Genomic DNA, 116,588 nt, shown 5'->3' on the forward strand with positions numbered 1-116,588 from the left:
GGAGGCGTATGCACAGGAATAGAAAGCCATTGAGAAAATTATAGGTGTACTTAACAGAGAGAGAGAGAGAGAGAGAGAGAGAGAGAGAGAGAGAGAAAGAGAGAGAATAATGTTTATTAAAGTGTCACATGTTGTATACACTTCATACTAAAACACGTACACAAACTATAAAATATAACATCCGACCAGGTATGGCCTACGAGACATTAGACATAAAAGCATATGTATGACGTCATGTTCTGGATAAGGCAAATTAAGACATATACTAACACAATGTTTAAAGTTAAGACACGTTCACGCATGTGCACACGCACGCACGCACGCACACACACACACACACACACACGCGCGCGCGCTTAATTACTTATACAGTCGCGCACGCAATTATACACAAACACGTAGACACCCACGCCCACACCTACACCCACACACCCAACACACACCACACCCCATACACAAACACACGCACGCACGCACGCACGCACACATACACACACGCACACGCACACGCACACGCACATGCACACACCATACGTACACAGAGGTGCATTTATCCTCACCGACACTCAACATAAACATTACAAGTATAATATTAATCACAAGCAGACATACTTCTATTCGCAAGCATAATAACATACATGTAGAAAAGCGCACACATAATTAAATGAGCATCAAGCGCCTTTGGAACATTTGATCAATTAACTTACAAAGACTATAACACCCGTGTTCACATCTGAGTAAAGTAATACATTTCTCGGTTGAAGATAAGTTTAAGAAATCTGGCATACATTCACACATAGCGTTCATTACATCAAAACGTAAAGCATCATACATAATACAATCAATTAAAAAGTGGACCTCAGTCTCTACTGAGTTAAAACAAAAAGTTCTATCCTGAAGGTGGGGCAGGGGGACGACTATACCTCGTGTTTTCAATGTTAACATCTATTACCTCATGTATAACGGCATCAATGGTACATGTACCTGGTGACCATGGGTTCAATATATCAGTATGATAACATACCATACAAATCACAAGCAGGAGGTTTTGGATATATGTTGGTTGTTGGTTGGTTTGTTGTTTAACGCCGCACTCAGCAATATTTCAGCTATATGACGGCGGTCTGTAAATAATCGAGTCTGGACCAGACAATCCAGTGATTGATATTATTAGCATCGATCCACGCAATTTGGATCGATGACATGTATCAACCAAGTCAGCGAGCCTGACCACCCGATCCCGTTAATCGCCTTTTACGACAAGCATAGTCACCTTTTACGGCAAGCATGGGTTGCTGAAGACCTACTCTACCCCGAAATCTTCACGGGGCTTTTGGATATATGAGAGGCGGAGAGATTTGGCTGCGGCTACAAAAAAACACTCCCATAAATATTAATGATCGCTAACCTTTCTGTTCAATATATAAAATCGGTTTCTTAAGAGTGTGCTAACTCTGACCAATAAGCCATGCATGTAGACAGTATTAGACATTCAACTCATTTCAATCAAGCCAGGACAACGTATTTGAATTAATGAATAATTGTAGGATTTCACAAACATTTTGTCATTTGAGCGTCGATCTCTATTTAGGTAATTCTGAACTCAGAGCGACAAACCATGATGAGAGTGGGATATAAATCAAGCAGTACGACTTTAATTCAGTTTAAATTACGTCTGTCCACGTTCAAGGACAGTACGAAGCAAATTAAACAGTTACCTACAGGTATGCCACATGCAGGATTATCTAACTCATACGATCAGATGCATGGCACTTGTTTGTGTAATATCCATCTCGAGGGCTGGAAAACCCATGAATCGAAGCATGAAGTAAACTGGATATATTTTAATGGGTGGGTGGTTGGGTTCTTTAATGACTCACTCACAGAGACATATGTCTGTTAATAAGACATATGTCTGTTAATAGTCCGGCCAAATCCTACCAAACCCACCACAAATTGCAACAGAAATTATTTCTCCTGTTTCATAAACAGAAAGCATCCCCTTACAACATCGTAAAAATCTAGGAAAATCTAAGTTGGGAAAATTGTTCAGTTTGGGTATGATGTTTTGGGGGGTAAATCAATAAAAAATATACCCCCAAAAAAATAAAAATTAATGTTTCATTTTTTGTTAAACCATATCATGTTGCATATCAAATGAAAGCTGGTGTCACAAGCAGTCCTTGTGTATCTATCGTTTGTATCTTATCTGCATAAAAGTAATATAATCTGCCTTTGGAGGAAAAATAGCGAAAAACACATAAATTCACATTTATTCATATATATAGTTTTTGTTTGTCTTAACTATATTTATTCAATAACATTAACATTTGTTTATTTGTTTGAAAACCTTCATTTTGAAAATTTCCTTTTTAAAACTTATATGTCAAGTAAAGGTCATCAATAAATGTTGACAAATATAATTTTCCCGACAAGTAGCACATCGGCGGCCAAGTTTACCAAGGAGAAAGGCTAATAAGGTCATCACCCAGCACATATTTGACACCATTCTGTCGTTTTCATTTCCAGCAGGTATGTACCCATAAGCCGTTTACAAGATAAACCATCATGGATATCATAATCAAATTAAATTCTGTATAAATTTGACTAAATCATGAAATATCTCAAGATAAAGAGTCCTCTGTTTGTAAATGTTTCCTGCCAAACTTTTTGAGCTAAGTACTATATACTTAACAACAAGTCCACTTCAGTGATAAACCTGGAACCTGGAACCGAAAGGTATATAAAAAAATTGTTAAGTGATCTTTTGCCTTTGAAATTATGTAAAGTACTTTACAAATTACATTTTCTGGTTACTTTAATTATCTTATGTACCTTGTGAAGTTAGAAAATGGTTAGGACTGGGACATCATGCCAATGATAACATCTCCAACTTTAACTCTTTTCAACTGAAAATCAAACATATGAGGTATAGTTTCTTTTGCTCCTCAATACATAACTTCAATCACAATCCCAGATGACGTGGATAAGGTTAATTCTGATACTTGCATAACATGGCTCCATGGTCACTGAACACAACAGAACAAACTATGGCAAAACATGTAGGTACGTGCACACGCGTCATTGTGATTATGGCATGGGAATACAGATTTAATCGCAAAAAAAAGGCTTGTAGAAGAATAAAGTAGGTAGGTAATGATGCTGTGGCCTGGCATATTTTTCATAGTCAAGGTTCTTATTGCTTTATACAGCACCGTAGTGTATTATGCCATAACATTGGCATGTTATAAAAAGTTATAAACGCGTTGCCCTGTATTCACACTGAACCTGTCTGTTGACAAGCTGTGGTGAGTGTCGTGTTTGTATTGTATTTTGTTTGTTGTCGCAAGGAAGGTACATGAACAGATCTTTATAGAGTTTATTGTGTTCACAGGCCTTAAAGTTTTAAAAGCTTCCTGAAGTTGTTGTTTAAATTGATTGAATTTCGAAGAGGAATTGATTTGTATTTCCGAATATTCTTTTTCAAAAACGTGTTTACTTGTTTGCTTGTTTGTTGTTTGACGCTGCACCCAGCAATAATCCAGCTATGTGTGTGTACTAAATAATAAAATCTGGGCCAGACAATCCAGTGATTTGATCATGAGCGTCGATCCACGCATGCGCAATTGGGATACGACGATGCATCAACAAAGTCAGCGAGCCTGACCACCCGATCCCATTAGTTGCCTCTTACGACAAGCATAGCCGCCTGTTACAGAGAGCATGGCTTGCTAAAGACCTATTCTAACCCGGATCTTCACGTTTTTTGGGGGGAAAAACAGTAATGCCGCCACTGAATGTTTTTTCTTGCGGCGTTCTTGAGACCTGCGTCATTTCAGGCGTCCCTCCCATGTCTTATATACTCTAAAACAAAGCAGCGTCAGACGAAACTCACTCTAACATTCATCTTCCCGAGGCAAGAGAGTTAACTGACTATAAAAGTCCAGTTTCCACCCTTGCCGAACTAGGCTGGAATTCCTGGGCTCGATCGTAGCGCCACCAGTTGCTATTACCAGTTGTGTCTCTTCTAAGCCTCTCCTATGGACCAATCAGATTTTACCTCTCGTATCACTTGCGTTTGCTTCACATAAAATGGTGGCGCCCGGTCAAGACGATCTTATCGATAATCAAGATCTATATTGTGATAAAACGGGGTTTTACATCGCGAAAACAATCAAATCATGCGAGCACTTTGATTAAAAACATGAAACGATTTGGAAAATATCTGCTGACAACGAGTTGGCGGTGCACATGCTTTGCAAATCCTGCAATCGACCGCAATCTGCACGAAAGTTTACGAACCGGATTTCGATTTAGGTGCGCGATTTTGATTGGACTATGCATAGACTCGTTAGTCCAGCCAAAATGTAACTCCATAATACCAGCCTAGTTCGGCAAGGGTGGAAACTGGACTTTTATAGTCATTTAACTCACTTGCCTCGGTAAAGATGTCTAACATGCTGCATTCCTCAGGTAAAATGCCAACGTTTCTTTCTGTTTTTGTCTTCAGTGACCATGGAGCTTTGGTACCTCGCACTGATGCTTGTAGCTGCTTGTGTTCATGTACACGCGCAGACTGGGGATGGTAAGTTTCATATCTTCACTACAAAGGCAACGTTGATTGACTTATCTTCGGGTGGCACATTCGCCAAAGTTACTTCTATTCGCTGTGCGTTTGAATCTGTAACCGTGGTCCTTGGCTTGTCAGCACCATTCCTGTGGATGCCAGCACCACACTCCCCTGAAAGACGAATACCGTCTTTTTTGTCTCTCTCTTTTTTCAACGCCGAATCCAGAACAGAAATCTCAAAAGCATTGAGAAAAGGATGCGCTTTTAGTTAAATTACTGAAAAACTATGAAAATCACCTTCAAATAAATATAATGCATGAAGGACATTTTTAAATACACCATATTCTTCCCGCGTACCATTTGCTGAGTCCCGAATAACCTCTAAATCCGAATCCCGGTTACCAAAAGAGGATTGGCAGCCTCTTTGCGTGTAGGTTTCACGAAAATGGTAAGTGTCCACAACTTGCATCACTTATTTCTTCTCTAATGTTAGGTGGAACCCTTAAAAACTGAGGAGTAAAAGAATGTACACCGGTTTGGGTTTTTTTAATGAAAATTGAAAAAAACTGATGTTAACTTTGATGTCTAATTACTCACAACTCATTCCTGTTACAGTTTGTAAAAAGTAATCTGTGGCTGGATAATATTTGTGTCAATATATATTTGTTTAAGGACGACTGGTGTAAGAAATGAATGTGCAACTACATGGCAACTACACATGTACCATGTTTCAAATGTTGTAAATTTGTGCCGAAAAGGCAAAAAAGTTTCTAAGACACCCATCAGGAGTTGTTTATTATGCTGAAATGTCTTTTGATTTCTAAATCAAATTATATTATAAAAAATATAAGCATTTAGAAGTACCGATTAAGCACTAGAACAGTTCCCCTTGCGGATATGATATAACTAAACATAGTTTCAATTGAAAGAGGAGATGTGATAAAAATAATTGAGAAGTAGTGTTTCTGTTGCTCCTCAGTTTATAACTGACCCACTGGTCAAAGGGGAAAGGTTTGTTGTAATTGTCGTTTAACCCCGAACTTAACAATACCCTGAAATACACGTCATGATAAACTCTGTAGTGCGTCTGAGTTTGTCTTGATACGTCTGAATACGTCTTGATAAATAGAATAGTGGGTCCGAGTTTGTCTCAGAGATTGTTCAGACACGTCCTATGGCAGATAAACACTTCCTGTGTTTTGTTTCAGATTCCTCCTGCTATTATGAGGATGCCGGCGATTGGTCCGCGTGTTCTCCAAGAACTAAACAGCAGACCATGGACCAGTTTTTTGTTGGTGGAGAAGGATCCTGCCCAAAAAAGAAAACCAAAAGCAGGCAATGCACACCGAAAGAAGAAGGTGGACATAAAAGGAGTGATGAGGATGATGAAGTTACTGGAGAATATAGAGGTGCAAGAGGCAGGATGCAAAAAGTACAAAGCCAACATGATGAGGAAGAAGGTGTAGAAGGCAGGGAGAAAAAAGGTCAAAGGCGTCATTGGTCCATGCCGAGAAAACGCCGTAGACACGGTGGATTTGGTGGTGGTAAACATGGTAACCGTGGTGGTGGTGGTGGTAAACATGGTAACCGTGGTGGTGGTGGTGGTAAACATGGTGATGGTGGATTTGGTGGTGGTAAACATGATAAACGTGTTGGCGGTGGTAAACATGGTAAACGTGATGGTGGTGGCCTTGAGTTTTTTGGTGGTCTATTTGGTAGTATATTAGGTGTTGGTGAATTTGGTGATGGTGGTAGACGTGGTGAACGTGGTGACGGTGGATTTGGAGGTGGTGGATTTGGTGGTGGTAGAAGTGGTAAACGTGGTGATGGTGGATTTGGAGGTGGTGGATTTGGTGGTGGTAGAAGTGGTAAACGTGGTGATGGTGGATTTGGAGGTGGTGGATTTGGTGGTGGTAGACGCGGTAAACGTGGTGACGGTGGATTTGGAGGTGATGGATTTGGTGGTGGTAGAAGTGGTAAACGTGGTGACGGTGGATTTGGAGGTGGTGGATTTGGTGGTGGTAGAATAGGTAAACGTGGTGATGGTGGAATTGTTCCTACTCCACTCTGATCATTCACGACCTTGCACCTTCAGATACAGTCATTCTGAACCAATAAACAATCGCCCACCTGATGCCAATGAGAATTACACGAGTAGATAATAGGTAGATATTATCTTAATTACACTACCAATTTGTAATATGGAGTTGACATTCGTATGAAGAATTCGTACTGTAATCATTGAGGCTAATGTAAAGAGGGCCATGTTCACTGCTGAACAATAATAAGTCAAGAGTTGCCATTGAGTTTTGTCTTCTTGTGTAAGTACAGTCAGACTATCTAAGATTAAGACCCCATGGGGACTCTGGTAGGATGCGGTACCAGTACCTCATTGCCTGTCCAGAGAGAGGGGGGTAGAATAGGTCTTCAGCAACCCATGCTTGCCGTAAAAGGCGACTATGCTTGTCGTATGTGTGATATTTATAGTTCACTCAAACATACTGTTAAACAACTGTTGGTAATATTTGAAACATGTACCACATTTTCTTGCAAAAGTATTAGGTCATCAGATAACTATAATGTTATTCATGATATTTGTCAGTATTTACATAAAATTAATAAAAACAGAACTGCACTCTTAAAGGATGTGTGATATTTATAGTTCATTCAAACATACTATTTATGATGTTAAACAACTGTTGGCAATATTTGAAACATGTACCACATTTTCTTGCAAAAGTATTAGGTCATCAGATAACTATAATGTTATTCATGATATTTGTCAGTATTTACATAAAATTAACAAAAACAGAACTGCACTCTTAAAGGATGAGGGATATTTATAGTTCATTCAAACATACTATTTATAATGTTAAACAACTGTTGGCAATATTTGAAACATGTACCACATTTTCTTGCAAAAGTATTAGGTCATCAGATAATTATGTTATTCATGATACTTTTCAGTATTTACATAAAGTTTATAAACACGGAACTGCACTCTTAAATGATGAGTGATATTTATAGTTCAATGAAACATAATGTCTCAATGTTAAACAACTGTTGGCAACATTTGAAACATGTACCACACTTTCTTGCATATGATTGTACATCTGCCTTTATATTAGCGTAAGCGCAGTACATGTTAATAAAATCAAGCATGTATTATGGGGCTTTGGCCTGTATACTGTAATAAAGAATCTGAATCTGAATCTGAATCTTAAAGGCGACTAACGGGATCGGGTGGTCAGGCTCGCAGACCTGGTTGATGCGGGTCATCGATCCCAATTGCGTGGATCGATGCTCATGATATCAATCACTGGATTGTCTGGATTGACTCGATTATTTTACAGACAGCCGTCATATAGCTGGAATATTGCTGAGTGCGGCGTAAAACAACAAACACACAAACCAGAGAGAGGTGACAAAATTGGAAACCCGCTGGGATTCCGGGTTAGAATGGATCTCCAGCAGCCTAGTCTAGTCCTTAGAGGAGAGACCGCCTCCATGGTCTTGTGGTAGAGCGTCCGCCCGGAGAGCGGAAGGTCCAGGGTTCGATCCCGGGCCGCGTCATACAAAAAGACGTTAAAAGATTGTACTTGTTGTTACCCTGTCTGGCGCTCGGCATTAAGGGGCTAAAACAAGGACTGGTCGGCTCGGAGTCAGTATACTGTGTCTGAGTGGGGTATTCATGTTAAACTGCGGCATGGTATCTCAGTGAGCTAGCACTATAAATCGGCATCAGTCCGGACTAGTACAAGCAGCCACACACACATACACGTGCATGCACGTCGCTATATAAGTGCAATAATCTTGGACGCGACGTTAAACCCAATTTCACCTCACCTTAGAGGAGACTAAATAGATTGGGTGGCCAGGTTCAGTAATTTGGTTGAGGCATGCCATCGTCAGCCCAATTGCGTGTCAATCAATAAACGCATCTAAATGTACAAATGTTTTGTTTGTTGTTTAACTCTGCACTGAGCAATATTCCAGCTACGTGACAGCGATCTGATAATGGAAAGGCGGGTCTGCTGTACAACCTTTTCTCTCTGATATGGAATCCTAGAAGGGACATTGTCACCTTGTCGCATTGTCGCTCTGACAAAAGAAAAGCAAAAAGTGTCAAAGTTAACAAAATTGTGACAATTGGACCATTTGTCGCATTGTAATGTTGTCGCTTTGAAGATCTTCTTTATTTTTTCCAAAGGGCGAAAACGCGGGTTTAACTCACTGTCTCCGGATGCCTCTGTGTTAACCCTCTCTATTCGCCATTGTCTGGGGCTCCGTCACTCTCTTACTACGAGTACTAAGGGTGTGGTCTCTCGTTCACTACGTCATGGCTTTAAACAGTGTGTACCCGTGAACATTCCGGGGTAGAGTAGGTCTTCAGCAACCCATACTTGCCGTAAAAGGCGACTATGCTTGTCGTAAAAGGCGACTAACGGGATCGGGTGGTCAGGCTCGCTGACTTGGTTGATACATGTCATCGATCCCAATTGCGTGGATCGATGCTCATGATATTAATCACTGGATTGTCTGGTCAAGACTCGATTATTTACAGACCGCCGCCATATAGCTGGAATATTGCTGAGTGCGGCGTTAAACAACAAACAAACAAAAACAAACAAAATTAAACAGTGTGACAGTGAGCTGCCGTTGCGTGTCGGGGTAGGTCCGTTCGTCGGCGTCTCGATATAGTTAATGGTATACTAGCGGGTCCATCTATTGGTTGAATCAATCAGCGGTTAAGCGGCCATGTGGTATTTACTGAGAATACATTCGTACTGTTGTTTACTTTTGTTTACGGGGGCACGGGTGTCTCACTCGTCTAAGGCGCCGCGATTAGCTATAAACAGTTGCGTCTTTTGGGCACGCCAGAAACCTATGATTGTGGGTTCGAATCCCTGTTCGCCCCGATTATGTGTCTAGGTTTGTCAGCACCGAGCCTGTGCTCATGGGTTTCACCAAAGTGGTAAACGCCTGAGACCTGCATCACTTCGTGCTTTCCTCCCACATTTAGCTGACGCACCGCGATATAACTCGAATACTGTTAAAAGCGGCGTTAAACCCAACTCACTCACTCACTCACTCACACTCACTGACACATTATTCCTCATATGTATGACATGTACAACATTCACAACATCAGACCTAGGATTGATTTGAAACCCAGGATGGATTTAAAACCCATTATTACATCAGGTAATCACCCCCGCAAGAACAATGCCAAATTCGAACCATTGTTTGCATTTAATCCTAGACACCATCATCTGAATTCAAAAACATATCACAGGGTGTGTCCTTGTCGTGATTTTTTTTTTTCGAATTTGAATTTGAACGGTAGCGTTTGAGGGATGCTGCAAAGGTAAAACCTGCCACGCACAGGAATTGTCAAGGTTGTAAATAGACAGATGTACACAGGCAAGGCAAGGAGTGGCCTCAGGGTTCAACACGATTTACCAACGCAGTACACAGCGGTCACCCATGACTTCCTCAAACGTTGCCCGTAGGTATAAGACGAGTGAACGTCCAGCCTTTGCTATTGTGTACGTCATGACCATAAGCTTACACAGTACACAGCGGTCACCCATGACTTCCTCAAACGTTGCCCGTAGGTATAAGACGAGTGAACGTCCAGCCTTTGCTATTGTGTACGTCATGACCATAAGCTTACACAGTACACAGCGGTCACCCATGACTTCCTCAAACGTTGCCCGTAGGTATAAGACGAGTGAACGTCCAGCCTTTGCTATTGTGTACGTCATGACCATAAGCTTACACAGTACACAGCGGTCACCCATGACTTCCTCAAACGTTGCCCGTAGGTATAAGACGAGTGAACGTCCAGCCTTTGCTATTGTGTACGTCATGACCATAAGCTTACAAAGTACACAGCGGTCACCCATGACTTCCTCAAACGTTGCCCGTAGGTATAAGACGAGTGAACGTCCAGCCTTTGCTATTGTGTACGTCATGACCATAAGCTCAAACTCTAAACCCAAGTGTTCTACTTCTGAACACAACACATGGATGTAACACTTTAAGAACGCGTCCATGTGTTCTGAAAATATTATGAACGTTGATGTTCTCGACCCAGAACTGGAGTGTTCTACAAACATATTTAGAACGCTTCAACGTTTTCTGACGATGTAACACTTTTAGAACGTCTGAAAAGTGTTCTGGGTCGAGATTCAGAACACTACACATCCCCAGAAACGTACTTCCACAGTACAGAAATGACAACTCATCGTGTGTGTCGAATACAATTTACCTGATGGTTTTTTTCAAGGCGTAAGAATTTGAACCATACACCCATACATATTTTCTGGCATAAAATCATACGGACGAAATTCTGAACTGGAAGCATGAATTCTTTATATTTATTTGTCATGATCATGGATATTCAAGTCACTTAAATATGTGAGTCAGATAAAGTACAAACTGTCGTGTAGCAAATTGAAGCATACTTCCATACTTAAGATAGCTTAAGTTTATAGTCTTTCACGAAAAGCATGTACTTCGCAGGTGTTTCTTGTGGGTAAATATCCCCAAGGACGATGTTCGTAACAGCGACATGACCATCGCATGTTTCAGGAAACTTCATGTCAAATATGACTTCGCAACATCCTACAACACCAAACATTTATTTTGTCATAGTCATATATTTATCAAACTCGTACATATTACATAAGACATCATTCTAACAAATGTTCGTTAGTAAACGCAAAGATTACCGTGACATTTGTTTCATTATTTATAGGTTGCAAAATGTTTTGCCAAAGATGGCATTTGACTAACAAAGTTATCAATTACTTGGATAAAGACTAGAGCAGAATATACACAAGTACCTTCTTATTTGATCTGCAAAACCTTGTTTCTTTTCCTCCTTTGCGTAGACGTGTGCTGTGTGTAATAATTTCGGTGGATGGTACTGATTATCTGCAATGCACCCTGAAATTGAAACAAAAAGACTGTTTCTCTAAAACATTTCATACAAAAACTTGTCCTGTGAAGGTTTAGTTCTTTTTGTTCATTACATACTTACCCTCTTCTCTGCTGATTTCGATGCATTGTCGATGCATGCTGATCATGCCCTCGGATCCCAAATTTAGATGTTCAGAGATTTGTTACATGTAGCCCGCTTCGCACTTTCAGGCGATTCATATAGAACCTGAAATATATATCCATTTTATTTAAACATCATTCCAATAAACGGAAACCTTCAAATAGTTACAAGTGCAATTTGGATTGAGATTTTATCTCACAATTTGCGAATGATGCGTGTGGAACAATGACAGAAATGACGGTCAAAATGGCGAGGAATATGTCGTCTGCTATGCGTTTCGTAAGGGGCCGGTTTTACTTCGCATGCGAGCAGCATGTGATTATATCGCCGAAATATTACACAATTTCAGGTAAGGATTAAATATGAAACAAAAGTATTCCTAAATGGATACTTACCACAGATACCCCTCAGATGATAGGAAATTGTAGCCAAATAAATGCGACGTCACGCCAGTTTCTCACTTAATGTGGTTCACAGGGCATGGGCAACTTTGAATGCGAGTTAGAAAAAACGGAACCCCGATGTTCTTATAATGGAACACGTGTTCTCGCCTATAACATTAGTTTGCTGCTTATCATTATAGAACACAGCAGAACACAAGCGTTCTTGAAGAGAACGCATGTGTTCAGCAAATAGACCGTATTAGGGCACCCATAATGATCCAGGTAAAATTAGCCATCAGTATGCCAGTGTTCTGATACACGTAAATGTCCCGTAATGCAGGTTAGCTATTTCCATGTACAGTAAACAACGGTTATAACGAACTCAAAGGGACCTCTACTTTTAGTTCGTTATAACCGTAGTCCGTTATAAGCATGTATACAGCATAACAACAGCAAATAGTCGGGACAAAAAAGTAAGTTCGTTATATCCGTCAGTTCGTTCGTTATAAGCGTGTTCACAGCATAACAACAGCAAATAGTCGGGACAAAAAAATAAGTTCGTTATATCCGTCAGTTCGTTCGTTATAAGCGTGTTCGTTATAAACGTAGTTTACTGTTTGAGCAATGAGCTGTATTTCAGTGATGTTTCTTGTTGTATTTAGTTAGGCTACATATGAGTTATTATTACCACAAAGTATGCAATGTTTATAAACTATTTATTATTCATCAAACTCAAAATATAACCCTTCTTATACACATTTTCTGTTTGACTTACCAATCTACCAGCCTCTCTTCTTCAGAAATATAAATATTACGAAAACACAAATGTGTGGTCGAATTTAAATTTGTCTAACAATATTCAGCACATTATCTCTGCTAATGTGCATGGTTGGTTGGTTGGTTTGTTGTTTAACGCCGCACTCAGCAATATTCAAGCTATATGACGGCGGTCTGTAAATAATCGAGTCTGGACCAGACATTCCAGTGATTAATAGCATGAGCATCGATCCACGCAATTGGGATCGATGACATGCATCAACCAAGTCAGCGAGCCGGGCCACCCGATCCCGTTAGTACGACAAGCCTTTTACCAAGAGCATAGTCGCCTTTTATGGCAAACATGGGTTGCTGAAGACCTATTCTACCCCGGATCTTCACGGGTCCTAATAAGTGCATGGACTTCTCCCAGGAGAGAACACACGCGTTCTACAACAGATCACAGGCGTTCAGCAATAGAGCACGTGTTGCCCTAATTAGAACATTCGTATGCTGTGGCAGAACGTATGGACGCGTCCAGTGTTCTATATTAGCACACACAGATTAAGAGTGTGTGGGTAAAAGAATGGGTCCACGATAGCAGAACTAAGATGTATATCCGACTGTGTGAGACGTTGCTGAAACATAATATCAGCCTCTGGTTTCTGAAGCGATTTTCGCCAATATAAACAGGCTGCCGTGATGGATATAGATGGACATTTGATGACTTCCGGGAAATATATTGTTACAGGCAGATTTCCAAGTTGAAACGCAGAGGTGAACCCACACATCGGTTCATATAGAACTAAATGTTTTAGTCAGGAAATTATCACAAAAGCTTAAAAAAGTAAATTCAGTGGATTATATAAATGGATGTAGCAATACATAGCAGGCTCTTTTATATGTTAGTGCCCTCACGAATGTCTAGATTATGTCCAGATTAATTACTGTCGAATACCACAATATTCAAACTATATGAAGGCGGTCTGAAAATACGAGGCTTCGTCAGACAGTCCACTGATTGACATCATAAGCATAGATCCACGCATCCACGATGACATGCATCAACCAAGTCAGAGAGCCTGATCACCCGATCCCGTTTGTCGCCTTGGGTTGCTGAACACCTTTTCTGACTCGGAACTTCACCGGTATTCAAAAAATGAAACACAAGACCTAAAAACGGTTGGGTATATTTATTTGCTGTGTAAAATATGCGCTAAAGCACCAATGATGAGATGTCGATGTATAAAACAAGACTATGAGACGCATATACATGTAGGTACGAAGGGACTTGTACAGAACACAGATTTAACACACAGACAGGACCAGACATGGAACGAGGGAGGGAGGGAGGAGGGCCTTACACAATGTGCTGTACAAAAATGACAGTGGTTTTTAACAGTTTGATAAATGATAACCAGTATGAAAAATGACCTTTGGGTTAATCAGTAACCACGACAGCTGCAAATAAGAAACAATCCAACGCACCAATAGTGACTGCAGTTAATTGTGAGACCAGAGAAAATGCTTATCAAATACATTTTGTCATAGTATGCATTGTGAGGGATCAATAACTTGAGGTTCACTGAAATGGTACACTGTCACCATTACTGACAAGTAAACTTGGTAAGAGTGAGTGAGTGAGTTGGGTTTAACGCTGCTTTTAACAGTATTCCAGTCATATCGCTGTGTGTCAGCTTAATGTGGGAGGAAAGCCCGAAGTGATGTAGGTCTCAGACGTTTACCACTTCCGTGAAACCCACGAGCACGGGTATGGTGCTGACAAACCTAGAAACATTATCAGGGCGAACAGGGATTCGAACCCACAATCATAGGTTTCTGGCGTGCCCAAGGGACGCAACTCTGCACAGCGAATCGCGGCACCTTAGACGACTGTGCCACCCATGTCCCCAAACTTGGTAAGAAATGGATTGAAGTAAAGCTTGAGACTTCCTGGGTGCTGTCTTAAAATGTGTGCGTTTGGCCACATCCCATTCTGATTTCAAAGCTTAACTGACAAAGGTAACATTTTGTTTGAACCTGTTTGTTAGTTGTGGGAGTGAATTAACGAGTTAAAATTGATTGTTTGATTGTTTGTTGTTTAACGCTGCACTCAGCAATATTCCAGCTGTATTACGGTGGTCTATAAATAATCCAGTCTGGACCAGACAATCCAGTGATTGACATCATGAGCATTGATCCACGCAATTGGGATACGGTGACATGCATCAACCAAGACAGCAAGCCTGACCACCCGATCTTTGCAAGCATATAGAATCTGTCCCAAGGATCAGGCATTTTACCCACACTGGGAATTAAATACATATCGACACCCAATCCAACACCCCTTACAAATAAAGAATGCAGACTTCACCCATTCAAGATAGCTTCCATTTCTTTTCTCATCAGAGATAGGATATCTGTCATCCCCAAAGGTATGCTCTCTTGCTACTCCATCAGCCTTGCTAAACAACAGCTGTGTGCTTAAGGCCCCAATGCGCATTATTTACAGATCGCTGTCACATTTCTGGACAAGACAATCCCAAACAGCTCAGTGTTGTAGATATCAAAGCGCATTTCCTGCCATTAAACACACGAAGCCTTGCGTCAACCATCTCAAAGTTTGATAGTATTTTGAAGATGAGAAGTTTGGTGGTCATTAAACATGCGCACTGAGGTTTATGAACTATATACAATGGATGGACAATGATATTTGCATACACTGAAATGATGGCAATACAGGGCTATATACTACACGTGTCACTACCATAAAGCTAAGCTCAAATATAATTTGTCCTTTATTAAAAAAAACAGCACCTAGATAAATATCTTAAAAAGAATATTGTAGTGATTTCAACTTGTCAATGTGTATATAATCCATGTGAAGATATGAAGATATTTAAGCAACACTACACATTGCTTCCCTATCATGCCTATCTGAATAAAGGGATGAGATAACAGTGATATATGCACATAGTAAAAACCGCTGTTCTACATTGCGGTCTATGGCAGAATTCCAGAATATGACAGCAGTCTGCAAATAAACGAGTCTGGACCAGACAATCCAGTGATTGACATCATGAGCATCGATCCACACTATTGGGATTCCATGACATGCATCAACCATGTCAGCGAGCCTGACCACCTGATCCCGTTAGTCACCTCTTACGACAAGGATAGTCCCCTTTAATGGCAAGCATGCGTTGCTGAAGACCTCTTCTTCCCCAGATCTTCACAGATCTTCATGATCAACATGAGTGAGTGTGTATGGTTGGTTTCATGTTGTATTTCACCCATATCACAGCGTGTGGGAGGCTGCTGACAAACCTAGAACCATGAATCATGATGGATTGCATTGTGCGCCACGTGTGCCACGTGTATAGCTTTACCATAGCACATACAAACAACATTTGATGTCCACTTCCTGTAGACATATAGCCAAAGACATACACATGAATGTTCAAACGGACTTCTAAGAAACATACGACAATGAAATACCCTTGAGAGTCCATACTACTATGTATTGTGAATATGAACATGTCATGCCAAATCTACATTCATCACGTGCACATGTATATCACCAAACTCTTCCGTGCCAAGAACATTCCCAAATGCAATTCACATTGCACAATTCGTTACTACAGCACAACAAATCATGACTACATATGTATTGTCAAAAAATATATATGCAATACAAGGAATAAATAACTGTTGCCAATATATAGAAACATTTCTATGCCAATTCAGTTGTTCACCTTAGGGACTGATCATTCATTGTGGGGGATGCAATGAAAAAGTGTTACTTGGGGGTGGGGAATACACTGGGGATAAAAAATAATGTGACAAAATCAGGGGCTGTCAGTGAAATATGGTCCAAGTACAATACAGCCCCCCTCTCCCCACCTTCATAATAAATTACCAGTCCCTCAGGCTGAAATCCTTTTTCAGTTTTGTTTATTACTGATCAATAATTCCAAGGCATTCACTGCTGTCATCAGCATCACTCCAGTTGTATCATGTGGGGGACACACTTTATTTTATGGATAATTGATTACTGCTGACATTTGGTTGGTTGAAACTTTAAAAGAATAATTTGTAAAGTGCAATATTTTTATTTCTTTCAACATAAAGTTGTTTGCTATTTAGAGGAAAAATAAATGCAAAATATGTATTTTATTCCTGTAAAGTGCAGGTTATTTAATATTATGATATCAGAGAAGGCCTTGTTCTCCTTTGGGATATGCCTGATACAACTGATTATTTTCAAAAACAATTTCCAGATTTTGAATGAATTTGTATGGAATTTTTATCATTGGTTCTAATCAAACACAGGTAAAGTGTCGCGCAAATATAATTATTATTCTGTTCTATATTATAATTATTCATGTTTATAGAAGTTTTTGACGAAAAATTATAAAAGTGATGCCTGGTCATGTCTGGGGCAGACAAGCCATTGATTGAGCTACTGCATTAGGTCCCATGCCAATCAACGAACAGGGTTTCCAATTTGGTCACAAATACAGTGCTTGGGTCCCTGTCTAGCCCAGGTTCATACTTGTTGGTTGATCCCACTGGTAACCACACCATATCAGGATATATAGAAACTATACATTTGCCTTAGCAAAATAGTTTGGTATTGCACAGCCATATGATAATAACAATATCAACATAGGTGTTGGACCATATAGTCATAGAAATGTCTTTCAGGCAGGAACCAAGCATGTTTAGAATCAGGACCATCAATGTGACGAACAAGCATGACGCTGCCCAAGTGCCAATGTTCAATAGAAATTGTGTGATATTTTGGTAAGGTTTGTTTGCTTGTTGTTTAACCAGCACTTGGCAATATTCCAGCTATATGACGGCAGCCTGTAAATAATCCAGTCTGGACCAGACAATCCAGTGATTGACATCATGAGCATCGATCCACGCAATTGGGATACGATGACATGCATCAACCAAGTCAGCGAGCCTGACCACCCGATTCCTTTAGTCGCCTCTCACTACAAGAATAGTCGCCTTTTACGACAAGCATGGGTTGCTGAAGACCTATTCTACCCTGGATCTTTACAGGATATTTTTGGTAAGGATTAATCATAGGTATGTGAATACATACTGAATTAAAAAAGAATGGGATCATGAACATTTCAGGGACATATTTTTTCAAGACTGAGCACACAACTTCATAAAAAATCCCCAAAAATATTCATCATCCGTAACCATTTTTGGTTTGGTATATATAAGCCTGTCAGCATAGAACTGGCATATGGGATTAGGAAAAGAATATGTGTAGCAATATCACCAATATTTTTCATATAACATATATTCATATTTTATTCTGTGTAAGAAATTGAGACTCCAAATCTTCCTAACAAACGTGAAATTTACTGAACCTTACTTAAACGAAAAAAAGTATGTGCAAAAGAGTGAGTAAGTGAGTATTGTTTTACGCCGCTTTTAGCAATATTTCGGCAATATCACGGCGGGGGACACCAGAAATGGGCTTCACACATTGTACCCATGTCAGGAATCGAACCCAGGTCTTCGGCGCGACGAGAGAACGCTTTAACCACTAGGCTACCCGACTGCCCCCTGAGCAAAAGAGATGATCAAAGTATTGTTTTCCCCTCAACTTTTGATATGACACTGTGTTTTGTTACAACGCTACAGAAAATTGTAAGGAGAAACATTTTTTCTCACTAAAAATACCTGATTATGCACAATCCGGACGGACGGAGTAACTAACAAAGTAAATTCTTCCAATGCCCATTTTGAAAATATCACACATTATTTGACAATACCTTCTTCCTGGCACCACACAATTTCAGGGGTGTAGCTTGTTTGGTTTGGTTTGTTGTTTAACGCTGCACTCAGCAATATTCCAGCTGTATGACGGCGGTCTGTAAATAATCGAGTCTGGACCAGACAATCCAGTGATTCACATCATGAGCATCCATCCACGCAATTGAGATATGATGACATGCATCAACCAAGTCAGTGAGCCTGACAACCCCATCCCTGTAAGTCGCCTCTTACGACAAGCATATTCGTCTCAGGGGTGTAGCATTGAACAAGGACATTGTAAACTGTATTCGATATAAGCAAATATTATAGCTTGGTTTATATAGTGATATATATTGATATTATATATTGATGAGTGAGTGAGTGAGTGAGTATGGTTTTACGCCGCTTTTAGCAATGTTCCAGCAATATCACGGTGGGGGACACCAGAAATGGGCTTTACATATTGTACCCATGTCAGGAATCGAACCCGGGTCTTCGGCGTGACGAGCGAACGCTTTAACCACAAGGCTACCCGACCGCCCGTTATTGATGAGTGAGTGAGTTGGGTTAAATGCCACTTTGAACAGTATTCCAGTTATATCATTGTGTCAGCTTAATGTAGGAGGAAGGTCTAGACATTTACCACTTTGGTGAAACTCACAAGCACAGGTGTGGTGTTGATAAACCTAAGGACATAACTGGGATGAAGCAAGGTTCGGACCCATGATCATAGGTTTCTGGCGCACCCAAGGGAGGCAACTCTGCACAGAGAACTGTGGGGAATTAGACGACTGAGTGAGATCTGGTTCCGACCTCGCATTTCTTTAGTTCTCTTGTGTTCAACTTAAGCAAACACGATAGCTTGGGTTATCGCTGCTTTGAACAATATTCCAGTTATATTACGGTGTCAACGTGATGTGGGAGGAAAGCCTGAAGTGACCTCAGAACGCAAATCTGCAGAGTGAATTGCAGCACCTCAGACAATTGTGCCATCCCTGCCTCCACAATGGTTAGAGTTATCTCCCTTGGGCCAGTGTACAGAATGAACAAACTGTTTCTAAAGTACAGTACTTCATTCAAGTATTTCACAACACTTGTAAGAAAAAATGGAAACTGATTCTCATAATATGTCACGTGCATGTCTGTCTATCCCTATCAAAAGTCAAAAGAGGACTAGTATATTAGAAGAGGGTGTTAACGTCAGATGAGTCCAGCCCTTAGCTGTTGTGTACACAACATCATTCCGGTGTTCGAAATAAAATTTTCGGCATTTGTACCTAGAAATGCACATTTCTCAATGGATGCATAAAATATCAACTACAAAATAATGTACCTGGCAAGAATATTTAGTTTGATATGTGTCTCCATCTACAAAAATATCAACTTGAACTTTATATCAGGATGAAATGATTTACAAAGATTGAAAAATTATTCAAGGCAAAGAAATCTGTACCGGTATATCAAGCACCCTGTCTGAAAAAGATATGGTCACTCACAAGAATGATCTCTGGCCATATGATTATTTAAACTTATGATATAATCATATAATTAATCTGAACAGTTTGATATAACTATTTTTCTGCATGTAAATAGTCTATACATCAACCACTCAGCCAACTGAGCGCCAACATCAATAATTTGCACATTTGCTATTAAATCAGTCAACATAGAGGCAGACTCTTGGAAGTATACATAGATGTATACCATCAACATAGCACACTATACACATAGTCAGCCTCAGGAAACTCCACCAACAGCATATCATATTTTTTTTAAAAGATTCTATATTTTTTTTTAGGGGGACTCCTATCGGTCAGTCTGTATTCCCAATACCGTATTTGACGTAATAAGCGCCCAGGGCGCTCTCAAAATTAGAAATAGGGGGCTCTTATTAGAATATTATTTTGGTGGATAAAAACAGAGTTGAAAGAAAAATTTCGTGGTTTAATTTAATTGCCCATAATTAAGGGTGCATATAACACACGAGTGCGTATTATTATAGGCGAGTAAATAAGTTTTGTGTACATTGATCAATCGGAAAGGGTGCTAATTGGGATTGTTCACTAGCCAATATATTAGCAAATATCGCCGTGGGCGCTTATTAGAGCGGGGCGCTTATTTCGTCGAGTACGGTATGTTTGAATCACCACTTCACTTGTCTGCTAGCTTAAATTCCAGAATGTCGCTTAATCTAGAAATTGTAACTCCCACAGATGCCTTTGCTTATCAATATTGACTAAACACCTTTCTTTTAATACTTGATGATTTCATCCACTAAACATATACATATTTTTTCCATTTTTATAGCCTGTTAACATGATTAAAGTATTTCAATACAAAAACCTAAATTCTTTTTAATGTAAAGGGAAGTAACTCTTGCAAGCTCATACTTAAAATTAAACATGTAATACAATAGCTTCCAAGGCTCACATATCAACAGAAATATAACTTCAATACACTTGCAGCAGTAAACATATGTGAACGGACAATGAAACTACAAACTACAGCAAAGCTTTCATTTTGCGTATGGCATGACTAAGAATAAATACATGTAAGTCACAAGCACAGCGGCTGGAGCTATCACAATAATACATCATATTGCATCAAATGTTTGGTAATATGCATACCAAGAAATAATGAGTAGAGATACCATATTCCACATATGCTGCACCTGATGGTGAAACAAACACGCCAATGATAGCACTGAGTCTGCTTGAGACAAATGGCGTATGGACACTTTGATTATTTTATCAATTATTGACCTAGCACATTTGGTTTCTTCTGACATACTGGATGACAATCTGCCAATGTCCCAGAAAATAATCTGAACCCTTGGACAGGCTGTTATTAAAGAAGCCTTCGAAATTCATGCTAATCCGCTTACCTAAGACTACTAAACAGTTCTTAATGTATCAATTTTGCTTCAAATAGAGCTGAATGAACTGACAGAAAATGTAAACAGTAAACAATTATATTTTGTTCAAGCAGGAATATCTTACACTGGTCTTTAAAAAATTCTTATTCCAATTTGTTTTCAGTTGCTCTTTATTCTGTATACTTTTTCTCTTGATAACACCTAAAATTGTGTTTCTGAAACAAGTTGGAGGCCATTATTTTGAGCAGGGTGGTTATGTCGAACATGGTATCCAATTTGACAATTGCAGACTTCTCAAATATTGTCGGATATTCTTGTCCTGTATACAAGTCAAACTTTCATCTTCATGAAGTCAATACAGTGGAAATATATTCCTTGTATTTATTAACATGAAATACAAAGATGACAGGTAAGATTTGAAATGACTTTCCTATTTGTCTCTTATTTGTGCCTTATTAAAAAAATAGACTCGAAACCAGTTTTTGAAATTAAGCCAGAAAGTCAAGGGGTCCCTTTGTACCCTTTAGTGGGTCCCTAGTTTCCAGGGCCCGGTTCCACAAAGCGATCTTAGCGGTAAGATGATCGTAACCCCCATACTTAAACATAGGCTTACGACAGTTGTAGGGCTAAGATTGCTTTGTGGAACGGGTCCCAGGGCCCCCATCCACAAAGGAATCTGAGCACAATGACTGGAGATCTATGTTTAAGTATTGGTGTTACTAGGGTCTCAGAGCTATGACAACTTTGTGGAATGGCACCCAGTACCACAAGAGAAAACCTCAAGAATTCCAGCGTCCCCCTTGCTTTCAAAGAACATTTCATGAGCCCAATGTTTTCAATTTAGATTATTTCTTTTTACTACGTCCCTTTGAAAACTTTTGGACATCAAGGTTGAAGTTCCGAGATGTTTTCGTCAGAAAACGTTTTAACCTGGTGTTCAGCCTGTTCTGGCTGTTTGATGCTTATAGCTCAGTGGCCATCTTTGTAGTCATCTGCTGAATGCGTTTGGCGTTACAGTTTTTACACAGGATGTGGTCGTCCAGGGGGTAGCAGCCCCGCCCTTCAGCCTCGGAGGACAGCTGCATTCCACAGTCCTGGAAAAAAGCACAAAAGTATGAGTGAGTGAGTGAGTGAGTGAGTGAGTTGGGTTTAACGCCGCTTTTAACAGTATTCCAGTTATATCACAGCGTGTCAGCTTAATGTGGGAGGAAAGCCCGAAGTGATGCAGGTCTCAGACGTTTACCACTTCGGTGAAACCCACGAGCACGGGTATGGTGCTGACAAACCTAGAAACATAATTGGGGCGAAGAGGGATTCGAACCCACAATCATAGGTTTCTGGCGTGCCCAAGGGACGCAACTCTGCACAGCGAATCGCGGCGCCTTAGACGACTCGACCACCCATGCCCCCCAATGTTGCTTTGAACAGTACTCCAGGTGTATTAGAGTGTCAGTTTAATGTGAGAGCAAAACCTGAAGTGGTGCATTTCTCAGACGTTTACCACTTCGGTGAAACCCAGGAGCACGGGTATGGTGCTGACAAACCTGGAAACATAATCAGGGCGAACCAGGATTCGCACCCACGATCCTAGTTTTCTGGCGTGCCCAAGGAATGCAACTCTGGCGCATTAGATGACTAGGCCACCTGTGCCCCCACAAAAAGTACGAGTGAGATCTTCCTCTTGGTTCTCACCTCGCATCTGTAGCAGTCGACATGGAAACTCTTGTCCATGGCAACAATCCTCACGGTTTCATCTTGTCCAGTCTCTGGCATTATAGGCAACTGACAGCTGCAGCAACGGGGGGCAAACTTCCTGGAAAAGATGAGATTTGTTTAAAACACTTGATATATCAATAACAAAAACAGATTTTTAAGGTGCCCAACAATAAAATGACTTCACAAGAAGAGAAAAACATCACACATCGATCACTAAGATATCACAACCCATCAGCCAATAGATGATACGGGAAAAGTTGTAAATATGGTTGTTTGTTATTCATATTTATATTTATGTATGTAAATAAAACAACAAGAATATCGGTGTTTATTTCATCATATTATGAATACGTAACAACTTGTAATGTGTGTGAAAAGTCGTACAAAAATATGCTACATACAAACGTCCGATTAGGATTTAAATTTTCTGGACCCCTGCTTCCAACACATGAAAATATAAATTTCAAATTTTCCCAACTTTACATTCATCTAATTGATAATCTCATGACTACATAAAGAAAGGTGTCAATACTCCCAGAAAACGTCTCTCACTTGTGGAAGTCCTCGATGCAATGTATCTGGTTTGTTGCGTCGACTGTGAAGGGGACACCGTCTAGACTCTTCCCACAAACCACACACACGAAGCAGTCGGGATGGTATGGCTTGCCAGTTGCTCTCAGTAGCTGGAATGGAAGAAAATTATGAAATCTTTTTATATGTGCCCATATTCAATGTTTGCAATAGTTTCAATCATGATATGATGAGGGGCTTCAAGAATGAGCTTTTTGGCCTTGTACCGTCATAGGTGAGGTGAGGTGAAATTGGGTTTTACGTCGCGTCCAAGATTATTGCACTTATATAGCGACGTGCATGTACGTGTGTGTGTGTTTGTTGCTGCTTGTACTAGTCCGGACTGATGCCGACTTATAGTGCTAGCTCACTGAGATACCATGCCGCAGTTTAACATGAATACCCCACTCAGACACAGTATACTGACTCTGAGCCGACCAGTCCTTGTTTTAGCCCCTTAATGCCGAGCGCCAGACAGGGTAACAACAAGTACCATCTTTTAACATCTTTTGGTATGACGCAGTCGGGGATTGAACCTTCACAGAGATTCAAATCTTGTGTGACCACACAATCCCGTTTTTGTTAGTTTTGTTTGTTATGTTTGTTGTTTAAGGCCGCACTCAGAAATATTCCAGTCATATGATGGCGGTCTGTAAATAATCGAGTCTGGACCAGACAATCAAGAGATTGACATCATGAGCATCGATACACGCAATTGAGAAACGATGACATGCATCAACCAAGTCAGCGAGCCTGACCTCCCAATCCCGTTAGTCGCCTCTTACGACAAGCATAGTCGCCTTTTATGGCAAGCATGGGTTGCTGAAGACCTATTCTACCCCAGATCTTCACGGGTTATGAGATCACAGCACATATATAACAGCAGCCTATCATATCAAGGCCCATGGTATTAACTGATCTCTTAAACAAAAACCATGGGAATGCACACAGGTGGTGCTGACAAACCTAGAGTGAGTGAGTGAGTTGGGTTTAATGCCGCTTTTAACAGTATTCTAGTTATATCACAGCGTGTCATCTTAATGTGGGAGGAAAGCCCAAAGTGATGCAGGTCTCAGAGATTTACCACTTCAGTGAAACCCACCAGCACGGGTATGGTGCTGACAAACCTAGAAACATAATGGGACAAACCGGGACTCCAACCCACAATGAGAGGTTTGTGCCCAAGGGACGCAACTCTGCACAGCTCCTCAGACGACTTGGCCAACCATGCCCCTGACAAACCTAGAAACATGATCGGGGCAAACCAGGAATTGAACCCACAATCATTTTTTTCGGGGATATCATCATTGACACCTTAGACGTCTAGGCCACCCATGTCCCCCTTAAATTTAGAGCAAAATGAGTAATCAGCCCTGTATTTATATATTGAATTCTTGAGGCTCAGTATTCTAGCTATCCTCAAACTAATGCTCGTGCAGTGCAGGACTCACCCTGTCAGTGATTGGCTTCGAACAGATAGAACATTTCTCCAGAGTATTCTGAAAGAAAACATATGGATATCAGCACAAAAAACACAAATACTGCTTTATTAGGCAAAAAAATAATAGCCTTGGTCCTCAGGCACCACCCACCTCATCATAAAGTCTGCCACATGTTTTTTTATATTTCCATTTTCAAAAAAATATAAAAAACTAAATGCTTAAACACAATGCACAAAAAGGATTGAAAATGGAAACAAAAACAAAACATACAATGAACTTTATGATGATGTGGTCAGTGCCTGAGAACCAAGACTATTTTTTATTTTTTGCTGAAAATGTCTCTGGAGTGCCTCTGATGACCGGCCCACCCGTGCCCTCAAATATCAGCTAGCAGGGTTACATTGTCATTGTCGTGTTTCTTCCTTTAATATAAATAATATGGAAAAGAAATGCACATCAAATTCTACATTTGTGAAATGTTACCTTATACATGTAGCACTAAACCAAGAAACAAAATAGTGTTGGTTTGCTGGTTTGTTGTTTAACGCCGCACTCAGCAATCTTCCAGCTATATGGCGGCGGTCTGTAAATAATCGAGTCTGGACCAGATAATCCAGTGATTGATATCATGAGCATCGATCCACGCAATTGGGACCGATGACATGCATTAACCAAGTCAGCGAGCCTGATCACCCAATCCCGTTAGTCGCCTTTTACGACAAGCATTGTCACCTTTTACGGCAAGCATGGGTTGCTGAAGACCCCTTCTACCCCGGAATCTTCACGGGTCAACAAAATAGTGAGTGAGTATGGTTTTACGCCACTTTTAGCAATATTCCAGCAATATCACGGCGGGGGACACCAGAAAATGGGCTTCACACATTGTACCCAACTTCGGAATCGAACCCAGGTCTTTAACCACTAGGCTACCCCACCACCCCAGAAACAAAACAGAATGTAACATGCAAAAGGATAACCTATCATTTTAAGGTTTGTTTAATGCCACACTACTCGGCAATATTTCAGACATCTTAGATTGATGTGGTTTCGACTAACAAAATGAATTCATATCTGTAAGAAAAACCCACTTTCAGCTGGTACACAGCTGACTGTTTGTTTGTTTGTTTGTTGTTTAACGCTGCACTAAGCAATATTCCAGCTATATGACAGCAGTCAGTAAAAAATCCAGTGATTGATATCATGAGCATTGATCTACGTTATTAGGAAACAATGACATCCATCAAACAAGTCAGCAAGCCTGACCACCCAATCCCATTAGTCGCCTCTTACGACAAGCCTAGTTGCCTCTATTTTCACAGGTAAGCCTTTTAGAGTGTGATAAGCTTGATAAGTGCCATGTGATACAAGCATTAAACACTGAAACTGACAACACCCACCATATAACAGACTTCACAGTATGGCTTATTCTCAAGAGCAAAGAAGGATTTGCCCTGCAGTTTCAGGTCTGAAAGAGAAATTGATAATTTAGGATAAAAGCTCAGAAGCAGATATTCGGCCCAAGTCTTGAGCAAATGTCAGTAAATATTACCAAATAAAGAACTTCCAGCTTCATGCTACATATACCTGCTGTATAACAGCTACATATGTGATGGCTTCAAACCAACAACAAAAGGTTTCTGGCATGACTAGGAGACGCAACTCTGCACAGCGAATTGTGATACTTTAGGCGACAGGAGCACCATTGCTCCCGATCCCTGCCCCCTTAATTCATTGGATAAAACTAGAGATAACACTGCATCATGCTGCATAGCAACCGTATGTATTCTTTGTTTATTTGTTGTTTAACGCCGCACTCAGCAATATTCCAGCTATATGACGGCAGTCTGTAAATAATCGAGTCTGGACCAAACAATCCAGTGATTGATATCATGAGCATCAATCTACGCAATTTGGATGCAATGACATGCATCAACCAAATCAGCGAGTCTGACTACCCGATCTCGTTAGTAGCCTCTTACGACAAACACAGTCACCTATCATGGAAAGCATGGGTTGCTGAAGACCTATTCTACCCGGATCATCACTGGTCCCGTATGTATTCATTGATGATGGCAGATCATCATGATCCTGAGAATACTGTGAGGTATCTACTTACTGCAGCTGACACAGGTGAAGCAGTTGATGTGGAACACCTGGTCCATGGCCTTGCACCCGTTGATTTCTCCCAAAACTTTCTTGCTGCATTTGGAGCACATTCCTGGTAAACAATGTCATCATTTAATCAAAGCTTAATAACAATGTATCAAGATGCACTATAAACAATAATGATGATGATGATAATAAATAGTCCAGCGATAGAAACAAACAGTTTTATCCCACTGGTCCTTTTAATGATAACATATTTCAAAACCCTCAAAAAAGGCAAATTTCTACTTGTCCTTATGATACCTTATATTGGGCACCTTGGCAAGGACTATAGGATCAATGCCAAATTCTATCGACGGATACGTATTCATTTGTATTTCATATCCTAGTATACCTAATATACCAATATACCTGTAATACTGCACACCTCCAATCACTTAGTTACTCAATCAGATGAGGTGAAATAGGGTTTAACGTCGCGTCCAAGATTATTGCACTTATATAGCGACGTGCATGCATGTATGTGTGTGGTTGCTTGTAAATCCGGACTGATGTCGATTTATAGTGCTAGCTCACTGAGATACCATGCCGCAGTTTAACATGAACATCCCACTCAGACACAGTATACTGACTCCGAGCCGACCAGTCCTTGTTTCAGCCCCTTAATGCAGAGCACCAGACAGGGTAACAACAAGTACCATCTTTTAACATATTTTGATGATGACGCAACCGGGGATCAAACCCCAGACCTTCGGCTCTCCAGGCGGACGCCCTACCACTAGACCACAGATGCCGTCTGTTACTTTATCAGTATGATTAAGGAGAAAATGTTGAAGAAATATTTACCAAAGTAGTCTGGATCGCCGGAGGACTCCATGCTCTGCATGAGGAGACTTGTGAGTGCATCTACCTCAGCCTCCTTCTCAGAGGGAGCCACAGTACTGACCAACTGTTCCGAAGAAGAGGGCACCTGTGGTCCAGGGACTGGACGATCTTGTCGCCCCTGAGCAGGCTCAGCTCGGAAAGTGCTGGGGGAAGCTCGTCCATAGTCATGTTTGCCCGAGACTACGTTAACATTTGCGTAGTTGCTCTGCCCCGACATGTAGGGCGAGTTGCGACCCTCGGGGCCCCTAGAATATGCTCCTGGGGAAGATCCGTATTCGTTGTAGGGTCCTGGGGAATCCCGATACCCCACTTGGTTCATGTAGTTGGCAGTCTTTGGTCCCCCGCCATACTGGTTGTCCCTGTATTCGTAGCCTTGAGATGCTTGTGGTGGAGGTGGGGGAGGGAAGTCATCGAGTGGTTGTTGATACATGTAGCCCCTCACCTGTTCCGGGGGTGGAGGGGGTGGGTAGGCATGTTCCTCTGAGTAGCCTGTCTGGGGAGGGGGAGGAGGGAAGTCCTCACCATCATGATACACTTGTCTGAATGCTGCCTGGCCTGCTGAAACATGACCAGCAAGTGATTCACAATAAGTTTTTGGTACAACAAGCGCTCTTTTCATGCTTATGATCATGTATACAGTCTTCACACATTAAAATCATATAAACATGCAAAAAATATTTTGCATGCATGTTTTGCACGCACAAATTGTGATATACTTAATTTTGTATTAAGACCATAAAATAAAAAACTATTCAAAGCTAATAGCCTGCTTACGATGTTCAGACGAAAATAAATCAAAACCTGGAAATTCCCATTGCTAAAAATAGAATGTGGCCAGATGGCGCTTTGAATCGCATCCTTTATATTTCCATATATGTGTTTGGGCAACAGAATAACTAATCTCAGACACAGGACGTCATTCGTTACTATCGATGGAATTCTCCGGAAGTCGTTCGTTTCATCCAATCAGAGCCCAGCTTACAATTAATAGTCGGTAATACGAATGATCATAAACAGAGCAACGGAAGAAAACTTCCACACATGGGCATGTGCTAACAACAGTCATATTTATTTTATTAATGACAGAACGTTCATTATATCAAAACTGGATCGCAAGTTAAAGCTTGTTCATAATTGTTAGCTGTACTAGTACTGATTTTATTGAAATAAAAACTTCACACGCGAATAAACAGGCAGTTCTGAGTGGAAAATGATAATGGCAATAGTATGTAATATTCTTTTTGTTTGTTGTTTAACCCTCAGCAATATTCTAGCTGTATGATGGCAGTCTGTAAATAATCAAGTCTGACGAGACAATCCAATGATTAACATCATTAGCATCAATCTACGCGATTTGGATACGATGACATGCATTGACCAAGTCAACGAGCCTGACCACCTGATCCCAGGTGATCAGGTGCTTGTTACCATGGTTACCATCTCACCTTTCTGCTGTCCCGGGGCAGGTCGGTATGGCGCTGGGGCAGGGTTGTAGGGTTTGGGCTTGGGGGCGAGGGCAGGTGGTAGATGGATACCCCCTCTGTCCTGTACATGCATCTGAGCAAAGTCACGCTCCAATCCTTGCTGGTATGACATCTTCTACTGTAAACAAAGATCAAGAGACTAAATGCATGGAGCATGTGGGATGTTATTTTCAAGCTGGTTAAGTTCGGAAGTAAGTTTGTTTTAGAACTTGTAGGCTTATCGCAAGGGGAATATAGTTTGATGTAACCTGCGTCATCGTACAGCCCGTGCTGGCAATTCCTGAGTCCACAATGCTCAAAATGCAGCCTGAAAAATCCATGCAAGTCTGCCTGCCCGAGACTGATAAATTGTGCTGAGGAAAAATAAATAGTCATCTTCCCGAGGAAAGGGAGATAACTGACTGTAAAAGTCCAGTTTCCAACCTTGCCGAAATAGGCTGGAATTTCTGGTCTTAATTGAAGCGCCACCAGTTGCTATTATGTCGCTGCTATGTCGCTGCTGTGTCCCTCCTGTTTACCAATCAAATTCCACCTCTCAAATCACTTGCATCTGCTTCAAACAAAATGGCATCACCAAGTCAAGAAAATCTGATAATAATCAAAACCTATATTGTGGTAAAACGGGTAAAATGGGTCTTATTTCGCAAAGTACATTAAATCATGTGAGCACCTTGAATAGAAACATGAAAAGATTTGGAAAATATCTGTTGACACCGAGTTGGCAGTACTCATGCTTTGCAAATACGGCAACTGACCAAAATCTACACTGCAGTTCACGAACCGGATGTCAATTTCATTGCGCAATTTGGATTGGACTATGCATAGACTCTTTAGTCCAACCAAAATATAACTCCATAATTCCAGCCTAGTTCGGCAAGTATGGAAAATTGACTTTTATATTCAGTTAACTCCCTTGCCTCGGGAAGATGTTAAATGGCCAATAGTGGTAGTCCTCTTTGACTAAGAGCACTAGAGGGCAAGAGTTCTGAACCAGTTCTCAATGCTTCCTTGTTCCTTTAAACATGTTAAATCTGAACTAAATAAAACTGACAGAAAATGTCAAGATTGTGTCAGTACAACTCTGAAATAAGGCTGACACTAGTCCTCTAGACCAGTCTTGAAAATATTTTGTTTCTAAAGCTATCAAGCAAAAGCCACACATGTAGCAAAATCAGTCAAACATGTTAAAGTGAGTGAGTTGGGTTTATCACCGCTTTGAACAGTATTCCAGTTATATCAGCTTAATGTGGGAGGAAGGCACGTCTTAGACCTTTACCACTTAGGTGAAACCCATGAGCTAGGGTATCGTGCCAACAGACCTAGAAACCATGCCCCTCCCAAATCAGTTGGACTTGACCTTGGAAGAGAGTAGGTCTTCAGCAACCTATGCATGCTGTAAGAGGCGACTATGCTTGTCATAGGAGCCAAGTAACAGGATCCGGTGGACAGGTTTGCTGACTGTTGATGCATGTCATCATATTCGAGTCTGGACCAGACAATCCAGTGATTGACATCATGTAAATTGACTGTAATAATTGTATTCCTGGGGCAATCATTTATCATTATTATTACATAGAGAATCTCACCCGAGTGTCTTTTGATATCAAATATATCAACACAAGTTGATAAAAGCGGAAAAACTCAGAGGCTTGCCGAGGAGTTTTTCCACTTTTATCAACGAGTGTTGATATATTTGATATCAAAAGACATGAGGGTAAAAAAATTTTTATCATCCAACATCATTCTTCCAACTTTTTCAGTTTGTAGACAGTAATGAGCAGTGTCTTAAGTGTAAAAGTACACCTAGCAGCTTCAGTTTTTTGTTTGTTTTGTTTGTTTGTTGTTTATCGCCGCACTCAGCAATATTCCAGCTATATGATGGCGGTCTGTAAAATAATCGAGTCTGGACCAGACAATCCAGTGATTGACATCATGAGCATCGATCCACGCAATTGGGATCATGTATCAACCAAGTCAGCGAGCCTGACCACCTGATCCTGTAAGTCGCCTTTTACGACAAGCATAGTCGCCTTTTACGGCAAGTATTGGTTGCTGAAGACCTATTCTAACGGGCAGCTTCAGTAGCAGAGCCATTAGTGATGTCATTTCATTTCATCTCACCCAAGTAATATCTGCTGTGGGAGCCAGTTTTGGATGATCAAATTTTGATCTTCACCACACCAAAAACATTGACTTTGTAGACAAGTAAAGCAGAGCCTTTCATTGATAAGTAAATGCATGTAATTCATCAATATCATCATACTTGTTGGTCAATTATGGGACTGGTAATTGTGAATTAGGGTTAGAGTTGGCTCAATCACCTCTTAATGTGGGGTAAATCCGTACAACACTCATCTAATTTTAAGTTTCTGGGACAGAAAAATGTCTACCGAACATGTGCATCAAAGCAGACAAAACGATGACAAGATACAAAAGCATAAATATCTGTGATAGTGCCAGTGGTAGGGTGTTGCCTAATGTAAATTAACTCATTCAACTTGCTTCAAGCTGGCAATGCAAGTTCCATATTTGAAATCGAAATCCAAAATAAATGCACCCAGGAAAGCCCAAAATTATGTACTTCCAGTTTTGTTAGGCTAGAGGTCTAATATCTCACAATCTGATCTAAATAGTAAAGGATAAATATGATAAATGTCTAAAATTATATTTACCAACAACTGTCAAAACGGAAACAATGCAGTTTACCATGTTTACCGGGCACAGCCCGAGCACAACCACACAAGCTCAAACACCATACCAGTGCTCGATTGGTTCGTCATGTTCAGAGCTCCAGATAAGCTTTGGTGTTGTGGGCATTTTACCCACGCATTTTAAAATCATTGGGTATCAGTAATTCTATCTGGGTATACAAATTTCTGTTACCCACTAGTTTTTACACATGTGGGTATTTAAGTTAAATATTTAAAAACACTATTCATCTAGTCCCTGCAAACTGGTGTCGTGTGGGTTTGAGAGCTTTATAGGACTCAAAAATACCATGATACTTCCACAAGAAAGTGTGATGGCAAATGATCATGATGTAACTGTCATCGTGGAGTTTGGCAAGGTTGACGGAATGCCCGTTTATAATTTCAAAATAAGTTGCTGATTTGCTAATCGAATACGCAGGGTTACTTCACAATATTTTGATGATACGCACAAGTTTTATATTTGTAGCGTATCTGTAATGTTCGTTGCGTATTTGATACGCTTGGATTTTACTTTACTGCGTATTTCTGCATTTCTGATGCGTATTTCACGCAGATACGCAGATTATCTGGAGCTCTGCATGTTGATATAAACAATGGCGGATGTGGCTTCAAGAAAACATGAATGGGAGGGCTGAGCTTGATGCCACACGCATGTGCAATTCATTGTTTACTTACTTGCGCATGCATGTTAAGGGGGTGCTAATGACCCGTTAAACAACCACTGATTACAATATCATTACATGTTGTCCAGTGGTAGAGTGTCGCCTAATTCACACATTAATTAGCCAAGCCAGTGAGCCGGCGAGGCGCGTTCAAGTACCCACAGCGCAAATTGGATTTGAAAAAGGTTTTTTTTTGTTTATTTGATGTTTAAAGCTGCACTCAGCAATATTCCAGACATATCACGTCCGTCTGTAAATAATCTAGTTTGGACCAGACAATCCAATGGTTGACGTCATGACTATCATTCCACACAATTAGGATACGTTGATATGCATCAACCAAGTCAGAGAGCCTGACCACCCACCCGATTTGTTTATTAGTTGTTTAACGCCACACTTAGCTCTATTCCAGCTATATGACAGCGGACTGTAAATAATCGAGTCTGGACCAGACAATCTAGTGATTGATATCATGAGCATCGGTCCACTCAATTGGGAACAATGACATGCATCAACCAAGTCAGAGAGCCTGACCACCCGATCCCGTTAGTCGCCTCTTACGACAAGCATAGTCACATTTTACGGCAAGCATGGGTTGCTGAAGACCTATTCTACCCCGGATCTTCACAGGTGCCCAATAAAGTGCACTACTCCCGTCAAAACAATGTCTGATAAATGTTGCTTATTTGTTTTCCCAGTTAAAAAACAACAAGAACATCCAGCGTTTTAAGCACAGGACATCCGTAATCCATACTTGGGACGAGTCGGTGGTGAGTAATCTCATATCACGAAATTACATGCACGTGTTTGGATAACCCGGTTAACTAAACAACACTTCCCGATACCACATTCCATGACCCACGCCTTGCATGCAACTGAAAAAAATAGATGCACAAAGGCTCATGGCTTACAAATGCTATGATTAGTTTGAGCAGGGGAAGCACAGACTTTAGGGTCGACGCGACACGGTTTTTGAATCGCGTCAAAACAAACTGGTGCTAAAGATGAAAGTTTGAAGCTGTCGACTGGTTGATAAAAGTGTGCCTCAATCACTCAAACGTGTGGTGTTTTTAACACAGATAAACATACTCACCCGTCTTAGTTATTCTGACCGACAAGTGGTCAAATTGTTTCCGAAAATGTCCTTTATTGCGTGTTTGTCAAGATTTTCTTCGCTTTGACTGATAGATGTACGAGCAACCATAAATGGAAATCGCCACTTCCGTGTCGTCACTTCCGCCTTTGCACGCGGCACGCGAAATGTGACATTCCCAACATTTCAATGCCCTTCTGCACCCACGGAAATCTGATTTGAATCATGATAAAATATGAATCACGTGAGTGCAACCTCAGATTATATAGAGGTAACGAGACATAATTTACGTATTATGAATCTATCGCCCATTATTTCTATTTGTATGGTTAATTAACGATATGTTTTCTTAGAATACTCCGTTCTCCTTAAACATTCTTCAAAAGTGTTTAACATTTTCAGCAGACCTTTTGTTTGCAAATGCCTTGGAAAAATATGACTTAAAAAATATTAAATGGTTATTTGTCTTTTCTAAGAACTGAATATAATGAGATATATAGATTCTCTCTCCATATAAATGTGCATATGTTGTTCACAACGGCACGAAACAATTAATGTATATGCTTTGGTTTTGGTTTTGGTTTGTTGTTTAACGCCGCACTCAGCAATATTACAGCTATATGACGGCGGTCTGTAAATAATCGAGTCTGGACCAGACAATCCAGTGGTTGACATCATGAGCATCGATCCACGTAATTGGGATCGATGACATGCATCAACCAAGTCAGCGAGCCTGACCACCCGATCCCGTTAGTCGCCTTTTACGACAAGCATAGTCGCCTATTACGGCAAGCATGGGTTGCTGAAGACCTATTCTACCCCGGAATCTTCACGGGTCCATACATGTGTTGATTAGCAAACAATCACAATTTATTTCAGATACATCTTACATAAAAATCCGCGAGATAAGTATAGTTGAAAACCACGTATGATTAAATAAACAAATAAATACATCCCAGTATATTCTTTGTATTAAGAAGGGGGTGTCTTGGCTTTGAAATCCGCCTACAGCACATCAGACGTCACCACATTTCTTACTGCACTGTATTAGTTCCCTGTTATCGTTTCATCCAGTACACTGTGCTGTATCTTCACCAACTCAGCATGTTTTAAAACTTAATTCTGGAAAGTGCGAGGCCGTTGAGTGACTCACATTAGAATGATCTCATCTGGTTCCGCAAACAGGGCCTTGGCTTAGCACTAACTTACGCGTTCGGGACAACTCAAATATCCTTGAGATGTTGACGCATAACGTCACGCCAGGCAGATGCGTTTGTTATCTTAATTACAACATATTTCAAAGTGGGAGTCGAATATCACATTTAAACATTTAATAGATATAATCTTGACTTTCGAAATTTGTATACACATATACAGCCGTGAGTGAGTGAGTGAGTTTGGTTTTACGCCGCTTTTAGCAATATTCCAGCAATATCACGGCGGGGGACACTAGAAATGGGCTTCACACATTATACAGCCGTGATGGTAAAACGTGTTGATATTATTTGTTTGTTTGTTTATAAGTTGTTTAACGCCACACTTAGCTATATTCCAGCTATATGACGGCCGACTGTAAATAATCGAGTCTGGACCAGACAATCTAGTGATTGATATCATGAGCATCGGTCCACTCAATTGGTATCAATGCCATGCATCAACCAAGTCAGCGAGCCTGACCACCCGATCCCGTTTGTCGCCTCTTATGACAAGCATAGTCGCCTTTTGCTTCCGTGCATGGGTTGCTGAAGCCCTATTCTAACTCGGGTCTTTGCGGGTACGTGTTGATATTAACAAGATGGAGTGAGCAGGATTTTGTTTAAATTAGGTGAGGTGAGGTGAAATGGGGTTTAACGTCGCGTCCAAGATTATTGCACTTATATAGCGACGTGCATGCACGTGTGTGTGTGTGTGGCTGCTTGTACTAGTCCGGACTTATGCCGATTTATAGTGCTAGCACACTGAGATAACATGCCGCAGTTTAACATGAATACCCCACTCAGACACAGTATACTGACTCCGAGCCGACCAGTCCTTGTTGTAGCCCCTTAATGCCGAGCGCCAGACAGGGTAACAACAAGTACCATCTTTGAACGTCTTTTGGTATGACGCGGCCGGGGATCGATCCCCGGACCTTCCGCTCTCCGGGCGGACGCTCTACCATTAGACCACGGAGGCGGTCTTGTTTAAATTAACGCTGTGTATGCACAACTATGCCAGTTACACTACTGATGCCTGGCCTGTAACATGCAATGCGCGCGTGCGTGCGTGCGTGCGTGTGTGTGTGGATTGGTGTTGGGGGGGGGGGGGTTGGCGTGGCTGCTTGTACTCGTCAGGACTGATGTCGGTTTTAGGTGATAGCCAACTGAGATACCATGAGATACCATGCCGACCAGTTCTTGTTTTATTCCCTATAGAGCGCTAGGCAGCGTAACAACAAGTACCATCTTAACGTCCTTGGTATGACGCAACCGGGTATCAAACCTCAGACCTTCCGCTCTCTGGTCAGGTATATTCGCTGCATAGATATACCCATGTGGTGATAAAAACACAATGTCATGTATTTATGATTACCACAATAACAATGAAAAGGTACTTTTAAGCATGTTGTCACGCAAATAAAAACACCCATGATATTGTATTTTACAGTTCAGTAAACAAGTAATTAATGTGGCCCGCCCATAACAACCGGTGGCAGGGAGACCCAGAGGTCAAGGACACAGCTCATAATTGAGAGTTCTTTCCCAAAGATACCGCATTCGTCACCACTCGCATGTTTCCGTAAATCGGCTTTTCCCGGAATGGGACGAGTTGGTGACGAATGCTAGGACTCAGAGAGTGGTTTCGCAAAAATGATAAATATCTACAACCCACGCATCTTCAGAGCAATGTCTATTCCGCATAGGTATTCAACATGACTGTAACTGATCCGTTTTGACAAAACACGGAGGGCGTTTTCAACAGATTGGGTTGTGGGTTTCGAGTGGTACCCACCCACTACAACGCATTATTGACAGGTGGGTTAGGTATAGCAACGATATGGACAGTACGTTATTCTTACCACCCAGGTTGATATCGATCGCCCATTCAAAATGCATTGACAAGCCATAATTAGTAGTGAGTGAGTGAGTATGGTTTTACGCCGCTTTTAGCAATATTCCAGCAATATCACGGCGGGGGACACCAGAAATGGGCTTCACACATTGTACCCATGTCGGGAATCGAACCTGGGTCTTCGACGTAACGCGCGAACGCTTTTACTTCTAGGCTACCCGACCGCCCCTTAATATGTTGTGAATTGTGTTTGTTGCTGAACGTCTCATAAATATTCAAGCTCTATGAAGGCGGTATGTAAATAATCGAGCCGGGACCATGCAGACCATTGCATGGATGAGCAGCGTGCCACGCCATCAAAGATGCAAATGTACTTAACATGCGTCCTATCGGTAGCTTTATAGTGAGTGAGTGCGATTTTACTCCGCCTGAGCAGTATTTCATCAGTATCACTGCGGGGGACACCAGAAATGGGCGTCACACATTGTACCCATGTGGGGAATCGAACCCGGGTCTTCAGCGTGACGAGCGAACGCTTTAACCACTAGGCTACCCCACCGTTTCCCCGACTTAGGATGGAGTCTTGGTTGGTGGGGTATGCTGAATTAAGCTTCCTGTTTCATGATTAGTGAGTATGGGTTTGACGCCGCATTTAGCAAATTCCAGCTTTATCGCGGCATATCTTGACATTAAACCTGAAGTTGTTTGTTGTTAATTGTTTGCCGATTCGTTGTGCAATTTGATTGTCAAATATTTCAATTAGAATACAAATAAATGTAATTAAATTTAGCCTTTAAATTAAACGCATTGGCAGAGAGAGCACATTCCATTTCATTGCCATATTTCTTATATATTTTGATTTTCAAACTGCGATAAAAGGACATTTAAATATGCATCTGTATTAAAAATATTTCCAAGTTATTGAGTGTTGTATTTTTTAAAATGTAATACAACTAAGATACATTGACTATTAATATTTGCAATTGTATGGGCGCCCTATGAGTTATTCATAAACTGAGTTAATTTTGTTATGAGATTATTCTCAAATCCCAGATTCAACCGATATCAAATTTGACTCTGGAATATGCCATGTTTTGTTTGTATGTTGTTTAACGCCGCACTCAGCAATATTCCAGCTATATGATGGCGTTCTGTAAAAACATCGAGTCAGGACCAGACAATCAATTGATTGACATCATGAGTATCGATCTACGCAATTGGGATACATCAACCAAGTCAGCGAGCCTCACCACCCTATGTATAGTTCAGATAGCAGTACACTGTCTCGAAACGCCTCTTCACTACATTAGCCGGGTCACACGCTGTTGAGCACTGTGATACCCGATGAGGATTCTGGGTAAGAATAGGTCGCCATTAATTTATGCTAGTCATAAGGTTATATGGATCCGGTGGTAAGACTCGGTGACTTGGTTGATTGGGTGTCATTGTGCACAGAGCACTTATGCACAGTGAATGCTGCGCTATACAAATGCATAAATTATTATTATCATCATCATCATCATCATCATCATCTTATTATTATTATTATCATCATCATCATCATTATCATCATCATTCATCATCATCATCATCATTATTATTATTATTATTATTATTATTATTATTATTATTATTATTATTATTGTTGTTGTTGTTGTTGTTGCTGTTGTGCCTCGACGGCGTGGTACACTGCTCACAATAACAATCACTGGCTTATCTGGTCCAGACTCGGTTATTTACAGACCGCCGGATCCGAAAGATATATGGGTTCGTTTCTTCTGAGAAACACAATTGTTTGATGTGGGCTAATGATAAGGATAGAATGTCTCTGATGGCAACAAGACACGGGCCCACTCCGCACAGTAAAGCCATGGGAGACAACTCTTCACGCCCACAAATGTACATGACTTAAAATTGCCACGTTGAAGTAGTCGTTAATGTCAATGACAAACGTTATTTCTTCCATGACCCTGTCTGGCGCTCGGCATTAAGGGGGGTAAAACAAGGACTGGTCGGCTCGGAGTCAGTATACTGTGTCTGAGTGGGGTATCCATGTGAAACTGTGGCATGATATCTCAGTGTGCTAGCACTATAAATCGGCATCAGTCCGGAATAGTACAAGCAGCCACACACACACATACACGTGCATGCACGTCGCTATATATATGCGCAATAATCTTGGACGCGACGTAAACCCAATTTCACCTCACCTCACCATGACCCGTTACTTATATATCCATTGTTTTATGACCCATGGAATATATTCAAGGTCTCTTAATTTATAACGCATGCTTTCCGGATTTAATTTCAATTGCCGTTGGTGGTTGTAGTAATAATAATAAAATCGAACAAATCTAAAATAAATTTTTGAAAAAAGAATTTTCGGTCTGTTGAGAAAAAGAAAAAGAAACAGTTTTTAAGCCAAAGGGTTTCTTCATTATGAAAATTATTTAACAGACTCGAGCTTTGCGGGAACAGAACAATACTCATCTCAAAATATAATTACAAACCTCTTTTAGGTCATTTAGAAAGAAAATTGCCAATTTAATAATGAGTCACTTTCTAATTACCTGAGAAATAAGGAAGTCCTTAATTATTCTAAACGTCAGGAATTGCAACCCTTCCAATAGCTGTTCACTAGCAGTTACTGTGATTGTGTGGTACCAGCTAAGGACTAACACTGTGGCGGATCCAGGGCCTGTGGTTCTTCACCCACCACCTATTGTTTCTTTAAATGGTACCTGACGTAATGGTAATACCTTGGTGTTATTGAAATTCACGTAGCCATTTATGATAAAGTAGTGAGCGAGTTGGGTTTTTGTAATATCATGGCAGAAATGGGCTCCACACATTGTACCCATGTGGGGAATCGAACCCGGGTCTTCGGAATGAGAGAGCGCTCTACCCACTAGGCTACCCCACCGCCCCGTTAAAGAAGCCATCAGTCGCATCAGTCATCAATATTCCACGCCGTTCTGGTGTCTAGAGGACACCCAAGTACACCCCACCCCACCCCACCCCACCCCACCCCACCCCACCACTAACGGAGACCGACCCGTGAAGATCCGAGGTAGAGTAGGTCTTCAGCAACCCATGCTTGCTGTAAAAGGCGACTCTGCTTGTCGTAAGAGGCGACTAACGGGATCGGGTGGTCAGGCTCGCTGACTTGATTGAAGCATGTCATCGATCCCAATTGCGTCGATCGATGATCATGATATCAATCACTGGGTTGTCTGGCCCAGACTCGATTATTCACAGACCGCCGTCATATAACTGGAATATTGCTGAGTGTGGCTTAAAACAACAAACAAACAAACTAACGGAGACCAAATTCGAGAAAATATTCCAGGCAACAATAATATAAAGCACGTGGCTCACAATGCACATAATAGTTTTCTTTATTGCCCCAAAAATGACACGTATAGACTACACCCGATCCATGACATTTCAAAGTCAGGGGGTCAGGCTGAACTAAACTACCGCGCAAAAGAAAGCATACACAGAACTTGGATAAGACCAGCACATTACAAACCGAAACCAAAACATTATTCGACTGAAAACATTCGCCGAGACACTGCAAAATTAAGGTCGAAATGATACCGTGTCAAATACATCAGCATCGAATAACCTTTTGTTGTTTGTTTCATTTTAACCGCTGTCAAAAAAGGGTGTATACTTCCTTTTTGCCCAGCAGTGTACGGTTCCACTTTTTTGTTTGTTTGTTTGTTTGTTGTTTAACGCCGCACTCAGCAATATTCCAGCTCCATGACGGCAGTCTGTAAATAATCTAGTCTGGAGCAGACAATCTAGTGACTGACATCATGAGCATCGATCTACACAAGTGGGATACGATGACATGCATCAACTAGGTCAGCCAGCCTGACCACCCGATCCCGTTAACCGCCTCTTACGACACGCATAGTCGCCTTTTACGGCAAGCATGGGTTGCTGAAGACCTATTCTAGCCCGGATTTCAAAATATTAGTATATTTCACAAAGTTCTCCTTTTTCCAGCCCAAACATTTTTAACTAGTGTCTATATCATTAAATATATGTTTTTGTCTTTCAGCTCTCCGGATCCCAATGAGTGCGCAGTTGTGAGTGAGTGAGTGAGTATGGTTTTACGCCGCTTTTAGCAATATTCCAGCAATATCACGGCGGGGGACCCCAGAAATGGGCTTCACACATTGTACCCATGTCGGGGATCGAACCCGGGTGTTCGGCGTGACGAGCGATAGCTTTAACCACTAGGCTACACGACCGCCCCTCAAACAAAGAACAGTTGTGCATGCCTTGTCAGAGACGGAAATAGTACGACTGTCGAGCTTTTGTTTTGTCAGCTTGACATTTTGTTTTTCAATGAAACATGTTCCAATGATATTTTCAAAAAGGAATAAAAATCCCATCACGGAAAGCCTTTACAAATAAATGCACGAGAAGGACCCCCGAGGAGTCATACATGCAGCGCTGTATCCGACATGACACGTAGCCAGTGGAAATTGGCTTGTAATTATCCCAACGCGATTCAGTCAATATCGCTCTTTCATTTTTCTAGATTTCAACAAAACCGTTATACATACGGATAACTATGGAACATACAAAATAATGTTTTGAATAATTGGGGCCAGGTCGGCGACAGCTGTGCACGTTGGACAGCAGACAATGACAGTACTGTATTTACTGCACTAATAAACCAATCACTACCTGAACCACTCACCTCAAATGCGCATACATTATTTCATCAAATGTGAGCTTTGCATATTTACTCTAAAACATAAACCAGTGGTTGTTTCGTGGAGCCGCCATCTTGTTACAAAACTCGCATCGGGTTGATGATAAACGATGTACTGGGTTACGGTAACCCAGGTGACGCTTAGACTATTCTGGATAGTAAATAATATTTTTTAAATTATAAATATTCAATCCCCAATGTAGTCGCCGGTTACGTTTGTGACGTGAAATGGGGGCATAACGTCGGGTTGAATATGGCTATTATATAGCGACATCCGCGTGCGTGCGTGCGTGCGTGTTTTCGTGTGTGTGTGTGTGTGTGTGTGTGTGTGTGTGTGTGTTAGCCCCCTGAGATACCACTTTAACGGTCCTTGTTTTAGCATCCAATACCGAGCACCAGACAGGGTAACAACAAGTACCATCTCAAAACGTCTTTTGATATGACGCTGCCGGGGATCGAACCTCCGACTTTCCGGGCCGATGGTCTATCAGTCAGACCATGGCTCCTGCCTACGGTTGTTGAAGTGAGTGAGGTTTGTTTAGCGCCGTTTTAAACTGAATATCAGATATGGTATCACGGCGTATCAGCCTAATGTGTGATGAAGGCCCTAAGTAATACAGGTCTTTGACGAGGACCTTTGGTGACACCCACAAACATAGGTATGGCGATAGGCAGGAGCCTGGAATGCCATCCTCGATATGCCAGTGTATTTTATACCCCCATCAAGATAAATACCCTGGATCCACTGCCACCATAGCTTCGTTTCGTGAACATTATTTAACAATATCCCAGCAACATAAATGGGCTTCTTACATTGTACCCTTATACATAATGGCACCCGGGCATTCGGCTACGCCCACAGCCCCGAAGTTTAATAAGGCGATTCTAGGTATCCCAATAGATTTGTACTTGCTAGTCCTGTATATTTGAAGAAAGAATTCCGGTAGTTCCGAGTAAGAGTCTTCAGCAACCCATGCTTGCCGTAAAAGGCGACTATGCTTGTCATAAGAGGCGGCTAACGGGATCGGGTGGTCAGGCTCGCTGACTTGGTTGATGCATGTCATCGTATCCCAATTGTGTAAATCGATGCTCATGATGTCAATCACTGGATTGTCTGGTCAAGACTCGATTATTTACAGACCGCCGTCATACAGACGGAATAATGCTGAGAGCGGCGTTAAACAACAAACAAACAAACTTTAGAAGTGAAATATGAAATTATAATGCCAGTAACCACCAATATGTTGTTTATTTTGTTTATTAAATAACGCCAACCTCTGCAATATTCCAGCTATACGACGGAAGCCTGTAAATAACCGAGCTTGGACCAGACAATCCGGTGATTGATATTGTAAACGTCCCACGCTGTTGGATTACGATGACACCCTCCGCACAAAGATGCCAATAAAAATATAAAATATATTAATTGAACCGAACATTATTATTGATAGACAAAATAGTTTATAGATTCGTTGAATAACACACAACTCACAACACCGACAAACTGCAGGGAACTATGCGATAACGACTGTATCCACAAATCTGTATTTGTTACAGAAACTATTCAAAATAATAATGCGGTTGTATCTTTATGCCAAAACATAAAGAAATAACCCGAAGTGAAAAAACATAAATGTGTGCAGAACTTTCAACTGGATGAAAAGGTACGCGGCTCTCTATCGATCGGAACACAGTACCCCAAACCCGTGGGATTGTCTTGTACCGAGACGAGATATAAAGTTGTCACCTGGGCTGGTTGTGTACGTCAGTGGAAATGTTCATCAATGTTAAAGTGGGTTGTAGACGTGTCATCGATATATCACTTTTATGATACCGAATCAAGACGAACTGTTTGTCAATCCATTATCGTCGCACTGGTATTACCCAATACAATACCTTGCTTCGTACGAGCCTCCCACAGGATAACGATGCCATAAAATATTTACTTTTGCGTTATTGCAGATAAAATCCCCTTACTTCCCCATATACAATATAAACAAGGGGTGGTATTTGAAAAGATTTCTCGTGGTGAAACTTACAGAATAAAGTGCGCGATGAATAGAAATTTAATATGTTCTCCATTCTGGATTGGTAAGTACATACCAAACCAACGGACAATAAATGCATGATATTTAGATTCCACCTATACACACCGCCATCTGTTGGCGATAAAGTTAAGACACCATGTTACCATCTTTGAAATATTTCAATAGCTGTTGTTGTCATCTTTCATCAAATAGCAATCTGCTCCTCTGCTGTTGTCGACATGTATCGGAATTGCCAGTGCATCGCCAAAGTCACATGACAGTCAATGAATATTTCTCGATAAATAGGCTGAGCGTCCGCGTTCGATTGGAAACAGCTGCAAGTTTTCGAGGTTGGTCGTGTGTCCGCTAAATCAAAACCTTCATAGTGAGTGAGTATCGTTTTACGCCGCTTTTAGCAATATTCTAGCAATATCAAAGCGGGGGGCACCAGAAAAGGGCTTCACAAATTGTACCCATGTCGGGAATCGAACCCGGGTGTTCGGCGTGACGAGCGAACGCTTCAACTACGAGGCTACCCGACCGCCCCCAAAGCCCCCAAAATTTAAGCAACATCACGGGGGACACCAGAAATAGGCTTCACACATTGTACCCCTTAGTGGAATCGAACTCGGGCCTTCGGCATATCAGCGAACGCTTTAATCACATGACTACCCCACTGTCCGAACAAAATGGGAAACCACCCTTAAAAGACCACGTGGGTATTACTAAAACTGGTATCCATGTTGCAGTACATATGAGACGAAACCGCATTTTGAAACGAATTTTCCGGACAAGTGAATCGTTAGTGATATATCTTCGGTATCCTCGGGGACAGTGTGTCGTTTTCCGCGAAGTGACTTACACACCAGGTTATTTCTCGCTGTTTGCTGTGGTTGTTGACATGTCAATAACATACGGGAATTTGGAGGGTCACGAAATAGTCATGTCCCGACATGGTTCGATATGATTGTCGGATTAACGAGTGTGACGGAGAAACGAAATTAAGTAATTATCAATGTTCGTGATCGAAAATCGGACAACTGCACTGTACATAATATCCATGCATGTATGTTGGTTGTTGGCTGGTTTGTTGTTTAACGCCGCACTCAGCAATATTCCAGCTATATGGCGGCGGTCTGTAAATAATCGAGTCTGGACCAGACAATCCAGTGATTAATATCATGAGCATCGATCCACGCAATTGGGATCTATGACATGCATCAACCAAGTCAGCGAGCCTGACCACCCGATCCCGTTAGTCGCCTTTTACGACAAGCATAGTCACCCTTTACGGCATGCATGGTTTGCTGAAGACCTATTCTACCCCGGAAGCATGTATGTTGTAATATAATCATTAAAAACGAAAAATTCATATAGTTAAGTTAAAGCTACTATTTTAACCCTCATGTTATCTTTGAGGGTTAATGCAAAATGTAAGTATCCTTGTTCGAGTCTTTAAAACTGAAAAAGACAATTTAAGTTCCCAACGAAACGTTAAAATGAAAAGTTTATATGTTATTTTTAAAACAAATTTGAAAGTTTTGAAAGGTATTCTTATTATGAAGTGAACTAAAGCTCAGCCTCAGGTTTGATAAAAGCAGCACAATTGCAACTCAACGCCGCCAGGCTATATAGCAATTACAATATCTTAAAGTTGAGTGAATAGGTTTGTCAGTGTATTTGCCGTGCATGAATATGAACGTACACTTCAGTACGTTTCATAGCTCAAGGTGGCGTCCAACGTCTAAGACGCCGCATTTCGCAATGCAATGTTGCGCTCCTCAGGAGTGCAAGAGACCTATGATCGTGGGTTCGAATGAGACCTAGATCCCTTTTTAGACATATAAGACCAAGATCACTTTGTGCTTTCCAACCACATCGATCTGACACGCAGTGATCCAACTGCTATACTGTTTAAAGCTCACATTAATCAGATAATCGGAGACCTGACCGGTTGACATTTACAGCTATTTGTGTCAACTTGTATTTCCGTTCAGCTTAACTGCAATGTCTATACATTGATTATAACGGACAACACACGTAGAACATAGCACCCCTTACATAACCAGCAGACCCGTGAAGATTCCGGGGTAGAATAGGTCTTCAGCAACCCATGCTTGCCGTAAAAGGTGACTATGCTTGTCGTACAAGGCGACTAACGGGATCGGGTGGTCAGGCTCGCTGACTTGGTTGATGCATGTCATCGATCTCAATTGCGCGGATCGATGCTCATGATATTAATCACTGGCTTGTCTGGTCCAGACTCGATTATATACAGACCGCCGTCATATAGCTGGAATATTGCTGAGTGCGGCGTTAAACAACAAATCAACCAACCAACCAACCAACATAACCAGCACGGGTACATGGTTCAGACCAATGTTAATAAACTGGGTGAATCACAAATTTGAACTCACGACAAGCGGATCCAGGTTCCACAAAGGGACAACACTCTGTTGTGCGACGATGAGTGCGTGTGTTGGTTGAGTTCAACTCCGCTTTGATATATTCCACTTATATCACGGCATGTCAGCCTAATGTGGGAGGAAAGCCCAAAGTGTTGCAAGTCTCAGACGCTTACCACTGCGTGAAACCCACGAGCACGGGTATTGTGCTGATAAACCTAAAAACATAAACGGGACGAACCGGGATTCGAACCCACGATGAGAGCTTGCTGGCGTGCCCACGGGACGTAACTCTGAACAGTGATCAGCAACTGAGAGAACAAGGCGATGCCTGATTGAAATATTTGAGAGCCATCTGTAAGATGCACGCATAGATCCGTGGTCCTGCTGTCGAATCCATTCAAGTGTCTGATTGATGGGCTGCGTCGTTTTTTTATCATTATTGCAGCAATAACACGGCGGGGCACACGGTGAATGGGCTTCATACTTTCTAGCCATGTTTGGAATCCAGCCTGTGTCTCCGGCCCGATGAAACTCATTTATGTACAATTACATCATCTGTTCTTCTGAAGTCGAGGAGTGTTCCCTCACGGCGCTGACCATCAGTTGAAGGCGCCTCCACACAGCCGTGGATCGATGGAAACAAGAAAATGGCATAACGGGACTTTTTAAGCCTGTATTATGAAACTCCCCTTTGTGGTATATCCATTTGACAAAGCATATCCTATTGTCAGGGAATGACACAGTGTCCTCTCATTAGGGATTCTGGGCTAGAGTGAGTGAGTGAGTGAGTGAGTTGGGCTTATCGCTGCTTTTAACAGTATTCCAGCTATATCACGGCGTGTCAGCTTAATGTTAGAGGAAAGCCCGAAATGATGCAGGTCTCAAATGTTTACCACTTCTGTGAAACCCACGAGCACGGGTATGGTGCTGACAAACCTAGAAACATAACCGGGGCGAACCGGGATTCGAACCCGCAATCATAGGTTTCTGGCGTGCCCAAGGGACGCAACTCTGCACGGCGAATCGCAGCGCCTTAGACGACTGGGCCAACCGTGCCACCTTCTGGGTTAGAACATAGGCCCCGAGCAACGATGTTGGTCATAAGAGACGACTGAATGGATCGGGTGGTCAGGCTCGGTGACTTGGTCGAGTGGGTCTCATCGTCTCCCGACGGCGTGAAATTTTGCCAACAATAACAATCAATGGTTTGTCTGGTCAAGAGTCGTCTATTTACAGACCGTTGTCATACAGTCAGAGTGTGAGTGTATTTGGTTTTACGCCGCTTTTAGCAATATTCCAGCAATATCACGGCGGGGGACACCAGAAATGGGCTTCACACATTGTACCCATGTCGGGAATCAACCCGGGTCTTCGGCGTGACGAGCGAACGCTTTAACCACTAGGCTACCCGACCGCCCCCATACAGTTAGAATATTGCTGAATGCGACGTCACACAACAAGCAGAACAAACAAACACAGTGTCGCCGGGCAAGTGATTTGGTTTAGTGTCACGGCGTGTCAGCTTAACGTCCAATGAAAGCTCAAAATGATGTGGGACGTTTACCGCTTTGGTTGCTGACAAAACAGATCATAACTCAAGGATTCGAACCCACGATCAGCGGATCCGTTCATGGTTCATAATCGTGGGAAATATTAGACCCCAGGAAAGCCTTGAATGGGATACTTGATCAGTCCATGCTCGTGGGTTCAGGGCTCAGGTGAACATTTGACTTGCCTTTGCATGTGTTTGTAAATCGTGTCACCGGTGGGACAGGATACGCTCACCTTAATGCGAACACATGGTATCACTGACTGACTGAGTATGGTTTTACGCCGCTTTTAGCAATATTCCAGCAATATCACGGCGGGGGACACCAGAAACACATGGTATCATTACTATTTGATAGTGATTCATAAATAAATTCTAATGATATAGTCGGAATCGTACAACGGACTCTGCTCGAAGCAGAGATTTCTTGTGATTATGGAAATGGTTTTGTCACTTTTATTTCACCAAGGTGACGAACGTGTATGAAGTGTGTCACGATAGATTTTCCACCCACACCAAGCTGACACACCGTTATATGACTTCATTACTGTTCAAAGTTGAGATAAATCCACTTCACTCACCACATGATGTTTTTCTCTAGTTAATAGGTTTTTGGTATTCTCTTCAACTTTAACCACCTATTTGCATAATTGATACTTCGATATCATAATCAAATAACTTTCTGAATATATGTCACAGTAAGTTAATTAGCACCCTATGTCTACTCCTTAAGAGTTCCAATCGAACTTAACAAATGACATCCAACTAAAATTAATTCTAGTAACTGTGACATTTATTTAAAAAAACTTTTCGGATAAATTACAACCCAAATTCCACGTTAAAGCTCTAACCCCGCGGTATATATAACGGATTCAATATAACAGCATAAATCATACAGGCGCAGAACGTCGCCCGCGCTATCCGTCACGCCACTCCGACGTACAGCGCGCATTGATCCGTACGTGGGACAAGGGCTGGCCATTATATATCGGCATTACACGCAACATGTTGCTTGTACACTGCACGGCGCAGAGAGTGAGAGAGAGAGCGAGCCAGCATCAAGTCAGGCGCTCAGAGGGATACAGAGCCACGCCCGGGGACCGACAGTAACGCTGCATTTTGTGTACATGTGACTTCAACCTGAAAGCCCTTACCTCGGATTCCTTGGACCACTTTGTCACTGTGGCGTAAAAGTGCCGATTTGAAAGTTTTGAGTCAACAATAATTCTACTCTGAATTGAATAATTTCAAAACTTTGTCGGGTGATTTTAGAAAGGAAGACATCAACTGACGCGTTTGTTATACTGAAGGATTCACGTTACCGGTGAGAATGTGAAAAGTATTGTTCTTTATTCAATATAGCGATCCAAATAACAGAAAGGATATAGTTTGGGTTAGGCATTTGTTCTTTGGAATAGATCTTGGCTCTTTGTCAGATTCTTCTGAGGCAATAATTTTCGAGAAGGTTGTGAGATTCGCACTACGAGAATGACATTGACTAGTTCCTATGATCAGAGGTCACGTGATTGATATGTGATGATGGAGATTAAGTGCGTGTATTTGACATTCGAACCCCTTCAGTGATACAGTTGATCTAACGAATAGTGAACTTGTATTGTGCTCATTGAACCGTGACAGGAATACTACTTCAATGAGAGACGCCTGGGAATAATTAGTCTCTGCTTGTCAATTCTGCTTAATCCTTTAATTATCACCTATTAGCATTCCTCCTCTCCATCAACTGTACAAAGTTCGTTTCCAAGATGGCGACAAAGAACCAGCGGAAGTTGAAACTTCTGCAGGATCGTATGCAAGCGGGTTTGACAGAGGACGAGAGAGATTTCTTACAGGCTGCGGAACTCGGGGACATCGATGCTATCAAGACTCTTATACAGACAGAAGCTGTATCTGTAAACTGTGTCGATCCACAGGGACGTACTGCTTTAGAAGCAGCCGTAGCAGCTAACGATGAAGACATCGTCCATTATCTTCTGGCTAAGGTGAAGGACAAGACGGTGCACAAGGCTCTGTTGTGTGCGTGTGACAATGACAGGGACAAGATCAGTGAGATCATTCTTCAGCATCCTCTGTATCAGGAGAGAAATGCTTCTGCCACCCACGAACAGATCTGGAAGCTTGGAAGTAAGTCCACGTCAGGTCACCCGAATGTTGACACCCTTCTCAGAGAGGCGCTGCTCAGGGCGGCCAAGAGGAATAATTTCCTGATTGTAAAACAGCTGATGTTGATGGGAGCTCATTTAGACCCCCCTCACGACTATTTCTGTAACTGTAATGAGTGCACAACTCAGAGGAGTGAGGACTTCAAGGTGTACACCAACCACCGGTTGGACACATATAGCGCCATGGCTAGCCCTGCTTATATCTCTCTGACGGAAGAGGACCCCATAATGTCTGCCTTTAAGCTCAGCCAGGCCTTCAAGCGTATGGCTGAAATAGAGTCAGAGTTCAAGGTAATATGGAATGTTTGTAAACCATTGTTTTTCAGTTTTTATTTCACCTCACAGCTTAGGATATAACAAATATGGATACAGCGATTGGACTTCAGATAGGTTTGAGCCTTTTGTCGTAACAATTCAACATCGCACCCAGAACCATCAAAATCTGGGGGCCACGGGTGGCCCAGTCGTCTAAGGCGCCGCGATTCGCTGTGCAGAGTTGCGTCCGTGGGCACGCCAGAAGCCTATGATTGTGGGTTCGAATCCCGATTCGCCCCGATTATGTTCTAGGTTTGTCAGCACCATACCCGTGCTCGTGGGTTTCACCTAAGTGGTAAACGTCTGAGACCTGCATCACTTCGGGCTTTCCTCCCACATTAAGCTGACACGCCGTGATATAACTGGAATACTGTTAAAAGCGGCGTTAAACCCAACTCACTCACTCATCAATAATTGTCTTCTGAATATACCCATGTGAGAATCAAATCCGGGTCTGCATGGCGTTAGAACCTTTGAAACACTAGGCTACCCTGCCACTATGGGAATAGGTTATACAGGATGGGGCAGGGTTAAATAATGAGCAAAGCTACAAGGTAAGAATCATCTCCTGATATGACGGAAATTTGCCCATTAAGAATTCACACAGAATTCTACAACGTAAACCGTTCTTCACTTTGTCATAATGATTCATAAACACGTCACATCATGATATAGTCGGAATCGTACAATCGTCTCGGCCTTTAGCAGAGATTTCTATTGAATATGGAAATGGTTTTGTCGCTTTTATTCCCAGCAATAGAATCAAACCAACAGGTAGCCAAGGGGTTTCCCAAAGAAAGATTTGGCTCAGGATGGATTTTGAACGAATAATTGCCTCGGTTGCTTTTTTATTGTTTTGTTGACGAAACATAAATTATTTCTCTCTGCAACACAAGTAATTTATTTTGACATTATGACATTAGGTTTTTGCCACGTAGGCAAGTATATCCTTCCTTCACGCAGAGTCGTATATGTTAGCAGTATGTGTAAATTGTACCAAAGTGAGCAACGTCTCCGTCCTGGGTCACTTCAGGCTTTCCTCGAACATAAAGCTGAAATGTAAACTGCCAGGAAAGAGAAAGTATACGCTTGAAAACAGTCGCCGAATTTCTGACCCCATGTTCCTTGAGACGTCATGTACACGTCATCTGTTGTGAGTGAGTGAGTATGGTTTTACGCCGCTTTTAGCAATATTTCAGAAATATCACGGAAGGGGACACCGGAAAATGGGCTTCACACATTGTACCCATGTCGGGAATCGAACCCGAGTCTTCGTTGTGACGAGCGGACGCTTTAACCACTTGGCTACCCGACCGCCCCCATCTGTTGTGAGATACTCATTGCTTTGATGCATTGTATTATCGCCTATGGTACCTGTATCTGATACATCATCATCGATTAACCATTTATTATTTGTTTCAATTTGACCCATCATCAAACATGGGTGTATACTCTTTGCCAGGCAGTTTATTCGAAATGTTGTTCAAAATCACGCATAGGCCGTGAGCAGCCCTCCCAATAACGTTAGCGACGGGACATTAACGTTATTGAAATATTATTTACAAGTTTTTTTTTACCAAAAACCCTATAGTCTACAGTAAACTACGGTTATAACGAATACGCTTATAACGAACTAACGGATATAACGAACTAACTTTTTAGTCCCGACTATATGCTGTAGTTATGCTGTATATATGCTTATAACGAATTACGGTTATAACGAACTAAAATTAGTAGTCTCTTTGAGTTCGTTATAACAGTAGCTTACTGTATATTTCAACGTAACAGAAGATTATTTTTTGAATCCATAATGCAGTAAGCAGCCCTGTTTTCATCTGACTGTTTTGTTCCTTTGTCCAAAAGTTAAGCAATAATACGTTTTTCAATTTTCCCCGATCGGATCATTTTATGACGAACAAGAATTTCAACAAATACCAATATCACTGGTAGGTATAACGATATCAGAACTAAGAAATGTAATTGTTGTTATAATTGTGAAGAGAACACCAGAGCGAATGTTCGCTAACAATGTTAGCTCGAGAAGGTTCAAAAATATGAATTACGTGTATTGCTTAAAATGATCATTGGTAAGTAAGTACGATGAAGTTTGCGATTAACGTTGTGTCGCAGTAGAGCTACGCATTGGGTATATCAGTGCCGTAGCCAGAGCCGGGGGGGGGGGGGGGGGGGGGCTGGATTTTTTTTTTATAGAAAACAGTTTTATTTGAATCAAGTTGGGAACAAGCGATACTTGTACAAATATTTGCCCTCCCTGTCAAAAAAAGTTAACTACGGCCTTGTATATTGAGTTCTGAACGTCACGCATAGCCACTATATTTAATGTTGTTGGTGCAAGTAAATCACCCAAGAGATCCAAAAAGTAACACTAGTATTCGCTAATAACAGTAAACCGTCAACGTCAGAATAATCAGTGTCGACCATCTGCCGAAACAGATTCCACAGGGTGTAAAAGGCAAAATAGAGGTGAAAATTGTATGAATGGATCACTGAAAACAAATTACGACACCAGGTGTTGAACTTATATTAGAACTGACACACCTTCAGCCAAAGCACATTAATTTACCGTTGTCATGCATTGGTTCTTGTTTAAGACAGAACTGTTTTTCAGTCTGCGCTTCAACATAAACACTATTGTTGCTCTAAAGTGGAGTCAAACAATTTTCGGGGTCATCCAGTGAACGAGGGAATATTTGTTTCCGGGATTTTCGGGAGGAAATTATTATTTTAACACCTTCCTACCAGGGCCCCAGTGCAAAATGCTCCTCATTCATTCATGGTGATAATTTGATGTTAGTGTTCCTGTAGGACATATCGGCCCGAATTAAAGGTAGTTTATCAGCAGGCTTACATTCAGAAGCTGTTTCATATGAAACAGTATCGATGATAGAAGTAGCATCCGAACCAGCAGCAGTGTCAGTGGCATCAGCAGTAGGAATAGAAGCGGTACCAGTAGCAACATTATTTTCTTTTGTTTTCTTTTTTGTTGTTTAACGCCACACTCAGCAATATTCAATCTGTATGACGGCGGTCTGTAAATAATTGAGTCTGGACCAGACAATCCAGTGATTGACATTATGAGCGTCGATCCACGCAATTGGGATAGATGACATGCATCAACCAAGTCAGCGAGCCTGACTACCCGATCCTGTTACTCGCCTCTTACGACAAGCATAGTCACCTTTTACGGCAAACATGGGTTGTTGAAGACCTATTCTACCCCGTATCTTCACGGGTCAACATTAATTTAAACAACAGTAAGACTACTACATAGTTTTAACATTTGGTCATCGTATCAATAGTAGTATCAGAACTCGGTAGTGACAGTACTAATTGTAATTGTGACAGTGTAGCAGTGGCAACAGCACTTTATAATAGTTGTACCTTTCCTCTTTTGGAATCAAGATACTAGACTTGGTTTAGTTTGATCTGGACTCGCCTCTGTCTCGCTCACAGAAGCAGTGCCACCTTGCATATTACATTTTAGTTCAAGAAGGCCAGTTAGATGTGACAGCGGTCTTCACAGCCAGGTGTAATGATATTGGTAGTTGTGTGGACAACAACATTTACAATAATTAAGTGATTGTAGATAGTGGTAGGAAAAGCAGTATGTTGTTTTCCGGTGACGCTCCCTGCAAATCAAGCGTTAATAAAACAACACAGGTGAATTATATGCCATTATGGCTTCCATCTCCATTAAAATTATTATTTACTTAAGTAAAACTATATGCAACTTCGGTTATTGTGTATATCGATAATTAAACGATATTAAATGTTGGAATTTGTGTTGTTAAATTATTGATCAGCATGTTTATAGTCATAACAGTCGTTATTTAACAGAAATCGAACCGAACAATGCAACATAATGGCCTGTATGTGTAGTTGCAATACTGTTGGTGTATCATGTAAAACCACAATCACAATGGAATATCGTTATTATAATTCATAACCTGGAGCTGTGTTATTATATTGTTACCGACATGTCAGTCTGCCTTAGGTCTCATGAATGAAGGCTAAATTGTGGCTGTATGGAAGTTCAATGGAATATCTGCTTGACACAAATAGTAGATGATATTAAACACCAGTCTTAAGATTATCATGTTATCAACAGAACTTGTATGACGTGACGTGTTTTTATTTTATTTTGTGTGATGTTGACGGTAAGGATTGCGTCTATATAGGGTAATGTGTTCAATGACCGATTTACTTCTTGTAACGTGATGTCCTTGACAAGGATTGTGTCTATATAAGGTAATGTGTTCAATGACCGATTTACTTCTTGTAACGTGATGTCCTTGACAAGGATTGTGTCTATATAAGGTAATGTGTTCAATGGCCGGTTTACTTCTTGTAACGTGATGTTCTAGATTCAGACTGTGTCTAAAAAGGTAATGTGTTCAATAACTGATTTACTTCTTGTAACGTGATGTTCTAGATTAGGATTGTGTCTAAATTAGGTAATGTGTTCACTGATGTTCTTTTTGTGACGTGATTTCCCAGATAAGGACTGTGTCTATAAAAGGTAATGTGTTCAATAACTGATATACTTCTTGTAACGTGATGTTCTAGATTCGGATTGTGTTTATATCAGGTGTTCAATAATCGATTCACTTAAATGAATGATGTTACAGTGACGATTGTGTCATGTATGATGATGTGTTCAATAAATAATTCATAAAGAGTGATGTTCTAGATAAGGATTGTGTCTATAAAAGGTAATGTGTTGAATAACTGTTTACGTCATGTAAGTGGTGTTCTACATAGGGATTGTGTCTAACAAAGGGATTGTATTCATTGACTCTATATAAATCGATTTCTTATTAACCAATTCATTAAACTAATGGATGTCACTGATAACCAATTCCCAATAAATGGACGTCCTAAATACCTGATTTATGCCCATTAAAGAAAAGGTGTAAACAATTAATGAACTCATTGTCTGTTTAATCCAAACCATGTCATGATCAAATCTGTAAAAGGAACGAACTCACCGAGCTTATTGCATAGGACTAGATAAATAGACGGTCAGTTTCGCCGTTTTCCTGTGTAGGCTTGTGGTCCTTTACTTAAGGGATCCGCTGTCTTGGGTCATGTTATCCTTGACCTTTCAGCACTATGAATTTTCGACAAGTTGTAAACGTCTTCTACCCGCGCTTGGTTTTGTTTACACTCACCTTAAGCAATAGCACATTGTTACATCGTTGTCATGCATGGGATTCTTGTTTGAGACAGAGCAGTTTTCAGGACAAACGCTATTGTTGCTCTGAAGGGGGGTCAAACATTTTTCGGGGGTACGGTTGTCTGTTTTGTTCTACACAGTGACAATATTACAAGAGACAGGCATCGATTAACGATCACTGCCGCGGATACTCTGATATGTCAGTACTCGTATCTTTTTAATGTTAACAGAATGTAGGCTTATCAAAAAAATAATTAAAGAGTGCCCGATGCTTTCAAATTACTACAGGTAATCTGTCATGTCAGATATGTAAGAACCGGGTGTTCTTTGACTTCTTTTGAAATTAAGTATACATTATTTTAGTATCAACAAGATACGAATACTGCCATATCAGAGTAATATTCTCCTAGATCTCAATTCCGATTGTCGTTTGGGGGGCCCGGGTGGCTCAGTCGTCTAAGGCGCCGCAATTCACTGTGCAGAGTTGCGTCCCTTGGGTACACCACGAACCTATGATTGTGGGTTCGAATCCCGGTTCCCCCCGATGATGTGTCTAGGTTTGCTTGCACCATACCCGTGCTCGTGGGTTTCACCGAAGTGGTAAACGTCTGAGACCTGCATCACTTCGGGATTTCCTCCCACATTAAGCTGACACGCCGTGATATAACTGAAATACTGTTCAAAGCGGCGTTAAACCCAACTCACTCACTCATCAATAATTGTCTTCTGGATATTTTTATTAAACATATTAAATCAATAACGACAGTTGTTATATCTCTAAAAAAACACACACAAAAACTTTGTTGTAATTAAAGATCGTGTTAATTCGAAATACCTTTTCCGTTATGATAAATATATCTTTTCAGCTGGTGTAAAGATTTAAACACACATTGCTCATCATTGCACGATTCACATCACTATCTGTGAGTAAAATGTCAAAACACGTCATGAAAGGCACTGACTTGCTCGATCAGGGCGCTATACTACCAACACTGATTGGAAACCTGCTTTGACACGATCAAATTAAGCTCGAGCAGGATGCAAGAATTTACGACATTACGTATCCTCGCACCGGGCTAGCGCGTATAACATTTGGGCCCATTGCAACACTTGCTCCTCATTCATTCATGGCGATAATTTGATCTCGGTGGATCTATAGGACATATTAATCCTAACCGGTGGACTAATTGAATGATTACAATTAAGTACAGCAATTGTGTCTGTGTTGACATTTCATCACCGGACATTTTAAATAAACCGCCAATTTGAATTGCTCAATTTGAATTTTCCCCCTACATTGCTTTCTTAGTTGGAATATGTTTTGTCATTTTCATAACTGGTTATGATCTCTGATCATGCGAGTTCCGAAACATATGTCTCCTACAGCACTGGCAGTAATTATGAGTGGGGATTTTAGGAATGCTGACACATTAGAAACAGATTGCTTTGAACAGTATTCCACTTATATCAGCTTGATGTGGGAGGCAAGTACGAAGTAGTGCAAAAGTCTTTGATGTTTGACAATGAAGGATGTCAAGAATGACATATAAAGGATATCAGTTCTCACATACAAAGGAAAGTAATACTGGCATATACTCGTTATCAATACTCACATGTATAGGTGAGGTAAGGTGAAATGGGGTTTAACGCCGCGTCCAATATTATTGTTCTTATACAATACTAGTAGTGACGTAGAGAGGACCTCAGTACTGACATAGAGATGACATCAAATCAGACATAGAGAGGACGTCAATACTGACGTAGAGAGGACATCAATACTAACATAGAGAGGACATCAATACTGACATAGAGAGGACATCAATACTGACATAGAGAGGGCATCAGTACTGACATATAGAGGACATCAGTACTGACATAGAGAGGACATCAATACTGACATAGAGAGGACATCAGTACTGACATAGAGAGGGCATCAATACTAACATAGAGAGGACATCAGTACTGACACAGAGAGGACATCAATACTGACATAGAGAGGACATCAGTAGTGACGTTGAGAGGACCGCAGTACTGACATAGAGAGGACATCAAATCAGACATAGAGAGGACGTTAATACTGACGTAGAGAGGACATCAATACTAACATAGAGAGAACATCAATACTGACATAGAGAGGACATAAATACTGACATAGAGAGGACATCAATACTGACATAGAGAGGACATCTATACTGATATAGAGAGGGCATCAGTACTGACATAGAGAGGACATCAATACTGACATAGAGAGGACATCAAATCAGACATAGAGAGGACGTCAATACTGACGTAGAGAGGACATCAATACTAACATAGGGAGGACATCAATACTGACATAGAGAGGACATCAATACTGACATAGAGAGGACATCAATATTGACATAGAGAGGGCATCAGTACTGACATAGAGAGGACATCAGTACTGACATAGAGAGGACATCAATACTGACATAGAGAGGACATCAGTACTGACATAGAGAGGGCATCAATACTAACATAGAAAGGACATCAGTACTGACACAGAGGACATCGATACTGACATAGAGAGGACATCAGTACTGACATAGAGAGGACATCAACACTAACATAGAGAGGACATCAGTACTGACATAGAGAGGACATCAATACTAACATAGAGAGGACATCAATACTGACATAGAGAGGACATCTATACTGACATAGAGAGGGCATCAGTACTGACATAGAGAGGACACCAATACTGACATAGAGAGGACATCTATACTGACATAGAGAGGGCATCAGTACTGACATAGAGAGGACATCAATACTGACATAGAGAGGACATCTATACTGACATAGAGAGGGCATCAGTACTGACATAGAGAGGACGTCAATACTGACATAGAGAGGACGTCAATACTAACATAGAAAGGACATCAGTACTGACATAGAGAGGGCATCAATACTGACATAGAGAGGACATCAAATCAGACATAGAGAGGACGTCAATACTGACGTAGAGAGGACATCAATACTAACATAGAGAGGACATCAATACTGACATAGAGAGGACATCAATACTGACATAGAGAGGACATCAGTACTGACATAGAGAGGGCATCAGTAGTGACGTAGAAAGGACACTAGTACTGACATAGGGACATCAATACTGACATAGAGAGGGCATCAGTACTGACATAGAGAGGACGTCAATACTGACACAGAGAGGACATCAATACTGACATAGAGAGGACATCAGTACTGACATAGAGAGGGCATCAGTAGTGACGTAGAAAGGACACTAGTACTGACATAGGGACATCAATACTGACATAGAGGGGACATCAATACTGACATAGAGGGGACATCAATACTGACATATAGTTGAGTGCGTTGGGTTTAACGCCACTTGGAACAATATTCACGGCGTGTCAGCTTAATGTGGGGGGAAAGCCCGAAGTGATGCAGGTTCGTCGAGGCGAGTCACATTGTGAAGTTTAATAGTTGGGAGCGTGTTCATTTGATATGCATGACAATTTCAAAACAAATTGTGTGTGTTTGTTCGGCTGAATAATTGACACGCCTTTGCATGTGTTTGTGAAGATAGGTGTATGACAGCAAGGGGGATCGTTCGTACTGTGAAGCTATGGAGGTGTTTTTTTGTGATATTGGGATAATGACATTATCAACTGAAATTAAAATATACAAGTATCGTTCATAGATGATTTCAAGATTTATTGACGATGTTGCGCCTTTTGCGTACGCCTCGCCATCCCCTACCCTAACCCCAACACCACAAACCGTAACAACCCCACCCCTCCATTTGCATATGTCAATAGCAAGTTTAACAGGAGTTCCATGACACAAGGCTGATCCAGAGATCAGAATTATCTCACGCTACTATGAACATTAAAGTATACCGAGTTTGTTTTTATTTAATAGAAAACAAAAAGAACTGTTGTTAAATTTTATTATGGCTATTTAACCATTTCTCATTCCTGCAACAGTTTGTGTAAGAATAAATTGATCCAATCAACGCTGGGTGAAGAAATGCATTTGCAACCATATGATCCCTACGATGATTGAAATGTAAATTTGCGCCGAAAAAGGATGTCAGTATATGCGATGGTTTTAAATCAAATTATAATTTACAAAATAAAACCGTGTAGAAGTATTCTCTGGGTGCTGACTAAGCGCCAGTATGGTTCATTCTGGGATATAGTAACGCTGACTTAAGACATTTTCATGCTTAATGTCGTACTCAGCAATGTACTCATCAATGTAACTAATGATAGTTCAGATTTTATTATTGTTTGTTTGTTTGTTGTTGAACGCCTCACTCAGCAATATTCCAGCTATATGACGGCAGTCTGTAAATAATCTGGACCAGACAATCCAGTGACTGACATCATGAGCATCAATCCACGCATTTTGGATTGATGACATGCACCAACCAACTCTGAGAGCCTGACCGCTCGATCCCGTTAGTCGGCTTTTACGACAAGCATCGTTGCCTTTTATGGCAAGCATGGGTTGCTGAAGACCATCAGGCACAAACATTTGACGTTGATATTTTTAGTGAATCGATATGTATCGATACAGAACAAGGAATATCCTGTGTCAATATGATCACGTTGCATCGATGGCCCTGTAAAGCGTTTCAGCTTTAAAATTATTCTCCTCTTTATTTCTGCATTTACAAGCATAAATCTTAGCCTGCGCTGAAACGATTCTGAAAATTGTTATGCCCTAGCACGCGTGCACTCCTTTTTATTCCACCAGCTGGACCAAATCGGCAATGGAGATTGTGCTATAAAATAGTATTTGAGAAGGGTCATATTTTGGAGTCAACATCGTGACAACCGTCAGAGCATATCTCTGTATCGATGCAAGATCCGTGGTTAGGAGCAGTGACAGCTGAGACTAATTATACTCACTGCTTCCAAAACCATTATTTTTGCAACAGACTTTGAATAGTCATTGGGATGAGGATTTTGAATCGAAATTAGATATTTATTCAGCTGTAGCCACAAAACCAGATTTATTTTAATCGAAAACTATTAGATTAATTATGTTTTTAAGAAAAATACCTTGCAACAATGTCATTTTTGATGCAGTCGGTTTCTGGTTTTTTAACATTCGGAATCATTATTATTTTTTGGGAGTATTTTCGGGGACAAGTTATTTTTTCGATTAAAATACCAGCACCCCTCCCCTCCACCCCCTAATTATCACATTGTCGGTTCCTAATTACAGGATCCGATCTAATGAGGTTTTAGTGAGGATAACTGTTCCCAGTAGTAATCGCCCGGGATGCAGGGTGTTCAGATTGACAAGGTCCGTTTTAATGAGGTTTTACTGCATTTGACAAGAGCTTATGAATGTAGGGATGATAGACATGATTCGGTGACAAATGGGGGACTGTTCTCGATGCATCTATCCTGAAACTGTGAGAGTAGGTCAGAGTGTCCTTGAACCTCTTGGGAAGATGAACATCATGCCTCAATTGTTCTTAGATCTGAATAGAGACCCTTGGGAAAGATAGACATGATGGCGAAGTTATCATGGGTCCTCGTTCATGACCAGCAATTGGAGAAACGATGAAGCAATGTTGACCATTGACAAACACAAATACACTGAGTATTGATTTTTACCATGCATGTGTTTAATTTGAATACAGTGTTGTAAATAATAATGGCCACATAATTCACTTAGCTAAGTATATGAATCTGAAAACATATACATCAAGTACGATGCGTGTAACGTACCAGAGTTACCTTTTAGTGATTGGCATGTCATGCCCGTTGTGGTTTACTGAAACAATAATATGATTTATCAACACTGACATAGAACGGATATCAATACTGACATAGAGAGGACATAAGTAGTGACATAGAGAGGACATCAATACTGATGTAGAGAGGACCTCAATACTGACATAGATAGGACGTCAATACTGACATAGAGAGGACATCAATACTGACATAGAGAGGACGTCAAATACTGACATAGAGAGGACCTCAATACTGACATAGATAGGACGTCAATACTGACATAGAGAGGACATCAATACTGACATAGAGAGGACGTCAGATACTGACATAGAGAGGACGTCAAATACTGACATAGAGAGGACATCGATACTGATATTAAGAAGACATCAATACTGACATAGAGAGGACGTCAATACTGACATAGAGAGGACGTCAAATACTGACATAGAGAAGACATCAATACTGACATAGAGAAGACATCAATACTGACATAGAGAGGATGTCAATACTGACATAGAGAGGACGTCAATACTGACATAGAGAAGACATCAATACTGACATATAATGGATAATAGATTATATTCATACTAACTAAGGCCACAGAGTAGTGTCCCTTGTGTGTCCATGAATCCTATGTTCGTGCGTTATGACTCTTGATTTGTCAGCACCACACCAGTGTGGTAAATATCTGAGACCTTCATCAGTTTACTAGTCCATGATATAACTGAAATTATATCAGTCGGGGTCGGGGCGAGTCACATTGTGAAGTTTAACAATTGGAAGCGTGTTCGTTTGATATGCATGACAATTTCAAAACAAATTGTGCGTGTTTGTTCGGCTGAATAATTGACATGCCTTTGCATGTGTTTGTAACGGATGACAGATGGGACAGGATATGCTCACCTGGTGTCATCACTATTTGTAAGTGATTCATGATATCTTTATTCTTTATTCTTTATTCATATCGCATTGCAGGCCATAGGTCTTTTGTACATTAAGATAGTCAGGTTCACAGCGGGCATTAAAAAACTTCAAACATTCATGGCATGGAATATAAGTAATGAAAGCCTTTTCACGGTTTCAGTATGCCATGATGACAACAACATGTTAAGCTTAATTAATGTAGGATGGACATAATATATTTTCCGGAAAAAAAATATGTCGTAGATTATTATAGGTTTTACAAATTAACAGAAAGTGGTATTCGTTTTCGATAAGACCAATGTTAAGAGATTACAAAATCTTTGGTCCCTTGGGACATTGTGATATCTACCCACTTCAATATGGAGTGTATGAGAACTTCAATGATAGAGGGAGAGCGCAGAATGACATTTATCAATATTGATATAAGAAGATATGGTTCAACACAGAAAATTAATTTAAAATGGGAATAGGTACACATTTTAGGACTTTCAACAATTTCTGAATGCCATTCTTGTTCATGAATATATTTTATTCGTGATACAAATTCAAATATGAATAGTTTGGGATGAGAAAGTGAATGGATTTCCCAAACATAGCCGAAAACAAACGTATATAAGGTAGTTTAAACCTTGGATACCCAATGAATCTTGCCATTTACAGTTTCTATTGACAACAGATTAAAGCTATTTCTTGGATAACCACTATCAGGCATAGATATGACCTTACACCAATAAGTTATACAAAGCTTATTTGCTGAAATGTATAAAGGATATCTGTCGCACTCGCCTCTTACAACATGATCAGGTGTAGAAGACGTAACGCCTAAAACTTGTTTGAACACAACACAATGTAGCTGTTCAATTTCTTTATAATATTAAACCCAAAATTCTCGCTCTATATAACATTATTGCTGCTACTTTAGTAGCTATCTTGGAAAATACATCCCAATCGAATGTTTTACATTCCTTAGTGATTTTAAAATACAAAGCAGTATCTACATTACAGCAGCGTTACATACGTTGTAAGACCAATTTGATGTTTTTGAGAATCATACACATATTTATAAGAAGAAACACATTCTAATCCAACATCTCAATGATACCATTTTTTTCATGTTTAAGCATTGTACTTTAGTTTTATCTGAGATGACGGTTAATAAATAGCTATGGCAATAACCGCCAAGAACCTCAATGCGCTCCTGTCGGCCAAGTATAGTATCAACAATTAAAGTTACATCGTCCGCAAACAAAAATGAAAATAGCTGAAGAAGCTCTGGATGAAACTAGATTCCTGGTTCACATTTTGTCTCATTTCTAGAGTCAAGTCATTTATGAACATATCAAACAGAAGAAGGGCTTAGTATACAACCTTGACGGACTCTAACATTACACGGGGGAAAATCTGATTTTTTTTTCATATTTAGTTTAAGAGATAACACATTTATAGATAGATTGGATATTTTTATACATCTTTGTTGAGACTTAGACACATCTACAAAAGATGTATAAACTTGACCTCTCGGTTTACCTTAAAACCGCTGAATGGCAGATAGCGATATACAATATTACGAAAGCCAAGCCTGTGATTCTACACATTTATCACATGATTCACCCCAAAACTGTAATCACTTATTTCATATCTTAGTATAGACGTTGCTAAAGGTATTAAGTTATACCTCTGTTGTTGACTGGTATTGTAGTATCGTCTTTTTGTGGAGGGGAAAAAAAAACTCCATGTGCCTACGTAGAAGGAAAGTATGCAGTATTAAACATTGCATTAAATGATAAATTCAAGATTGGACATTGTATATCCTCAGCATAATTAAACATTTCACCTATGTTTGTCTTCACCAGCTGATTTATCATTTTTAAAGAATTAATAGAGTTAATAACTTCCTCTTGGAGAATAGGAGGGTCAAGAATAGACTCTGCAAGCTGATCGGTGTTCGTATTTATACCTTCATCTTCGGTGTCTGTATCAAATTTAGTTTTAAACATACCATAAAAGTACTTGAGCCACTGGTTCATGTTAATGGTCGGTTTAGGCGTAGCCAGAGTGTTTGATAAACGCTTCAGCGAAGACAAGAACAGTTTGCCATTATGTATATTGTTAACAATTGTGCTTTTGAGGATGACTGATCTTTTCGTGGTTCGAATGATTTGACATAGAGAGGTTAGACGTAGTCAGTCTCTCTGAACGGTGATAAGTCTTTATCAAACAGGGTTGACTCAAACGTTAGAACCACAAGGTCTTTTCATGCACTCTACGGCAGAACTGGTGGCTTCGGACAAATCTGAACCGCATTATCAGGTACCAAAATATACATCTTCCGTGCACTTTTTAAACAGGGATGCTGGGTCGGTGTTAAAGAGATTGTCCCTAAACATGTTACTGATTCATAAACACGTGCTCATGATGATTTCTTGTGAATATGCAAATAGTTTTGTCGCTTTTATTTCAAAGGTGGTCGAACCCCATGAACCAGATTTTCCACCACTGACAAATATGGCTGTAGTTACCAGTTGATGGCGGCCTAGTGATCATTACAGACCTTATTCAGATTTAGTGCCGACACCCCAGTGACCAGTGACATAAATTCCATGTCAAGCAATAACCTGATTGTTGTTAATTGTCCTTCATCTCCGTGTAATAGGGATGAAATAGGCCCGGATTATTTACTTCCTGATAACGTGGCGATATAAGTCAAGTATTGCGCCATTATGCATGAGTCGGCCTGCTCCGTGCTTTTATGTTGAGATCATATCTTCAAACAGCGGGCTTGACTCTGGTTAATAACAGCTGTAGAGCTTGCAACTTGCTCAGTTATCAGGCAATTGTAATTGAACGTAATGACACACAAACAACGCAAACACACACACACACACACACTCACACACACACACACACACACACACACACACACACACACACACACACATACACATATATATATATACGTATTTGGTTTGTTACAGATGAGTGAATTCAGTTTACCGTTATTGTTGTATTTGCATATACTATTTCCGTCAAGACTAGCACTTTGGCACTGATGGCATTTAAATGAGTAAAGTCGACACGTCGTTGGTTAGGCGAGGATGTTTAACGTCGCACTCAGCGATATTCCAGCTATATGACGGCGGTCTGTAAAAATACGAGTCTGGACCAGACAATCAAGTGATTGACATCATGAGCATCGATCCACGCATGCATTAATCAAGCCAGCAAGCCTGACCCCCGATCCCTTGAATCGCCTTTCACAACAATCATATTCGCCTTTTAGGGAACGCATTGGTTGCTGAAGACCTATTCTAACCCGGATCTCAGTCAAGCTTATGTGACCGGGAATTTGTGTACAGTGATAACCGTCAATGATTGTTATTCATTGTATACATATGGAGTGATAAAACTAAACTTTTACTGTAAATGTAAAATACAGTAAACACTGTATCAGTGATAAATATTATATATTGCTGTATAACGTATTATGTTCATTGTATCCATTTGCATTGCACCATAAAATAATTACTTAACGACACATACATAAACAAATGATATGATTTTATATATCAGAAAGTTACCAATCCAGATAAACTTTTGTGAATAAAAATATGGTTAACCATGTTTTAAACAGTGAGTGAGTGAGTATGGTTTTACGCCGCTTTTAGCAATATTCCAGCAAAATCACGGCGGGGGACACCAGAAATGGGCTTTACATATTGTACCCATGTCAGGAATCGAACCCGGGTCTTTGACGTGACGAGCTAACGCTTTTTAAACAGTGATACATGTACCAGTGATAATTATGTCTGACATAGACTATACCATGATACCCCATTGTTTAAAGCATTATTACGAATCATTGGCCCTGTACCTTAACAACTGGGACAGGCAAAGAGGGCACCGTCCACAGGAACATATGCGAAGGTTATCGATATCTCCATACGCCGTAAAACTCATAAACTCATGGCACGAGTACGTACACGAATTCAAGACGGTGTCCAGAGAACCCGATGTCCGCTGGACATTGTATCCTAGGATAAGTTGCCCTTCCAGAAGGTGTCTAACGTCCAACAGATTTAGCAATAGGTGACCATTCCTGAGTTTAGAAACGACCGCACCATAGGCCTAGTTTCGGGAAGCTATGTCACGTTCATGCCATTTAAGGATTGGAGCTACATTCAATCATTTTTTTCCTATGGGACTATGAATTCTTCATCGGCAAATTATAAACATTGACCTCAGGTGTTCGTTAATTTCACCTCCTGCGTCGTATGGTAAAAAATTCCACAATGATTACATCATATTACCACTGTTGATTACACATAATCAGCATGTTTTGCACCACATGTCGCATCTACATACATACATACATAAAAAGTAACAGTTTTCTTGTACTGTAATACAGGACACTGTAAGTCAAGACAAAGAACTTTACATCTGGCTATGTCGATAAGTCCCGTTATGCCGACTCCTTTTATGAAGAATCTGGTATCACTGAATCTACTAATATCGACCCTTGTATTAAGAAGCACGTTATGAAGACACGCCGTATGGTGTATGGGTATCGTGCACTTTTTACCATGAATCCCGTCATCTTGTATCATAAATTACCGTTACTTTGCACATTGCGCCATAAACTACTGTAACTCTTCACCTTCTACGGTAAACTCTACGATTAAGTATACGAGGAACCAGTGTCTAATAGTTGAAATAGTTAATTAAACCACGAGGCACGCAGCCACTATATGTGGGCCTAGTATGAGCAAAGTACTGTACAAATACTAGAATGCATAAAGTAACATACTATAAAAAAATTTGCAAAAACATATTTCGCGGTTCATAAACGGATACGCATATTAAGTTGTTAATTTCACACAATTTCTCCCATGTCGCCGTGGCAGAAGACGACGTTCGTCAGCCTTCCCAGTTCGAATTCCGTTGGCGACAAACGTTTTTCATGAATTTGTTCTATCATCAAAATAAATGATAGGGGAAAAAAGAAGTTCCGTCATTGCCAAGTGGTGTTTAACTAACAATTCAGTTAGTTAGACCACGGGCAAAGGAGCCATGGTTTAACTAGCGTTACCTTGCACCTTCTATTAATTACCGTTACTTTGCACATTGTGCCACAAACTACTGAAACTTTGCACCTTCTAAGATTAACTCCCGTTGCCTTTTAACTTCTACGGTTAACTAGCGTTACCTTGCACCTTCTATTAATTACCGTTACTTTGAACCTTCTAATATGATAACTTTGCATCTTCAAATATTAACCGCCGTTACCCTACACCTTGTATAAATTACTATAGCATTGCGGGGGCACTGGTGGGCCAGTCGTCTAAGGCGCCGCAATTCGCTGTGCAGAGTTGCGTCCCTTGGGTACGCCAGAAACCTATGATTGTGGGTTCGAATCCCGGTTCACCCCGATTATGTTTCTAGGTTTGTCAGCACCATACCCGTGCTCGTGGGTTTCACCGAAGTGGTAAACCTCGAAGATCTGCATCACTTCGGGCTTTCCTGCCACATTAAGCTGACACGCCGTGATATAACTGGAATACTGTTAAAAGCGGCGTAAAACCCAACTCACTCAGTCACTCACTCACTATAGCCTTGCAAGGTGAACCATTGCACCTTCAACTATTTTACTATCATTACATCACACCATGTTCAAGATGTCTTTTGAAGCCGCCGCGTGTCTAAACCTACACCGAGCCTTGTTAAACAAAATCCCGTTAAAACAAAACCACAGGGTGCAATGTCGAACGCGACAGAAAAAAATACATATTCGAAACACCAAGAACCACCACGTGTTCGTGGCAGTTCGTTAATTCCAACCCCCGCATAGTTACATAAAAATCTCTCCATGATTACATCACATTACCGCTGCTTGCCACACACAATCACATAAGTATCCGACGTCTGGCTTCCTCGCTACGCTCCAGGAAAATACTATAATAATTATAACTGTCCGTTAAGAAATCCAAATGTTCCAATACTTCACGTGGAGGCGGTAAGGGATTTTTATACCTTTTGTTCGTTGTCAATACGAAGTAGAATTAATGAATATAAGGATAAAAAAGAAAATACTCTTTGAAAAATACTCAACTTTTATATAACATAACCTGCAAACTGAAGATATCATGTGAGCTTGACATCTAAAGGTACGAGACCTGTTTAAATTTAGATCCAAGAAATATTTTTCGGCAGTGATATGAGTGGTTCCCTTTTATGTTTAAGAGACATCGATGCCGTTTCTGAAATATTTGGTTCGTGTATTCAGTTAAATTCCGACATACAAGCTTCCCTGCCTTTTTTGTACAAAAAAAGGGCTGCAAAACTTTGGCTTCTCCTTTCAAAGAAAGACGCTTTTAGTAGTCTTGGAGAATTCTCCAAACAAAATACCAAATTTGGAGAAATATCCATGCGTTTTGTCATATTTGTTTCAAAATGACAATAGTTATGTTTTGTTGAATGCACTCCTGCGTACATTTATATGACTACTGATTGCTATTGAAAAGGCTTACATTTTACAGTGTCGACTTTCGCATTTTAAGCCTCTGACTAACCCATACAATACTCATTAACACTTACTTAAGTAAGACATTGAAAAAACCCAATTAAAAACATATTTTTTTATTTCCTCCCGCGACCGTCATAATTCATTTTATTTTAAAGTTTTTAAGATAAATTTTCAACATTATTATTTTATCATATTTCAAATAAATTATATATTTTATTCATACGGATAGCGACAGAAAATGAGTTTAAAAAAAACAACATTTTACTTATTTCTGGTCGCCGGAATAAAAACTCCACTGCTTTTCACAGTCAATGTTTTGGAGTCGGGGGATACGTTAAGCAAGTGTGTTAAAAGTCTGGCCTTAATTGCTTAATGTTGGTCATGGGGCACGGGTGACCCAGTTGTCTTAGGCGCCGCAATTCGCTGTGCAGAGTCCCTTAGTCACGCCAGAAACCTAATAGTATGATTGTGGGTTCGAATCCCTGTTCTCCCCGATTATGGTTCTAGGTTTGTCAGCACCATATCCGTGCTCGTGGGTTTCATCGAAGTGGTAAACGTCTAAGACCTGCATCACTTCGGGCTTTCCTCCCACATTAAGCTGACACGCCGTGATATGACTGGAATACTGTTAAAAGCGGCGTTAAACCCAACTCACTCACTCACTAATGTTGGTCATTGTGTTCGGTGCGTCAGCCTGGTGCTTGAAGTACTTACTAAATGATGTCATAGTTTCGATTTACAGGAACAGGAGAGGTTAAAGGTCATTGGCTGATAGGAGATACCTTCCTGTGGAACTAGAATGTTAAACTAAAAACTAAAGTAATAATAAACACACACCCATTACAACACCTTTGTTTCTTATATTTCAAAATACCCATTGTACTCTAACAACGACATAAACATTTCAGGTGATCTACAACGAACTTGCAGCTCAAGTCGAAACTTTCACCTTGGCCTTGCTAGATCAATGCCAAAGTTCAGACGAGGTCAAGGCCGTTCTGAGTGGCAAGCCGGATCTACCCGAGGAGGATGCTGATGATGAAGAAGACAACGACATCCTCCCTATGCTCAGTACTGCTATACGGATGGAGCAGAAACGGGTAAGTTCTCTCAGGCTGTACAACGTTGGGTGCGTTGGTACTATTTCGTAGTATCATTGCTTCAAATGCCACGCCCGGGTATACTTAATGAAATAGTATTAATACCATCAATTGAATATGTCTCTATTGTAAGACCACTGTGTGCCCTACGATGGTGAGCGGACATATTTAATTCCCAAAACTGTAAGTGATAACTATTATTAATTACAAAGAATATGTCAGTCAACAAATGTTAATGTCATGTTAAACTTTGCCAGGTTCCTGAATTGTATCTTCACGGGAAGATAAAGCACCTGTTAATCTCCCCTTAAGAAATAACTCTCTGTAAAATGGTACTTGTAAACCTTTTTGCGCTATGGGTCTGATGGCCTTCATGCAAATAAAACTGTCTGTCTGTCTGTCTGTCAATTGTAATTGGCCTATGAAACATATTTCTTTCAATAAAGTTGAAGGTGGATAAGGAACATTTGAACAGGAATGACAACCAATTAAGAGTGGGTAAGAACAACCAATTAGGTTTCTGTTATAAGAAAGTATGGAAGCTACCCAATTAGGTTTATTTCTCTGACAAGAGAGAAGGGAAGCTACCCAATAAGACATGTTTCTGTGACAAGAGAGAAGGGAAGTTACCCAATAACGTTTATTTCTCTGACAAGAGAGAAGGGAAGCTACCCAATAAGGCATGTTTCTCTGACAAGAGAGAAGGGAAGCTACCCAAAAAGACATGTTTCTGTGACAAGAAAGCAGAAACGTAACCAATAAGGTATGTTAAGGTGAAAAGAGAGAAGGGAAGCTACCCAATAAGATATGTTAAGGTGACAAGAGAGTAGGGAAGCTACCCAATAAGATATGTTAAGGTGACAAGAGAGAAGGGAAGCTACCCAATAAGATATGTTAAGGTGACAAGAGAGAAGGGAAGCTACCCAATAAGATATGTTAAGGTGACAAGAGAGTAGAGAAGCTACCCAATAAGATATGTTAAGGTGACAAGAGAGCAGGGAAGCTATCCAATAAGATATGTTAAGGTGACAAGAGAGCAGGGAAGCTACCCAATAAGGTATGTTAAGGTGACAAGAGAGCAGGGAAGCTACCCAATAAGGTATGTTAAGGTGACAAGAGAGCAGGTAAGGTACCCAATGAGGTATGTTAAGGTGACAAGAGAGAAGGGAAGCTACCCAATTAGGTATGTTAAGGTGACAAGAGAGCAGGGAAGCTACCCAATAAGGTATGTTAAGGTGACAAGAGATCAGGGAAGCTATCCAATAAGATATGTTAAGGTGACAAGAGAGCAGGGAAGCTACCCAATAAGGTATGTTAAGGTGACAAGAGAGCAGGGAAGCTACCCAATAAGGTATGTTAAGGTGACAAGAGAGCAGGTAAGGTACCCAATGAGGTATGTTAAGGTGACAAGAGAGAAGGGAAGCTACCCAATTAGGTATGTTAAGGTGACAAGAGAGCAGGGAAGCTACCCAATAAGGTATGTTAAGGTGACAAGAGATCAGGGAAGCTATCCAATAAGATATGTTAAGGTGACAAGAGAGCAGGGAAGCTACCCAATAAGGTGTGTTAAGGTGACAAGAGAGCAGGGAAGCTACCCAATAAGGTATGTTAAGGTGACAAGAGAGAAGGGAAGCTACCCAATAAGATATGTTAAGGTGACAAGAGAGAAGGGAAGCTACCCAATAAGATATGTTAAGGTGACAAGAGAGCAGGGAAGCTACCCAATAAGGTATGTTAAAGTGACAAGAGAGAAGGGAAGCTACCCAATAAGGTATGTTAAGGTGACAAGAGAGCAGGGAAGCTACCCAATAAGGTATGTTAAGGTGACAAGAGAGCAGGGAAGCTACCCAATAAGGTATGTTAAGGTGACAAGAGAGCAGGTAAGGTACCCAATGAGGTATGTTAAGGTGACAAGAGAGCAGGGAAGCTACACAATAAGGTATGTTAAAGTGACAAGAGAGCAGGGAAGCTACACAATAAGATATGTTAAGGTGACAAGAGAGCAGGGAAGCTACCCAATAAGGTATGTTAAGGTGACAAGAGAGCAGGGAAGCTACCCAATAAGGTATGTTAAGGTGACAAGAGAGCAGGGAAGCTACCCAATAAGGTATGTTAAGGTGACAAGAGAGCAGGGAAGCTACCCAATAAGGTATGTTAAGCTACAAGAGAGCAGAGAAGCTACCCAATAAGGTATGTAAAGGTGACAAGAGAGCAGGGAAGCTACCCAATAAGGTGTGTTAAGGTGACAAGAGAGTAGGGAAGCTACCCAATAAGGTGTGTTAAGGTGACAAGAGAGTAGAGAAGCTACCCAATAAGGTATGTTAAGGTGACAAGAGAGCAGGGAAGCTACCCAATAAGGTATGTTAAGGTGACAAGAGAGCAGGGAAGCTACCCAATAAGGTGTGTTAAGGTGACAAGAGAGAAGGGAAGCTATCCAATAAGGTATGTTAAGGTGACAAGAGAGCAGGGAAGCTATCCAATAAGGTATGTTAAGGTGACAAGAGAGCAGGGAAGCTATCCAATAAGATATGTTAAGGTGACAAGAGAGCAGGGAAGCTACCCAATAAGGTATGTTAAGGTGACAAGAGAGCAGGGAAGCTACCCAATAAGGTATGTTAAGGTGACAAGAGAGCAGGGAAGCTACCCAATAAGGTATGTTAAGCTGACAAGAGAGCAGGGAAGCTACCCAATAAGGTATGTTAAGGTGACAAGAGAGAAGGGGAGCGACCCAATAAGGTATGTTAAGGTGACAAGAGAGTAGAGAAGCTACACAATAAGGTATGTTAAGGTGACAAGAGAGAAGGGAAGCTACCCAATACGGTATGTTAAGGTGACAAGAGAGAAGGGAAGCTACCCAATAAGATATGTTAAGGTGACAAGAGAGCAGGGAAGCTACCCCATAAGATATGTTAAGGTGACAAGAGAGCAGGGAAGCTATCCAATAAGATATGTTAAGGTGACAAGAGAGCAGGGAAGCTACCCAATAAGGTATGTTAAGGTGACAAGAGAGCAGGGAAGCTACCCAATAAGGTATGTTAAGGTGACAAGAGAGCAGGGAAGCTACCCAATAAGGTATGTTAAGGTGACAAGAGAGAAGGGAAGCTACCCAATAAGGTATGTTAAGGTGACAAGAGAGCAAGGAAGCTACCCAATAAGGTATGTTAAGGTGACAAGAGAGCAGGGAAGCTACCCAATAAGGTATGTTAAGGTGACAAGAGAGTAGAGAAGCTACCCAATAAGGTATGTTAAGGTGACAAGAGAGAAGGGAAGCTACCCAATAAGGTGTGTTAAGGTGACAAGAGAGAAGGGAGGCTACCCAATAAGATATGTTAAGGTGACAAGAGAGCAGGGAAGCTACCCAATAAGGTATGTTAAGGTGACAAGAGAGAAGGGAAGCTACCCAATAAGGTGTGTTAAGGTGACAAGAGAGAAGGGAAGCTACCCAATAAGATATGTTAAGGTGACAAGAGAGTAGAGAAGCTACCCAATAAGGTATGTTAAGGTGACAAGAGAGAAGGGAAGCTACCCAATAAGATATGTTAAGGTGACAAGAGAGCAGGGAAGCTACCCAATAAGGTATGTTAAGGTGACAAGAGAGCAGGGAAGCTACCCAATAAGGTATGTTAAGGTGACAAGAGAGTAGAGAAGCTATCCAATAAGGTATGTTAAGGTGACAAGAGAGCAGGGAAGCTACCCAATAAGATATGTTAAGGTGACAAGAGAGCAGGGAAGCTACCCAATAAGGTATGTTAAGGTGACAAGAGAGCAGGGAAGCTACCCAATAAGGTGTGTTAAGGTGACAAGAGAGCAGGGAAGCTACCCAATAAGGTGTGTTAAGGTGACAAGAGAGCAGGGAAGCTACCCAATAAGGTGTGTTAAGCTGACAAGAGAGCAGGGAAGTTACCCAATAAGGTATGTTAAGCTGACAAGAGAGCAGGGAAGCTACCCAATAAGATATGTTAAGGTGACAAGAGAGCAGGGAAGCTACCCAATAAGGTGTGTTAAGCTGACAAGAGAGCAGGGAAGCTACCCAATAAGGTATGTTAAGGTGACAAGAGAGCAGGGAAGCTACCCAATAAGGTATGTTAAGGTGACAAGAGAGCAGGGAAGCTACCCAATAAGGTATGTTAAGGTGACAAGAGAGCAGGGAAGCTACCCAATAAGGTGTGTTAAGGTGACAAGAGAGAAGGGAAGCTACCCAATAAGGTATGTTAAGGTGACAAGAGAGAAGGGAAGCTACCCAATAAGGTGTGTTAAGGTGACAAGAGAGAAGGGAAGCTACCCAATAAGGTATGTTAAGGTGACAAGAGAGAAGGGAAGCTACCCAATAAGGTGTGTTAAGGTGACAAGAGAGCAGGGAAGCTACCCAATAAGGTATGTTAAGGTGACAAGAGAGCAGGGAAGCTACCCAATAAGGTATGTTAAGGTGACAAGAGAGCAGGGAAGCTACCCAATAAGGTATGTTAAGGTGACAAGACAGCAGGGAAGCTACCCAATAAGGTATGTTAAGGTGACAAGAGAGCAGGGAAGCTACCAAATAAGGTATGTTAAGGTGACAAGAGAGCAGGGAAGCTACCCAATAAGATATGTTAAGGTGACAAGAGAGCAGGGAAGCTACCCAATAAGGTGTGTTAAGGTGACAAGAGAGCAGGGAAGCTACCCAATAAGGTATGTTAAGGTGACAAGAGAGCAGGGAAGCTACCCAATAAGGTGTGTTAAGGTGACAAGAGAGCAGGGAAGCTACCCAATAAGGTGTGTTAAGGTGACAAGAGAGAAGGGAAGCTACCCAATAAGGTATGTTAAGGTGACAAGAGAGAAGGGAAGCTACCCAATAAGGTGTGTTAAGGTGACAAGAGAGCAGGGAAGCTACCCAATAAGGTATGTTAAGGTGACAAGAGAGAAGGGAAGCTACCCAATAAGGTATGTTAAGGTGACAAGAGAGAAGGGAAGCTACCCAATAAGGTGTGTTAAGGTGACAAGAGAGAAGGGAAGCTACCCAATAAGATATGTTAAGGTGACAAGAGAGAAGGGAACCTACCCAATAAGGTATGTTAAGGTGACAAGAGAGCAGGGAAGCTACCCAATAAGGTGTGTTAAGGTGACAAGAGAGAAGGGAAGCTACCCAATAAGGTATGTTAAGGTGACAAGAGAGTAGAGAAGCTACACAATAAGGTATGTTAAGGTGACAAGAGAGAAGGGAAGCTACCCAATACGGTATGTTAAGGTGACAAGAGAGAAGGGAAGCTACCCAATAAGATATGTTAAGGTGACAAGAGAGAAGGGAACCTACCCAATAAGGTATGTTAAGGTGACAAGAGAGCAGGGAAGCTACCCAATAAGGTGTGTTAAGGTGACAAGAGAGAAGGGAAGCTACCCAATAAGGTATGTTAAGGTGACAAGAGAGTAGAGAAGCTACACAATAAGGTATGTTAAGGTGACAAGAGAGAAGGGAAGCTACCCAATACGGTATGTTAAGGTGACAAGAGAGCAGGGAAGCTACCCCATAAGGTATGTTAAGGTGACAAGAGAGCAGGGAAGCTACCCAATAAGGTATGTTAAGCTGACAAGAGAGAAGGGAAGCTACCCAATAAGGTATGTTAAGCTGACAAGAGAGTAGAGAAGCTACCCAATAAGATATGTTAAGGTGACAAGAGAGCAGGGAAGCTACCCCATAAGATATGTTAAGGTGACAAGAGAGCAGGGAAGCTACCCAATAAGGTATTTTAAGGTGACAAGAGAACAGGGAAGCTACCCAATAAGGTATGTTAAGGTGACAAGAGAGAAGGGAAGCTATCCAATAAGGTGTGTTTCTGTGACAAGAGAGCAGGGAAGCTATCCAATAAGGTAAGATTCTGTAACATGACAGCAGGAAAGTAACCAGTGAGGTATGTTTCTGTGACAAGAGAGTAGAGAAGCTATCCAATAAGGTGTGTTTCTGTTACACGAGAGCAGGCAGGACAGGCAGCCAAACCTTGATTACCCAAGGCCAACATGAAAGCGGGCGCTGTTTTCAGGGGCATTGTAACTGCGCAATTGTTACAATCACTCATCACCTGCCACTGACTATTGATCAGGCCCTGTGTGTTTGAATCCTCGAGAGATCTAACCTTTATTCGCACTGTTTGGAAATCCAGAGCGTCCATTGTATAAAGGTATCCCCGAGACTTTCGGCTGACCAGTACCATAGTCTTAAGAAATCAACAACCTGTAACAAACCGTAAACACGAATGCGGTTCTATTGTTAAATCAGATCAAATATATTTTCATTGTTTGAAAGACCTCACGCCCCAAGGCAACGTAAGAAACATGGACATGTTCATGTACGTTGTTTGTTGTTTAGCGCCGCACTCACCAATATTCCAGTTATATGACGACGGCCTGTAAATAATCGAGGCTGGGCCAGACAATCCAGTGTTTGACATCAATACGAGCATGTATTTTAATGCACATTGAATCACATATGTTTCAATATCCCATTTCGGAACATTAAGAAATTGATGTATGTTCAAATAATAGCTGTGCTGTTTGTATCTTCTTTCGATGTTGGTTGGTTTGTTGTTGTACGCCGCACTCAGCAATATTCCAGCTATATGACGGCGGTCTGTAAATGATCGAGTCTGGACCAGACAATCCAGTGATTAATATCATGAGCATCGATCCATGCAAGGGGATCGAAGATGTGCATCAACCAAGTCAGCGAGCCTGACCACCCGATCCCGTTAGTCGCCTCTTAAGCCCCCATTACACAGTGCTGCGTCCTTTGTGCCACCTTCGAGCGATCAAAAACTGGCCAGGACGCTCAATGGTCGCCTAAACCCAGAAAATTATGTTTCTATGTAACTGTTCCAGCAGTTGTTCAGCAGTAACTGCTCGAGTTGTTCAGCGTCTGCAACCACAATGAAACACCGCAGGTACAAGCCCTCCATTTATAGTCAGGCTGAGGAGGCACTACAGGTAGCTCAAAGGAGGCAGAAAAGAGGCATAAGCATTGCCATGGTGTCTTAAGTGTTGCCGTGGTCGCCGAATGGAGGCACGGCGGTCGCCATACTCATCGTTCAATGCACGCTGTTGGTCGCCCAAAGAAGGCACAAGGGAGGCAGAAGTATCGCCTAGATTTACGGGGCAGTATTTCAGCAGAACGCATCTTTTATCTGGCGACCATTGGGCGACCACTGTGCCTTCATTCTGCAACAACGGCAATACTTGTTTCTCCCTTCTGCCTCCTTTGAGACACCTTTGAGCAACCAACCTCCTCGGGGACCTTTGTGCGACTGTTTTGAACATGTTCAAAAATTCACGGCGACCATAGCGTCCATGGCGATGTCTGAACCTCCTGTGTACCACCTTGGAACGACCTAGGCAACCATTCTGCCTCCTTTGAGCCTCCAACGACGACCTGACAAATTCTATGGTCGCACACGGGAGGCACAAAGGTCGCCATCCTGTGTAAAGGCCCCATTACGACAAGCATAGTCGCCTCTTACAGCAAGCATGGGTTGCCGTGATATAACTGGAATAATGTTAAAAGCGGCGCTAAACCCAACTCACTCACTCACTCACTCAAGGATCATGGTGGTTTCAATTTCAAATCCAGTTTTCTAGTGTATACTTTCTTTTACCTGGCAGCTTACCATTGTATAGATGTTGTAGTAAAATCAGGTCATGAAACTCCCAAAGATTTCAGCCAGACCACATGACTGGCTAGCTGAAATTCTTGCCAGCCCTGACCAAAACCTGCCTGCCCACTATAATCATATGTTTCTCAGGATAATTTAATTAAACTTTAAATCGAATTCATTGAACATGAAGTAATGCAAGAAAAGAAACAGCAAACACTTTTTAGGTCAGATTTGTATTTAATATCCTAGAATACATCATGTAAATATCCTTATTCCTAAATAGGGCCTAAATTTTAGGTTGTCTCAAAGCTAACGGGGTTTCTTTTTGGTTACATTTTATCATTCATCTTTACATGTGAATTAATGATTATCATCGGGAAATATTTAGAATATTTTCACATATGAAATATAACCCGACCGTCGGGCAGGGGGATTTGAAAATCTGGCGGCCCGAGTTGAAATCAACCCGTCTCGGACGGTCGGGCAGGCAGGTATTTCGAACGCTGGTAAAATGTAATATACTTCTACTCTTGTTGTTCCCATACTAAATCGTGAAGAAGTACCATGATAGAGAACAAAGGGTATTTATGATGCAGCCTAAATCCCTCGACGATACTGCAATAGCAAGGACACCCCTTTGCGTGTATCAAATTGTACATCATTCCTACTGACGGAAGATTCAGAGAGCAGGATCAGTTCAAAAATTAATTATGAATGGCGTCAGGAACATGTTCATTTGAGAGTAGTCTTCGTGGCTGATGGTGCAAAAAGGATCAATGGTGTATTGAAAGGTGTTTTTTAAGAATATTAATATTTTAGTTATTTTGTATTGTCGCCGATTATATTAAACGATTGTACACAGAGAGAAGACATGTCATCGCATGTTGCCAATACCTTCGGGTGAATTCCATATTATGATAACATCGAAAAATACCGACCGCGTGGTCCTGTTCACAGCGCACAAGTCACAGTCACAAATCAGGTGTCGTTAAGCAATGTTTGTTGCGGAGAGTAGTTGGATGGGTGACTGTGTTCGGGACCTTGATTTCTGGGTTGTTTCAATCCTGCCCCAAACTGAAACACGTGTTACATTGGTGTCTCCTCAGGAAAATGTCTTTGTTTGAAATATGCCTCTGTTCACCCAGAGCTTCACAGGCTGCTTGTGTTGTATACTCCCCAGGGAGCTGAGAATGAAAATCGAGTGCACACTGATAATATCATATTGACCAGGGTATTAATAAGATATGGCCTAAGTGTATATGCACAGGCAACGCACCGCAATTCATTGTGCAGCGACCCATAGGCGTACCAGAAAACCATAATCCTGAGTTCGAATCCAAGATTCGTCTGGATTATGTTTCTACATCATGCCGTGCGCCTGGGTGTCAGCGAAGTGACAACAACTTATACCTGCATCACTTCGGAATTCCCCCAACATCAAGCTGACACGCCGTGATATAACTGAGAAAATGTTCAAATCGGGGTTAAACCAAACTTAAGACTCTCGTTCTATTTCATTACTCTAGTATTCTCTAATTGTTATTACCTGATATGTAATCATAATGTACCTGATAAGAACATACAGGTAGGGGAGGGGTTAAGCCCATGGTTAAAATGATCGTCTTTGAAAGAAGAACGTTTCAATGTTGCAAATTTTAATCAGTTAGAATTATTGATAATGTTGGGTGATCCGACAATTGTTCTCTTACAGTACACTTTGTTGACAACTAACACGTTGTATCGATTGGGCCTGGTAACACGTTTCACGGTATTGATGGCTGGGTGCATGTTTACAAAAACATGAATAACTGCATAATGTATCATGGATTTTATGAAGATACGTTGCACACAAATGATAAAATAAAAAGAAATCTCACATTCACAGACTCTGTGTTCTATCGATCTCTCTCGCTCTTCCTCCCCCCCCCCCCCCCCCCCCCTCTCTCTCTCCCCATGTCTGCCTCGTCCTTTGTCTGTCTGTCTCTCTTCCTCTCTCTCTCTCTCTTTCTCTCCCTCCCTCCCCTCTCTCCGTATCTGCCTCGTCCTTTCTCTTTCTCCCTCTCTCTCTACCTTTGTCTTCCTCCCCCTCTCTCTCTCTCTCTCCATGTCTGCCTCGTCCTTTGTCTCTGTCTGTCTCTCTTCATCTCTCTCTCTCTCTCTCTCTCTCTCTCTCTCTCCCTCCCTCCCCTCTCTCCGTATCTGCCTCGTCCTTTTTCTCTTTCTCCCTCTCTCTCTACCTTTGTACACAAAGTTTTGACCTCTTGAAACCAAAAGAAAACACCATCCGGTCAACTCTGTATATACGCATAAAAGTTGGCAACTGTTGACAATTTGTTTGGTGCTGGCAAAAGAACAGATATAAATTAGATCATCCTCTTACGTTGACAAATACGTTCACATTGCATCAATTACACACAGTGCAAATTTACATTTACATTTCCACCTGCTCCAGACATGATGCAAATTTGCTCCTGGTGTAAATATACACACATGTGTAAACGCGTTCACACGACAAGTATACTCACGTATGTATTTCAACACACATATGTATAGAGGCGCATGTGAACGGGGTATAAGACCTGTATCACTCCGGGTTTTTGTTCCAACATCAAACTGACCTGCCGCGCTTTAAATGAAATTCTGTTCAAAACGGCGACAACCCCAACTCACTCACTGACTCACTCACTCTTTCAGTTTGTCGCCCACCCTCAGTGTCAGGCTCAGATAGCAGAGCTGTGGTACAGTGGGGTACCATTTCTACGATACCTCAACCGGTTTACCTACCTGATGCTGGCCATTCCAGTGGGCATCGTGCTAGTCCCCATCCTGTCCATCATCTACCTCATCGCACCATGGAGCAAGGTGGGTCTTGTCATTTCGTGGTGTATTATGGTTCATTTTCTGAGCAAAAAAACGGTTGGGATCATGAATATTTTTTGGAATATTTTTGTAGTGAAGACTGAGCATACGATTTCATAATTATATCCCAAAACATATTTATGGTCCCTAACTTTTTTTTTATCAAGCATTGTTTTTAAAATAGAGACGATTCATCTCGTCTTTTTTAAACAAGAAGGGGAAGATTTTTAAAAAGTATAAAATATAAATGTTTCAATATGTTCCCGAGTGTTTTCAGGAGACTAATTGACTTGCTTTTGCATGTGTTTGTGACGGGTGCCACGGATGAGGCAGGATACGCTCACCTTTTCACGAATACATGGAATCAACACTATTTGATAATGATTCAAAAACAAATGTTAATGGAAAGTTAGGATTCGTGCAATTTTTCAGAGATTTTTTATGATTCTGGAAATGTTTTTGTCGCTTGTATTTATTAAGATATAACATATTTCAGGTGACCGTCATCTTGGACACGCCCTTGATGAGGTTTCTCAGCTACACCTGTTCATACCTGTCCTTCTTGGTGTTTGTCATGGTAACCAAGTTGAAGCTGACCGAGGCATTCGACAGTTTTGCCTGTGACGAACAGCATCCCTATGTCTTTGCCATTATTACCATACTCCTTATGTGGATATTTGGTAAGTAGGATACTTATCTCATGGCTTACATGAATATTTACGTTACGCCGTGGTTAACATATACTCCTCAAAAGATATTAAAGAACACCCATGCCATGACAGATTAACTGTATGATATGAAAGAATAAAGCGAATGTTTTAACCACTAGGCTACCCCCCGCCCCGTCACGCTTAGAAACTAGGGATAAAGTGTTATTGTGAATTATTAAGGACACAGAACCTGTAAGATAACAGGATATGAGATGTTCCACACTACTGATATTTTAACTCGTCAGTGATGTTAGAAAAGCCGTATCATAATTTGCAAATCCAAACCAAAATTTCGGATATACTGGCACAAACATTCTTCCAACCAGGCTATCAGTGAATTTAGGAAAGTGGATATGTCTCGGCGCTTGTGCTTACACGACAATTGATAAATGCAAATCAATAATGTACATATAACATATAATCTTTACTGTCCTAACCATCTCAGCAGAAAGTTGTAACCATTTAATCGCACCTCTCCATGAAATCTTTTTATGTTAGTACCACTCTCTGATCGATCGCCACACAGGTTGCCAGTCAAGGTAGGCGTGTAGTAACAATTGATATAAGATTGATATCGCAACACCTGTACTACATATGGCCGATCACTCAATGGAAGCAACAATTATTCCCATATTGATTATATGTAACACCAATATATTTATCATATAATGGGTAGGTGGCTCTGCAGGATAAAGCCAACGGATACAAACGATATACGTTGTGGTCATATGCGGATAGAGATGCAAATATCAAAGGTCAAGGAGGGACTACTTTCACGGTCTACAAACAAACATGTTGTCACCCATGTCATTCGGCGATCGAGTCAGAATGAACCATCGGGAATCTGGAGAAACTACTGGGATAATTGCTATATACTGAAAATCAGTGTCTAACTGTGACGTAGCTGAGGCATTTTACGAGTTTGGTAACTTTGGAGACATAATTTGCGAAACAATTTTGCGAGGCCGAGGGCACTAGGCCCAGCCAAGCGGGATCAGTAGCCATGTCTGTGCTTGTAGACCTCTGCGGCTTGGGACCTTTTCCACAAATTAAAAAAGTTGGATTTGGACGACATATGTTTGAATTGTTACCTTGTTTCGTTTTGTCGCTGTGTGTACATCTGACTGCACTTCGTAACGTTATGCCAGGACAGACTGTCAACAAAGTCTAACCTTGGCCCACTCTCCTACCCAGAGTTCCATGCGGCCGGCAGCCAGCTAGCATAGTACCTCTGCCACAGGCCAGCGCCATGTGACGATTCGTCACATCTTTCACAGTCCATTCAAGATATTGCATATGCTTTTCATCCGTTTCATGTTTGACAAGTCTACACATTTTCATAAACAAATGTCAAAGAATGGTTAAGTTTCATTGAGAAAGTATGCAAATACGTAAAAATCTACTTGTTTTTACGTAGTTATCCTATGTTTACATTGGTTGTACGGCTCCACGTGCTGTCATCGAAGCCCAACGGAGAGCTAGAGACACGGTCACTTTGATGCATAAATATATATTGTCATGCAACTCACTGTCGCAGTTGTAGTAGCATATCTATATAGTTATGCAAAACAATATGTAAAGCGCCCCTAAATACTTGCATTAGTCCGTTCTATACTGATTTCTGAAAAAGCTTGTTTGTTTACAAACAAGAGAAAAGTCCGGTCACGTGATATGCAAATTAGCCTGTGGCAGTGGTGTTATGCTGAGTCACCACTGCGACGGAGTGTGCACTTGCCCCAGCCAAGCGGGATCAGTAGCCATGTCTGTGCTTGTAGACCTCTGCGGCTTGGGACCTTTTCCACAAATTAAAAAAGTTGGATTTGGACGACATATGTTTGAATTGTTACCTTGTTTCGTGTTGTCGCTGTGTGTACATCTGACTGCACTTCGTAACGTTATGCCAGGACAGACTGTCAAGAAAGTGCAACCTTGGGCGTGACGTCTCATAGACTAGGGTGAGAGTACCTTCCCTTTGACAAAGGGGAGTTACTCTAGCGGACAGACCGATGGATTGCCGCGAAAGGCAAGTAAAAGCAAATGAATTCGTTTTGGCAATTGTTGTACAATTTGCGTACATGTTGTTTCGCCACTGTATAAGATACATGTTTCGGTTGGAACAACATTGGCTACTGACATGGTCCTACTGACACATCACTTACCTTCTGACGTAATATATATTAATCCACACATTCCAGGAAAACTTGCAATGTTTCGGTTGTGAAAGAAGGAAAGCGATTTCCAAGCACAGAAATGAAGAGTGAATTATATGATAAAGAGGTTATCACGCGATTGTGTTTGGGGATGGTAAATATCATGTATTAGGAATATACATTATGTATGTAGCTCGCCAAGGCTCGCATAATACAAAGTTTATTACTAATATGGGATATTTACCACCCCCAAACACACTCGCGTGATAACCCCTCTCTCTCTCTCTCTTTCCGCATATATAGGCGCGTGTGTGTGGAATGACATCTAATTGTAAGAAAGGCACTGTCATTGACTGATTGAAACGCCCAGTTGGGAGTTTGTGTTAATGCCGTATGTTTCATACGCGACATTAGCTCCATTCAGGGCGACACGACCGTGTTCTACAAAGACTTAGCATATTGTATTTGAACAATTATTGTCTTTCAATAATATTGAGTCAAAGGTACCAAACAACTGTCGTGGGGATTTACACTGCCGAGCAGAGAAAGTATACAACCATGTACGCCATGGCTAAATGAATCATACAAAAAATGGTTATTTGATGGTGATGTATTTGATACGGGTATCATAGTTGTGTTTTTGGACTTTATCTTTGCAGTATTTCGGCCACTGTATTCAGCCTTGTAACGTTTTGATAACATTTGTAAAAAAAAACCAAATCCAGTTTTCAGGTAAATAGTTTCTTTTGCCCGATAGTTTATTTAAAAATGATTACGGGTACACAATAATTGGGTTACACCGGTATAATCGATACTCACTCGTATGAATGCAGTCATAATAAGCTTCGAATAATTGTAAGTTACAAATTACCCTCTCGATCCTCGTTAATTGTTCAGCATTAGATTAAGCACCTTATACATGTAACCATGGTAATCACTTTTAACTACTACATCATTTACGTAACATTTACGTTACTGGTGTGTTTGTTTTGTTTGTTTTTTTGTTTAACGCCGAACAGCAATATTCAAGCTATATGACGGCGGTGTGTAAATAATTGAGTCTGGACCAAGCAATCAAGTGATTGACATCATGAATATCGATCCGCGCAATGAGAATCGATGACATGCGAGCCTGACCACCCGATCCCGTTAGTTGAATCTTACGACAAGCATAGTCGCCTTTTACGGCAAGCATGGGTTGCTGAAGACCTATTCTACCTCGGATCTCCACGGGTATATTTATGTGATACCAATGCCATTATAGTGATGACATTCCAGATAGCACTGAATCAACTTGATTCAATATTTAGGAAACATGACATATTATATTACCTTGCAATTGTAACAGTCTTAATTAATGAAATTGTAAAACAAATATTTTGAAACAATTATGATACATTGTAATTGGATTTAATCCGTCCGAGTCGTTCACTGTAAAACCCAATATTTTTGAACTGATGTGAAATAATCACTGTTGACCGAACGAGTTGGAGCGTATCGACAACCAACCCAATGAAGCTGAGTGTGGCCATATTCCCCTCTGGTGCTCTTGTCTTTGTAAAAAAAGCACTACACAAACACTATTCCCCTTAAAACGTGTGCCGTTGTTTGCGTTCCGCGTAAACGTATCAAATATTAACCGCTCCCGTTAGTTGAGTCGGGGAACTGACTGTGCTGCGAGAAATAGGACCCTAGGGTTATAAAAAGTTAACTGTCATCAGTTATAGTGATATGATTGTATGACTCTCCATCGCAAAGCAGGTCTCCCGACAGCTTTAAATGACACGAAATATAAAGCTGGTTACATTAATCATTTCATTTATTCTCTTTAATGATCAAGATGAATCTATTTTCTGCAGCTAAACAACCATTTGTGTATTGTTTATATTGGAACTTAGTGACTACACTCAAGCAATGCATTGTCTAGGGGTAGCCGAGTGGTTTAAATGGTTCGCTCGTCACGCCTAGGGCCGGGTTTGCTTCCCGCACGGGATCAGTGTGTGAAGCCACTTTCTGATATCCCCGTGATATTGCGAATATCTCAAAATGCGGCGTAAAACCACATAATAACCGCGATAAACATGCCATTTTACATTACCGGATAAATGAATGTTTTCAGCACCATGCGTGACCACCCATGGCGATTTTATTTTACCCACCACTATGTATAGCAACTGTTCTGGATAAATTAATTATATTTTCTTCTATCTCGTATTTTCTAATTGCTCGAAAGATTTAGATCTTATGTGATAAACACTTGTTCTGCACAGAAAATATTTTCTTGAAAGATGACCTGATGGAGTCAAATCTAATATTTGATAAAAGTCCAAGATATGAATTTGTTTGAGAAAATGGCGGATTCTATATATAACTTCAGTTGTTTTTTCATTGATCAGCCTTGTTTTGATTCACATGTTGCGATAAGAAAAGGTTTCATGTGACAAATCGAATTAGAAGCTAGTTTTGGACGACCGATTTTAGAACAATGGTATAATGCTTCAAAAAGCAAAGTTATTGATAATAAAAAACATCTTTTGTTTAAAGTCGTGACTTAACTTTTTTTTTTAAATATGCTTACGTACGTAATAAATGTATTACATTTAAAAATGTCACAAATAGAAATAAAACATTTTTAACGGAATTGTTTTCTCAAACAGGTTTAATATGGGAGGAATGCAAACAGATCTGGTCCGCAGGCGCAAAGGACTACTTCCGGTCTCTCTGGAATGTTGTCGACTCGCTGATGTTGAGCATGCTGCTTGCATCCTTTGTGCTGGAGATCGTCACACCAATCAGATTGCGCCAGGTGATAAACGGCGACCGCGAAAACGGTTCGTCAGCCACGCCTCTCTGCACTCTCATCGCCGACGGGGACATGTCATTGGTTGAATTCTGTACCATTGGCAGAAAGGACAATGTATCAGGTGGTGTCCAAGTTTATGTTTATGTTTGTAATATTTGTTGTGAGTGAGTGAGTGAGTTGGGTTTAACGCCGCTTTTAACAGTATTCCAGTTACATCACGGCGTGTCGGTTTAATGTGGGAGGAAAGCCCGAAGTGATACAGGTCTCAGACGTTTACCACTTCGGTGAAACCCACGAGCACGGGTATGGTGCTGACAAACCTAGAAAGTTAATCGGGCCGAACCGGGATTCGAACCCACAGTCCTAGGTTTCTGGCGTGCCTAAGGGACGCGACCCTTCCCAGCGAATCGCGGCGCCTAAGACGACTCGGCCACTTGTTTAGTCATGACAGGCTTATGTTGGTGAAGGGTACGTTGGAGCATGGTCTATCCCTGATAGAACGAAATCGGATATGGCGACTACTCGACTGCAAAGATCCTAATTCTGATCCCCTTGGAGTGCTGATAAATATCATATATCAGGAGATTGATTTGTTGTTGTTGTTGTTGTTGTTGTTGTTTAACGCCGCACTCAGCAATATTCCAGCTATATGACGACGGTCTGTAAACAATCGAGTGATTGACATCATTATGGTTACGATGACATGTATCAACCAAGTCAGCGAGCCTGACCACCCGATCCCGTTAGTCGCCTCTTACGACAAGCATTGTCGCCCTTTACGGCAAGCATTGGTTGCTGAAGACCTATTCTACCCCGGATCTTCAGGGTATCAGGAGTTTGAAACAAATTTCAGTGACGGGTGACCCAGTCGTCTATGACACGTCAATTCACTGTGCAATATATGCTTGTAAAAAGCCTATGATCGTGGATTTAAATCGCTTATTCGCCCTGATTATGTTTCTTGGATTGTCAGCACAATATCCGTGATCGTAGGATTCACTTAAGCGTAAATGTCACAGACCTGCATCAGTTCAGGCTTAAACTGACACAGTGTCACCTTCAACCAAACTCATTCATAATGTTATCACTCAGCAACCAATGCTTGTAAGAGGCGACTAACGGGATCGGATGGTTAGGCCGGCGACTTGGTTGATGCATGTCATCGTCTTCCAATTGGGTAATTCGATGCTGACAATCACTGGACTTGGATCAGAATTGATTCTTTACAGACCGCCGTTTTAGTGCTGAGTGCGGGTTAAACAACAAACACAGCTAACAAAATCATTTAAAACAGCGTCTTTATTCACACAATTTTGTGTTACTAGACAATCAAGCGGGAGTCGGTGCCCTTGAAAAACAACAAATATAACGTCTTCCTGTTTGTTTCAGTGATATGGGAACCGGAGTGGATACCAGACCCGGAGTTACTGTCGGACATACTGTTCACATTCGGTACCATCCTCAGCATTGGTCGGTTCTCCTTCATCATGCCGGCCAATGAGGCCCTTGGTACCATGCTGGTGTCCTTCCATCGCACAATTAACGACCTGCTCAAATTGTGTGGAATGTTCATCTTGGTTCTCATAGCATTTGCCTCGGGGTTGTCAGCTCTCTACGCCCCTAGCAAGTGCAGAAATAGAAGCTTTGGGTCGTAAGTGTCACTTAATTAACTCGCCATATCAGAATTATTAATAATTTCAAGTGGTAACTGTAGAAAACCACGGCCATATTTGTTGAATTTGGACTTACGCACTCAACTCCCCACAGAGAACAATCCAAACTCAACAACAGGAACTATTTTCTATTCCGAAAATCAGAACGTTTGGCGGAAGAACTTTCTCCTATTCCGCAGCAATTCTAACAAACTCTCTTCCAGATAGTGTGAAATTGTCTCCTTCAATCCCTGCTCTTAAAGTCCATCTCAAAACCAACCTTTTAAACAATAACTATCAATGCTAATGCAAGAATTATTATTATTATTATTATTATTATTATTATTATTATTATTATTATTATTATATCAAGCAGAGAGCACTTAAAATCTTTCAAATATGGAGATAATATACACCCACGTTTGACAATATTTCATTTGTTAGGAATAAGCAGGCTCAATTAACCAACGAGACAGATTCCATTTGGCGTAAAAAGTAAAATACCGGTGAAAAATATATGAATAGATCACAGAAAATCAGTGATGACACCAGGTGTTCGCGTAAAGGAAAAGGAAGTACCGCTTTACCGGAAGCACTGCCACTCACACAATTTGCATAAAAAAAAGTATGTTTGTTGCCTGAAACAACACACAAGTACTTCTGAAGTCTTGCCATATGTTAGAGACGTTTCTATTTAACAATACCAACTATTTTACTTGTAATTGCAACGTACTATATGCCTTGTAAAGGACCTGATATGCATCCTTCGAGCGTTTTAAAGACACAGTATGCCTGTTCCGTTGTTTTCGCGTCCACGAGGGGGCGGTCGGGTAGTGTAGTGGTTAAAGCGTTAAGCCTAGGACCCAGGTACTATTCCCGACATGGGTACAGTGTGTGAAGCCCATTTCTGGTGTCCCCCGCCGTGATATTGCTGGAATATTGCTAAAAGCGGCGTAAAACCAAACTCACTAACTCGTGTCTACGACCTGTGTGAGTGTCATGCTTCAGGGAGTAATGAGTATATACTCGTTATCGGATTTGGTTTGTTTCCAGTTTCGAGTCTTAAAATTGTTGTCATTGGTTCCTTCAATTTCACTCGGCCGCACACTACGGAAGCCTTATAGGGCTATTTGGTTTTTTTATTTTTTTCGATAGTATCTTGAAATTTCAACTTAGTATCTTGTAATTTCAACTTAGTATCTTGAAATTTCAAGATAGTATCGAAAAAAAGTAAAAAAACAAATGGCCCTAAAAGGCTTCCGTAGCACACTATTCATGTGGCTTTATTTCACCACCTACACAATATTTGGACAGCGCTGAAGTAGTGATTTTGATATTTCATCTAAATAAAAGCGACAAAACCCTTTCCATATTCACAAGACGTGTCTTCTAAAAGTCCATTGAACGACTCTAAGTCGATCCCCGCAGGGATGCAAGGAAAGAATAGGCACCCAGTAACCTATGCTTGTCTTAGGTGGCGACTTATAGGATGGGTGGTCAGGTTAGGTGATCTAGTTGATAGTGTGTCATCGTACCTTTTCGGGGGGCGGTTGGGTAGCCTAGTGGTTAAAGCGTTCGCTCGTCACGCCGAAGACCCGGGTTCGATTCCCGACATGGGTATAGTGTGTGAAGCCCATTTCTGGTGTCACCCGCCGTGATATTGCTGGAATATTGCTAAAAGCGGCGTAAAACCATACTCACTCACTCACTCACTCATCTTTACGGCGTTGGTCGTTTCTCGTGATATCAGCCACTGGTCTGTCTGGCCCTGCCTCGATTATTTACAACCCGCCGTTATATAGCTCGAATATTCCCGGGTGCGTCATTAAACAACAAATAAACAAACAACCGAATAAACAGAACCAAGTTAAGTCACACACACCAGTTACAAGGGTGTTAAGTGAAATTAGCTGCCCGTGAATAAGTAGGTTTACGTTATTCCAGCAATAATTTGACCCCGAACGCTGTTTAAGATGCGTGTTTTATCTAGGTTTGAGGCAACGATTTCAACGCTGACATGGAGTATGTTCGGTATGGGAGATTCCTCGGCTCCAGCTACTGACGGACAAGGGCCTCTCGCCTCTCTCACCAATAACCCCCACAGGGACGCTGGGGTGACGACTATAGGCTACTACCTGTACGCCATCTATGTATTTGCCGCCATGATCGTACTGCTCAACCTCTTGATTGCTGTCATGTCCAACACGTTTGAAGAAGTCCAGGTAATTATTAATATTATTATTATTATTATTATTATTATTATTATTATTATTATTATTATTATTATTTACAAATTATTATTATTATTATTATTATTATTATTATTATTATTATTATTATTATTATTATTATTATTATTATTATATGCAAATTAAAATAAATAAGTGCAGCATAGAGGGTTTGGGTGATCAGTAGAAATAGTAGTAGTAGAAGTGAGTGAGTGAGTATGGTTTTACGCCGCTTTTAGCAATATTCCAGCAATATCACGGCGGGGGACACCAGAAATGGGCTTCACATATTGTACCCATGTCGGGAATCGAACCCGGATCTTCGGCGTAACGAGCAAACGCTTTAACCACTAGGCTACCCGACCGCCCCAGTAGTAGTAGTAGTAGTAGTAGTAGTAGTAGTAGTTGTAGTAGTAGTAGTAGTAGTAGAAGAAGAAGAGAGATAACATAAATAATATAAATATATCCATTTGTTTCACATTAAAAGCGACAAATTCATTTCCTTGATGATAAGAGATCTCTACTAAAAGCAGAGTCCATTTTACAATTCCGACCATATCATAATCATTGGTTAATGAGTCGCTATCAATTATGACACTTTTCATCAATCATGAAATGTTTTTATTGTTTGATTCTCGAAGTGCTTGCATATTAATCTAATGACACACTATTATATCGATCGGTACATGACCATACATGCACCGAACAGCCCACAATCAAACCTCATTAGAGTATAGGAGAACAAGCGCCAGAGAGGGAATTACCTATATTGTAAATGGTTTCTATTGCGTATAAACACAATGCGCAAGTCAACATGTAGATTACACAATCAGTGCCATAATGTTCACACATGCCTGGACTATTCCAGGGTGTGAGCGATGTGGAGTGGAAGTTTGCCCGGACCGAGCTGTGGTTGACTTTTATTGAACCCGGAAGTCCCGTCCCGCCGCCATTTAACGTCATTCCAAGCCCCAAAAGCATTGTAAACTGCTTCCGGTACTGCTTCTCCTCGTGTTCCTGCGAAAAGAAACCGGAACCGGAACCTAAGATATTTAAATATGCTGCTGTACAGGTAAGAACAGTGTTCCTGTGGGTGGGCCCCGGCCGGAAGTGGTCGTGACGTATCACTTCCTTCCTGTCAGAGTTGTGTATCACGGTACACTGCTGAATGAAGGACATTTATGACGTGGATTGCTGTAGTAGAAATGGAGTTCATGATTGACAGTTGTCTATTTTGCTGTATTTACTGTACTTCCTGTTTCTGGCTGTTTTAAGTCCCTTTACACTTACTCTGTTTGTGTTTTGTTCATTGCGGATATAGAATATCGGCTATTATGGAACCCCCCCCCCCCCCCCCCCCCCCCCATAATAAACTCCAGCATCATTGGTAAAATCTACTCTCTTATAAACTCCAGTCTGTATGGAAAAGCCAAGCCAAATAATAAACTAAAGCCTCATTGATAAATCTACCCTCTTTAAACTTCAGCTTGTGTAGAAATTATCAGCCCCTATAATAAATTCAAGCCTCATTGGTAAATGTACCTCTTTATTAACTTCAGCATGCATAGAAAACCCCAGGCCCTATTATAAACTCCAGCCTCATTGGTAAATGTACCTCTTTATTAACTTCAGCATGCATAGACAACCCCAGGCCCTATAATAAACTCCAGCCTCATTGGTAAATGTACCTCTTTATTAACTTCAGTATGCATAGACAACCCCAGCCCCTATTATAAACTCTAACCTCATTGGTAAAATCTACCCTCACCAACTCCAGCCTGTATGGAAAAGCCAAGTTCCATAATAAATTCAAGCCTCATTGGTAAATGTACCTCTTTATTAACTTCAGTATGCATAGAAAACCCCAGCCCCTATTATAAACTCTAAGCTCATTGGTAAAATCTACCCTCACCAACTCCAGCCTGTATGGAAAAGCCAAGTTCCATAATAAATTCAAGCCTCATTGGTAAATGTACCTCTTTATTAACTTCAGTATGCATAGAAAACCCCAGCCCCTATTATAAACTCTAACCTCATTGGTAAAATCTACCCTCACCAACTCCAGCCTGTATGGAAAAGCCAAGTTCCATAATAAATTCAAGCCTCATTGGTAAATGTACCTCTTTATTAACTTCAGTATGCATAGAAAACCCCAGGCCCTATAATAAACTCCAGCCTCATTGGTAAATGTACCTCTTTATTAACTTCAGCATGCATAGAAAACCCCAGGCCCTATAATAAACTCCAGCCTCGCTACCGCTACAAAAATATCCTTTGCGAAGCGGTAGCAATCACACAGATCTGATTTTAATGAGACTTGTTCCATGTGGAGGAACTTATTTTAACGTAAAGAATTTGATGTACGAAATAATTGTCTTGCTCTGTATTCAACTGATAGATCATGAGAACTATTTAATTTACAGGTGCATATTAGAAAGTTTGATCAGCCTTTATATGTCCGGCCCCAGTCAATGACCCATTCTAAACCTGTTTTTTTCCGAACTTTTTTGACAAGCCATTCTGTATAGATTTGTCTTCCCTTTTTAATTACCTTTGCTCTTTAAAGTCTGTGAAACATGTGTTTAAATACAGCATAAATAAGACACTGGCAATGATGAGCAATCACTTCTCAGTATTTCGTCAGTTTTGGTAAACATGTTTGAATACGATTAAGACTAAATAGAGAATATTACTCATGTGTCACTTTTGATCTCGCTTTATGCATGCTATCCACACAGCTTCTTGTAACGTCACCCATGTATATATATCGTGTACTCACTGCACTTGCATATGAAACGCATGTTACGCTTCACCTTGGTAAGCTTGGTTGTATTTTGATTACATCATTGTTGTCGTAATATTACGCACTAAACATATAGAATCTTATCACATTTTTTTATTTGCTCATCAAGACTAAGCCATGAGCTGTTGAAGACTTCTGTGTAAAAAAGTCCCAACGTCGTTAGTAACAGTCAGTGTGTGTGTGTGTGTGTGTGTGTGTGTGTGTGTGTGTGTGTGTGTGTGTGTGTGTGTGAGGGGGGGACAGAGGGCGCGAGAAAGAGCGAAAACGAGAGAGGAGAGAGAGCGCACGCGAGTGAGAGGGAGAACGAGAGAGTGAGGGGGAGAGGGAGAGAGAGAGCGCGCGCGAGAGAGAGAGAACGAGAGTGTGAGCGCGAGAGAGAGGGGGAAAACGAGAGAGAGAGGAGAGAGAGCGCACGCGAGTGAGAGGGAGAACGAGAGAGTGAGGGGGAAAACGAGAGAGAACGAGAGTGTGAGCGTGAGAGAGAGAGGGGGAGAGAGGGAGAACGAGAGAGTGAGGGAGAGAGCGCGCGAGAGTGAGTGAGAGGGGAGAGGGAGAACGAGAGTGGAAGTGAGTGAGCGAGAGAGATAGTGAGCGAGAGAGGCGTGAGAGAGAGCGCGCGAGAGAGAGGAGAACGAGAGAGTGAGTGAGAGAAAAGGGGAGAGAGTGAGTGAGAGAGAGGGGGAGAGTGAGTGAGAGAAGGGGAGAGAGTGAGTGAGAGAGGGGGAGAGGGAGTGAGCGCGAGTGAGAGAGAGGGGAGAGGGAGAGAGAGAGAGCATCACAGAGTGAAAGCGACAGAGTGAGTGGAAGAGAGAGAGAGTATGTGAGAGAGTATGAGTAAGGAAGAAAAAGATGAGCGAGCGAGATGAGCAGAGATAGGTCATGGCCCTGAGTGACACCATCACAAAGGAAGAATGAGGACATGACTGACAGGAAGAGGGAGCATTCTTTACTTCTCTAACTCCCAGTGTGTTGCTCTGTCTCTCCCAATGATCAGTTTCACATGTACCGACGAGAGTAAACCAGAATGACACATTCTTGGTGAGAAAGACCATGCCAAAGGGTGCTGCACATTGGTGCTGTCTTTGCTCAGCTGTGAAGTAGACTGGTTCATTTTTTCCCACAGTTCACGCGTTAATACATGTCATTAGGAGACACAGTAACCTGCAGACTGTAATTAGTCTTGATGAGTGTTAATTGCTTCTGTTACTGGTGCTGGCCGACAGTGGATATTATAAATGGCATATCATTTCAGGACTACCACTCATTTGACGAGGTACAGTACATTATGTTTTGGTAATGGGAATTAATTTTACTTGACAAATCACAAACCCCACTCCTGTCCCCATTTTAGGGAGGAGGTTTACCCACAAGTCTTTTGCTATGGATTGACGTATGTAGCGTATTAAATCACGTTGCGCACATGTCGGCCGTTGAGCCATTTGTATGGGTTGCTGGTTGCATATTTCCACGTCAAAGAAATATTTGTCAAATTTGTCAATATTACCACGTTATTTGTTTATTTTGTTCCCTGTTTGTGCCTCCATTGCTTATATTGTTTACACTTGTATTTTTTACCTTTCATATGGAAATATATTTAAACGGAGCTTTAAAAAACACAGTAAGAAACTCAGTCAATCTTGTAAACATCTTGGAGCACTGACATTATGCAAGACAAAAGCAGTATACAGTACCCACCTACTGAAGAAATAAGGAAGATTTCCCAAATGTAGATACATTATATATGCGTACGTGCACACGTTCCCCGATACACTCACTCACAACTGAAAGAGTGAGTGCGAAGTTGATTAATGGTAATTTTGTAAAAATGTTAATTTTCTTGTAAATACCCACTTTTGTACCAGTTTTGGTCACACACATACATTAGGAATTTGATACAATAAATCTCATGTACCATTGGGTCATTATCTGGTATATCACTGCCGGTTGTTAGGGCTTATCATGACATGCACTAATATACAATAATCGGTGGAAATTATGCTACGTGGTGTAACAATGTACAATATGACCACTAATTGTGTTTAATTCCCGCTGATCGTGATGGAAGTAAGTGCCTTCTATCAGTGTGTTAACCACATTCCCATGTCCTGGAGCGTGTCAGGGTCCACTGGTGAAGGGTTTGAATCCAAAATAGTTCCGATTAAGACCCTTCATGTGTCATGGCATATATTGTTATGTTTATGAGTTTTGGCCGTCTGTCCTTGAGCTTCCTTCAAATAGTTGGCTGGTTGGTCATTTCAGTTTGTTTGTTTGTTTGATGTTTAACGCCGCACTCAGCAGTATTCCAGCTATATGACGGCGGTCTGTAAATAATCGAGTCTGGACCAGACAATCCAGTGATTGACATCATGTGCATCGATCCACGCAATTGGGACCGATGACATGCATCAACCAAGTTAGCGAGACTGACCACCCGATCCCGTAAGTCGAGTTTTACGACAAGCATAGTCGCCTTTTACGGCAAGCATGGGTTGCTGAAGACCTATTCTACCCCGGAATTTTCACGGGTCGTTATGATTATGTTTATGAGTTTTGGCCGTCTGTCCTTGAGCTTCCTTCAAATAACATTGGTAGAAAGCACAATTATAAATAAAAGTAGACAGAATTTGAATAAATCCATTCTGTCTTAGCCAGCTGTCTGGCTGTCCTACATGAAATGTTTGCAGTTGTTACCACTGACAAGCCTCAAATATTATAATCGTTATATGTAAGCAGCACTGCATTAATTGTTTGATCAGAGAACTTCGTTTAAGTGACGTATCAAATAATGCCATGTATGAGGCAAGTATGTTAACGGTGGAAGAGATCAACCACAACCACAACCACAACCACAACCACGCGTCAATACCATCCACTCGAAGCTCAATGTGTTAACAATGAAAGCAAATATCTGGCGTTGGTTCAGAAAATGATCATTCAAGGGCTAAAAATTACCACCAAAACGTCTCAATGTGTTGTCTGGGCAGCAGAAAAGCTTATGATTCTGTACCTCACGAATGGATTTTGAAGTCACTGGAATGTATTGACCTCTCCGAGCAGTTTCTTGTTTTACTTAAGTCTTGAATGAATGGTTGGTCAACTCAACTTGAGGTCAGGTGAGGTGAAATGGGGTTTAACGTCGCGTCCATGATTATTGCACTTATATAGCGACGTGCATGTACGTGTGTGTGTTTGTGTGGATGCTTGTACTAGTCCGGACTGATGCCGATTTATAGTGCTAGCACACTGAGATACCATGCCGCAGTTTAACATGAATACCCCACTCAGACACAGTATACTGACTCCGAGCCGACCAGTCCTTGTTTTAGCCCCTTAATGCCGAGCGCCAGACAGGGTAACAAGAGGTACCATCTTTTAACGTCTTTTGATATGACGCGGTCGGGAATCGAACCCCGGACCTTCTGCTCTCCGGGCGGACCCTCTACCACTAGACCACGGAGGCGGTCACTCAACTTGAGCAGGGGCAGGTGGTGACTTGGGAACCCAATTCTACAAGAAGGGGAATATTTAAGGGCGGTTCTTTTAGTACTTTGCTTTTCTGTTTGTCGATAATTCCCTAAAGCGTTTTGCTTTGCAAAGAGGAAGGTTATCATCCGGGACCTCCTCAGCACAGATCACAAACCCCTCTTACTCATCTACTTTACATGGGTGACCTTGAAAATTTTTCCAAAGGAGAATCCACTCTAAAAATGCAGGTTCTCCCTGTGGAGTCCTTTACTAATGGTATTGGCATATCCTTTGGACTCAACAAATGCAACGTTCTTCATCTGAAACCTTGCCAGGAAGAAGAGGCAGGGATCAGTCAGTTTGCTTTGGGGAGGAGTTATCAACCATCTCGTGGAAGGTCAGGCCTATACGTACATAAGGGTTTAGGTTAGCGACAAACCCAAGGTTGCCATCATCAAAGGAAAACTTCGGGCAGAGTAGATATGTTAACTTAAGAAAATCAGGAGTTCAGAGCTGAACGCTTGCTATAAAGTAAAAGCCACAAATATCTATGCTGTTGGGGTCCTTTCGAATTCTTTCGGTATTCATGATAGAATTGTTTTGTTCACTTTTGCACACATTTATTTGTCTGATGATCCTCTTGTTAAGCATGTCAAGACTCATCATGACAACAAGGCATTCCACAGTTTTCCTAAACGAGCCAAGGATGTGGGACATAATCTCAATATCAATGTTGATTTTGTTGATGGTTCTGTGCTCCTGGGCGGTACAGAAATGAGTGTCAACCAAGCGAAGTGCCATATCTTATCAGAGAGGAGAGGTTATATGAACGTCCATTGCATCGATTTTGTGTGCAGTGTGTTGAAAGGCGCAGCAACCATGCAGAGTCCTTAGGTTGGGTGAAGTCAGCTGGCTTGAAAACCGCCAATGTGCATCAAGCTATAAATATTAAATGCAGATTATGGAATGAATTTATTGAGACTGTCCAACGGCACAAACACAGCACATTAAGCGACATGATGGAGTGGCTCGATCCTTTTATTACCATCCTCGCCTTGCTTGTGTTTTTGAGAGGTCACTGAAAGAGACTTGACTATTTTACCGTTATTGAAGGTTAAACTTCATGGTCAAATTTCCTTGTTTAGATTTTGCCAATCCGAGCAAATATTTCGATTCATATGCATAACGAAACACATCAGCTTGGTTGGGGAACGTAATTGATGCCCATGAAGAAATCTACTTTTTGTCTACATGTTGTGGACTCCCTTCAGGGTCAAGTGGAAGAGCGTCTACCCGGCGAGCGGGAGGTCGGGGGTTCGATTCCCAACCAAAACACGTTAAAAGATATTTGTTGTCACCTTCATGCACCAAATTGCACTTAGATCAAACAATTGATGTAGGGATGGTTTAAAAATGGTTATATTATTTAGGTCTTGTCAGTGGCAACAACTACAAACGCTTTTTGAAGGTTAGGCAGGCTAAAGATACAATTTTATGAATTTTGATCATTAATATAATGCCGTTTGGTCACACCAACCTTCAATATAGTAAATAGTTTGATAACTAAACTATATTTTAATAAAAGCGTACTTAGTTTGGATATGTCTTTCATATTGATCATCCCAATCATACAAATTTAATCAAAACAATATTGTGATTTTATTGAGCCTGTTGCAAAAGGTTGTTCTGAAATTGAACAGTGAGTGAGTGAGTTTGGTTTTACGCCGCTTTTAGCAATATTCCAGCAATATCACGGCGGGGGACACTAGAAATGGGCTTCGCACATTGTACCCATGTCGGGAATCAACCCGGGTCTTCGGCGTGACGAGCGAACGCTTTAACCACTAGGCTACCCGACCGCCCCTGAAATTGATCAGATGACATATCAGCATCCTTCACCTAAAACTCCCCACAGCTCCCAAAGGTATTGAGTAATCTAGCATGTTTGTATTATACTCATAGCTTACACTTTAAGGGCTTGAAATGCGTCAACAACAGGATATTGAAATCCATGTGTGTGTGTGTGTGTGTGTGTGTCTAACACATCTGAGCTCGAGGTTCTTCTGAACCTATCAAAATCCGATCGATTTTACACAGAAGCTATGCTTTGATAGACTAAATCAATAATTTAGATATATGGGTATAAAAGTGGTTTTGTGTTTGCTGTGGAGGTGAGATGAGAGTAAATCGATTTAGCTGGGAAGAGACTTTGTCATTTTGACGAAACTGATTGATTCCTGTTGATTGATGGTTGGACACCGGTACTTGGCGACACCTGTCGCCCGCAATAACGTAGCTGAGAGACAATTTGGAGAGGTGCGGTGTTGTTGTATATGTTTAAGTATTAGCGTGGGAAGGGGGGTGAAGGTAAAGTAGTGGAATTAAGGGATGGGCGAGGTAGATGCAGTGCGGGAATTTAGGAATGGGCGATGTAGATGCTGTGCTGGTATTGTGGGATGGGCGAGGTAGATGATGTGCTGGTATTTAGGGATGGGCAATGTAGATGCCGTGCTGGTATTGTGGGATGGGCGAGGTAGATGATGTGCTGGTATTTAGGGATGGGCGATGTAGAGGCAGTGCTGGTATTGAAGGATGGGCGAGGTAGATTATGTGCTGGTATTGAGGGATAGGCGATGTAGATGCAGTGCTGGTATTGAGGGATGGGCGAGGTAGATGATGTGCTGGTGTTGAGGGATGGGCGAGGTAGATGATGTGCTGGTATTGTGGGATGGGATGGGCAATGTAGATGCAGTGCTGGTATTGTGGGATGGGCGAGGTAGATGATGTGCTGGTATTTAGGGATGGGCGATGTAGAGGCATTGCTGGTATTGAAGGATGGGCGGGGTAGATTATGTGCTGGTATTGAGGGATTGGCGATGTAGATGCAGTGCTGGTATTGAGGGATGGGCGAGGTAGATGCAGTGCTGGTATTGTGGTATGGGCGAGGTAGATGATGTGCTGGTATTGAGGGATTGGCGATGTAGAGGCAGTGCTGGTATTGAAGGATGGGCGATGTAGATGCTGTGCTGGCATTGTGGGATGGGCGAGGAAGATGCTGTGCTGGTATTGAGGGATGGGCGAGGTAGATGCAGTGCTGGTATTGTGGGATGGGTGATGTAGATGCAGTGCTGGTATTGTGGGATGGGTGATGTAGATGCAGTGCTGGTATTGTGGGATGGGCGAGGTAGATGCTGTGCTGGTATTGAGGGATGGGCGAGGTAGATGCAGTGCTGGTATTGTGGTATGGGCGAGGTAGATGATGTGCTGGAATTGAGGGATTGGCGATGTAGATGCAGTGCTGGTATTGTAGGATGGGCGAGGAAGATGCTGTGCTGGTATTGTGGGATGGGCGAGGAAGATGCTGTGCTGGTATTGAAGGATGGGCGAGGAAGATGCTGTGCTGGTATTGAAGGATGGGCGAGGTAGATGCAGTGCTGGTATTGAGGGATGGGCGAGGTAGATGCAGTGCTCGTATTGTGGGATGGGCGAGGTAGATGCAGTGCTGGTATTGAGGGATGGGCGAGGTAGATGCAGCGCTGGTATTGTGGGATGGGCGAGGTAGATGCAGTGCTGGTATTGAGGGTTGGGCGAGGTAGATGCAGTGATGGTATTGTAGGATGGGCGATGTGGAGGCAGTGCTGGTGTTAGGATGGGCGAGGTCGATGCAGTGCTGGTATTGTGGGATGGGCGATGTGGAGGCAGTGCTGGTAATGTGAGATGGGCGATGTGGAGGCAGTGCTGGTATTGTAGGATTGGCGATGTTGAGGCAGTGCTGGTATTGTGAGATGGGCGATGTGGAGGCAGTGCTGGTATTGTAGGATTGGCGATGTTGAGGCAGTGCTGGTATTGTAGGATGGGCGATGTGGAGGCAGTGCTGGTATTGTGAGATGGGCGATGTGGAGACAGTGCTGGTATTGTAGGATGGGCGATGTGGAGGCAGTGCTGGTATTGTAGGATTGGCGATGTTGAGGCAGTGCTGGTATTGTGAGATGGGCGATGTAGAGACAGTGCTGGTATTGTAGGATTGGCGATGTTGAGGCAGTGCTGGTATTGTAGGATTGGCGATGTGGAGGCAGTGCTGGTATTGTAGGATTGGCGATGTGGAGGCAGTGCTGGTATTGTAGGATGGGCGATGTGGAGGCAGTGCTGGTATTGTGAGATGGGCGATGTGGAGACAGTGCTGGTTTTGTGAGATGGGCGATGTGGAGACAGTGCTGGTATTGTAGGATTGGCGATGTGGAGGCAGTGATGGTATTGTAGGATTGGCGATGTGGAGGCAGTGCTGGTGTTGAGGGATGGGCGATGTGGCGGCAGTGGTGGTATTGAGGGATAGGCGATGTGGATGATGTGCTGGTATTGAGGGATGGGCGATGTGGAGGCAGTGCTTGTATTGTAGGATGGGGCGATGTAGATGCAGTGCTGGTGTTGAGGGGTCGGCGATGTGGAGGCAGTGCTGGTATTGTAGGATGGGCGATGTGGAGGCAGTGCTGGTGTTGAGGGATGGGCGATGTGGAGGCAGTGATGGTATTGTAGGATGGGCGAGGTAGATGCTGTGCTGGTATTGAGGGATGGGCGATGTGGAGGCAGTGCTTGTATTGTAGGATGGGCGATGTGGAGGCAGTGCTGGTGTTGAGGGATGGGCGATGTGGAGGCAGTGCAGGTGTTGAAGGATGGGCGATGTGGAGGCAGTGATGGTATTGTAGGATGGGCGATGTGGAGGCAGTTATGATATTGTAGGATGGGCGAGGTAGATGCAGTGCTGGTATTGAGGGATGGGCGAGGTAGATGCTGTGCTGGTGTTGAGGGATGGGCGATGTGGAGGCAGTGCTGGTATTGAGGGATGGGCGATGTGGAGGCAGTGCTGGTATTGAGGGATGGGCGATGTGGAGGCAGTGATGGTATTGTAGGATGGGCGATGTGGAGGCAGTGCTGGTGTTGAGGGATGGGCGATGTGGAGGCAGTGATGGTATTGTAGGATGGGCGATGTGGAGGCAGTGCTGGTGTTGAGGGATGGGCGATGTGGAGGCAGTGCTGGTGTTGTAGGATGGGCGATGTGGAGACAGTGCTGGTGTTGAGGGATGGGCGATGTGGAGACAGTGCTGGTGTTGTAGGATGGGCGATGTGGAGACAGTGCTGGTGTTGTAGGATGGGCGATGTGGAGACAGTGCTGGTGTTGAGGGATGGGCGATGTGGAGACAGTGCTGGTGTTGTAGGATGGGCGATGTGGAGACAGTGCTGGTGTTGTAGGATGGGCGAGGTAGATGCTGTGCTGGTGTTGAGGGATGGGCGATGTGGAGACAGTGCTGGTATTGAGGGATGGGCGATGTGGAGGCAGTGCTGGTATTGAGGGATGGGCGATGAGGAGGCAGTGCTGGTGTTGAGGGATGGGCGATGTGGAGGCAGTGCTGGTTTTGAGGGATGGGCGATGTGGAGGCAGTGCTGGTATTGTAGGATGTGCGATGTAGATGCTATGCTGGTATTATGAGAGTAGGGATATAGATGATATTCAAATGAACAGCTCACACATACTTTCTTGTTAGTAAAACGATACTTGAGTATACAAGACGCGCCTAATTTGAAGACATTTAGCTTGTAGACAATTATCATAGTGAAAACACTCAGTGGGAGAACGATATGATCAAAAAGGCAGTGTCATGCCGCTACTCAGAACACGTTGTGTGTTAATTTCAGTTAATAGTTTCAGACATACGTCATTACCGCAGTCAGTCAACTGGGCTCCCTGTCTTCGTTTCATCGGGACCCGTACCGCCATAACGGCGCCCCACGTTAAACAGATCAATTAGTCAGAAACTGTCCATCATGCAGCCCCACATAGTAATGATTGCGCTGTTGCCGACATTAATAACTGGGGCAATACCGAGTGGATGGATGTATTGCCTCAATGTTTTCTGTTTATTCATTAATAAGATCGGGGATTGTCTTGCGTGTTAGTGCGTGATTGTGACTTTGATAGTGACATACTTCTGCATCACTTGCTGGCCATGACACTCAAAGGGGCATTATGAATCGCTGAATAATTAACAAGCGGTGGATGTACGGCTAAATCATTGTAAATTTGAATAATGAGAACATCACGGATTTATGTGTCGATGAATATCTGCTGTGACGTGTTTTCTGGAATCGCTGAAAATAGCGGGGATGTAATGTGTGAATGAGTGAGTGAGTATGGTTTTACGCCGCTTTTAGCAATATTCCAGCAATATCACGGCGGGGGACACTAGAAATGGGCTTCACACATTGTACCAATGCCGGGAATCGAACCCTGCCCTTCGGCGTGACGAGAAAACGCTTTAACCAGTATGCTACCCCACCGCTCCCTTAGCTATTTTGAAGATATGTACATCAACCGGATGTCAAGCATTTGAATATAAAACGTCAACGCGAAACAATCTTATTTATTTGCCAGTACAGATTCCAATAGACGTAGAAGACAAATTAACGGTGAAACATATATAAATGGCTCACTGAAAAAGGTTAGCATGTCCTACCGTACTGGTGGCACCGGCCACTCACACAATTTGCATAAAAATGTATGTTTGTTCCTCGGTGACGTACAGCAGTACTGGGGGCACGGGTGGCCCAGTCGTCTTAGGCGCCGCGATTCGCTGTCCCTTGGGCACGCCAGAAACCTATGATTGTGGGTTCGAATCCCGGTTCGCCCCGATTATGTTTCTAGGTTTGTCAGCACCATACCCGTGCTCGTGGGTTTCACCGAAGTGGTAAACGTCTGAGACCTGTATCACTTCGGGCTTTCCTCCCACATTAGGCTGACACGCCGCGATATAACTGGAATACTGTTAAAAGCGGCGTTAAACCAAACTCACTCACTCACTCACGCACAGCAGTACTTCTGTCACCCGACGACGGCATGTAAATAATCGAGTCTTGACCAGACAATCAAGTGATGGACCAGACAATCCAGTGACACATAAGGCAAGATGAGGTGAAATGAGATTTACCGTCGCGTTCAAGAGTGTTCAATTATACCACTCACCATAAGTTGAAGAACACCCTATTCTTGTAATATGACTATTGTTTATCTGTCATGACAGATCGACGATGGTAATATGACAGATTCGGGCGAGCTTTAACTTCTTTTGAGTAGTATATGTCACGGCGTGTCAGCTTTGTGGGAGGAAAGCCCAAAGTGTTCAGCTGTATTGTAGCCTAGCTTCGAGTCAAAGAGCACAGGTGTATTCAACTCGACCTTCAGGTCAAAGAGCACAGGTGTACTCAAGTCGACCTTCAGGTCAAAGAGCACAGGTGTATTCAAATCGACCTTCAGGCGAAAGAGCACAAGTGTATTCAAGTCGACCTTCAGGTCAAAGAGCACAGGTGTATTCAACTCGACCTTCAGGTCAAAGAGCACAGGTGTATTCAACTCGACCTTCAGGTCAAAGAGCACAGGTGTATTCAAGTCGACCTTCAGGTCAAAGAGCACAGGTGTATTCAAATCGACCTTCAGGCGAAAGAGCACAGGTGTATTCAAGTCGACCTTCAGGTCAAAGAGCACAGGTGTATTCAACTCGACCTTCAGGTCAAAGAGCACAGGTGTATTCAACTCGACCTTCAGGTCAAAGAGCACAGGTGTATTCAAGTCGACCTTCAGGTCAAAGAGCACAGGTGTATTCAACTCGACCTTCAGGTCAAAGAGCACAGGTGTATTCAAGTCGACCTTCAGGTCAAAGAGCACAGGTGTATTCAACTCGACCTTCAGGTCAAAGAGTCCAGGTTTATTCAGGCAAAGCATAGTTTGGCTCCTGCATATTTACAGGAACTAATTGTACCATACACGCCTACACGTTCTCTCCGATCACAAGATCAACGTTGCTCGCGGTGCCATGGTCACGTACCAAAACATATGGCGATAGGTCATTTCAACATGCTGGTCCATTCCTATGGAGCAATCTGTCACAAGAAATCCGAGAAACAGAAAATCTGACAAACATTAATAGGACGCCCAAACTTGTCTCTACAAGAGAGCCTTTGACTAGATCAATCATGTTCTTGGCGAATTTGAGCAGTTGTTAATTGGAAAATGCGCTATACAAGTTCTTTATTTAATTTAATTTATTTAAATATTCTAACCAAGCTTCGAGTCAAAGAGTAAAGGTGTATTCTTGCCAAGCTTCGAGTCAAAGAGTACAGGTTTATTCTAGCCGAGCTTCAAGTCAAAGAATACAGGTTTATCCTAGCCGCGCTTCAAGTCGAAGAGTAATTAATGGTTGTCACCCGTTTGGAAGCTATACACCAAATATAAAACGCCAACGTAAAAGACAAAGTTAGGTCTTGATGTCTGTACTCTTTCATTTTAATGATGTGGAAGAACATGTTTCGAAGGATGCTCCGGAACAAGAATTAATATAGTTAAAGATACGAGGTACGACTTATTCGTAGAACTGTTTTATTACATTAAACTTCTCTATGATTTTTCTAGGGAGCCACAATCACCTTTACTACATGATCATTAATAATTTGCACATGATGAATTTTAATACTATAATTGCATATCATGAATTATAATATTATTATTGCACCCGGTTAATGAATGTTTATACTAATATAAACTGCCAGGGAAAAGAAAGTAGACACTTGAAAGTTGGATTTGACCAAAACATTACAAATGCTATCCAAACGGTACTGGGCTGGCAACAATCACCGAAATACAACTATGACACCCGTATGAAATACATCACCATCGAATAACCATTTCCTTGTTTTATGTTTGCCGACACACACGGATGTATACTTTCCTTTGCCCGGCAGTATATTTTGCATATGTGAATGTCTATACTATTGTTGCTTATGGTGAATGGTAATACACTCTCTCAAAAAAGAAACGCAACTCCTATATTTTCAAGATGTTTATCTCAATATTCAAGTTATTATAACACATTTATTATTGGAGACAACAATATGAAATTTGGCATGGTGGCAGTACAGTTATGCAAGTTTAAGTCCAGGCTTCGACAGTTCTCTCACTAAAATTGACTTGACGCAAGGGGGCGTCTTTCTCAGTACCTCGTATGAGCGCCACGAGCTGCGATCACAGCATTACACCTCCTAGGAACAGAACGGATTAGACGCCGGATTCTTTCCTGAGGGATTGCTCTCCACTCTTCCTGCAGTGCAACGGCTAGTGCAACCAACGTCTGCATCGTACTCGTCGGTCCAGATAATCCCAAAGATGGTCGATTGGGTTGATGCCTGGTGATCGGGAGGGCCATGGTAACACGTTGACGTTAGAATTCTGGAGAAAATTCACTATTGCATGAGCAGTGTACGGCCGGGCGTTGTCGTGTTGATAGAGCTCCCTATGTTGGTCGATAATCGGCAGAAGATGAGGCTGTACGACGTCATTGATATAGCGCTGGGCTGTCAAATTGCCACGAATGATCACCAAGTCTGATCTTTGGTTGTAAGACATGGCTCCCCACACCATGACGCTCCCTCCTCCAAATCTGTCGACCTGCCGAACACAGTTCGGGGCAAAACGTCCGTTTCCTCTTCTATAGACACGCTTGCTTCCGTCACGGCGTTGTAAGAGAAAACGTGATTCGTCACTAAACCAGACGCTCCTCCAGTTTTTGAGGGTCCATATCCGAACGTTGGTGCACCACCTGAGTCGTTGGCGTCGATGTTCGTGGCGTAAAACAGGTCCAATAAGTGGTCTTCTTGCACGTAGACCGGCCTCTCGTAGACGGTTCCTAATTGGTTGTGCGGACACTCTTCTCAAACCTGGCACCTGTGTTGCAGTGACGGTAGGTGTGGCTAGCCGGTTACGTAGGTGGGTGACCCGGATGAATCGATCCTGAGGTTGTGTGGTAACCCTTGGCCTACCACTTCTGGGGCGATCTTCAGTTGCATGAAACTGGGTGTATCGGCTCCAAAGTCGGGAAATCGTTGTTTTATGACCATTGAGGTGCCGGGCAACGTTTCCAAAGCTTTGTCCGGCCTCAATACGGCCAATGGCGATATTTCGATCTGCAGCACTCAACCGTGGCATATTCGACCTTGTCTTTCGGTGAAAATGATAGAGTGGATCGCTAATCAACACGTGCTTTTATAAACCAATACTTCTACTGCTCTTTCCATGAATTGCACGTGCATGAGGCTTTTGGCATGGGCCACGTGAAAATTATGCTCACTATGATAAAAGTAACAATAAAATGCCCTTGTGCACGAAAATTGGTGTGTTTGGACGCTTACGTTAATCAACAGTGTACATGGTATAAGTGCATATCAAAAGATTTGTATTTACAATCAATATTTTTCTCCTTGGGGTTTTCTCACATTTTTAGACTGGGGTTGCGTTTCTTTTTTGAGAGAGTGTACTATTATTGCATATGGTGAATGATAATACGTATTGCATATGGTGACTGGTAACTATATCATTGCATTCGGTGAATGATATTACTAGTATTGCATATGGTGAATGATAACACTATTATTGCATATGGTGAATGATCATACTTTTATTGCATTCTGTGAATAATGATACTATTATTGCATATGGTGACTGATAACATATTATTGCATATGGTGAATGATAACATATTATTGCATACGGTGAATGATGATAATATTATTGCATATGGTGAATGGTTCCTCCACTTTCGCCCCTGTTGCATGTCTTATAACCTTTCAGACAAGTGACCTTGAGTTATCCAATATCGACAAAACTGATACAAAAAGCGAATGTTCGGTCACCTCTATGGAGAAACATAACAGACAGGTAAGACTGGATAGACAGATATTGCCATGGTAACATGAAGCCATCAATTGACGTCACACAGTACGTTATTATCTTGAATAAGTATGGAAATCAACATTTCCATACAATACTGCATTTGTAAAGGTGTTTTTTCTCAATTATTTCATGATATAGTAATCATATTATAACAATGACAAATGTCCAAACAGGTGTCAGGTTAACGATTTAATTATGAATTTAATGCTTGAATTGTTTTCCCCTCTGAGTCAGGAATGGTATGGAAGCATATAGAGTTTCCTTGTTTGATTAGAACATACATTGACAATTTAACGTTGAACGTTAAATTGGTATACAGGTCCACACCTGGTACATAAGTATTGCAAAGCATGAAGGTAAAATGTTAACTGCAGCAAAAGCCCGTTGGTATTTACATGAAATTAAATAATGTTAGACTAGAGACAAGAAGAAACATATCCTACGCCCTCAAGGATAAATGGTCTTACTTATCCTTGAAAGGGCATCTCAATGTTCATTTATATTAGGGGGAACGGGTGGCCCAGTCGTCTAAGGCCCCGCGATTTGCTGTGCAGAGTTGCGTCCCTTTGGCACGCCAGAAACCTATGATTGTGGGTTCGAATCCCGGTTCGCCCCGATTATGATTCTAGGTTTGTCAGCACCATACCCGTGCTCGTGGGTTTCACCGAAGTGGTAAACGTCTGAGACCTGCATCACTTCGGGCTTTCCTCCCACATTAAGCTGACACGCCGTGATATGACTGGAATACTGTTAAAAGCGGGGTTAAATCCAACTCACTCACTCACTCACTCATTCATTTATATTATGGAGATCAATTAATATGTAAAATACGGGTTATCTTAAAAAAAGAATGTTTGACAGTGTCTCTCTCATTTTCATTTAAAGCTGTGCAACTGGTATCATTCAAACCTTTTAAAACACTAAAATAAATATCACCAAAGAAATTTCCCTTTGTGTCTATCTATGGTAACCTGGTTACGTTTCAGAAGGTCAAAATAAAAGTCATCACAATTTTCCCGTCTCTTTCAAACTGCTGTAATCTCAAATGGAGCATACAAAAATCCATAATTTCATTATAACTTGTGTAATGAACCAGCAAAAGCCAGGGAGAAATTTAATTTGGTCAAATTTTAAAAACAAAACAATAAACTATTTTTTCAGCTGTGCTTCCACAAATTCATAAATTAGAACATGTCACAGTAACTATATACATGGAATGTGAAAAAAATGTTTGATAGTGCAACTACAACGATTGGTTTTCTTGATTTAGAATACATTTAAATGATACAAGTCTACCTTTTTTACCTTCCTGGGACATTTGCGAAACCATCACACAGTGTAAGCATTAATATTTAAAGGAAACTGATCCAGTCTTAAACATACATTTGTTGAAAGAAGACACACGTGCTGACATTTGATACGACACCATCCTGGTGATGAGGGCTGGAAAGAATTACAGGGATGACTGATGCAAATACGTTCTAATTTCAAAAGTAACTGTCACTGTCAAACAAGGGAATATGTTAATATTATTGTAGTGGAACGTTTCAATTGTCATCATAGAGGGATTAAAAATACAAAGGTAATTGGGTGCAAGTACAGAAAACTCACGTTAGTCCAGACCTCGGTTGGCTGGAAACCTGTCTTTCTGGACACTGGATTACTGATAGGAACGACTCTGAACACACAATGCTATTTAGAAAGTGGTCAAATGTAACACATGTTATATTTGGGGTACCACTTTCTGAGTAAAGTACAGATTCTCGTACTTTTGGGGGGTTGAGTCCCGCCCGGGATTCGAACCCACACTGCCAGAGTTATGCTGACTTGGTGTGCTGGCGATTAGGTGCCTCACTCTGGCAGTGTGGGTTCGAATCCCAGACGGGACTCAACCCCCCAAAAGTACGTGAATCTGTACTTTACTCAGAAAGTGGTATCCCAAATATCACATGTGTTACAGGGACTACTTTTTTTAACAATGATTCCTTTATCCTGAAATATGTTAATCCGCACAATTCAAACTACAAGGGCACAATATGGATGAACAAGAGTTTGCAGGTTTTCTAGTTTCAAAAGTCGTAAACAAGGAGACGTCAGCTCTGCCAAAGGAAAGCATTGCCTCTATATTTACGTAAAGCTGGCTGTAGATTATCAGAACCCTTTTAACAGTGTGAGAACAATTGAAAAAAGGTCATTTTAGGTTCGTCTTTGCAGTTGTGCTGTCCGACATTACCGTGTATAACGCATAAAAAGTAAGGGAAAGAACTACACATTTTTCTGTTTTCTGTTAGCAGCATAGGAAATGAATAGTCCGTGTTTGTTTAAACATGGTGTTTTGAAAGGGGTGAGGTCAGGGGTATTTCATGGCCTTTGTTATTCTGCAGGACCTGTACTGTGTCCTGATCAGGCGCTACACAAGAGAAGTTGAAAGACAGAGAAGTGAAGGGGACGACGGTGAGTCAGAAACCAATACATCCACAACATTATACGCTCTGAATCTAATACGCCCAAACAAGTTTTAAAATGCATATTCACCTTTTAAGTTAGCCTGATCGAAAGCGATACCCTTCTTAGATAGGTGTATGGCATTCTCTCATTTACATGGATTATCTGTCTTACTATTATTATACAAAGCTTTTCTTTAGAAATATTTTGTTATGTCGTATGAATGTTCTGATTATCATCAATTATAAGCATGTGCTATGTTGTACTCCTATTGTAAAATACACTTTCGAAATACAATTGTATAAGGAGTTATTTGAGACAAAAAAAAACAAAGCTCACATTTGGCATCTGTCTGACATTTTAGTATATACTCTGCAATCTAATTTGGCTTCTGAATATGAAAACGTTGGACCTGAACTTATTTTTTGTTTTTTTTGTTACATAAGATGGTTGTTACATCAGAACAATCTACACTATTTTAGAAATTGTAGACAACAATAGTTTAGCACAAGGATGTTATATGGTGTCTAATGCTGGTTGTGGTTTTCTCAATCATATTTATTCACATTTTAAAGAATTTCTTGTTTTACTTTTACAAGATGCCATATTTTACATATATGATCTAATTTGCCTGATTATCAACTGTTCAATTATTTGACTTCCAGCACCACACGGTTAGTATGTCGGAGAAGCAGTGAGGTAGATTGTAGTTAGGGGAATAGCATCTGGACACGGTTTCACAAACATGCTAAAGATATGTTGCAGTATTGTCGAAGCTGTTTTCGTAGCAACGACCAACAGGCAATTTTAAGGCGTTGACGGAATAGACAACAACTCGTCAGTTGGACATGACATACAAAGCAAAGCTTGATTTCGGAGACATCACACATATTAGAGTTATCTGTACTTCACGACAGGCGGATCCGAAAGTAGGCCATGATACTGATAAGGGTTCTACCAAATTCTACTTGCGCAAAACGATCTTAGCGCTGCGGTAATCGTAACGTCCGTACTTTAGCATAAACTTACGATTGTCATATCGCTTTGTGTAAGAGGTCCCTAAGGAATATCATCTTAAGCAATATAATAGTTAATGTTTTTGTTATATATAGTTATATATATATATTCAGAAAAATCACGAAAAGAGTGTCGGTATGTAGAAAATCGGTTCTGCGCAATGATGGTCAAACTGTATAGACACTGAAACTGAAGACCTCAGTACACCGGAACAGGTTCCACCCATCTCAGTGTATGGATGTGGCAACACCAATACATTATTCTTGGATTATGATAATCATAGGGATAAAAAAAAAATCGAGGAACGTGTAACTCGACACATCAAGACATCTTGAGGGGAAGCAAATATAAAATGTCAACACAAGGGAATAAATACCCAGTCTCGACTATCCCACGAAACAGAGGGGTAAAAGACAAAATAGCAGTGAGAATTATATGAATGGATCACTGAAAATCAAAGATGACACGAGGTGATCGCATCTTTCTCTGTTTGTGGAACCGTTACCTGAGGGGCATGTTAATGCACATTTATTCCAGGCCTGTGCATTGCCGCCGAGGACAATATATGCACACCCACTTGGTATTTGGTATGTATTTGCGTGGTATATACATGCACAGCTTCTTGCCCATTCAGAACCGCTCGTGCCATTCCGGTTATAAGACCACACGAGTTATACGGAATGAGACGAATGGTTAATTGCTTGCCAAAACGGCTTCTAGCAAGTGCGTGATCGTCCCATGTTTGCTTGATGCCCCTCCGTGCACGATATATCAGAAGAGTTATCTCCCTTTAGGTCGATTCCTTTCGTTCAATGTATCTGGTTAATGATGTGTGTCTGAACCAGCAGAGGCGGTTTTTCGCACGCATGATATCGTATACTTAATCTTTTAGTTTGGATGGTTTAAAGACTGGTATGAAAAATACTCAGCTTTGAAATTCGGTAACATGGTAATGTTAAAGGGAGATCACTCAAACGATTTTATGTTGTCAATAATGATCGGTGTAGTTACATAGAGTCCTTAAGATTGGCTCGTTATCGAGCCTTATTTGGTAAGTTAACGGTACATGCAATGTGTAAATCAATGTACTAATCTGTAGTTTATCATTACACCATACTAGAGATGTAAAGTGTGTTTTTTTTCAACCTATATGTGTTCCATGTGCAATGTTTCAACAGAACACAGAATAGTTTAACGGCATGACCAAATTCAAAGCTTGTTTTTGAACGATCGCAGTCATAATGTGAGATATAAAACAATAAAATGTTAAATGCATTACAAAGTACAAAGGCTGACAAAACATATCCAAATTTGTTAGGTAAGAGCCCGAAGCACTGATCAGAAAGATATCAGTACAATCAGTTAATTAGTTTTGATACTCATCTCACCCTATATGGTGAAATATTTAGCAAATATATTAATAAAAGCATTCATCACGGAACAAAGAAGCAGAGTTTAACCAAAGAGACGTCACACAGTTTACAACTCCCCTGCACGTTAATGATGACATTCAAAGGCGTGTCTTGAAACACTTGCATGTTATAATTTATAAACCGGGCGTTCTTGCAAGGCGGGGCACAGGTGGCCCAGTCGCCTAAGGCACCACAGTTCGCTGTGCAGAGTTGCGTCCCTTGGGAACGCCAGAAACCTATGAGTGTGGGTTCGAATCCCGGTTCGCCCCGATTATGTTTCCAGGTGCTTGTGGGTTTCACCAAAGTGGCAAACATCTGAGACCTGCATCACTTCGAGCTTTCCTCCCACATAAAGCTGACACGCCGTGGCATAACTGGAATACTGTTCCAAGCTGTGTCAACTCACGCACATATGTTCTAACTATGAAGTAATGGAATACAACACGCCTCAATTAATGACACTGGGCGTATTATGGACAACGTTGTTGTCAATGAAGCATGTCATTGGACCGCATCAACACACATTGTTACGGTGCGCATTTGGGACTGTGGTCATTGGCATGGGCAATATTTGTAACATATATGCACTGTAATGTTGTGAGGAGATACGTCCTATTGTGGACTGGCTGCATGGCTATGTCAATGATGCACTTGATGTCACTGTAGGAAGCACACCACAATAAATGCATTCACAGTCACAATCACATTTCATTCTTTGGATTCTTTGTACAAAGATATAATCATACAGGAATATCAGTCATCGCCATGCTCATCTTCCCGAGGCAAGCGTGTCCACTAGCCTATATCAAAGCCTAGTTTCTACCCTTGCCACATCATACCACCTTTCTTGGATCTATTCTGGCGCCACCCCGGAGTTGTGCCCCTTGTTATGAAACAACGCGGTGTCCAATCAGATCGCTGTTCTTATCTCGTATAGCTTCGCAAAGATGGCAACTACCATCGGCGACGACAGAGCCGATCAGATAACGAAAACATTCACCGCTGACACAAGAACATAGGCAATTTGGGGGGGGGGGGGGGGGGGGGAAGGGTATAAAAGATGAAAAAGATATGTCAACAAAGACAGGGGTAAATCACTTTAATGCGAAGGTGTACCAGTCGCGGATGTTGATTTTATTAAACGTTCACTGATTGGACTGTGGATTAGTGCGATAATCCAATCATATTTAGCACAGGAAAGTGGGCTTGGTGTGGCAAGGTTGGAAACAAGACTTTGATGATAAGGCTAGTGGACGCTCTTGACTCGGGAAGATGCGCCATGCTAAATTACCTTGCCTTCAACACAGCTCTACCTTTTCAATAGTTATGTGTATAGATGTGTCAGTTGAATTTAACAGCACAGGTAGTGACAAAACCAGGTTTGGACTGAATGTATGCACCTCCATTGAACCACGTCATCTGTTTCTTTGGTTGAAAGGTTTTGATTAAAATACCTGCTGACAAGCTCTGAAAAAAGGTTTAACCAGTAAAACCTGAAATATAATATATTGATCTGTAATTGTTATAATTAATTACATTAAGGGCGGCAGGGAAATCAGCATACGGAACACTACACAGTAAAAAAATGGAGAATTTTTTTCAGAAATTAAAAGTGTGTGAGTGAGTATGCTTTTAAGCCGCTTTCAGAAATATTCCAGCTATACCACGGCGGGGGACACCAGAAATTGGCCTCGGATATTGTACCAATTTGGGGAATCAAACCCGGCTCTTCGGCGTGACGAGAGAAAGATTTAACCACCAGGCGTCTCCAATGTCACCCGTGACACATGGGAATGTTTCTCTAGGGTTGTATGATTTCCGCCAACTGTTGTTGTAGCTGTTCTTTGTCAAATAAGGACCGAACTGATCACATAAAATCATATTCCACATCGTAATTTGTCTGCACCTTTATGTATCCGCCGATCTCACAATTTTGTAAAATTTTGTATGGTTGGTCGCAACAGAAAAAAATCAATTGAAATATGAAAACTGAAATTTTAATGCTTATTGAAATAATTACTAAACATGTAGAAGGTTAATGTGAAGCGGTCAGTCATCAATATACCAAGTGAGAAAAAACAATATATTTATTTCAGTTTATTTCTTTATACTAGATACATTATATGCGAAACCCTATTTGTTAGAAATCTCAGGGGCGTTCGGGTAGCCTAGTGGTTAAAGCGTTCGCTCGTCACACCGACGAACCGGGTTCGATTCCCGACATGGGTACATTGTGTGAAGCCCATTTCTGGTGTCCCCCGCCGTGATATTGCTGGAATATTGCTTAAAGCGGCGTAAAACCAAACTCATTCACTCACTATTAGAAATCTCTGCTAAACGTCGATTGTACGATTGTCCATTGTAACTTCATTGCTCTGTTTAAACAAAATTAGAATACTTTAAAACATGTCAAGTGTGTCAACAAGTATATCAAACAAACCATCAGAGGGCACCAAGGTTGGTGTGATTGGTCTTTAAGAACATACTTTACCGCCATTGCCATTGGACTGTTTCTTTCAGATGCGTCTGAGGACATGCTGCGGAAGCTGATCGAGCGGGTGACCTCCAAGATTGAGAAGAAGATAGAGGAGCTCTACTCTCGTATCATGAATGTTGAAAGCAACGTCAACAACGTCCAGGAAGGCGAGAGCGACATCGTCAAGCTCCAGCAGGAACACACAGGCCTCATCAAGGACGAGGGTAAAAGGAGGGATGTGGAGGGGGAGAGGTTCCTCCATATGCTGGACCAAGCCAAACTGGAACTTCTGTCCAGGATGGAGGCGGAAAGAATCGAAGTTATCCGAATCTGGGAGGAACAGCTACGGGAAGTGCTGCGAAGACTCGACGACAGCAGAAGACGGGTGGCTGATCGGGTTGCTGATCTGGAGGCACTGCACGCTGCGGATGAAGCTGCAAGACGAGCGGCAGGTCTTCCGAGACCCCGTAGAACTGGACCCGATGAGTAGATGGTGTTGCTATGGGTTAGAGGATATATATCGGAGCCATAGACTACTGTTATAAATTGATGATGACGAAACTGACTAGTTGTGTTTTGGGACTGGATGAAATTTTCTTCCGATTAGGAGATATCTGATCATTTATTGTCGTAGTATTCTTTGAGGCAGTACAGGTACTGTTTGGTTCTCTGCATGGGTAGAAATGATTTTATTTAAACTATAGGTTCTGTAGTAGATCATAGGAGTTGAGCTTACATTTCAAAGATGCAGTGGAAATCTGTAACTGTCCATCTTAAAGTCTTTTTTCAGACATTCAAATGTATACTGCCGGGCAAAAGAACGTATACACTTGACTTGATTCGACCAAAACATTACAAACGTTATTAAAACATAAATAGGCTGAGAACAGTTCCTTAAACACTACAAACGCATTCATTTATATTAGGGGGCACGGGTGGCCCAGTCGTCTAAGGCGCCGCGATTCGCTGTGCAGAGTTGCGTCCCTTGGGCACGCCAGAAGCCTATGATTGTGGGTTCGAATCCCGGTTCGCCCCAATTATGTTTCTAGGTTTGTCAGCACCATACCCGTGCTCGTGGGTTTCACCGAAGCGGTAAACGTCTGAGACCTGCATCACTTCGGGCTTTACGCCCACATTAAGCTGACATGCCGCGATGTGACTGGAATACTGTTAAAAGCGGCTTTAAACCCAACTCACTCACTCACTCCCTTTTAGCCACCAACAAACATGAGCGTATACTTTCTTGTGTCCAGCAGTTACTTTGTATATGTTTTTGTCTGTAATAGACCGACAATTCTCGCCCATAAACACATCAATGATAGGAAGTACTGGTATCATTGCTTACAGGTTTTCTTATGTGGATTTAGGCGGATATTTGTATATGTTTTCAATCACTAAACTAACTCAATGTAAACTAAGGCTGATTATTTGATCAAAATATATGTAACTTTTTGCACAACTACTGTACACTATATGTCGTGTTTTCTTTATAAAAAATATGATTGGCATACCTTATTGAAAATATGTTTTTATGTACATTTAACTTTATCAATAATCAACGGCATGAGACCGGAAATGAGATTCACAATGTAACCATATGATTGGTTGGTTGGTTTGTTGTTTAACGCCGCACTCAGCAATATCCCAGCTATATGACGGCGGTCTGTAAATAATCGAGTCTGGACCAGACAATCCAGTGATTGACATCATGAGCATCGATCTACACAAGTGGGATACGATGACATGCTTCAACCAAGTCAGCGAGCCTGACCACCCGATCCCGATAGTCGCCTCTTTAGACAAGCATAGTCGCCTTTTTATGGCAAGCATGGGTTGCTGAAGACCTTTTATAACCCGGATCTTCACGGGTTGATTTTATTATTAAGAAAGGATCAACCGCTTTATGATATACATTACTCTTGTTAAAGTTTCACTTACAAACAACCAAACTAGCAGATTATACAGAGAATATGTGTCTAGTTTTTGTAAAATAACATGGGATCTTCATTATCTGTCTCTATAACAAATATCGTGGCATTAAGGCTGACTTTAAGGAGCCCGCACCAAGTGTTATTTCACTCGAGGTATGGATATGATATTTTCAGAAAATTCATTGTTTCATCACTGAGTACAGAACTAAAACAACATATGGTGTCAGATTGGTTCTTGGTTCCGGTATAGACAGTTTGGTGCCGTTATTGCCATAGTCCGAGTGCCAAGTTTCCTGACAATCCACAAGGGAAATTGGCAAAGTGTACCGTTATACCACACATCTCAATACGCCGTGCCTTAACATGGGATGCAGCACAAGGGACTCCGATAGCTGCTTGTTTT

General features: G+C 41.5%; 3 protein-coding genes and 1 long non-coding RNA gene across 11 annotated transcripts; 2 read left to right on the plus strand and 2 right to left on the minus strand.

Moving 5' to 3' along the window:
• The first annotated feature begins 3,223 nt into the window (after nt 1-3,223).
• Nucleotides 3,224-6,641, plus strand: LOC124139136 (glycine-rich cell wall structural protein-like). Its single transcript, XM_046506167.2, has 3 exons — nt 3,224-3,308; nt 4,511-4,585; nt 5,779-6,641. The coding sequence occupies exons 2-3, from the start codon at nt 4,516-4,518 to the stop codon at nt 6,639-6,641; spliced, it is 933 nt and encodes a 310-aa protein (XP_046362123.2). The 5' UTR covers nt 3,224-3,308; nt 4,511-4,515.
• Nucleotides 6,642-20,866: 14,225 nt separating this feature from the next.
• LOC124139081 (lipoma-preferred partner homolog) lies at nt 20,867-34,243 on the minus strand. 2 transcript variants are annotated; one of them, XM_046506084.2, is made up of 9 exons: nt 34,107-34,243; nt 29,602-29,758; nt 28,118-28,711; nt 27,282-27,383; nt 26,563-26,630; nt 25,175-25,222; nt 23,706-23,836; nt 23,130-23,250; nt 20,867-22,531 (listed from the first exon to the last, which is right to left on the minus strand). In XM_046506084.2, the coding sequence occupies exons 2-9, from the start codon at nt 29,750-29,752 to the stop codon at nt 22,400-22,402; spliced, it is 1,347 nt and encodes a 448-aa protein (XP_046362040.1). In that variant the 5' UTR covers nt 29,753-29,758; nt 34,107-34,243; the 3' UTR covers nt 20,867-22,399. The 2 variants fall into 2 exon arrangements, with proteins under 2 accessions (XP_046362040.1, XP_046362039.1); XM_046506083.2 differs by having other exon boundaries at nt 28,118-28,714.
• Nucleotides 34,244-48,876: 14,633 nt separating this feature from the next.
• On the plus strand, nt 48,877-115,297 carry LOC124139082 (short transient receptor potential channel 3-like). 7 transcript variants are annotated; one of them, XM_046506085.2, is made up of 13 exons: nt 48,877-50,344; nt 69,653-69,844; nt 80,158-80,325; nt 80,819-81,002; nt 85,840-86,106; nt 87,375-87,636; nt 89,628-89,859; nt 90,734-90,937; nt 93,921-93,941; nt 106,803-106,889; nt 109,289-109,358; nt 110,015-110,023; nt 114,299-115,297. In XM_046506085.2, exons 1-13 carry the CDS (start codon nt 49,637-49,639, stop codon nt 114,742-114,744), a joined length of 2,850 nt encoding a protein of 949 aa, XP_046362041.1. In that variant the 5' UTR covers nt 48,877-49,636; the 3' UTR covers nt 114,745-115,297. The 7 variants fall into 7 exon arrangements, with proteins under 7 accessions (XP_046362041.1, XP_046362042.1, XP_048250136.1 ...); XM_046506086.2 differs by lacking the exon at nt 110,015-110,023; XM_048394179.1 differs by lacking the exon at nt 106,803-106,889.
• LOC124139083 lies at nt 77,681-82,254 on the minus strand. The gene is made up of 3 exons (XR_006861732.2): nt 82,124-82,254; nt 80,248-80,364; nt 77,681-78,647 (listed from the first exon to the last, which is right to left on the minus strand). It is a non-coding gene; the product is annotated as an uncharacterized LOC124139083 (long non-coding RNA).
• Nucleotides 115,298-116,588: the final 1,291 nt, after the last annotated feature.

The sequence above is a fragment of the Haliotis rufescens genome, unplaced genomic scaffold (genome assembly GCF_023055435.1).
Source record: "Haliotis rufescens isolate VD_foot unplaced genomic scaffold, xgHalRufe1.0.p SCAF_13, whole genome shotgun sequence".
NCBI classification, from domain to species: Eukaryota; Metazoa; Mollusca; class Gastropoda; order Lepetellida; family Haliotidae; genus Haliotis; species Haliotis rufescens.

Coding starts and splice junctions, on each gene's coding strand:
- LOC124139082 (XM_046506085.2), top strand. CDS start 49,637: ATGGCGACAAAGAACCAGCGGAAGTTGAAACTTCTGCAGGATCGTATG. Junction 50,345..69,652: donor AAATAGAGTCAGAGTTCAAG/GTAATATGGAAT, acceptor TAAACATTTCAG/GTGATCTACAACGAACTTGC. Junction 81,003..85,839: donor ACTCCTTATGTGGATATTTG/GTAAGTAGGATA, acceptor TTTCTCAAACAG/GTTTAATATGGGAGGAATGC.
- LOC124139081 (XM_046506083.2), bottom strand. CDS start 29,752: ATGTCATACCAGCAAGGATTGGAGCGTGACTTTGCTCAGATGCATGTA. Junction 27,384..28,117: donor CGGCGATCCAGACTACTTTG/GTAAATATTTCT, acceptor ATTGTTTACCAG/GAATGTGCTCCAAATGCAGC. Junction 22,532..23,129: donor TCGACTGCTACAGATGCGAG/GTGAGAACCAAG, acceptor GCTTTTTTCCAG/GACTGTGGAATGCAGCTGTC.
- LOC124139136 (XM_046506167.2), top strand. CDS start 4,516: ATGGAGCTTTGGTACCTCGCACTGATGCTTGTAGCTGCTTGTGTTCAT. Junction 4,586..5,778: donor ACACGCGCAGACTGGGGATG/GTAAGTTTCATA, acceptor GTTTTGTTTCAG/ATTCCTCCTGCTATTATGAG.